Source organism: Gordionus sp. m RMFG-2023, chromosome 3 (assembly GCF_954871325.1).
Source record: "Gordionus sp. m RMFG-2023 chromosome 3, tfGorSpeb1-WG-v2, whole genome shotgun sequence".
Lineage (NCBI taxonomy): Eukaryota > Metazoa > Nematomorpha > Gordioida > Chordodea > Parachordodidae > Gordionus > Gordionus sp. m RMFG-2023.
Genome location: NC_088777.1, coordinates 7302052 through 7446230, shown reverse-complemented (window position 1 = coordinate 7446230; position 144179 = coordinate 7302052). Strand labels below are relative to the sequence as shown.

Sequence of the window (144179 nt, the reverse complement as noted above, 5' to 3'; positions counted from 1 at the left end):
AGTTAATTATTGCTTTTGTTAATCTTATCTTATATTGTATATTTTAAACTTCTAGTCTATGATCTCTCCTTTCCTCTAAAACGCTCTAATAATCAAAATCGGGTCTTTCCTTTCTTGCTAATAAAATTTGGTAAAGATTAAACTTAAAATCAATCAATTTCTTAAAGTAACACAAATGTATCAGAAATTCGAAGGTGGGCGGTGTTTATTTGGTCGATTTCTTTTGAAATCAGCGCAAAGACATTTACTTCGGACTGTTATGTGCACAAAAACGTGCGGCTTGTCTACTAAAGTGTAATATAAATATCTTTCAATATACAATTTGATAGAAAAAAAAATTCCATTTTCGAAGGGATAGGTTAATTTTCTTCTTCTAATAACTTTGAATTTAACGGTGTCTTACTAAAAGAATTAATTATTAAAAACGTCCTATTTCCCTTTAATATAATATAATATTTGTATAACCTAAATTAGGGGCTTTCAAAGTTCATCCATAATATTTTTTCCCCATGGCAATTATAACTCCTACCTCTACCTCGTTGGCTATCTATTTCCTTCTACAACAACCGTTTTACTAAATAAATCTCGCTTTTTGTAAGATCTTAATGTAAAATAACTTGTTTAATTTTTTGTTTTGTGAATTTAATTATTTATAGATTTAATTTAGTATTTTTAAAATAAATAAGAATATTTTAATTTATTTACAAATAATATTAAATCAAAGATATCAGCTGAAAATCCCCCTTAAAAAAAATATATCAAAATTTTGATGCCCGGGCTAAGCTAAGTCTATTAAATTAAAATTTTTACTAAAAATCAGAGATTTAAGCGGTATCCCTGATTTGTTTTATGTGCCGAGCTTTAGGTAGAAAAATATTGCTTAAGCCTAGAGATTTGGCTAATAGATGTCCAAACCTTTGTGCCATCAATGAGCAAAATCGTAAGGTTTGCCTAACAATTTTTTGAATTAAAATTAAGTTGGTCGTTTTTAAAAATCTGTTTAATTTTGAGCCGTTTAGCAATAATATAAATATAAATCTCAGCTAATAAAAAAAAGAGGTAATATTTACTTATACAAAGTTTAATATTTAATTAAAGACTTAGTTATTGAACAAACAGATTAATAAAAAAAATTTAAAAAAAGATTTGATAAGATTATGGTTCGTGACCCATAATAATACTATTGGCTACCTTTTATTTATTTATCTGTCATATGATTGGTTGAATTTTATTCATTTATTTTTTTTTTTGTTGAATGATATTTTTATTATCGAAAACCATTGGTTGTAATTTTTACACATATTTTTTTATTTAAAATATTGTTTGTTGAACGGTTTTTTTATTATAGAAAATTATTTAGCTAATTGTTGTGAGATGGACAGGATAAAATTTTAAAGGGAATGGCAAATTAGATAAAAAAAAATCTTTATGGATTATAAGGATACCATGCAGATTTGTAATTTAGATATCTTTTCCAATTGTCTTTTTTACTTAGATTGCATACATTTGTGAATTATTTAAATTTTTATGTTTCTTTCTCATTGGTCACTTATATCATTACTTATAAGCTTTATTTCTAATTGCACATTACCCGAGAATACAATTAAACACTTTACTCTTTATTTAAAATATAAAAAATGTATAACAAAATATATATTCTATATATTTATAATAAGGAAATGCTTGAATAATATCTTCTATAACATATTTAGATATTCAATAGATTTATATTTTCTCTTTTTTTATATAGATATATTTTATGTAATCTTCCATAAACTGGGACCACCAAGATTTAAGATATTTTTTTGAGACCACGCCAAAGATGCTTTATGGACAGGGTTAGTGTTGTTAAAAAGTTCGTTTTGAGCCGATTTTTAAAAACCAGCTAACTCAATATTTTAGCCAGAAAAATATTGTCTAGGCCTCGAGATTTCGATAATATGTGTCTAGAGCTTTGTTCCTTCCATGAGCAAAATTTTCAAGCTTGCGTAATATTTTTCTGGATGAAGTATTAAGTTAGCCGTTTTTAAAAATCGGCTCAAAACCAGCCGTTGGGTATTTATGCTTCTATTAACCGGGCAAATATTATTTTCAAATAAATATTTTAAACATTTATTCACATTATAAATATAATTTAAAAAATTGTAAAAAGGTTAAAAAGTTTTAAAAAAAATATTAAGATTTAAAAAAAAAAATATGTGTAAAAATTAACAACCAATGGTTTTCAAAATGAAAATTTTAAAAAGGTTCGGTTTTCTAGTGCAAGTGGATGCTACAAATGCAAATAATTGAATATCAAGATTATAAAGTTATTACAGAATCTTCTCCCATATTAACCGAACTTAAATTTGGCATCTTATTTCACCAGAAGTTAAATAATATATATTAAATTTTGTTCATTTAGGATAAATCAAAATACAATTGATATGAACATTAAATCTCTCAATATCGATAGTAATCATTTAAGACTTACTAAGTAATTTAAACTTAAAATCAGCCACCTCCCACCCTTAAAGTAATTAAATTATACTGACGTTCTCGGGTATAGGCATTTGTTTTTGCCCAACTCTTCTTTTCTTAGCCTATGGAAGTTTAAATAACAGTTCTCGAAATGTTGTGCATACAAGTACGTGCGGCTTGCCCACAAACGTGTAGAGGGCTCCTCATTTTTAATTTTTCATCCAACTTAATTTAATCCAATTAGATGGGAATGAGGAATACCTAGCGTAGCTCTGTTGAACCTTCAACTAGAGAAGGCAAAAGCTCTATAAATTGCGTATCACATAAAAAAAAATTCAACCAATTATATGACAGATAAATAAGTAAAAGATAGTCAATGGTATTTATGGCTCACCATAATTTAAAATTTTAACAACAATAAATAACCTTTGATAAAATTTAATTTTAAGAAAAAATACATATACCATATTTTAACTTTAAATTATTCCTTTGAAAGAAAAGAATAAAAATATATAAAGATGAAAAATAGAATGAAGAAAAAAAGAAGAAAATAAATAAAGGAATGAAGAAAAGAAAACAAAGGGAAAGAAAGAGGAGAAAGAAACAGTTTAAATTTCGAAAGAAAATCACGAAAGGATCTGTCATCTCATGTAAAAGAAAGATAATTTGTTTTTATAAACAATATTTTAAATCAAGAATTAATAATTATTTATCATCTTATGGTTGCGACCTATCTTTTAACAATTTAAAATATATAATATATATTTTTTTAAATCAAATGAATTTCATATCTAGACTTAGTTAAATAATTTTTTTTTTACCTTCCATAAGAATATGACGCTGATAAAAGAACCAATTCTAGACTTGGATACTTTGCTAGTATAACTGATTGTCATTATAATAATTATATTTTCGCTTTTTTGAAAAATAAGGAATCAGGAATAATTTGATTCTAGTAGAAGATTAGAGTTCATAAAGTATTTTACTAGAATATTCTAATAAAACAAGATAAATTTTGGCACAATTATTTTAGATCCCATTAGAATTATTAAGAATGGTCAGAGATTCCAAATATTTTTTTAGAATTTCAAACGCAATTAATTCTATAAAAGACATCAGAGATTTTAAGGAACCACTTTTATTCTTAAAAAAAATGAGAGATTAAAATTTTATACAAATAATATATATATTTTTAAAATCCTTTTTATTTAATAATTAAAGTAAACAAACAAAACCTTTTATATACATAAATAATTTTTTCGTACGATAATATAAAAGGCAAACATAAAATTTTATGAAAAATAAATGAAATGAATTTTTTTGCAAGAATACCCTAAACACTTACTTTACCTATGCTTTTAAAATATTTAATATTTTTGTTATATTAAAATAAGAAAAAATAACTATCTTTTTCCCTGTGAATTTTTATTTCTTAATTCTTAACTCTTAATATTTCATCTCATTTTTTTAAAAAAATACGTAATTTTTAATAACATTTTTATATGAATATTTGGAAGAAAAAAAATAAATGTCCAGAAGGTGTAAAAAAAATCATACAATTTATGGAATATTGAGACTATTAATTTGAACAATCATTTTCGTTCTTTGTAGAGTATTTTAATGTCATTTGGGACAGGCGTGTAGCCGGCGGTTGGAGATATGGCATTTTAATTATTATTCTATTACTAATACGCTTTTAGGGGATAGCAAAAATTTTTGAAAAAAAAATATATAAAGTTTTCGATTGCGAATTGCAAAGTATTCTATTTCTAATATGCTATTTTATTTAGCAAAATTGTTAATAAAATTAAAATTTTTGATTTAATTTTGCATTTTATAAATAAATATATAATGTATATTCTTAGGCATACAAATATAAAAGTAAATAATACAGAATACTTATTAAATATATACAAATAGTTTACATGTACAACTTAAAAATATATTAAATCTAGTATATTAAAATCGCGTAAATATACATTTAAAAAAAAATACTGTATTTATAAAAATAATAAATATATATAATTACAATAAAATAAAATGCTCGACAAGATGGAAAGATCCGCATTTTTAGATCTAGAAGAGCCAATTCTGAACCCGATAGGTCATTTAAAGCTGATACATTAATACGACTGTAAAAAAAAATTTTTTCATTGGTAAATTATTTAACCCTTTCGGTCGCGGTAGTGCAAATATAAAACCACCTTTTAACCTTTATATCTTCTAAAGGAGTTGATCATATAAAATAAAACCACCACGAATATATATTAAAAGATATTCTTTTTCATATGTTTGTGGAGGAGTTATTTTTTAATTTTTTTTTCGCGCCTTTATTTCAAAATACGTTTTTACGGTGATTTTTCTTAAAATTCCAATTTTAATTATAAGTAAGTATATTTATCAAATATTTTTAAATATATATATTCCTCACTATTTTATCTATCTTTCTAATATTTATTTTTGCTCAAATAAATAATATTTATATATTATTTTGATCTTTTTAATGTGGTATATTAAACTAACCACTGCCACTTAACAACAATATTTTTAATATTTATTTTTTTAAATAATTGATAAATTTTGCCAACACATTTCGCAATAATTTTAGCTTGTTATATATATGGATGATTATCTGGACATTCCATCTGAAGGTTCTTCGTTAGACAACTCATCCACTGATTCCGAAGATGATTATGAATCGGATACACGTTACCAAATTGATAGTGATGATTATGAATCGGATACACCTTATCAAATTGAAATTGATGACAATGACAATTCTGAACAAGATGCGTATGATCAATCTGCTACAAACCATAATAATCCTATCTGGTCCAAGAAATATTCTTTACAACCAGCATTAGAATTTGATAAAATATCAGGTCCAATATCATCTTTAAAAACGGACCCATTGTATCCATCAGATATATATAAGAAATTTATTAATGATTCTCTAATAACAACAAATTTCATTCAATACCAATTTATATGCCCAACAAAAAAATATTAAATATCAACCAACTATTCCTACAGAAATAAGAAAATTTTTATGTCTTAATATACTCTTTGGAATTAAAACTATGGCAAATTACAAAGATTATTGGAGTTCTAAACCAGAATTCCAATTTTGTTTCATCCATAATGAAAGTAAAACGTTTTATTTGGCTTATGGCCCACATCCATATAAATGACAATATCTTAGAACCATCGAGAAATGATGAAAATTATGATAAATTATACAAAATAAGACCATTCATTGATAATATCCGTTCCTCTTGCTTGAAATGTTTTCTTCCCTCGGAATATCAAGCAATTGACGAAGGAATGATTAGGTTCAAAGGCCGTATAGGATTTAGGCAATACATGTCTAAGAAACCCACGAAACGCGGTTTCAAGGATGTGTGAATTTTGTCATTATTTATTTCGGCTAAACTATATTTTTAGGTTTGGATGAGATGCGATATTTCAGGATATATGAATGATTTTAATATCTATGTTGGGAAAAATAAAGAGGTTGAAAGTAATCTTGGTTATAATGTTGTAACAAAGTTTTGTGAAGGATTTCAAAATCATAAAATATTTTTCGATAATTATTTTACGAGTTATACTCTAATGGCCGATTTAAAAAAGAAAGGTATATATGCTACCGGAACACTAAACAAAAATAGGAGATACTTGCCCATAAAGAATATGGAAACAAAATTAAAAAGAGGTGAGTTTGACTGGAGAAGTGACAAAAATAATATAAGTATAATTAAATGGCGAGATAATCGTGACGTATTTATAATGTCCAATTATATTGATCCGAGATCAGTGGATACTGTGAAGAGAAAAAATAAAAAAGGGGAAGTATTTGACGTAAAATGTCCAATAATGATAAAGATGTATAATAAATATATGGGGTCTGTTGACCATTTCGACCATTTAAAGTCTTAATATGAAATTTCGCGAAAATGGTGGCTACCAATATTCTTTTGGCTGATAGATGTGGCGATTATCAATTCATTCATAATATACAATATTCTTACAGATAATAAACTCTCATCGAAAGAATTCCGAAGACAAATAATTGCTAGCGAATTGGCATACTGTAAAAATGTTAATAGGGATGATAATATTCATAATGATAATAATTATATATCAATGCAAAGAAAAAATAATAAACCTTATATCCTTCCAGAAATTAGACTAAAAAATTCAGCTCATCAATCAGGCAGGAACCTCACGAAGGTGTACCTTCTGTAGTACAAAGTTAAATCCCAGAAGAACAAGGTGGTCGTGCAAATCATGCAACGTACCACTATGTCTAAATAAAAATAGAAACTGTTTCGAAAGTTTTCATAAGGTGTCAATGATATGAATTTAAAACCACTAGGGAGAGCCGCCATTTTGAATTTAAAAAACTTTTTTTGTGTGTTTTATATTATATTATATTAGAATCAATAAAAAAATTAGTAAATATCGTGTTGCATCATATTAATTTTATGAGGGAACCTAAAGGGTTAATTACATAACAATTTTGTGTATTTTCATATGGATGGCTGAATTTATGAGAATCGCAAATATCATATCGACCAACAATTTCACGAGATTTATCTGATTATTGAGGCAAAAGCGAAATTATATGATTTTGAGATTTATAAGTCTCGATTTGTTTTTAGACACAAAAATTTTCAATATTAACGTGGACTCAATTGAGGATTACAATAAAATAACCGTTTTTATTCTATTCTAGGATACATTTTTGACTCAAATGAATGATTTGTGGTAAACCAAATAGCTATATCCAATTTCCAAATATTACTTTAGATCTATTTCTGAGAATATATTAAATCTTGACATTAAAATAAAATTAAATATAGCTAAATTTCAGAGCAAAGGATATAAATATATCTGAAGGGCTAATTAATTTCAAAATAAAAATCTTGGTATAAAAGATTTTTAATAGATTAATTTTAATAGATAAATTTCCAAGAAACGCAAAGGAACATTGCATACTATATATGTGAGTTTTCTAAATTAAAAATTATTGTATATTTTAGCAACAATACCAACAATAAAGGACCTTTTTTCCATTATGAAGAATTACGCTAAAATGAAAGGAGATTTTCTCCATTACGGAGAATAAAATCCTATCTCAAAAGTACGACATCTCAAAATCGATTGAATGGACTAATCTTACTTTGTATACATCGGGAATCAATCTCCAATACAGAACAAATTTTTGAAAAATTAGCTCAATTCTTAAAGATTAAATTTTAAGTTATGAGCGATATTTTGATAAACCTTGTGTACTCTACACATGCTAAAATGCAATTCCTGTCAAATCAGATTATTAGAATCTCAAAATCGCTATATGTATTCTGTATACCGATACGATATACATACATATATTTTTTTTATTCCTTATTGTTTTTAATTGAAATTTTTTTTTCTTTTCTTTAAGCTATGTCCAAAATCTTTTTTAAAAAATTTGAAAAGTTTTTGAAAAAACGAAACCTGTCCAAATTATTAAAAATTCTTGATAAAGATTAATTATTCTTTATTTTTACAATATTTGATATGACTGAACGTAGAAAAGAGCATATATTTTTGAAATGCAACGATAGGTAGATGTAAATATTATTTACCTTAGAAATGATGAACTATTTAAAATAGTGGAATAGCCAGAATTTTTAAATGAGAGGTAATAAGGGTAAGGGGGGGGGGGTAAAAATAATTTAGGGTTTCGCGACCAAACCCTCTTTTGCCCGGTCTCCGACCGGGTCCCTACTGTATTTTTTTTATATATTATTGTTGTTTGGGTGTCTTAATATAATCTGCGTTATAGTGCTGAACAAGCTTTAATTCTAAAAAATGACAATGTTTTGTGATTTATTAGTGTCTGACTTTACCTAAAGGGAAAAATTATTAGTAGCAAGATTTTGGCCACCCTTAAGATTTAACAGTGAATGGAAGCATTTATTTAGTAAATTTTATCAATGTTTAGATCATAATTGTATACTAATTTAATCCGTTTGGTAGACAGTATACACTATACAGAAAAAAGAAAATTGCGTAAATAGATATCGTGCTGAAATTGGAAATATAAATAACTATATCTGGCGTGCACTAATATTAAATGCCTGACTAATACTTTGAATTACTCACACAAATATAAGAAACACGAAAAGAAACTGAGTTATAAACAAAATGAAAACTATGACTTTATGCATTAAATGTGAAGTGAGCCTATCTTTTGGAAACATTAATTCAGAAACTTATACTAAATTAAGTAGTATATTATATTGCTTATTTTCTTTAGTAGTTGGTCTAAAGAGGAAAGTAATTATTGGTAAAAGTAAAAAATCATCAAAATTAGCATCATGACAGAACGGAGAATAAATAACCAAATTATGGACCAAAAACCTATGATAACATATTTTAAGCATAAAGTAAAGTTAACCAAACATCTGGAAGCAATATCTCGTAAATTTATGTTAGCGTTTTTCTACAATATGAATTATTATATCCTATTAGATATGGTTATAATGATTGTATATTTACATTTAATGGTGAGATGCCTTTTATTTGTATGTGTTACAGTGGCGTAGCTAAGTTTTCCACAGGGGATCAAAACATATAAAAGCCTGGGAGGCTTCGCCCTCCAGAACCCATTTAACGGGCCTTCGGCTCTTTTGCCGGCCTTCGGCCGGGTTTATTTTAAAAATCATATTTGTCTTCTTATAATATAAAAGTCCTTGAATTATTGATCATTTTAATTAGTTTTGTTAAACGGCTCGATTTTAGCCGATTTTTATAAATAGCTAACTCAATATTTTAGCCAAAAAAAATTTTCTCAATGACTTTAAAATAATACTATCCAGAATAATTTTAATAGTAATATAATATCCCTCCGCAATCATAAAAACCAGAAAAATATAAATATTAATGGTATTTATTTGATATAAAGTCACTTTCGAGTCTTTTGAACGTATAATCTAAAAAATTTTATTTTTGCTCTCGTAGCTACGCCACTGATGGGTTATATGGATGATTAAATATGGTGTTTGTAATTATGATTATCTTATTTATAATAGTAGTGACACTTTTATATTATAGTTTAATGGACTTATATCTGTGCTTAACATTGGTCTAATTATAAATTAATGGTTGTTACTTCATAATGATAAATTTTTTTAAAAGGAATATGACAAATAAAGCAGGTTTCTTGCAGGAGATATGACCGATTAATACTAACCTTTAAATTGTTTTTTTTTAATTATTATATTAATATGGAAAATGATTTTTTGTTTGTAACATGCTATATAAGCAATACATTTTTAATTTTAAAATGGATGTAAAATTTTAAAATTAATAAAATTAAATTGAACTCGTTATACTTATATGCTCAGAAAACTTTTCCGCTACATATTCGAGGAAATCGTAAGTAAATAAATAAATATTAAACAGATTCCCAATTATAATCTTAATATAAATATTGAATTTCCAATATACTCAGGCAATGGCGATCTTTTTTTGAGTAGATTCGAAGACATCTTCAAGGACACTCAGATCTCGGACATCGAAAAAGCAGGTTTTACAAGAAGACTACCAGATGAGGTATATATCAAACTAGACGAACTAAATAAAATTGGGCTATAATGACACAAAATATTCTAAATCCACAGACAATATGATTTTTGCTACTGGAACATAGACAACTAGATTAAAAAAGTTCTGGAATGTTATGTTTATTTCATTCTAAAAACACGTAAGAAATGATTAATTTGAAAAGTGAAAAATAATTAAAATTTTTTAATGATAAATCTCTAAATTATGAATAAACCTATATGGGACATTATAATAAAACAAAGTCCATAGACAAATTAGAAGATTACTTAATATTTCATGATAGTAAGAATACTCTAAGCTTAATAGGTAATTTACCAGATGATTTATATTTGGTCATGAAAGCAGTGTTTCCAAGAGAGTTAAATTCAAGTTATGATGAAGCATTGTGTACATTAAAGTGTTTATGTAATTATAAATGGGCTACAGAAATAAAAGAAAATTGTTCTAATAAAAATTTTAGTAAATCTAATAATGAAAATTATTATAAAAATAGAAAATTAGACAATAAATATGATAAAGAAACACATTACGATAAAAGAAATTATCATTGTAAATCTCTTAGTAACAAAAAATTGAAAAGTATTGAATTAGAACTAAATATTCAAAATGAAAGAGATTCTTATAAACTAAAAGAGATAAATTATATAATAAAATTTGAAATATTTTTGATTATAGAAAATAAGGAAATAAACATTAAAGAAAATAAGGATATAAATATTAAAGAAAATAATAAAATAAAAACTTTTATAATTGATAAAAAATTTAAAAAAACTGTGAAAATAAAGAAATGTAAAACAATTATTGTTAAGAGAGGCAAGATGAAAGTTGAACATCTTGATGTTAAAAAAGTTTTTAAGAATATGATATGGAAATCATATATTAGAAATGCAAGGCGAAATATAATTCCTTTTAGAAAAAACAATTTAAAGATAATTTATGATATGAAAAAGTTGTTTATATTAAAAAATAAGGGATTAAAATTCAAAATTTAAAAAATAAAAATAATTTAAATTTAATATTAATAAAAACTATTATATAAAAAGCTACAATTAAGATATTTTTTAAAAAAAGATAAAATTTATAATTTAATATTGATAAAAATTATTATATTAAACGCTATTAATAAAAACGCAATATTTATAATATAATAAAAAATAAATAAAAATAAAACGCGACCAATTGTTTATTTCATTCCAAATATTCAATATTTGATAAATTTATTCTGCCTCAATTATTCTTAATCAAATTCGATATTCATTAAATTTATCTATTTCGATTACTCTACGATTCTTATTTAATTACGACGTTATTCAATAATACCTACATTCTAAAATCATTCAAAATCTTCGCATATATATTTAATAACAAACAATGATAATAATTACTAGAAGGGTGACAAAGTCAAATCATATGAACAACTAAACCGTTTTCCAACTATTTGGAGGGAGTAAGATAAGATAAGAATTACGAACTAAAACCAACTAATATTAGATATGACAATACCCAGATCATGCCATAGATTGAGAGTAACAGACATTATGAAAATAATTACAAACATCAGATTAGACAACTATGGCAGATTCGACCATATTATGGCAACCAAAGATTTAACAACCAAAATAAATATCATTTTCCAAGACGAAACTATGACAGACTGCACGATAAGATTCACATGCAAGAAAAACCTGAATGGAGATCGTTTTTTTAAAGGGTGGAATGTTGATATGACCGATTAATACTAACCTTTAAATTGTTTTTTTGTGCTTACATAAATTGATTTTTTTTTATAAATTGTGAAAATTGATTTTTTATAAATTATTATATTAATATGTAAATTGATTTTTTGTTTGTAACATGCTATATAAGCATTACATTTTTAGTTTTAAAATTGATGTAAAATTTTAAAATAAATTAAATAAAATTAAACTCGTAACTTTGAAAATTCTTAGTAATTTAAAATTTATTATAAAATATATAAAAATAATTAAATACGGTAGATTAAATTTATTATTTATAAATTAAAAGCATAAATTTAGTTGTTTTTTAAATTTTAAGCATTTATATTATTAATAGTATATTAAAGGGTTGAACCCCCTCCCCCCAACTCCTATGCCTACACCACTGATTTGAAATGTATAATATTCCTTCTTCCTGACCAATTTTGTCACAGTTCTTACATGCATGAGATGGAATTTGATTACTCTTAATAAATTTGAAGGCTAACAGCAATATTATAGTATTAGATAAAAATTATAAATATGAAATATCGGCTTTATATAAGCCTTATAAGATTATCATCTTAATAAATCGCAATACATCTATAAATATAATCACTGGGATAAGCTAAATGTATTTATCAACACCACTGCGATAAGCTTTATAAAATTCTTTACTGTTAAGGGTAAACAAATTATTAGTATATGCTATAGTAATAGTAACATCTTTATGTCGATATTATAGATGAGCTTTCAACTCAAGTATCTCTCTTTATCAATAGTTAAACATATGTTTCAAATTTCAGCAGAATATTAGAGAAAATCAGGATTTTCTCATCCTCGTTGCAATTGATGGAAAACACATGAGAATTAAATAAAATAGTGGTTCAGTTTTTTTAACTAAAAATACAGTGCCATGTTGAGTGCTATCGGCCATAAAACCACCAAGTAAGCTTATATTATATAGTTAATATATAAAAATATTGTTTTTTAGATTTATGATTATTGAAGGTGGCCATCCTATGTCCATCACAGATAGGAGAATCTTCACAAAAGAAAATTTTATTAGGGGGAATGATAAATAAAACCACCAAGATACCTAACCCCAATTTTCTTCCTTCATCTGCTGCATTATATCCATAATAGATATACCATATGTATTTGTTTGAGATGAAACATAAAAATAATTTTGATGACCAAAAAATAAATTATCCCATGCTAGTGTTAGTGTAGCAATGTTTTGTGAATTTGAGTTCCAAATTTAAGCATTTTTATAAATTTTCTGAGACTAACATAATTAATACAATTCAAATTGTTATGGCAGATTGCCTTTTATATAATTTTATAATAGATATAGACAATATTCAAAGATAAAGAATTCTTTAGCCAAATTTTACTCAAGCTCAACTCCATTGCTGGACTGAAATCTCTAATAATATTAGATATATTTTAAAAATATTTAATTGTAATCATTAATTTTTTATAACCTCTTATTTATGTCAATAAATATGTCTGAATTAATATGTATAAATAATTAATATTATTTAGAAATTAGAAAGTTAAGTATATTTGTAATACATAATATATAGCCATAGATTTCTTGCAAATAAATGTAACAAAATTTTAAAGAGAAAGTTAGAAATCTTCTTAATACCTAATAAATAACCTTAAATAACAAAATTTTATAGAAATTTTTAAATGTAGAAAAAGAAAGATAATAATTGTTTTAAGAACTTAACTTAGTATAGTGCATTTATCATTTTATTTAAAATATAAAAATCATTATATATTACTATAAAAATATAAATATAATTTTATATCATTTAAAAAAATTTATATATATGGTGATATAATTTCTAAAAATTTTATTTTAAAATTATAAATTTCTTCTTTTGTCTTATCATTCAACTCATTTAAAAATGAGGCAAAGAACCCCATGATATGATGAACATCCTTAGGGGCTTCTTCTTTTTTATTTAATATATCTGTTAAATAATTATATTATAATTTAATTAATATATATCTACCTTGAAATATTTTTATTCTTTCCGCCTCAAGGTTTTTAAGTTTTTTATTTTTTGGATTGCCATTGCCTAAATCATTGATTTTTGGGTAAACTATTGAATTGAGATATGAATCACACTTTAAAAAAAAAATTTTAATAATCACATACAACTAATACTGATTCTAATTGGCTGTTAGATTCCTAAAATATAAATTTCTTAGTTCATTTTGTCTATGATTTGTTATTACCTTTAAAGAGTTTAGATGGGAACTATCTTCCATAAATTTATCTATTGGTGGGCTTAGTTCCAAATTTTCTTCTGAACTGTCCATTTTTGGTGGTTTTAGATTCAAATTTGACTCAACATATTTATCAATATCCTTCACATTTTCTTTTAACCAATAATAATCTTGCACAAATTTGTTATATCTACTCATCTGCATGGGAGTTCCCCAACCTTTTTTAAATTTTTTTAATATATTTATATAATATATACATACCTGATTTTAATGTTAGAGCGTAGTACTTATTAAATTTTACCTTCATAGCTGTGAATTTTTTCCTCGCCTGTTCATAGTTCAGATCGAACTTTTTACCAATCTCTTCCCATTTAACCTTGCTTGCTTGAATATCTCTGTACTTCAGGTGGTTTGTACACCATAAATATCTGTGCATTCTCACTTGTTCCATAAATAAATATTCATCAGACACTAAAAGAAAATATTTATAAATTTTTATATTTTAAAAACTTATCAAACTTTAAGATCAAAAATATAAAACTTTCGAAACTTTTGAAAAATCGAAAAATTATTTTGGCCACTATTAATTTCTTATTTAAAATGGCCTATATATATTTTTTTCTATATTCAAAAGTTCTCGAATTCGAATTTTTTTGATATTTTGGACATGGCCTTAAGAAAAATTTATTTCTTTATTTTTTAAAATATCTTATTTTTTATTTACTATATATCCATAAATGAAATAAAAAAGATATGTAAATTATAATTATTTATATAAAATAATAAATAATTTGTCAAAGCTCTGACAAATATTAGACTAAAAATTTTATTGCATGTTACTTTAAAATGCGATAATATTGCTAAAAATGGTAATGAAATATCAGTATTCTACAGAAATATCATTTGCGCGTCCTGACCCGGATTTCTGAAAAAAATTCCGGCCCGGGTTTATTATTTACGGCCCGATCTGCCTTGGGTGAATTTTTTCTTTTGCGATCCCGGTTTATAATTTTTTTAAGCCCCATATTTATAAAGAAAAGATTTTCGATTTGGATTTTAAGTAAATACACCTATTCGGTATTTTACGGTTTTTTTTCCATAAAATATGAAACAATTTCGTATCTAATTTACTTTTAAAACTATTTTATAATTGGGTAGTGTTGGGAGCACTAAATTTTTTAAAAAATGCGCCCGCCATTTTTCAAAACTCGGGAGCGGATATTATCTCTTTTTTTGAGATGGGGCGGAAAATCGGCGTTCCTCTCTATTTATATATTTTTTTAAAAAAATTAAAAATAATCTTATTTAATATATTTGTCGAATAATTAAAATTTAGGAAACTATTTAATTATATTAAATGTCGAGCCGAGTTCTTATTTTTTTTTATTCTAGCCACTTTTTTAAACTCAAATTGGACATAAAAAGCTATGGAAGACGATATCGTGTTATTAACAGATACGGATGTAATTAATGTGAGATTAGGCAATTTTAAGGGTTGCCAATTTTTGTGATTATTGACTTATTTTTTAGGAAATTTTAATAATTTTTTTTTGTATAGCGTAAATTTGTTTTTTCCCACAATGTGTTTTATTTTTAAATTTTAAATCATTTTTTGATTGCGTTATTTTAAATTTTATAGAATTCCAACAAGTTTGGAATACCTACCCTGTGAGTTTAAGAATATTTTGTCGTGAACTTTTGAACTTATAATATTCGTTTTTCAATAGATTTTCATAAAAATTATAAACGACTCATAAGTTAAAGGCAACATTGTCAGAAATTCATAAGATAGGTATTCTAAATGTGACTGAATACATTTCCGGTATAATCAGATTCTTAAATTTAAAAAAAAATGCTCTCAAGAAACGATTTAAAGTTGTAAAAAAACAGATAGCGGGACATAGGAACTGCACGGACTGTCCGTAGCCCGACCAAATCCGAGCATCGGGCTCGAGTCGGGTTCGGATATCAAAAAAAATTTCTCGGGTTCGGGCTCGGATCGGATTGTAAAAGCTATCCGACCCGAAAACCCGACCCGACCCGAAAATATATATAATAATATTAATATCTTAGATAGTTAGTATAATTTATAATATTAATTATAAAATCATATGATTTAATATTTATCACATTTTAGGATTAAAATGTCAATCATATTAACATGTCATGTCATTATTAATTATTATTTTATAAACCTAACAACCGGATACCAAACTATTTTATTACTAAATTGTGTTTCTCGTAAATTACAAGATAAGACATATTTTATGTAAGTTTTATTTATTATTTAACTAGCCTATACATTGTCTTTTATAACATTTGTTTTAACCCTTCACTACAAAGGTAGAAAAAACTCCCTACTACAAAGGTGGGGTCTATTTTACCCCAAATTTTGATTAGATATATCTCAAAACATATTAAAAATTGAGATCTAAAATTTTGAAGTATATATTTAAAAAATATTGGAGATAATAAATATAAAATCTTAGATTAATATTTACTTCCAAATAAAAAGTTAGACAAATTTTCCTAAAATTACTGAAATAAAATTTTCTATTTCAGTACTTCCTTTAATTATTTTATTATCACTAAATAAAATTCAAAATAATTCAAATTTTATTAAATCAATGTTGAATAATGATAATTACATAAGATTTTATAAATTAAATATCGTATATCAGAATGAGTATGTAATTATGCAAATATGCAAAATTATTAAAAAATGATAATGTAAATATCATATCTTGATATTATTATTAAATGATTGTGTTCTTAAGATATTATAGAGGTGGTAGATACGTTTTATGGACTTCTCTCTATGGGAGGCTGACAATGCGTATTCTGATGCTAGCGCCGAAGTTGACGAGCTAAAAACATATCTAGATCCGAAATTATGTGTTGATGACGATAATATTTTAAAATGGTGGAAAACAAACCATTATGAGTTTCCAAATTTAAGTATTTTAGCTCTTAAATTCCTGGCTATCCCTGCTTCGTCGGCTAGCAGTGAAAGGGCGTTTTCAGCTGCTGGTAGGGCCTTTGAGGAGAGAAGGACTCGTTTAAAGCCAGATAAACTGGACGCCTCTTTATTTATATATCATAATTATTCACTTTGTGATAATTTTGATAATGATATTGATGAGGTCAATATATAATATAATATGTTCATTATATTTTTTATATATTTATTAACTTTTACATCATATCTATATTCGCATTAATGATGCTTATTATATAATCGTTATAATTTTTAAATTCGCTTGTATATTAATCGTTTTATAATATTTTTTACAAATTTTAAAAATGCAACTTAATATATATCTTGAATAGATTATGGCCGTCAAATAAACTTTTATTTAAGGTGGCTGAACTGAATAAATACACATAAATTTTTTTTGGTTATTATAATATTAAAACTTAAATTGCAAAATTTTATTCGGGTCGGGCTCAAGTCAGATCAGTAATGGATTTAACAATGTAATATTCGGGCTCGAGTTGGACTCGGACAGTAAAATGCTTTAAATTTAGGCTTGGGTTGGACTCAGGCTGCGAAAAATCACTTTGCAGTTCTCTAATGGGATTAAACACATGGTCGCTGACAGAGATGACATGTGTTTGTAAGAAGAATAAAAATTGGATATTATATTTCAAATAACAGGTAACATGACATAAAATATTTTGTAATTGAATGAAAATTTTCATTTGACATTTGATTTTTGATGGGCTATCTTACTAGTTTATAAATAATCTTTAAAAACATTTTAAATTAATTTTCTATTAGCAAAGAAACAAGGGTAATCGGTAAGTACATAAATATGATAATTTAATTTTAACAAAAACGATTTCTATTAAATGACTATATTTAAAAATATTTGGTCAATTTTCTAGTAAAGGTCTTGTAGTTGTAATGGCTATGAAGCACTTTTTGATATTCGAATTAGTCCCTTTTAAAATAAAATATAAATATACACCATATTTGATACACATTTCCGGTTTGGATACACTTAAATTACTCTGATTTAGATTAAGTTATTACTTAAATTAAGAAATTTTACTTTTAAAAAAAATTAAATTAATTATTGAAATTTACGATATTGAGTTTGGACGGTATAAACGTCGAGTTTTTTTGAAAATTTTCTTGACTCTGGTTGGACCCTTAGTTTCGACTATTAAATGTTTGATTTAATATATACTATATAATATGCTAGTTTCAGGCCCTTAAAAAAATGATAAACTTGATTAATATAAAAAAATACTCTTTAGTGGAGTTGTTAGGAGACGCCATATAATACTTTATTTCACAACCAAAGACTTTTCAAAGTGGGAATAGGAGGAAACAAATTTGACTCAGGTGTTAAGAAACGAAAAATAAATAAGCGCAATGCTACATTTATTAGTTCTCAAAAAGGGGCCATTTCAAAACACTGAAAATGATAATGTAAATATTCGATATATATCTCATAATGAGAACATTGATGTTCCTATGGCCAATCATGACGATCCTACAGAAGTCGCTGGTCCACATATTTCTCTTTCTCACCTTGACAATCCTGTAGAGGTCGCTGGTTTACATATTTCTCTAGCTCAGGTTCAAATATTCCCCTCTCTCGTGGGATAGGGGAATTCACGAAGAATACACAATAGTTGACAATAGTTCGGCTAAAAATTTAAACACAAACAGGGACGATATAGGTAAATAACCATTTTAGAAATCTAAAAATGTTTTTGGTAGAAAATTATTATAAAACTCTTCTACTCTTATTACCAATTTCCATCAATTTTAAAATAACTCTTAACTGAGGGTATTCAACAAGTTAATACACTTAAATCTCTTTTAAATTCTCTCTAAATCAAAGAGATCATCTAAATGTTCCCTCCAACTTTACATCTAGCATTATTTGTGGACCATGAGGCGAAATCAGCAAGGCTGTAGACATATCATGAAAATTGGGATGTTCAGTTGGCCCATTTTTAACCACATCAAACTTGAATTTGTACAAGTAAACTCCTCCGATCTAAATGTGTAAAATGTTAAAATTACCACCCAAGATAACTTAACACATTTAGATTCCCCTGTAGGTTGATTGACTGCAATCCACCTTACTTCATTCTACTCTTTAGATCCTCCTTATAATAAGGGAAATATTTTTTACAATTGCTAATTGATATTTTGATAGGTAAAAATTTTTGAAAAATATAAACTGACTGATATTAAGCTTATATGTTATAAAAAGTGATTTAACTAAACAAACCTATGATTGGATAAAAAAAATTCAAATAAGCATTTAAAAATGATCGAAATTTATTAGCAGAGATGAGAATCTTATGAGCCTGGGCTCTTACGAGCCGTGGGATTTATGGTTAATTATTAATTTTACCAAAATTAATGTAACTATGATATGCCTATGCGGCTATAATTATTTTTTTATAACACTGTGATTTTTTAACCTCAAAAAGAACTCTTTAAAATGCTGCAATTTATATAAAAATATAAAATAATAGAGGTTTTTTAATAGTGAATAACTTATCTTAATAAGGCCGTGATATTTAAATAACCTCAGAATTTATAAATTTGTCTAACTTTATAAAATTATGAAATATGACCAAAATCTTCCATTTTGAGAATTTTTTACTACCAAATTATTTTTATATTTCCTATTTATTTCACTACTCGATTTGATTAATATAAGTATAACTGCCCATAATTATTATAATTTGAAAAATATAAAATTAATATTGCTTACTTTTTTTTATCGTAAAAATTCCACAACTTTATAAACTTTTAGCTAAAATTTATTAAATTAAATTAATTTCTAGAATTTAAAAAAATAAGAGAATAAATTTTTGTAATTTCAAAAAATAAAAAATTATTTAGACCATTATTTTATTTTTTAGTAAAAATAGCTTATTTCTCTTTTCTACGTTAAAATTAATAAATCTAATAATTGTATTTTTGATATTTAGGTCCGCAGCTCAATATAAGAAGAAAATACGTTTTTATAAATAAAATATTGACTTAAAACGAGCCATTTGCATATACCTAAAACGAATTATTTGTTATTCGATATTCGATTCGTATTTTACGAATACGAATAACACAATTATTCGATTCGAAAATTCGAATCGAATTCGAATTAGGAAAATATATTATTCGTCGAATAATTTTTTATCTATTATTCGATCGAATTATTCGAGATTATTCGACTAATAGTATTAATATATTGGAAAATAATCATATATAAATCATATATTATTATTAGGAATTATTTGAAATTATTTCAATTTAATAAAATCTCCTAGTGGAATAATGAAAATTGCGCCAAATTTTGAAACTCCATTTTAATTTATCTTATAATAGACCATTACTTTAGAAATTTCTTTTATGATAGAGATGGACGAAGAAGGTAATTTATATAACATATACAAAACTGTTAATCCCATCACATCAAGAATGACGGGCAAACCTGATATTTCTCTTTCATTTGATGATGGAGAAATCATAAATTTGACTTTTTGCCTAAAATTTTTACCACTTTATTTGTAAAATATTGCTAATGTGAGTTTTTCGTACTTATTTAAGTTGCATAGCCTTTTGACAATTTATTATTTCCCCACATTAAAAAGAATATTACTTTGCAGAGTTGTTAAAGTAGCGCGCTATCTTTTTTGGTAGCTATAGCTAATAGCCGCTACTTTTTTTAAAATTATTTAATTTTTTAGCGCGCTACTTTTAAAAAATATAATGAATGTAAGTAAAAACATAAGAATTTAAATATAATATCATAATTAATTATAATTTTTATAATTTATTATTTAATTTTGAAATTTAAATATATTTTCAATTTTTAATTTATATTTTCAATCTGTGTTAATAATCTAAAATGGCATCGCCCATGGATATCCAAATCCTTGAAAGTGATTTAGACATGGAAGATTCAATGGAAGAAAATGTACTTAATAGCTCTAATAACGATTTCCCATTCCCTAGATTTAAAAAAAATTTTAAAATAAATATTAAAACAAAATCTAGATTCAAATTCCTGTGCTTAAAATGTAAAAAAAATATATCATCAAATCAATCGAGACCTGAAGAAACACCTAAAGGTAAATTGTTATTTTTACATTATAATATTATTTATTTTATTAGACTGTTCACGCCATTTGCTATAAGGAAATAAAGAAACATATAAAAAATTTTGGTATAAGAGAATCTTCATTCAAAAAGACAAATACTATCCAAACCAAATTAACTGATAATAAACATGCCAATATTTCACAAAAATTGGCTGATAAAGTAATTGTTGATTTCAGGCGCGTAAGCAATGGGGGGGGGGGGAAGGGGGAAATTTCACCCCCCATAGCAAATTTGACTGTTTTTCTAAATATTATTTTAAGATAATAAAAAATTTTACCCCGACCCCCGGACCCCCTCCCCCATCAAAATTTTTCAATATCAAGCAGAGTTTATCCTTACTGCTAGTTGCATTAATAAATTATTTTCCTATAGCTCACTACTATGTAGAAATTTACAAAAACCAAATTTCAATTTGGTTCAAGTTATTGATTTGGAGGAAAATGTGGACAGGAAGAATGAATGTAGTTAATATTTCATAATATTTATATAAACGTTGAATTAAATCTTATAAAATATCCAATTTCATTCCATTCTTAGATACTTTTTTATCGCAAATTAAAGTACGGTTTTTAGATAAAAAACAAGTCTTTCGTAATCTTCAAATTTTATTACCTAAAGACCCTTCTTCGTTTTCTGATGCCATTATTGGTATAATTAAATATTTAGCAAAATTTTATTCCTATGATGTTGATACTGAAATCAATTTAATCAGTGAATTCGAATTGTGGTATAAATATTTACTACGTTTATTATTTTACCTGAGCATGCTATTGATGCGCTCAATCGGTATAAAAGGCTTAATTTATTTTGAAGGTATTCTTGCATGTTTGCCTATTACAACATATACGAATGAAAGGACCTTTTTCAAATTGAGAAGGTTGAAAACTTATTTACAAAATACTACTTCTCGGCTAAATGGGTTAGCTATGTTAAATATCCACAGAGATTTATTTCCAACGACAAAGAAAATTCTTGATAATTTGGAAAAATTCCCACGAAAATTAAAAATCGCATTATAATTCTAGTATCTAATAAATTTTTTATATAATATTGTATTTAATAAGTTATAAAAACTTGTTCTTTAAAAAATTTTCTAGTCAATATTTTATACTCACTACAATTAGAATTTTCAATCAAAAAAATTTTATATTTATATTATATGAGAATTTAAGCTGAGGCTAGTTTTTAAAGCAAATTTTATAAAAAAAAAAATTGACACTAAACTTTATTTCAATTTTATACTTTTTAAAAAAAATTTATCTATAATATACCTAACTTAAAATAAAAATTGGGTTATAACTTTTATTTCTTCTTATATTCATAAGCGCGAATTAGTAATCAGGAGACCCAAAAGAAAGCGACTACTTACGTCAACGCATAGGAATTCAGATTATAAAATCTAATTTTACACGCCATAGGTTCATTCCCCGAGGAGCCGATTAATCTAGATTTTCTTCTTCTTCCCTAAATTATTTAAACCCCCCCCCCCTTCTTCTTCATATAATCATTTGCATTTATTATATTTCTATTATATCTATTATTATACTTTGTATTATGAAGTCCTTGTTTGTTAAATTTCTTGAATTTTCTAGAATTATGTTTTGGACATGATTTTATTTTTATACTATCATTTTGTCAGATTTAATTTGTCTTTATTAATAAATGTTAAATTTAAAAATTAAAAAAAATATTTCTTAAATAATTAATTTATAAAAGGAACCAAAATTCAAATAAATTTTAAAAATATTAATATAATTATTATTGAATTATGAATAATTTAAAAGAATAGATCAAAGATATGACCCGGCCGAAGGTGAGGAAAAAGCTGGCCAAAGGGGGTTTGGAGGCAAAACCCCCAAAAAAATTTCCCCCCCTATAGGAAAATCCTGGATACGCCACTTGTTGATTTTATTATTGACACAGTTCAGCCATCGTTCTTGTTTGATAATCCATCATTTACTATGATGATTAAAACTTTATCCCCTGGGACAACAGTTTTATGTCGCCAGACACTTATGAATAAAATTCCCGACAACTTCAAAGTGATGAAAGATGCTCTAATAGTAGAGTTATCAGATATATCTTATGTATGTACACCGGCAGATAGTTGGACACATAACAGAAGGTAAAAACTTATTTATATTTATAAATTGATCTGATTAAATATTTTTAGAGCTTCCTTGCCCTCAAGTGCAAGTGTCGAGAGATTATTTAGTAGAGCAAAGCTTATACTTTCTGATCGTCGCTCTAGACTAGGGGATGATAATATTGAAATGATATTATTATTAATATGCAACAAATTAAAATAAATATTTATTTATATTGCTTATTTTTTTATAATCTAAACTAACTATATTTTTATATTTATTAATGTTGTATATTATTTATTATACATTTACATTATAAGCAAAAAAAAAATAAAAAAAATTTATTTCATTTGTTTCTAAAATTTTTTTTATTAAAAGTAGCTAATAGCTAGAGAACTGCAAAGTAATTTTTTCGCAACCCGAGCCCGACCCGAGCCCGAGCACACATTTTTTAATCCAAACCGACCCGACCCGAGCCCGACCCGAATAAAATTTTGCAATTTAAGTTTTAATATTATAATAACCAAAAAAAAATTTATGTGTATTTATTCAGTTCAGCCACCTTAAATAAAAGTTTATTTGACGGCCATAATCTATTCAAGATATATATTAAGTTGCATTTTTAAAATTTGTAAAAAATATTATAAAACGATTAATATACAAGCGAATTTAAAAATTATAACGATTATATAATAAGCATCATTAATGCGAATATAGATATGATGTAAAAGTTAATAAATATATAAAAAATATAATGAACATATTATATTATATATTGACCTCATCAATATCATTATCAAAATTATCACAAAGTGAATAATTATGATATATAAATAAAGAGGCGTCCAGTTTATCTGGCTTTAAACGAGTCCTTCTCTCCTCAAAGGCCCTACCAGCAGCTGAAAACGCCCTTTCACTGCTAGCCGACGAAGCAGGGATAGCCAGGAATTTAAGAGCTAAAATACTTAAATTTGGAAACTCATAATGGTTTGTTTTCCACCATTTTAAAATATTATCGTCATCAACACATAATTTCGGATCTAGATATTTTTTTAGCTCGTCAACTTCGGCGCTAGCATCAGAATACGCATTGTCAGCCTCCCATAGAGAGAAGTCCAAAAACGTATCTACCACCTCTGTAGTTTCTTAAGAAAAAAATATTCAATAATAATATTAAGATATATATTTACATTATTATTTTTTAATAATTTTACATATTTGATGATTAATATTTTTTTTGATATATGATATTTTTTTATAAAATTTATGTAATTATCATTATTCAACATTGATTTAATAAAATTTGAATTTTTTGAATTTTATTTAGTGATAATAAAATAATTAAAGGAAGTACTGAAAAAGAAAATTTTATTTCAGTAATTTTAGGAAAATTTGTCTAACTTTTTTTTTGGAAGTAAATATTAATCTAAGATTTTGTATTTATTATCTCCAATATTTTTTAAATATATACTCAAAATTTTAGATCTCAATTTTTAATATGTTTTGAGATATATCTAATCAAAATTTGGGGTAAAATCCCCACCTTTGTAGTAGGGAGTTTTTTCTACCTTTGTAGTGAAGGGTTAAAACAAATGTTAAAAAAGACAATGTATAGGCTAGTTAAATAATAAATAAAACTTACATAAAATATGTCTTATCTTGTAATTTACGAGAAACACAATTTAGTAATAAAATAGTTTGGTATCCGGTTGTTAGGTTTATAAAATAATAATTAATAATGACATGACATGTTAATATGATTGACATTTTAATCCTAAAATGTGATAAATATTAAATAATATGATTTTATAATTAATATTATAAATTATACTAACTATTTAAGATATTAATATTATTATATATATTTTCGGGTCGGGTCGGGTCGGGTTTTCGGGTCGGACAGCTTTTACAACCCGACCCGAGCCCGAACCCGAGGAATTTTTTTTGATGTCCGAACCCGACCCGAGCCCGAGGCCGGGTCGGGCCGGGTCGGGTCGGGTCGGGCTACGGACAGTCCGTGCAGTTCTCTACTAATAGCGCCCTACTTTTTTTGACAAATAGCTATAGCGGGCGCTACTTTTAAAAATAGCGTTTAACAACTCTGTTACTTTGACTTATATATTATTTTAGTTTATATTAATAAGAACAAAGTAGTCTTTGGGATTAAAGATCATCATTGAATCTCAGTAGGAATTTCTTATTGCCCAAATCAAATAATCTAAAACTTTCATTATTCTACTATGAATCACAATTCACAAAAATTTAATTATATTCTTGATTCTTTTCCCTAATTAAATTTTATGAACAAAATATTATATTTAAATTAATTGAGATTAATGCCGAGATATTATACTAAAAATGTGTTTGGAATTAAAACCTATAAATCCAAATCATTTTTGTAAAAAATATTTTATAAGTAAATCTATATAAAATTTAATATAAGTACATGTAATAGTATTTTTAAACTTAAAACTTATTTTTCATTTATATCCAAATTCACTAAAATATATATTATAATTTTGTGATAAATTTTTTATAAGCTATCATCTCATCTACTATCGTTGATATTCAATCCGCAAGATGGCGTTTATCAATTTAATATAATTTATATTTTCTAATTTTTTTCTCATTTTAAGTTATCAGTAAAAAAATAGGTAGGTTGAATAAATTTATTTTATTGTTTTCGAACTATTTAAATAAATATATTAAGAAAAAATAATAATTAAAGATTGAATCGATACTTACCTGCGAACAAACTTATGTTTTTTTTATCATCCTCAGGTTATTAAAATACACAAATTTCTTATAACTTTAAGACTACATCTACTTAATAAATTTTTTACTTTTGCACGGATATTATAAAATCTTAATATTTTGGGAATAATGTTTTTCCTCCTTAGTTCTATTATCAATAACTTTCATATCTCAATGATGAAAGGACGGATTTTAAATGATGATGATATAGTTTCGACATGTGGTCAAAGTTGGTTAAACCTAAAGGGTCTAAAAAACCAACGCAATATAAAAAAATTAAAGTAAAGCATATGGATATTAATTTTTAAACATTAAATTTGTATCTTCCCTTTAATTTATTATTTTTAGATGAGTTCGACTTTTCGGGTGGGTAACTTTGTATAACGATATCAATCCACAAGATTATGGCTCGGTCGAGTTGGATAACCTGTTGGAGGAAGCTAGACTGGAAGCTTCCCTATGGGCAAATGCTCAATATAGTGAGGCCTATTAGAGACAGACGGTCTCGCAGGTCGCGTAGCCCTGGGGATATGGTACCAAATATTGGTACGGAGAAAGAGGATCTTCCTCGAGAGACTCTCGACGTGCATCTGGATGCTACAGATGCGGTGGCGATCATATCGTCAGATTTTGTCAAGAGGGCCGTGCCGGAGAGCCTAATTCCACGGTGCCCTCTCGTCGCCGATTCCCTTAATCCCCATCCCCATATCGGCGCCGATTCCCATAATCCCCATTTCCGTATCGGCGCCGATACTCACAATGCCCATTCCCGTAACGGCGCCGACACCAAGTAACCAGGAACTGTGTTGACTTGGCGTCGGATGTTTTTAGATTAGATATTAATCCCAAGTCTAATAATGATCATCATACAGATGATGAGTTATTAGATTATGGAGAGTAATTTTTTTTTTTTAATTAATAAATTTAAAATTTTTAAAATCTAATATAATGGTTATATTTCAGGTTTAAAATTTTAAACCCGCTATATATCCATTGTCTTGGTTCTTTAAACTAAGATCTAAACGCTCTTAAAAATGGTTGCCTCCACGTGGCTAAGAGCGGAAACATAAAAATGTGTAAATAAATAATTTCCAACTTTTTATAGCTAAAATCATCATAGAGAAAAATTTCTTTAATTAATACAAAGTTAGATAGTTATTTATAAGTTTTAATATTATTATCAAAATAATCGTGAATGATGATTATAGGATCTGATGATTTTGACATATATATATTACTGACTAACTTATTGATTGCCGTATTGGGTTGGCTGGCTATGCTATAAATATTATAATAATATTTAATTTATTAAATTGATATTCTACCTATTGGTATAATAGATATTTCTGAATCAGAAAGCATTGGAGAACAAAGCCAATATTCATCATCCACCTCAAATTCTATACAGTCAGGCTCGGGGGGACGGAAAAATGCAGATATTTGGAAACATTTTATTTACCAAGCATCAACAAAAACTGCAAGATGTAAAATTTGTCGGGTTGAAATTAAGTGTAAAAAAAAACTACCAATTATATCTGCAATATTAGATCCAAGACTTAAACTGGAATTTTTTGAGTGCCTACCTATATCTTATAATATAAACGTTACAACTATATTTAATAATTTTGAGAAAATGTTTGATGAATATAAAATTAAATATGATGTATCAAAAAGTAAACCTTTAATACAATCAAATATGGATGTCATTTTTAAACAGAATGTTATGCCAATTTCTGAAATTGACACATATTTGAAAGAAGTGAGAATAACGTCAAATAAAAGCCCACTAGAATGGTGGAAACTACATGGAGACCGTTTTCCCGTGTTATCTAAAATGGCGAGGGACATATTGTCGATACAGGGATCTTCAACCCCATGTGAGCGACTCATTTCTGTTGGAGCTCATATGGTTACAAAATACAGAATGTCGTTAAAGGAGGAAACAATCCGAAAAACTTTATGTTTGAAAAATTGGCTGTTGTCAGATTTATCTTCTACATTATAGATATGAATATTATATTGATTTTTCCACATTGTATATAAATATATTATATATGTATGCTAGTGATCTGCATCGGGCCTAATTTTTCAAGCCCGGCCCGGCCCATTTTAAAAAAGTTTTGCCGGCCCGGCCCGAACCCGAAATTTTTTAAAAAAATTTACCGACCCGGCCTGGCCCGAATTTATTTAAATATAGATATTAATTTTTATAATTACTCAAAATAAAAGATATATGGTCGTTTAGTTTCAATAAATAAAATCAAATATTTTTATTTTTAAATAAAAAATTCAATATAAAATTGATAAATTTAGATATATTTAAAAATATTTCCAAGGTCCGACCCGACCCGGCTCGATTTTTTTTAAAAATATTAGGCCTGGCCCGAACCCGATTATTTATAATAGAATTGGCAGGGCCGGATTCAGTCCGAGTACGGGCCGGGCCTAACTTTGCAGATCTCTAATGTATGCTTCTATTTTGTCTCACTAATTAAATTTGTTTGTCTTTATCCTTAGTTAAATTTTACAAAATAAATTTTATAATAGATCTTTTTTAATTCATGGTAAATAAAATTTTCGAATCGAATCGAATAATCATTTTATTATTCATACGAATAATAAATTATTCGATTCATACGAATACGAATAATAAATTATTCGATTTAAACGAATACGAATAATAAATTATTCGATTTAAACGAAAACGAATAATAAATTATTCGATTTAAACGAATACGAATAATTCCATTATTCGATTCGTATTTTTGTAGGTATACATTTGCATAATCAATTTTAAAAACAAATATCACAAATACCCATCCTTTTCCGAAATTTGGAAGGTGGTAAAAATGAATTACTTTCGTATTATATCAAATTATTTTATTACCGTTTCCAGTTTAGGTTTCGCAAGATTCCCAGTTCCCTATTACCCTGAATTCGTAACGAAGAACACAGCATATTTTGTATATTTCGCAGCGAATTGGCGCTCTCTATGAATTCATGGTTATAATCTTAAGAAAATGAACTGAAGAAACCAAATATTTTTTTTGGCTAGTTATATATATAACAAACTAAAATGCTTATTAGATTCAAAAAGATTTAGCAGAATGCAAAAAAAATGGATTAAATTATAAATTATAATGTTAATTTCTTTTTTATTATAGTAGATTTAGTAATGTTATTAAACGGGCTCGACTTAAGCCGATTTTAAAAAACTACCAACTCAATATTTTAATCCAGGAAAATATTAAGCAAGCTTGAAGATTTTACACATAGATGGCACAACGGTTTCGATATTAATTAACAAAATCTTGAGGCTTATGCTGTTGTAAATATTTAAAGATATTCCAATTGGGTTGTTTAAAAACATAATTTGGAATACTATAGTGTAATTTAAAAAAAATACTATTTATGATATTCATCGATCAGTTTTGCCAGTAACTAACCAAAAACAGAGTTATAAGCTATTAGATTGTCTTAATCTAATTTTGAATGGCGATTCAAAAATAAATTACATCTAAGTATAAGGAAATATTTTCATTCTTATGTTTTTACGACATTCTTTATGGATATTTTTTTTATCTCTTCTGTTTGCTTAGATATAAAATTGAGGTTAAAGTTATAAATATTTTTTTTATAAAATAAAATAGCTAAACCTAGACGTTAAATATGCCGCATTATCCACCTATTTATTTATGCAAAAAATGTTTAAATGATAAGTTTTCTATTTATTTTGACATAAATTAGAAAGAATTGCTATATATATTCAAAATAAATGATATATTTATGAATGATTATGACCATCCAAACCAATATTTAAAGTGCGATATCTCTTAAGGAAGTACTGGCCAGTTATAGTCTAGGATTTTGTTAAGAAAAAATATCCCGGCTTTCTATTTGTTATTTTATAATTAGCTAACTTTCACTATATTAATTTTTATGTCATATTAAAGGCTGTAATCGAAATATTTAATAAAATTTAAATTAGCTAGAGTACTTAGGAATTTTAAGCGTATTTAAAGAGGGCCATATCTCAGGAAGTAAGTCAAGTTAGAATTTAAAATAGTGTGTATAAGTATATAAAATCATCATACAAATTTTTTAAAAATTGAAAGGGGTCGGTTGAATCTTTAGCTATTCAGCCTACTCTGCAAACTTTGATTTTGTCAAAGTTTAGCAAGTATTCCTACACCTGGGGAAGTCCTCAAATTTTCATTTGAGAATCTAGATATAAAACCAAAGTCACTTTCTTGTTTAATATAAAATTTTATATATTTTTTTTAATATCGATTCAATATTTAACAATGATGTTGAAATGTAGCGTAAGTCTAAGATGACCATATTAAAATAGCATTGATTTTTTTAATGTTTTAAAATTTTAATTATAATCAAGTTTAAATTGAATGTTTTTTTTTAAAAAAAAAAAAACTATAATATTCCCTAGGTACTTGTGGCTTTTTTTAGCCCCGTTCGTTGGATATTTATATCATAAATCAATTTTTTTTGATATAGGCCAGCCAAAAATGGTTGAAAGAAAAAAAAATACTTAAAATTAAATATATTCCTTGTTATATTTTACTTTATCGAAAAATAATTTTATTATAAAAAAATTAAGATATTAATAAGGTTTTGGGAGGAGTACAACTAGTATGTTAAACGGTCCGTTCCGAGCCGACTTTTTAAAATGGCTAACTCGAAATTTTAGTCAGAAAAATAATGTCCAAGCCTCAAGATTTAGATAATATATGTCTAGACCTTTGTTCCTTCTGTGAGCAAAATCTTCAGGCTTGCTTAATATTTTTCTGTATGAACTATTGAGTTAGCCGTTATCAAAAATCTGTTTAAAACGAGCCGTTTAGCAAACCTGTAAAATATTTATAACTTTAAATTTTTCATAAGAAAATTATCCTAGCTTAGTCAAATAACGCATTTTTTTTTATAAAGTAAAATTTATTTCTGTAATAATTATTAAATTATATTTTTTTTAAATCTTTTTCGTATAAATAAATTTAAAATATATTTTTTTTTATTCATTTTAAACTTTTCCTAATTTGTAGAAACAAATATGCTAGTTTCTTATTTAATAATTTGGTTATTAACAACTTTATATTCCAGCGTTATAGGTAAATATTATTATAAATTAAAAATCTTTAATTTTTTTGAACCTCCAAGAGACCTCCTTTATAGTGACCGCAATAATGATTATGCGATGCTCATAAACGAATCGATAGCATAAATTATGCATATCTAGGATTTTTATAATAAAGGGTGGTGCATTGAGTTATTTTTTTGGAATTTTAAGGGATATTTTTAGGTCCTCCTTTTCGGGAAGTATTTATTTTTCGGAGGAATTGTAAGGGGAGGGAATGAGTGTTGCGAATTTTTTCTTCATTAGCCGAAAATGATATTTACAAAAACGATTTTCTCTCTTTCCCAACATGGGCTAAGCCAATTTTGTAATCTTAGTAGCGCAAAGCGATATGGCATTTTTGCGTTTCTATAAACAAGACCTGAGACTAGAGCCGAGAGATTGGCTGGCTTTTATCTGTAAATAGAATATATCGATGATTTGGCAAACAAATAATAATGTTATTTCCCTAACCATGGGTCAATAAGATCCTAAATATGAGAAGTTGTCAGTCATAAATATCCTAGATGGTATTGAAGAGGATTAAATAATGAATGCAAATACGACTTGTGTAGCACATATCAATGTGTTTTGATTACCAATCTTAAAATTGATGAGCGATTCTTTCTCAATCTTTATAAAATTGAATACAGATAGTCATGAGAAAATTATTTCTGAACCCCAACAGAATTTACAAACAGGAATAGTTATTGATTTGAATAATTTATATTTAATTATTCAGAACCACACCTGGTGATGAGCCAAATACGTGTTCGATTTCAACAAGTGATAAATACAAATGGTAAGAGAGAATAAAGATTAAATAATAGAATAATTTTTTTTTTTAAAAAAAATAATTATTAGGAATTAGAAAATTTTGTCTCAAATACTGTACAAATTAAAATATGGATTGTGTTCTTGCTAAAATCACGAATATTTCTATTATTTTTGTTATAAATTATATATATTTATAGGGTTGTTATAAAAATTATTTATTCTTAGGCATGTTATTATAGAATAAAATAATATATCAATATGATTATTAAAAATTTATAAAATAGAAGTTAACAGACCCGCGGTAAAAGGCCCATGCCGTCGGCATGAACCAGCGGGGCAGCTAAGCAAAAATTTTAATTTTCTCAAATTGAATTTCTTAGAAAATATAATATATCACTCAGAAATTTTTACTATTTCTTTTATTTTTAAGTGTATAATCATGATTTTTTGAGTTTTAAAATTAATCATTCTTCTATGATTTTTTAAAATAATCTGAAATCAGAAAAAATTCTTAGCTTTCGGTATTTTTTTTATCTTGATTGGAAAAATTTCTAAGCCTTTTAGAATATTTGTCAAAATTAATTTTAATGGCATAAAACAAATTTTTAAAATTTATGTGTGAGAGGGGGGGGGGGATGCGGTAAATTTATTGGGGCAAAAACTTGAATGAAATGTCCCCGCCGTAATTACAACCATTAGTAAGGAAAGAAATTGCTAATTTATTTTCTATCACATAAGATAAAGGTTGACTATTTAATAGACAATAAGTAACAAAATATCCTTTAAACATTTCTCGTTTGTGATTTAAGGAACTTTGGTGGGTAAATTGATATTGAATGTTGTTTTCCTTTAAATAAATGAATTCGCAATATATTCGCGGTAGAAAATTCGCTATAAAAGTTTCGCTATGTATTCGCGGAAATAAATTCGTGATATTGTCTTCGCTATTAATGTTTCGCTGGGTTTCGCGATATTACCTTTGCCATAATATTTGTTCGCGCTAAACGACATTTGCGATAAAAGTTTCACTAAATTGACCTGATACGGTTTTCATAAGCCCAAATTCGATATATTATTTTGTTCTATAAATGTATTTAAAGCAACAAATCCCTAAAATATTTCATTTAATTTGATAACTCTTATATTAAAATTGATTATTATTAATTCAACTTTCTCGAATTTTGATTTATTATCGAGCTTCATAATACTTAAATTTTCCCATTTATCATTTGTAAATTCATTTTTTTTTCAAATACAAAATGATTGATTTAATGAATTTCTTAGCTTCATTTTGAAATGATGCATTCTTATCATGCATTTTAAAAAGATTTTATCATACAACCGAGCCTTAAAGGTTATTGATAACTTGGCTTTTAAGGTTATAACTAATTTATTCATTAATGAAAACATCTCCACTGCAATTGCTTAGGATTACAAATTTTTAACCACATTATTTAAAGTCGTCTCTATATTTAACTATGCCTAAATAAGCATCGGCCAATATATTTTCAAAAAATGATTTTAATATTGAATTGGAATTCTTTTGGGGTAAAAATAAGATTTACCAACTACTCGAGAGCCTATATTAATGATAGCCATCTTGCTGAGAACAATTCGTAGAAGTTGGGACCATTAAATATCTTGAAAATCCATAGTTTTTTTTAAAACATATAGCCTGTTTATGGGTCTGCTGCATTCGGCATAACATTTCATAGCAACTTTTTCTATGTCTATTGATAATGAAGCATGCCCCTTTCTACGGCATTGTGAATTATTATGGCACATGCAACTAATAGGGATAATATTTCCCGAAACTAATAATTCCGTTATTACACTTTGCTTTTTCCGAAATTCTTACTGACGTGATATCCTTCGTTTTATGAATTTTTTTAAGAGTTTACTTGAAACACTTTTCAAATAACACAGCCTAATTGGGAATATTTTAGTATTTCCATTATTTGATGCAACAGTTAATAAAGAAATGGACGATTTTCCATCAAATCCTCTGTTTCTTAGTTTCAGGACCTTGATAAAAACAGAAACAAAAACGAAATGCTTTTTTAAATGTATGATTGAATTAAATTAAAAAAAATATAGAGTAAGTTTCTGGTTAAGTTATCTTTAGCTAATTTATATTTAAAAAATATAAAGAAAAATCGGGAGGATGCATAAATCAATAGACGTGTGTTTTTGTGTAAACTAAAGTAAAAAAAATAGGGATTATGCCAAACGTGGGTGATTTGGTAACCCTGATTATAGTCATAATTTTAATAAATTATTAACTTTTGCCTATTTTTCTTTCAAATTATCGTTTAGTGATATATTCAATTCATTTTTGGAGAAGGGGTGTTTGGCGGGGGGGGGGGGTGTTTATCATTATTAGCTTAAATGATAATTAGAGAATAAGCAAGTTTCTGAAGAGGGGGGGGGGATATTTTTTCCTTGCCACTTCCACCCACAGGCAATGTTTATGCTACCTAGTTATATCTATTAAAAATTGTCTTATAAACATTGCCCAACATTCTCATAATTTTAACACCCCTCTTATAATTTATTTATATAAATATCTCAAAATATTATATATATTATGAAATATTTTCTTGTATAAATAAATTTCATGTTTCTCCAAAAAATTAGAAATTAAACTTAACATCACACCTCTTTTGTCCATATTGTATAAATTAATATACTCTTATTTAATAATTAAAAATATTATAAACATTCTTCTTATGTTAAAAAGGTATGTTTGACAAACAAGTATATAAAAATGGTTACTAAATAACCCCCCCCCCCTATAATTAATTGAAACAATTGTCTCTATAAATATTCAATCCACTCATTTAAATAAAATAGTTTAATTGGACATTGTATTCTCATGATTATAGGCAAATTTAATTTATATAATAGAAGTTCATTCTTCACATTAATTATAATTTTTAATTAGATCCTTATTGAGTTTTATTTGATTTATTGTCTAAATCATTTTTGTTATCAATGGTTTTTGCTAATTTTCTCTCTTGCACATAAGCACCAATGGCTAATGCTATAATTGTAAATCCTTGTGCATATATTCTTGATCTCATCCAGAATTGGGAAGATTGATAGGAACCTTTACGTATACCAAGTACACCTTTGCTCAAAACATAAGCTGTAACAATTGCTCCTATATTTAATTAATTTAATATAATAGGAATTAATACATATATAATTAAGCCCAAAAAAATGTTTCACATATTTCTAAAATAGAATAAACAAATACATTTATTACCTATAGGTACAAATGGATTTTCACGAAACTTTCTAAGACCTTTTTCTAAAAAGGTTTCTTGTTTCCTGCCACTTTCTGTATCTTCAATAGCCCCAAGTGCTAATTTACGAGCTTGGATCCAAAAAAGTTCTTCACTTATAACATTTGGACCATCCTTTTCCACATTTTCATTCATGCAATAGAATAGTGAATTTAGGCAAATATAATTTCCAAATCATATGTCTTAAAATAAAACATGGCTAGATATTCCATGACCGGTCTATAATTAGATATTTTCAAAATAAAAGTTAAATGATAGGGGGTGGCAGTGGGTTATAGAGTCATAAGATTATTATTAAAATTTGCATTAAATGAGTGTTTAGACAAAGAAAATCCAAGAAATTGATTAACATCTTAAATGTCAAAATAATAGCTTAAAAATATAGGAAATTATTATATCTTATTGATTTTGAATAAACTCTAGATGTATATAATATGATAAAGTCTCTACTGGTTATTATCTTAGTTTACCATAATAGTCTATTGTAGTTTTCTATTAAATTAAATGGTAAAGGGAGTTAGGAGGAGAAAAGTTTTAAGTGGCAAAATTTTATGCAAATAATTATATAATCGATATTTTTACAGTTATTGATTTGTTATATTAATTTAATTAGAAAATCAATTGATTGACAAAACTTGATGGGGTAATTTATTTAACTATACAATAATTGTAAATTCAATAATGATATACTTAACTAATGTGCACATCATAGAAACACGTTGCTTACACAATACAGTTAATTATAAATATTTCCTAAGCCTATATCAATAGAATGTAAATTAAAATGAGAATAAAATTTTTTAGGAGGAATCGTGAAAAAATTGTTTTGTTAAAAAGGAAGATAGTTGCAATAATTTTATAGAATACAAAGTAAATTAAAAATAAAATAAAAGATATTTTTGAAACCTGAGCAATGGAATGCAGTTTATCTAGGATGACTCCCGTTCCGAATTGAACTGTGGCAATGTTAGAGATGGGATACAAGAACAAAATCTTTCCCATTGATTCATATATTAAGTTTGGTCTATATAAACGGATTAGTAAATGCTTTAAAATATTAAAAGACATTTGATTATCTTCACTCAATCATCCACACCTTATTTCCTGATGCCGCAGGTCTATTAAGGGCGAGACACCATTTACACCGCAAAATCGACTAAGAAAAATGAATACCTGATTGAAGGATTAATATTAAGGATTGCCAGCATTGACCGCCTGATTTATATCCAAGTTAAACTTTATAGAATGTCATAAAAATGCAATTTAAAATCCACCCAAATATTAAGAAGAATCTAAAACTATAAAAAATATATTGATTTTTTTTTTACAGTAATCAGGAGCGCTCCAAAGTCAATACCCGATAGAATAAACGCTGTTATAAAAGTTAAAGGGAATACAAGTATAAATTATATTCAAACGGACGGACTAAGATGTGCTAAATTAATATGTAATAAATGTAGGCAGTTTTATATATATTTTTAAATGTATTACATTAGCATTTATTATATTTAATTGATATAACTAATATTTATTATATTCTTTAATATGTAATACTAATATTAAAAAATTAAAATATATAATATTACTATTAAAAAAATGGGGCGATTATAACTCAATGGCATGCACATAGTAAATGCAAACTTCGCCTTCTCCAGTGTAATAAGGTTATGGACACAAAAGTTTGGAAGCTCTGACCATTATAACTTCAACAATCTCTTATCAAACGAACATTTGCGAGTTGTTATATGTTTTCGACTAGGATTTAATACAGTCCAAACACATAATTGGATAGATTGTAACAAATTGATAATCTCTAAGTAAATCATGGATATAACTGCTCACACATTTAAGGTGGCACCGATGTTATACATCAGATCTGATAATAAGTGGATACCTAAAAGCACAGTGAAAACTATCCTTGAACCGATTATTCTATCATCAGAGTACAGCGAGAGACCTGATGAATTTAATACAATCCCTTAGGAATCACATTTTTTCCTAATTTCCATCAGATAATAATTAGAATTCTTTATTAATCCTCGAGACAAGGAAGATTAATTTTTTTTAAAACTGATTTATATGTTCTTTTTATTTCAATTACGCTACCCACAAATGCCAATTTTTCTACTCGAACTTATAAAATTTTAGAACTTCTAATCAAAATTTGAAAAAATAAATCAAAAAAATTTTGTGCAAATTTATTTTCGCAAATTTTACTGAATCTTTTAAACTCTACTTCTACTAAGAATATAGAATCAAAGCGTTTTCAAAAGAACCAAGAAAATTTTTTTTTCTTAACAAAAATACAAATAATAACCTTCAAATACAAATAAATATCTGAATCATTACCATAGATGAACTGATAACAAAATGCATTCTTTTCCTATGCTAAATATAAATAATAATTTGTAGATTTTGTTTAATTACATTTATTAAATTACTAAATATTATATCACCATCTATCCGTGTGTAGTTTGGTAGAAAGACCATATTCCTATATAAATTTCAAAATAATAAAATTAATAATATATATTATTTTTAAGATTTTAACATTTGAGTATATTTTAAAGAATAAGTATTATTATATCAATTATTATGAAAATTAGATTTTGTGTTGTCTTGAATATAAATATTTGCAAAGTTGTTCCATCTGCTTTATATATTATTTCCTATATTTGATGATTTGTAAATCTTTAAACTAATAATATCCATGATGTGGCTTTACAAATTGATGGTGAATTATTGATTAGTTTATTGATATTATAATAGAATATTTGTTTACTCTGACCTCATATTTTTTATTGTATTTATGTTGATTATATAAAAATTTATTTTATTTTCCTTTAAAAAAAACTTTAAATGGTCCGCACCAGAATTAGCATATCCTTTCCTTTTTTTAATTACAATATTCTCTTAAATATATCAGCCTGTGATATAGATAAGTGCAACATTACTTAAAGGTAACCATGAAGCTAAGAAAAGGCATATTCAGAGGCATTATTCTATGAATCCTTAACTATAAAAAAATTAAAGCCCTCCAAATTTATTTTACAATCAATATCGAAATCTAACCATGATATTTTTATTGAGCAGTCATTAATTTCTATGACCATGGTTAAAGTAGATAAAAACTCATTAATAAACTCTTTTACGAGTTATGATTATTATATATTTTTCTTATATTATTCATAGATATAATATAAATAAATATATAAATAAACAATATGTTAACTTAAATGATGGCAAAATTTCTAATAAATAATATTCATAATTAAAATCATACAGGATGGTGTTCCTTCAATAAAATATATTTTAATATTCATTAAATAAGAGCAACGAACTTTTATATACCTTTACAATTCGCTGAACCAAACCAAATCTTTATAAATTTTTTAAGAACCGTAACCGAACCTATACTTATCCATAACTACTTAACCGATATAAATAAAGGTTCGGACCCTTGTTTAAAAAGCTTTTATCAATTGTATAAAGTTTATATTTATTAATTTTTTGAAAAAAAAAATTTCTTTTTATATAATCAATCACATTTAAATTTGTATTGGACTGTTTCTTTTGATTAATGATTAATACGCACATGATGGAACAAGAAGGGAACCGAAACATCTATTCAGGAACCTTTTCGGAACGTTCCAAAAAATATATATAAATTATTTATTTATTTCTACAAATAAAAAAAATAAAAATTTCTAAAAGTTGAATATATATAAAGTTATTTTAATTTCTAATAATAAATAATCATTAATCATATTTAACTATACAATACTACCAAAATAATAACAATAAGCAAACAAATAGTAGATTTTAAAAAAAATTAAAAAGGAGGGGAATCATTTTTATTAAATTTAAAAAAATTTATTTAGCTGTTTTATGTTTTATTTCTGATAATAATAAAAAATCATCCATAGCCAGGTAAGTTAAACATTGTATTTCGACACTCAAATTTATACTAACACCAAAAAAAGAACCGATATAATAATAATTTTTTAGAAAATATATTATTGCTTCGATGTAATTAATTGATTCATAGATTAATTAAAATGTGTAGATTTAAAAAATATATTTAGATATTTTTCTCAAGCTAAATCGGAACAATATTTTAACCGAATATGGTATTTCACTAAAACTTAAAAAAATATTTTGGTACGGAACGGGAACGCAGAAATGCCCTTATTCACAGTGTTCCTGATTTTAACAATTAGTACTCAACATATTTCGCTGTGCTTAACACATCACGTTCGACTCGAACAGAAGAAGGAAGGGTTGCATTACATTTACTAAATAAAAATCTTAATTAGGACGAATTTATTAAAATAATATTTGTTTTCCAAAAAATTGATTAGATCGTCTAGAATTTCTTTACTGTATATCGAGGTTGAACTATTTGAATTAGTCTACCTTTATGTAGGTTATAATTCCTTTAATTTTCTTTATTTGTAAAAAATGGTTCATATTGGGGCCAAGGCAGAGTTAAGTTATCTTCATTTCATCTTAAGAAATAAATACTATTGTATTGACATATATTCCTCAAATAAATGATAGTATTAGAGAATATACATTAACATACCTTGAGAGCATTTTTTTTCATTTAACATGAGAATTCATCAATTTGCATAATATTTATTTTTGAAATATTCCAATAGCTATAAATTTTATTAAAATTTCTAATTTCAACTTGATTGAAAATGATAAAAAAATTATAGTTTATCGAAATATCTCAAAAATAAATATTTTACAAATTGATGTATCTCTATATCAGGTGTCATGAAAAAATTTTATTATAATACTTTAATACCTTAATTGATTCATTATTAATTAGATTAAATCATGACTGTATAAAATTCAACAACAAAAATGTAATAAATAAAATAAAAAAACTTCTGGTGGTTGATCTGATTTAAAAACTCGGCTTAAATTATTTATAAAGTTTAAAAAAAATATATAATATATAATAAAATATAATATATTTTTTCTGTATTTTTTAAGAAAAAATTTAAAGGAGTAACTTTTTGCTTTACTGCTATTCAAAAAAAAAATAAACGCGTTACTCGCTACCTTTGACAAGTACTAACTCATTTTCAACCTCAAAAAAGGTAACGCCATTAGTAACTATGTTATTTTTATTGACGTTATTTTACAGCTCAACTTTAAAATTATGGAAATTATTTAGAATTTGACTAGTAAAAAAAAAGGACGATAAAATTTTCGAAATAACCCAATTTTTGGAAACGATATTTTACAACGCTCTAGTTTGGACTTGTTATCTAACATTATGCGCTTGAACTGATAAAAGGTTCAGGTTATGGACCTTAGCCATAGTAAGAAAAGCAAACAGGAATCGAAAAACTGGACAGATTTAGATCCTCCGTAAAAAAAACCAACCCGAAACCGAACCATATTTTAATTTCGATATTAAATTCTGTTTAATTATGATGCGGAACAGGCTATTAGTTATTTAGCCACATTGGGGAAAAAATAAAATAAAAACTGAATTTGATTTTACAACGCTCTAGTTTGGACTTGTTATCTAACATTATGCGCTTGAACTGATAAAAGGTTCAGGTTATGGACCTTAGTCATAGTTTAGAAAAGCAAAGAGGAATCGAAAAACTGGACAGATTTAGATCCTCCGTAAAAAAAACCAACCCGAAACCGAACCATATTTTAATTTCGATATTAAATTCTGTTTAATTATGATGCGGAACAGGCTATTAGTTATTTAGCCACATTGGGAAAAAAATAAAATAAAAACTGAATTTGATTTTACAACGCTCTAGTTTGGACTTGTTATCTAACATTATGCGCTTGAACTGATAAAAGGTTCAGGTTATGGACCTTAGTCATAGTTTAGAAAAGCAAAGAGGAATCGAAAAACTGGACAGATTTAGATCCTCCGTAAAAAAAACCAGCCCGAAACCGAACCATATTTTAATTTCGATATTAAATTCTGTTTAATTATGATGCGGAACAGGCTATTAGTTATTTAGCCACATTGGGGAAAAAATAAAATAAAAACTGAATTATTATTGTTTTATTTATTCTTTTTTGAAAAAATTTAATAGTTGTTGTTCACATTACAAATCAACCTTTTTTATGATATGATCGATCGCGAATTGTAATTAAAATATAATATTGCTATAGGTTAGTGTGCCAAAACTTTGAATTCGTTAAAAAAAGGGACATTTTTTTTTATAAAAAAAAAAAAAATGTAATAGTAAAATTAAAATTTTTAGAAAAAAGGTATATACAAATTTTTATTATTTTTTTTTTAAAAAAAGGCAAAATTTCTATCAAAAAACTTACCGGTTAAAAGGGGAGGGCTAGAAACAATCTTATGTGCAGAGGATTTGAGAATTTACATGTGATATCAAATTTATAACATTCGGTTCTTTAATGAATATGAACATTATAGAAAAACGAATCTTTATTCATTTATTTAAATGTATTTTTAATTAAAACTATTTTTTTTTAATAAATTGAAGTCTGTTCTGCTCATTTCGCCTGATAAATAGAAAAAAATTCACCCGCCCATCACTTTAAATTTTTTAACCCGTCAGCCACCCCCCCCCCCTATGTTGAAAATATTTATAAAACCTCGACCATTCCCATTCAAAGTATGGGCGGGGCGGGAGAAAAATCCGCCCAATGCAGACCTCTTATACCTTCTACAATTACCCAAAATAATTTATATTCATGTCCTCTTATAAAAAAAATAAATAGTAATTCTTATAAACGAAATTTTTTTTTAGCAGTAATAAAAAACTATTAAAAATTTCTCTATATTATCTTTATAAATATTAATTAAATATTGATTTGATATCATATTATTATAATATCGTCTTCAATAAAAAAGAGTATATTCATTTAATAAATGAGCTTTAAAATAATGGAATCATCAATTTGAGAACTCCACATATACATAAGGCTCCTTGGTCTATCTTTTTTTTTAAAATTGATTAAAATAAGAAGTAGACTTTACATCAGGCACATAATTTTCATTCCTACATCAGATAAAAAAAACGATATATTCTAAATTTAATATGATCAATGTAAATACAATTTATTTTATCTGCTGTTGCTTAATTAAGATTTCAAAAGGAATGGTTATAAAATATCTTCCAATGCTTTTAAGGGGAATTTAAATCAGTGTCAATTTCTGATATAAGACGATACTAGAATGTCCGAGAAATTAGGCTTTATTTGCTTCCTTTAAAAGAATTGCTAAAAAAAGAGTGGAGATTTAATTGATGATTTTATTTATGATATAAAGATTTATCGCCATCGTCGATGAAGGATGGATGAATTTAAATTCTCATTTTTTATAATTATATATATTTTTTTATTTTTCATATAATTAAATTTTATTATTATTGTTTTAAGGGCTTATTCATAATTTACTATTTTGTTTAAAACTCTGCCTATACGCGAATAATTATATTGCATTAAAAGTTCTCTTTTTTTTAAACATGATAATTATATATTTATATATATCCATTATAATATTTATTTAATGGCAATTTTCTAATGACACCACGAGGTTCATTAATTTGTTACCAAATGAAAATATTATATATCCTAATTATAAATTTCAGACAAACCCGGTCCAAAGCTCTGCTCGGTTTTTTAAAAATCTGGGTCGGGCCAAAAAAAATTTTTTATAACGAATCCGGGCCGGGCTAAGCGATTGATACTTCTGCAGGTTTCTGATAAATTTGTATCTTATAACATTTTTTAAAATTTGTTTTAATATACTTTTTGTATATAAAATATTTGTATTTTCTTCATAAGGTAAAAGTCGGGCCCGGAGAAAGCCATAAAAAGGTTAATTTGGGGGCGAGACGGGGGAAGGAATAAACCGGCAGTTACAAAAAAAATAAGCTTTTTTAAAATTAATTACAATATAATCTACATCATTATTAAGTTTTTTTTTTGCTCACATTTGTGATCATAATTTTGAATTTTAATTTAATCTCAAAACATTGTGTAAATCATCATTGACAGAATTTTTTTTTTTTAAAAAATAGAAAAAAGAAATAGGACAGGATAAAAAATGAACCGAGCCTGGTGAAAGTTTAATTCAAACCATGCCGGGTCAAAATATTTTGCCTTTTGCAGACTTCTACTATATACACAATTATCTAAAGACCACTTCCTGTATTTTAAAAGGAATTCTTTTCGTTCCTATTCTGATCTCGTTTATTAGATTGCCCTAAATCGTGGATATTTTTGGGCCCCACCAGTTAATTCTTTTTGCCGGGCCCTTGTAAATATTTTCTAGACGTTGCCCGGATCGGGTAACAGGCTGGGCATTGCAGATCTCTAGTATATATCTAACTAATTCAAACGTCTTAATGTCTATAAAAGAACCCCCAATGTTTGCTAACGGAGTTCAGAACTAAAACCAGAATGAGTCCAAGAAGGTTTCTGAATGTTTGAAAAAACTATTCCGGTTCCTAAGAATTCTAAGAAGAGGTTTGGCTCTGGTTCATAGATTTAGCGCAGTTCCGATGGTTCTTCTTTTGCAGATTTGGTTCAGGCCTCAAATTCCGTTTATACTCTAATAATGAACTCTCGCAACAGTTTGAACAATATTCTTTATGCATAAATTAGCTGCACTATTAATATTAATTAGAACCGCCTGCTGAAAATTTGCAAAACTGATTCAAATATTCCTAAAAATTTTGAAAAAGTTAGTCCAAGTTTCTGACTCGGGTTCTCCCCAAAAAAAGATTGTGGCTAAAACATTTATTTTTTAATTAATTATTATTTTTCTATATAAATTTACGGTGGATTACTCATATTGCAGGCTGTCAAATTAACCAAAACAAAAATAAGATTAGATTATATAGATTAGATTATATAGATTATTTTATTTTTATTACCAAAATTTTTTTAAAAATATCGAAATTAAAATAAAATATATATACATTTATTTTGAGCAAATGAATTTATTATTGATTAAGGTTTTTATAGCTAATATGGCAGAATTCTAAAAAATAAATAAATGGCTTGCTTTAGATAAAATATCATTTACGTTATGATGATAATTGATAAGTTAATATTAGTAGAAGCTTTTATAAACTGTTTAGGTCTTTAAAAAATTTACAAACCTTTCATTTCGAATTATAAATGCTTCATTAGCACTGATATTTATTACTAGAATTAGTGTTGTTAAACGGCTAATTGAATATTTTAGACAGATAAATGTTGCCTTAAGCTTCGAAAATCCAAACCTTTATGCCATCTATGATCGAAATCTTCAGGCTTGCGTAATATTTTTCTGGACTAAATATTGAGTTAGCCGTTTTTAAAAAAATTGGCCCAAATCAAGTAGTTTAACATTAACCTGGAGTTCTCCTCTCTTTAAAAAAAAAGTCTTAACAAAATTATATTATGTAAATTGTTGTAGATAGAAAAATAAAACGATTATTACTTGGACTAGCTTCAACATGTAATGAAATTTAAAAAAAACATGTTTTTGTCAAATGCGTATATTGGAAAAGAAAAGTTATTTTTTATAAATGTAAAGATTATACGTTAATTTGAATATAAAATTTGTAAGGATAATTGAAATGTTTTATTGTAAGCAAATTAAATGACAATTATGAAATAATTATTGATGATATGTAAATTTTAGTCTCGTGACTAGGATCATACTCTCGATAGGATTCCACAATTTCCTCCATTTAGCAAGAAATCTTTAAATAGTGAAATCGAATTAAATATTCAAGAAAAAGTAAAGAAGAAAGTTTTATAATTTTTTACTTTATATTTTTACTTTTTAGTTTTATTTATGTTATTTAAGAATGATTTTGATGAACTATATATCTTAATAAATTAAATTGTCATCTTTGATTCTTGTTCATAATAATCACGAATTGTTTTAAACAGTTTTGTTTTTAAAGCAAAACAAAAATGTAAAAATTTTAATTAAAACCAGAATTGTTAGAAATGCGAAAATCGTATTCATTTTATTTCTATAAAAAAATTTCTTGATAAAATGGATATGTATAAAAAAAAATATTATAATACTTTATAAATTTTATAATTTTTTTTAACGAAAATGAATAAGTTATACATTTCCTGACATGAGTTTGGTGATGCTCTTCAAATTTTCGGGGAGAAAATAAAATTTTATTTTAGTTATTTGTGGAAAATGCTCAAGAATTGTATTAAATATTACTTTTTTGTCCTTCCTTATATCCTGTTTACCTATTATGGCGGGCAGTCATTCAATGTCCTGTCGAACTCATATCTATATCTAAATACTAAATCCTCAAAATCACTTTCTAATAGGGTATCTACATCAAGGGCATATGAGTTGAATAAGGGGAGGGTCTAAGCAAAATGTGCTGTTTATAAATTTTTGAAGATAGGGTTGATTTTTAATTTTGGTATTTGCTTTTTTTGTCAGGAGCCAAAAAAAACCTTACCCATCTTTTCGCAACTAAGAAAAATAAGAAAACAAAATCTCGAGGAACTAGAATCGCAGAACAGAGAAAAGCTCGAAAGACCCAGAAACCTAATTTTTAATTGCCTTTAAGAAAGGAATTTTATTTTAATTAAAAGTATAAAATTTAAAAAATAGAATGGAAATGTATCTTAGTTTTTGAATGGCGGAGGAGGAAATCCTTACAACTCGTGTCGATGTGACTCGAAAATACGCTTTCAGGTTCGGTCATATTTAGACCTTAATTTTAAAATATTATTTCGGACTAGAGTCCATTCCTGTGGATCTGGCACACATTCACTCGGTAAAATTTTAAATTATTTTGTATTTTAAATGGCGCTTATTAGATATTCTTATCAAAATAAAAAAAGAGTAGTCAGTCACGTGGAAGGGATTGGTGGGGAGAGGGGATTTTTATTTTCTCTAACGTTAATAATCTTTTATGTTCACTAATCTTGAAAATTGTATTATTTTTTCCTCAATCTAAATTTTTTTTTTCAAATAAGACCCTAAAATAAGAGTTCGAAACGGGTTGAATGTAGGATCGGATAGGTCCAACAATAAAATGGTAGATCGAGCCGAATTCGAAAAACTTACAATCGTACCCTAGACGTCTTACGCATACATTTACATAGAGAGTTAAGCCTATTTTCTTATCTCAATAAATATTATATCAATTACCATCATCTCATTATTTTTATAATTCCTGTAAAATCTGACAGGTCATATGATTAAAAATAATTTCCTGTACCATAATCTAAAAATACTCCATATCTTGTTAAACTGAATAGTTTTTTTTTTTAAATTTTATAGTACATCGTATCCCAAAATAAATTTTACTACGTATATTAATATATAAAATTATTAAGTTTGAGATATCGATTTTTTCTGGAAGAAATTTGATGATTATTCACATTCTTTTTTTCCCCGATTTGTACAATATTTATATATTTTTTTTTAAAAAAAAGCTAAAAAGTTTTAGGAGATAGAAAATTAATCATTTTATATACTATATATATTTTTTAAAAAAGGCAAACAACATGATTTCAAAATCAATATAAAATTAATATTTTAATTTAAAAAAAAAATGTCCGATGTTGTTTGCAATTTGTCATATCCGTTATATCGTTTATAAACCTTGCATAATAGTGCGCACAAATTGAGCATTTCAAAGGCTGCATTGCAAGAATAATGCATTTCAAATGGCCTCTTGCAAATTAGTAAAATTATCGTTTGGCGTTAGCAACCATTTAAAAAAAGCGCAAACAGGTTTGCTTTTCAATATTTTTTTTATTCTTCGCTTTGTAATATTTTATAAAATGTAATATAAATAACTTACTTATATATCAGAAGAAGAAATATTTAGAAATTAAAGAAATAAGAAGGCAGACGATAATGTAATTTTCAAATACAAATCCTTTTTTAAGAACTTATTTAAAATTTTGAATCGACGGATATTAATAAAAAGACAACCTCAATTTAAACAAGGAACGCTTTACGTTTTTTATTTAAAAATTACGACAAAACGTAAGTGCACAATTTGTACGCATTATTATATTCTATTTTATTTAGGTTAGATTTGAAAATTTTATACATAACTTCTATAATATCGCTCCCATGCCTGACTTTTAAAATTTAAGGCCAGTGAAAGAATTTTTGCACTCCTCTCCCCTTATAAAATAAATATTTTTTAACCTAAAGTCATCAAAATAGTATTTAATTAAGATATAATATAGAGATATAAACTGTCACATTTATTTAAAAGTATTTTAAAATTATAATTAACATACTATATCAATTAATAGAATAGAAATTAATAAATAAATAAAATTAAAATATAGGTAAGGTCGGCGGGGCTTAATGACCCATGTATAGATATACAATTGGATCGACAAATTTCGATTGATATTCTTTGTCGTAGGTATTATCACCTGTGATTAAACGTAACCATTGCCCTTTTGTTTTGAATAATTTTAGTGATTGGGTTCCATATGATCCACAAGTGTCAGAGACTACCGGAACAAACAAAACATGATAGGATGCATGTTACCCTGTAAAGTATTATTTGAAACTTGGAGCCAACATTTATTTAAACTCAAAATGTGTGTGACTATTGGAATATTTTTGTATCTTACGATTTTACGATGTAATTGCTTTTTGAATCGTGATATAAAATTTAACGAATCAAATAATTGGATATAATTTGTAATCGATTCGAAAATTCAAAATGAATAATTGTTTTATGTACAAATTGAATAATTTAAAATTCGTATATCCATACAAATAATATTGTTATTAGATTCGAAAAATTTAATCTTTCCCATTCCGAATTCAAAAACAAAAAAACTAATCTTTCCAGAATAAAAGATTAAAAATTTTATAGAGTAGATAAAAATAATTGGAAAAACGCATATATTTATAAATCTATAATAGAAATATATAGATTGATAAAATAAACTCAAAAATATTAATTTATGCGTTATTACCGGGAAAAAAAAATCCATTTAAACCATAATCCAAATTTTGTGCCAAGTACCTTGAGAAACACATTTTGAAACATAGTGGCACGCTATTATGGTCAAAAAAAAATCAGGAATTCAAACCCGTCGCGTCACTATAAGGGGGTGAGGTCATACAGGGAGTCGAGCCCCCTAAAAAATTTTTTATACCTGAAAGTTAACTTTTAAAAAAAAGTAATTTTGAAAAAAATTAAATAAAAATTTTTTTTTTTGAACTCTTGGGAATGTGAAGGATAGCGGGGTCCCATGATTCAAGCTAAAACTGAACCGTTAAACCTATATTAACAGCGACTACTTATCTAACCTTATTTGTAAAAAGATTACCACCCGAACCTTTAAAAATGCTGGTGAATCTGAAATATTTTTATTCTTTTAAAAGATGATAAATGAAGATTTTCTATATCCCCTTTACGACGATGCCAGCTATCCAAGTAGTCAAACATATAGATGTGTTCTCAGCCCTAAAATTTATTCTTCCTACTTACGGGTATAATTTGACAGAAGAGAATCTTGGAAATATTTTAATTTTTTTAGAGAATAATTGATAAAATATATATTTATTTTCATAATTCTAATACTCTTGTATGGGAAAGGTTCAAACCGACCCGATAATATTATTTTTTATTAACTGAATATTTACAGTTTGGATCCCTGATTTTTATTTTTATAAATGAATTGTAAAACTGATTTGTTAAAGTTTTTAAAAAAAATTATAAATGGAAACCATGGCCAATTTATTTTGATGCATATTTTAAATTAATAAATCGTTAATCCTGATACTATTGTTACATCATTGATTCGCTAACCAAATCCATGATATAATAACTGTTGAATTTTGCATGATTCCTTCACTAGGAACATATAATTAAAGTAATTTAATCGATATTAGCGCATCCTAATTTTATTTAGGAAAAATAAAATTTTTGAATTGTAGTTTTTCTTAACTAACACTGCAGATGAAATTAATTTGAGTAAGTTCTGGCCAATAAGAAACTTGGTCAAACGCAGGGGTATATTTGTTTCATTCATTCATGCCCTTTTTTTAACAAAATAATTGGAGAAAAGATGATTATGACTGACAGGATACTGGTTGACCAAATTATGAGGCTTACTCGATATGACTAAATATATTAGATATATTTCAAACATCTAATAACGGCAGATAATTAGTTTTAATTTTGTTCTATTTCTTTCTTCCCTTTCCCCGACATTTTAAATTATTTACTAAGACAGAGATTCCATTATATATCCGAATAGAAAATTTAGGAGTGAGATTATATTTAAATCAGATATTAGGAATCAAATTTAGATCATTGATTAATGTCAATATTTAAATATTCTAAGTTTTCTGGTAGCAATTTGTTGATAATGACTGGATTAAAATTTATCTGGGGAAATTTAATAAAAATTTAAAACGTGCCAGGAATATTTAATTTTTTTTTTAATAACGGTCTTGGAAAGGGCAATTCGTGCATCTGACAATTTATACATAAAATATCAGGCAAGGCTTCACAAATCTCTGATCGTAAAATTTTTTAAGCCAACCCGGGAATCAAAATTATGATATTTTTCTAAATTTCAAATATTCCGATTAATATTATTTTATTTGAAAATAAATTACAATTCGCTTATTTCTTTGTATTTTTTCTTTAAGAGCTGTCTAACTAAAAATTCTAAATCTATAAATAATAAAGTAAATTCACCATATAAAATAAACAATTTATTAATGATAGCATCAAATTATAAATTCACAATACAGATCAGATATCGATAATTTATTTATAAAACGGTTTTTTTATAGAAATAAATAGTCATAGAAGAGATTTATATAAGAACCTTAAAATGAAAACATTTATGTTTATTCAAATACACATATTAAAAATTAAAGACTATACATTACGATTTTAAAAAACGATATAAAATACATAATCATATTAAAACGAAGAGGGGGGGGGGGTACATGATCACGAAAAACATTAATTGAGTCTCTAAAAACGCGCAATAATTGTATTTAAATAATTGGTTTGCGTTCTAAATCAATAAAACAAAAAATCGCTAAAAATTGGGAATCTCGCTTATATCTATTAGAAAATTTTTTTAAGTAAATTTGAAATTAATATTAAATAATGTTAGGAGAGCAAACACTCGTATTTAAGTTGAGAATTTTTAAAAAAATGGAGGAAATATGATCCATATGATTCCCAAATTGGGAGCAATGATAGTATTTCCACTATTTTTTAGTAATTTTTCTGATAACTCAACGTAAATACATTTACACTTTAGCATCTATTAATATTAATTTCAAATTTACTTAAAAATTTTTCTAGGAGATTTAAGAGAAATTTCCAATCTTTAGCGATTTTTGTTTTAGCAATTTAGGACCTATCCCAAATAATTTAATTTGTATTTTTTGTCCTAAGAAAAAGGATTCTTTGGCCTCCAATGTGTGAATTAGTATTTTATGGACATAAGTTTTTAAAAAGAGGAAAGTGTCCGGGGCAAAATGGTCCACTGGCGGAATTGCAAATTGGAGTAAAAATAAAGTTATAATGTTTCGTATTTATTTATCTTTTTTCTAATTTGACATTGGTGGAAAAAAAATTAAAATATTAGAAATGTGGTGGCCAGAAGATTAGTACATCAAAAATTCAACGGGCCAGGGACGACGCGTAAAACTTTAAGGAGCGGGACCTAACTTTTTGTAAAATGAAAACCTCTAATTTTCAACATCCAATAATATACTTAAAAAAAATAGATATCGGAAGATAAATGTGGGACAATAATATAATAAAATATCATATATAATTATAAATATTTAGTAAAAAAATAAATAAATATATCTCGTTTGAATTTTATCGATACTTTAATTTAGTGTTGCAAAATGACTTATCCGATTTTTTAAAAAGGTCTCATCGAATAATAAATGTCGAAACCTTAGTGTCTCATTTATAGAAAATTCTTCAGGCTAGCGTAGTATTTTTTTTTCTAGATAAAATACTGACTTAGTCAGCCGTTTTAAAAAATGGGCTCAAATGGAGCGATTCTGCATCACTACTTTCCTTGTTGTACTAAAAACATCACTACTTTGTACCTACAAAAATACGAATCAAATAAATGGATTATTTCGAAGTAATTCATTATTCGTAACGATAAATTATATTCTTCTAACAGGTATCTTTTTTATTTTATTTAAAAAAATGAAAAATAAATGGATTCCAAAAAAAAGAAGTGATTAACAATAAGTGGAAAATAAAGTGAAAACAAATTAAAAACAATTATCCACAATATTTTTCGGATGAGAATAATTAAAAAAGACTATAATTCCCTCCCCCTCCTCCCATTATTTATGTATTCGATTCGAATAACTATTCGTATTTGAGAATCGAATAATTTGTTTTATACTTAAATACATTTTGGCTAAACGAATAAAACAATTACGAGATTCGTAGTTTCATTCGTTTTGGGGAGACGTATTTAGAGTAGAGATCTGCAAAGTTAGGCTCGGGCCTAATTTTACTTAAAATAATCGGGTGCGGGTTGGGCTTAATATTTAACAAAAATACGGGTCGAGTCGGACCTTGGAAATTTTTTAAATATATCAATTTTATTTTAAATTTTTATGTAAAATAAAAATATTTGATTTTATTTATTGAAACCTAACGACATATAACATATGTCTTTTATTTTGAGTAATTATAAAAATTAATTTCTATATTTAAATAAATTCGGGCCAAATCGGGTCGGTATTTTGCTAAAAAAAATTTTAGGCCGGGGGAGGGGCTTAAAAAATTAGGCCCGATGCAGATCACTAATTTAGATGTATACAAATTTCAAAAACTCCATAAATTTTAAAATATTGTTAAAGTTATGGTTGAGTGAGTTTAAAAAAATTATAATATGAATATGGCCTTATCAAAATTTTGTTACAAAACTATTTACGTTTTTTTTGACAGCATTTTTTTTTAAATAAATAATTTATTAATTATATAAATTTTCTAAAAAAAATATTAATAAAAATTGTTATACAAAAATTCATAAATGTCATAATATATTAATTATAATAATATAAAATAGTTGATGTTATAAATCAAAAATGAGATTGTAGGTAATACAAAAAAAAATAAGATTTATGCATAATAATAAATATAACTTTTAGGCTTATTTCTATAATTAAATAGAAAGTTTAAAAAAAGAGGGTACTTATCAAAATTTTATGCTGGTTTAGATTTAAAAAATGTGTTGTGTAAATACAAAATTTATATTTTTTTTTATTTCACCAATAACAATTGTATAAATTGAATAATTTTAATATTAAATGGTTATTTTAAAAAAAAAATTAATATAATATTTCAAGTCGTATGATATGTAATTGTGTTGTTGTGATATAGAAGATGCCATATATTATTTTACAAAGATTATTTAATGAAATTTTATCACATTTATAATTGGCATAATATTTTTGATTTAATTTTTTAAATACTGGATGCTTTTTTTTGATATATAAATAATTGAATAAAAAGATAGATAATATAATCCTTTTGAAAGGGGAATAACTAAAATAAAGCTAAATTTATATTATCATAGTATAAAATATTAAAAATAATTACACTTTTGTTTTTAAAGTAACATAAAAATTTTAAATTTATAATGAGATTCATAAAAAAATTAATTAATCAAATGATATAAGCGATAAATTTTCCTCATGAAGAGTTGAATAAGTTTTATTAATTTTTTTATTTTTAGATGCACTATTGTTTATATTATCAAAGTCGTAACCATTTTTTATATCACTGCATAAAGAATCTTGAGCACATTGATAAGATGATTTCCCCTTAAAATTAGATTGAGAAAATGAGCTTTTGGAAGTGGAAGAGTTAGTCAAAAAGTTAAATGAAGGTGGGGCAGAAAATTTTCTTGATAACTTTCCATTTTTATTATTATTATGGCCATCTTTATTTTCTGATATAATAGTAGCTTTTATAAAATTATCATCTTTTATTATATCAACATGATTTGATATATTAAAGGAGTTAAAATTATTGACAGGGTTATTAGAAGTCCCTCTAAACTTTTGATACCACTTTTTATTTTCGTCAGAATTTGGTTTAGAAGATATGTTAATATACTCTGAGGCAATGTTAAACTTAGTTGATATTCGATTTTCATTTGAATTTGATAAAAGATTAAAATTCTCATCCAATTGCTCATCAAAAACATCAGTATATATTGAATTCAAGTCTTTATCAATATCAGGAGAAATAGAGGAATCACTTAAAACATATTCTTTTTTGCATTTTAGATTTTTATCAATTATTTCATTATCACTCTTTAATAATTTATTTTTTGAATTTAAATTATCAATTACTTTGCAATTTAAATCACAGTTATTGTTTTTGCTAATTTTCTTTGATATTATAGACCAAATAGTTTTATTCTCTATGTTATTTTTTTGACAAGGTATGTTTAAAAGTCTTAAGGAATCTTTCAAATCTTCATCTTTAGAATCTAGAAAATTCTCTTCATCTATATATTTGTTATGTTTCAAGCCTTCAAAAGTCATACAATCTTCTTCATCTGACTGTCTATTAGTCATAGGCATTAATTTCATATTAAACTAATATAATATAGGATAATAATATAAATTTAAAAAAATACCTATACTCCTAAAAATTTTAACATTAAAAATATCGTCATTTCAAATAAAAAAGAATTTTTAGAATTCAAATTTGCTAATTATCATCTTCAATATAACTGCACTTAATGGCAAAAGATAGAATAATAAAAATCGAATTCAAATATTAGAAACCACATTTAATTTAGATATAGCACAACACTCTATTTAATGATGTATATAAGTGATAGAAATGTTTTAAAAAAACATTACTCGTTAATTAAAAAATACTAAATTTTATTTTAATTAATTTTTTTCCTCAGAGTTAATAAAATTAAATTTATAGAAAAATAATGTATTATAAGATAAGTTCCTTTTGTAATAATTTTTTTTTATTTTTTAACAATTCATTTTCAAAATTTTTATTGGATAAATAAGAGCGTTTAGTGCTCAATATAGCTTTCGCTCTGCTAAACACACGTTCAACTTCAACTTGGGATGGTTGTATTATATTACATTTTATAAATTAATTGTTTAATTTAATATTGTCGTATTTATATTGAATATTTTATATTGAAACCGTTTATTTTAAAATAGAATACCAAAAAAAAATTGAAATTTTTTTAAAATATTTTAAAGAATGGACTTTATTTTCTAAAAAACTTATTAGATCATCTTATTAAGATCCTCATCAAATTTTTTAATTATTATTATTATAACTTAATTTAGATTCAGATTTTTAACTTTATTTTATTTTGGATTTGAGCTGCTTATTGAGTTTGAAAAATTTGTTGGGACATATTCTACATCCGTATAAAATTAAAACCAAGGCCAGGTTAGAGTTAAATCATATTCATCTGAAGAAATAAAATATCGGAGAATATAATTTAACATACCTTGATTGCATAAGCGTGACAGGGAAGGAGGTCAAGGTGAACCTCCCTTCAGAAATATGCTACTTTATGTGAATATCATTCTAATAAAAAAATTCCAGTCCCCCTAAAATGTATGCATATATCTTATACAATAATTTGAAGAAAGAATGTTAAGCGTAGCAGGGAAGGGGGTCAAGGTGAACCTACCTTCAGAAATATGCTACTTTATGTGAATATCATTCTAATAAAAAAATTCCAGTCCCCCTAAAATGTGTGCATATATCTTATACAATAATTTGAAGAAAGGATGTTAGTTAATATTAAGCTAAAAAGACTATAATTCATATTTTTTTGGAAAAATTATTTATATATAAATGTATATTTATTTTATACAAACTAATAAAAATATATTTCCTATTTGTTCCAGATTTGACTTATCTTTTAATATTCTCTTTTGGTAACCAATTTAGAACATTTTAAATATTGATAAAAGTTTGAGGTTAATTTTAATTTAAAATTAACCTCTTATCCTATAAAATTTTTCTAGAGATATACAGGCTAAGAAAACACGGGTAAAGGCTAGCCAAAAAAGGGGCTTGCAAAGTCCTCCAAAAATTCATTGATCTACTTCTTCCTTAGGATAATCCTGGCTGTGGACAAAATATATAAAATTATTTTTTTGGATTTATATTTTTATATTATTTTTTTAAAAATTGTAGTATTTTTGAGCGAATATTATGAGCAAGATAATGAAAATCTTTAATTAATATACCCATTACATTCGGTAAAATCGAAAAGTACTTAGGGCTGCTGATCAGCGCGAAGCCGTCAATAAATTTTCTTAAGATTTTCCTAACTATGCTATTCATATTTATTTAATAAACTGGCTAAATTCTGATTTCATGTGGGCTAACAAAAAAATCCATTTGAAAATTTTGTTAAACCCAGAGTTAGACTGAACAAGTAAAAATTGTTAATAAAATTTATGATCAACTTCTATATTTATTATAAAATAAGATTATAGAATATATGGGTACACTGCCCAAAAATAGTTTAAAAAAATCTGAACCCGAATCAAAACTTAATAAAATCTAATTCCTTAATCTAAACCCTTATAATTCCTTAACCTATTTCTTCCTGGAACACCGAACCTAATAAACAGGGTCGACATTTTGATTATACATTTTTAAAACAAAATTTTATCAAAAAATATATCATAAAAAGTAAAAAATAACACTTATAGGATTTAAAGTTTGCTATATGATCTGATGAAAAAATTGGATCTGATACATCTCCAATATTATTATAAATATTAAATGATTATTTAAAAATAATTTAAGCAAACGAATTTGACTCCTGGTAGCAATTAGGTATGGAAATTAAAAAGAGATGAAATAGAATACATTAGGTTCCTAAAATATTTAATTCGAAAACTTTAAAAATTTATCAAAAAACAAAAAATAATTAATTAAAAATGAATTTTTTAAATATTTTTTAATTTACTTAATCTTATAATTATTTTCATACAAAGATATTAGCTCACAATCTTTAGATGCTCATTGAAGATTTTTTTATTAAGCTCTGATCTTAGCTCAAATAAACATTCTATTGAAATATTTTATTTACAAATATATAAATAAGGAATAAATATAATATTCTCTTTAAAATGTGAATTGTATAACATAATCTAATAATCGGCACCTCCGTGTGCCAAATAATCTTTTCTTCCTATATTGCTTGCTTGTTTGGTTTGCATTGCTTCCAGCTTTGGACAATCTGTGATTCTATGGCCTAAACCACCACAATAAGCGCACCCTCTGTCACCTTTGAATATAATATTAAAACAGAATATGATTATAAATAAAAAATTTTATAATAGAAGACTTTAAATCTTATCATTTCATCTAATAATGGCTTATTTTTCTATTTTTTTTATCTACATTTTATATTTTATTAATAAAGTATGTATATATTATTTTGTTCTTTTTTCATTGATGTATTTTGAGAATGTGTTAGATGCTTGTGCTTTACACCCTTATATAATAACTTCAAACTGGTAATTTCCTTATGGTATAATACAAAAAAAATCAACAATAAAGATTTCATTGAAAGTATTATTTGTATGGATTTCCACTTCATCAATAAAGGTTAATTTTTTTTGATATTGCAATTATTAATTAAATTAGAAAAATATATATAACTAGGTAGCAACTAAAGTAAATTCATCATTTGAGAGCCATGTGAAATTCTTTTTAAAATATAAAATAAATCTAACGCAAGAAGATAAGGCAAAAAAAGTCAATTCACAATGAAGCATCGAATTCCATTTTTGGCCCACCCGTAATTTTAATTATAAAATATGAAAATAAAGAACTAATTAATTTATTCTAATTCCAGTGAATATTCCGATTATCGCTTTGTTTTAACAAGCAAAAAGAAAATACATCATTAAAGCTTGCTTAAATTTGCAGGGTCTTATTAACGTATATCTTCTAAAAATTATTATTTCAAAGCTATTTAACAATTAATGTAACGATAAGACCAGTTTAAATCTCATAAAAGCTAATTCTTCGGAGGATTTAAAAACAACATAAAAGGTAAAAGATATATAAAATTAAGAGGAAATTTAAGAGGATATAATGACAAATTATAAATGTGTGTTAAAAAATAACCATCGATTTCAACTAATTGATCTTTATCAGCGGTCAGAGTTATCAGGATTGGTGGAACGTCCTGTTTTGCTTCGAGGAGTAAATGCTTCAAGTCCATTAACACTGAATCATCGCTAGATTTGTTAATATAAGTAGTGGACATTCCTGCCTTCCCAGAACGACCTATTTCGATTGAAACAAAGAATATTATATTGTGAGAGTGGTAATATATATTTTTATCGATTTATGTTAAATGCAAAAGAAATAAAATTACGTTATAAAAGAAATGCATTCTCACCAACCAAAATGCATAGTTTATAATTTTGTAAGATATTTGATGAAAAAATGGACCATAAATACCCGATTCATTGAATTTCTTTGGCTATCACATTCGGGGTCAATTTAAATTTAGAAATAAAGCAATAATATTTGTTTACCGGTCCTGCCTATCCTGTGGACATAATTTTCAATATCGTCTGGCATATCAAAGTTGACAACGTGTTGAATGTTAGGGAAATCGAGCCCTTTTGAAGCCACATCTGTAGCGACTAATACATCTTTTTCCCCTGATACGAAGCTATCTACTGCCCTAGTTCGTTCCTCTTGGTCTATATGTATTGTTAATATATTATATAATAAAAAATTGCAGAACGGGTCTAAAAATTGATTTTAAAAATTAAAATCTAGGCTTGGCCAAATTTAAAAAAAAAATAATATCAATAATTCAGTTAGGAAATTATACAATGAAGTGTCTAATGTTCGCGATTTCCAGGAAACAATTTGCAAAATACTGCTCATTCATATAATGAAATTTGAAAAAAATAAATAAGAGCTGGGCTTAAAAATAATATTTAATAAAATCTGGCTGGGCCTGAAAATAATTTTTTATGCAAATCTGAACCTGAAATCTGAACAACTGCAGGTATCTGATAAATATAAAAGTCAATAAAAATTTTAATAATAAAAAGATAAAAATTATAATGTTAATTTCTTATTATATAATGGAAAAAAAATAATCTAGAAAATTCAATTTAGCTCCAATCTCATCTTAAATTCCTGGTATCTTGATGATGGCATTGTTTCTGGCAACCTTTCCACATTCTAATATCCCTACCCGTAATTGAGAAACTCCCACATATTACAGGCCTTTTATACAAGGTGTGTGATTATTTCCTAAATCCTATAATTATTTAATTAGACATTGCCTGCCATGTCATCAACATGGATGAGATGACATCTCAGAACACACATTGGGTGAGAAGCTATCAAAACTTTTTTATTCAAATCCCTCATTGTCTAAATTAAGCACATTCTTTAATTTCCTTCCTGCATATCAATCCTTTTTTTAAATTTAAACTATTTCCCAAAATTCTCTGAGATTTATACTGATCTACAAATGCAGCAATTTGCTAGTTTCTCATAAAGCCCAATTCAAGGGTCTCCTCAAAAATAATTTCAATATAAAATTTTCATACTTGTCCGGCTTCAGGTCACACTCCCTATCAGTCAGGGGACATCAGTATCCAATCTCCACTGCAACTATCTCTTTAGCCTTTATCTCATAGATCCAGACCTATCTTGGGTCCTTACCTTTTGGGACAGCAACAGCTTGCCCATACTAACATCCAGTATACAAAAAGACCAGAATGCTCCTTTTATCACCAACTCTGTTGAATAATTCATTTTGAACAGGTATTTCAAGGAAACTCCAAAATATAATGCAAACTCTGGCTATGAATGGTTGGAAGACATTCCCAGATCCAATTTCGTCCCCCTAATGACTGGTGAACAACTACACATATCAATAACTCTTTATCGTGCTGTAATACAATTGTGTAAACTCCATTTGTGTGATTATAGCCAGTCCATGATTCAAATGCCTACCATACCTGGCAATGCACATCCCATGGATGGCAACCCTGACATAAATTTATTAGCAACATTCTCCTAGCTGCCCATAAAATATTTAATATCCCATCCTTTCTTGAACCAGTGGGTTTTAAAATGAAAATGCCCTACATATGGATTCCTTCTAGACATACGGTTTCCCATTGACCTAAGACTATACTCGTGTCTATAGATAAGTCTAACCTCTCATTTTCTGTCATAAAAAGGCAGAAATCCTTAAAAAATATCTCACAAATGCAATGTTCATACCACTAGTTACCAACACCTTAGGCATATTTGGAAATGAGGCTCTTAATTTTAACAATATACCATAGGTTATAAAGGAAAGAGAATAGGCTGCTCCAACAAATTCTACCTTTGTCAACATATTTCTCTCAAAATCTGTTAGTCCAACTTTCTAAGCATTCATTTTATCTAGGTATGCACTGTTGTTTAAAGTTCTTTTTTATAAAATTTTTATATACTTATTTTTATTGTATTTTAATAAATTTACAACTTAATTTCAATTCATGTATAATATATTTTCTAATTAATTAACTAACATTTTTGCTAGAATTTAATAAATATACAATTAGAATAAAAAGACAAAATTTACAATTAAATAAAAACCCATGCTGACTTCTTAATAGATTACATAATACAAACTTTAGTGAATGGTATAAATAAACAACACTATTCAAACTATCAATATGATGCTGTATGTTATGACAATAATATAAAAATTTAATAAATTGAAGTTCAAATGAACTTAAATCAATTAATAGGAATAATAACTGGCTTAATTAAATCTACTCATCATAGAAAGTATAGACAGAATTTTAAAAAGAGAAAATCACAATTAGTTTTGGTTTTTCTCCAGAAATTAAAAAGGACTTTAGGTGCTGCATTCAAAGGCATTTGACAGGTTGCATTCTTAAAATAGAAAATTATTAACAAAACTTATTTTACATAGGGGGGGCAGTTTATATGCTAATGCTATTTACAAAAACAGGCATCTGAAGAGTGTCCTCACATAGTTTGAACAAAAAATGCAGATGATAAAACAATGTAACAGCAAATAAACTACTAGCAGCATATAAAAATAATTAAAGATAATAACACTAATAGAATTGATGGGAATATCCTGGATATGTATAGAGCAGTTATCAAGATGAAAATATTATCTAAAATTTAAATATATATTGAATTTATTAGTTAGTATAAAGGTCTAAATTAAATTATTATAATTAGTGCAGAATTCAATTTATAAAAAAGAAAAAAATGAATAATCAATTGTGCAAAGGTAAGAAAAACATTTAAGCATATTTAATTGTGACAAATAATATTTTAATTTCAACATAATTCTTATATTAGCTAAGGCAAATTACAAATATAATTTATGATCTCATTAATCAAAAATATTTTTCCAAGTAGGCAATTACTCACAAAAAGATAATTTTGTAAATCATTGTCTATTGGCTTCAATATTATTATATAATAGATATAAACCTTTGCCACCGTGAATGGCAACGGCTTCAACTCCTTTTAGCAATAGATATTCGTGAATTGCGTCAACATCTTGTTTCCTCTCCGCAAATATTAAAACCTAATTTTGATTACAAAACAATTATTTTATGCATAGCAACGAATGTATTTCCTAGAATTTTATCATAACCAATTATTATTATATTTTGAATAAGATGATTTTTTTTATTATTATACAATAATTTATTATAAAACCAAAATATTTATGCCTTTTGATATGAACGCATTAGTGGTATAAAGGTTAGAATTGCTGCCTTCCAAGCAGCAGATCCGGGTTCGATTCCCGGCTAATGCAAGTAAATTTTTTTTTTTTTATAATAAATATATTGAAAGAATATACTAATCTTTTTGATTCTATTTTTATGATTAAAAATAAAAAAAAATGAAGAAAGAAATAGAACCAGTTATTGGAATGAGCAATACCTTTTGTATCATCTTTTTGACATTTTAATAATATCTAAGATCCTTTATTATGAAAAGAATATTGTATCTTTATGATTATATTTTATATAAAATGTAACTCAATAGAATATCATTACCAATTGTATGAAATATATTAAATTTGTAGAACACTCATCGTATTGAAGAAGGTAGTGAAATATAAATTATAAATAAGTTTCCCTAAATTCCCACTTTTAAAATTTTAGATGGAAATTTTTTTAAAATAAATAAAAAGATAATGTACAAGCTGAATGTAAAACCTGTATAAACAAAAAAATAATGAAGGGTTCGGCACAAATTTTGAGCATATTAAAGTATATTATTTATATGGGGTTAAAAGGGACGTTATCTTAAAAATTTAAGTTTACAATATTGTCTACCTTTATCACAAGCTGCCCAAGATGGTATGGGCAAAAGATTTTGATAAGACATTTTCCCATGATATGAATATAATGATACTTTTTTGGCATTTAAGAAGTTATGGATTGAGTTAGATGATAAAAAATATTTTAAAAATATATTATTAAAAGAAGCCCTAAATGTAGTACCAGATTATATAATCAAGTTCACTAATGATGATTATTTTTCTTTTGGTGTAACAAATGTTGCTGAGTAATAATGACAAATAACATTGAACTGGAGGTTTTAGACTATATTAAAGTCGAAATACATTATAAATGCTTATTTATTATCCTTCCATTATGGTAATGTTTTTAAAATATAATACTGCAATACCTTTCTGCTCCATTTGTAATGTTATTTATTGTCAATGTTAAGTACGTTGAAAGTGCAAAGGTCTAATGATAAGGTATTTGAAAAATTTGATTATCTTATAAAATAATAAATCTATTTTTAATACTCTTTTGCAAATAAATATTTCAGCTCCTATTAAAAATACTAGTCTCCCTTCCCTATCTATGCCAAGAATGGACTAATACTAATATTAAAATGCCTGATTGTTATAATTAAATCATAATTAAATATTTTATTAATTATTGTAAATATTCATTCTTAAGATACAAGTATCTTTTATCTTTTTGATATTTAAAAAAAGATACTAGTATCTGTACCTAAGATTCATTTATTATAAAGAATCGGTATCTGTATCTAGATTCTTTTTCCGAAGGACCTACCCAACTCTGGGAATGAGAATTAGGGGTTTGCCAGCCTGCTATAAATTTTGAAGTTATCTGGCCCTGCCCAAAAATTATCTATTTTTACAACAACCATTTTATGAATCTGTTTGTACTATATCTGTATTGTGCCATGTAATTGTATCGAATCATAAAATAATAGTTTAATTTTTTGCGAATTTACTATATCATTTATAGATTTGGTATTTTAGTCAAGCAGTTCTTGAAATACAAATAAATAAGCATATTTAATATCATAATATTAATCCTGAAATTAGCTAAAAATCAGTGATCCCTGCCCTGATACTTTATGTATTAGTTGACAGTCCCAGCCCGAAAATTTTTCATGCACAAATTGCTGGTCCTAATAAAAAAATTTTTAAAGTTCCTAGCCTGGCCTGTTTCAATTTTTACTATTTTCCCAGCCCAGCCCATAATTGATTGCTAATGCATATATTTATTTTCCATATCAAAAGAATATCTTACTGACTTTGAAGGTAACATTTATAATATTTAAAAAAAATAAAAATTGAGTTTTAAATCACCTTGAATATTATAATTGAAACACATCATAACCAGTTGGCTTATTTTTTAAAAAAAATTAGATACTTAATACATCATTAAGTTCTTCCCAAAAATCTTAGATTCAGCCAGTTGTGTATTCAGGGTTTTCAAGTGAGGGGGGGGAGGGTTATTTATTAGTGAATTGCCTCGGGCCTAATTTTTCAAGCACGGCCCGAATTTATTTAAATATAGAAATTAATTATTATAATTACTCAAAATAAATGATATATGTTATATGGGGTCTAATTTCTATAAATAAAATATAATATTTTTATTTTACATTAAAAATTCAACATAAAATGGATAAATTTAGATATATTAAAAAAAATTTCCAAACCCCGACCTAACCTGGCTCGAATTTTTTAAATAAATATTAGGCCCGGTCCATAGTGTTGTTAAACGGCTCGTTTTGAGCCGATTTTTAAAAACGACTAACTCAATATTTTAGTCAGAAAAATATTGTATAAGCCTAGAGATTTCGATAATATATGTCTAGACCTTTGTTCCTTCTATGAACAAAATCTTCAGGCTTGCGTAATATTTTTCTGAATAAAATATTGAGTTAGCCGTTTTTAAAAATCGGCTCAAAAAGAGCCATTTAATACAATACCGGCCCAGCCCGAACCCGATTTCGTTTTAAAAAATAGGCCCGAACGCTACTTTTGCAGATCTCTAGTATTTATTATCTCAAAATGATATTCACGAAAGTTCAAAAAATTTGCAAAGGAGAGCATCCCTTCCACCTGTTACGCTAATGGCTTCACCCTCAACATTCTGAAGATGTGATAACGCTTTGGACGGCTGATTGAGGTAAAGGCATTAAGTACACTGGAGTATAATATTTTCCGCGTGTACTATCCTGGGTGTGAAAATCACTAGAGAGGTTGGTATCGGGATATGATAGAACCGACAGGGACCAAAAGATGTGAATGGTGAAAAAAATGGGTATGCTGTCCAAGATCATGGTAAATAAAGAAAGGATACAAGAGCAGCTGATATACCTGGGTAAATGAAGGTGAAACCATAATTATAAAATTAATAATCGTGATAACAAAAAAAAACAAGTCTGTTTCTATCAAATGAAAACCGATTTAATAAAAAAACTGTTTATAAAACAAAACAAGAGCTGAAATCAAATCGATTTTTTATAAAAGGAATTATATTTAAGGACGAAAAAGTAAAAATAGTAATGCAATAATTATCAGGTGACATTTTTAAAAAAAGATCCAAATACAATAAACTAATGAGCAAATTTTTACCGGGGGCGGGGACTTTTGAAGGGTATCTAGCAAGCAAACGACTCTAGCTTCCGGTTTAACGTACTCCACGTCCTGTTTCACGTTCAACGCAGCTGCTCCGGCTCGACCCACGTTTATAAGGATAGGTAAGACGAGGGCCGATTTAGCAAAATTTTGTATTTTCAATGGCATAGTGGCAGAAAACAGTAATGTTTGTCTTTGACCCTAAAAGAGAAGTTTATCCAAAAAAAGTAATAAATGAGTAAAATAATAATTATTAAATTATGGTTTGAAAGAATAAATTTGTTAACTAAAATTTTTGAATTTTACCCTAAAGAAGGATATTATAGTTCTAACGTCCTCTTCGAATCCCATATCAACCATTCTGTCTGCTTCATCCAAGCATAAGTATCGGCACACTTCCAAATTTACCTATAGATTATTGAAAGATTATATTATTCCATTTCAATTATTAGTGCTAAGAGAATTTATCGGATTAAATGCGTTTTTTCCATCCGCTGTAGCAGAAACCGAATGTTAGATTTTACCACAGAATTTGGTTTCTTATCTACACAATATAATTCTTTTTATTACTCTATTACAGGTTTTAAATACTTAAAGACGTTTTTTTAGATATTGATTAGAAAAAAAAATAAATAATTTCAAGCAGTTCAAAAAAAAGGATTATATATATACAAAGGTCCAATTTTTAAAAAATCATCAGAATATTCCGATGCAATTATTTATAATGGCTTTACTATTTCAGTTCTACGAATCTTATGCCTTCAGGTTATGAAAGGTCCCATTCTGAGTCGATCGACTAGGAAGATAAAAAATTTGGAGATTTAAAACTTAGTCAGCATCAGCATCATATAAAGTATATATGAATTAGTAGTTCAAGATTGTAAAATTCGTGAGAATTTCGGTCAAATTTATGGAAATTAATTGTATATAAAATTCGTATAACGTGGAAATGAAATGGTAGAAATTATTTGATTTACATCAAATTTTCAATATATGATATACATAAAGTAAAAAATGGGTTAATATAATAGTTATATAAAAAAAATATATATAATGTAAATTAAATCGTATCATTATTTATTATCCAAATTTTTATATTCCCGGAACTAAATCTACAAGGTCTATATGTTCTCTATTCTTTAGATAAACTTCTTTCAGAAGGGGTATTGCTGAAAGTCGAATGGCAAAAAGCTACAATAGTAATTTTGTGCATAATTTTTGTTTCCACCATATTATTGGATGAGTGTTTATAATAACCTAGAACAACAGATTCCATAGTTGTTTAGAAGGCTTCTATGGATCTCCCAGTAAAATGTTTTGCTATTTCTTTTATTAATAAAAGTTCTTCCACAAAAAAAAAGAGAATCTAGTAAATTTGTCCGTTTTACATTTTTTATATCTTTAATGACTTAGAAAAAAATTACAACTATTTCTAATCCTTATTTTTTAAAAGAGCAGGAAGAGTGAATTCCAAGAACAAGCATATTTCCTAAAAAACCTTGTTCCTTGGTGTCGTGAGTCACGAAATTTCACTTTTAATTTGGAAAATATTTTATTTTTAAATTATATTAATCATAGCTTGGGCAATAGAAATATTTATATTTTATTAATCATAGTCGACATGATTCTCATTATATATATATATTTATGGGCTCTCCATAAAAAAGAGAAGTTTATGATTGAAAATCATTATTAATTTTTCTATCTATTTAAATAAAATTCGATTATAGCTTTTTCGATATAATAAAAAAAAAAAATTCTAATCGAGAAATCAATAGTGTGGTGCCGTGACCAGGATAAGGTAAAAAACCAATTTTTTTAAAATAATTATATTTTTGATTAAATATTACGTTGCTGGAAGTATTAGTGAAAAGTGGTGATTATAAATTATAGTATAAAAATAGCAAAGTTGGGGTGTAGTGGTGTTATGTACTGTTGCATAATTTCTGTATCAATTTTATTAATAACGATTTAAAGTCTGATACTAGTTTGTAGTTTAGCTAAATAGTAAAGTTCTTACGACTCCGACTCGATAAGTAGCCAAATTTTTGAGGAAATTTATAATATCTTATTATTTAACGATGTTAAAAGGTTAAACCGAGTCCACTTATCAGCAACTCGAGCCTAAATTGAAAATTAATTGGGTAGGATGGTATTTTAATTTATAAAAAGGGGTTTCAATTACCATAAATATTTACGCTGGAAATTTCTTCCATATCAGTGCATATGATATCACTGTCAGGTATAATTTTTTAAAAATCAAGATACTTCATTTTAAATAGTGTTTGGAGCCAAGTTTTGGGTGGAAGAAACCGATAGACTCGCTGAGTCGGCGCAATTTTTTTTTATAGTTTTTTTATAGTTTATTTATAAGTAAATTATAATTTTTGATATATTATTTATTTTTACACATGTATTTTGTGAAATCAGCTCCATTCGAGCACATTTTTAAACGATAACTCAATTATTTTATCTTCAAAAAATATTACGCAAGTCGGATAATTTCGGGCTGAAAGATGGCACAAAGGTTAGAAAACATCTATTAGAGAAATCTTGACACTTTTAGCAATATTTTTCTAGCTAAAATGTTGCGTTAGCATCTCTGAAAATCGGATCGAATTTAGTTGAACAATAGTTTGTAATAAATTTTTTTTTTAATGTTAAACGGGCTAAGCCGAGTCGGGATACCCGCGATTCGAGTTTCTAGTCGAAAAATCGATTCTATTTTGAAATACAATACCTTGTGGGTTAAATATCGCGTTAAAGTAACTTTATATACTTTTATGTGGTGAGCTTACATTTTTATTACCTGCAAAATAAAGAACTATTTAACTTTCCTTATACTTATAATATCTTGCGAGGTTACTTTTGTGATTGTTATATATATATATGTATTTTTTTGTTATTTTGTCAAGTCATCATTATCAAAATTAATATATTTTATTTTTATGATAAGAGAAGATTATTAAATTTATATTTATTTGTCACAATGTGCAAGATATAAAATGCCTAAAAATAGGTAAAATTATTATAATGAGTTATTATTTTTCTAGTATATCGTTAATAAACCCAAATAGTCCTTATAAATTGAAAATAAATAATATTATTCTTGTTTTGCGTATTTTTGTTTTTACGCGATATATAGCGCATATGCCCTCTGACGTTGAATTAACAACAGAGCTACGCTAGGTTATCTTCATTTCCATCTAATTGGAACATAGGTTAATTGGGGTGTAAAGTTAAAAAATATGAGGAGCCCTCTACACGTTTGTGGGCAAGCCACACGTACTTATACGCGCAACATTTCGAAAAATGTTACAGACGTCCATAGGCTTTAAGAAAATGGGCGGGACAGAAAAAAAGAGCCTATGCCCAAGAACTGCAGTATAAGTTAATTAATTTAAAGGTGGGTCGCAGATTTAAAATTTAAATTTTTTAGTTAAAGCCGTGAATCGTTACTATCAAAAATTAAAATTTAAAGAGCATACCAATTCGATTTCGGTTTGTCCTGAACTAATAGCAATGGTTTAGAAAATACTAGTTGAGATTAAAGTTATAAATTTTAATCAAGCTCAGAAATCGTTCATTTTAAAATATCTATCCTTAATCCGGAAGAGTTTTTTGATGGAATTTTTACAGTTGTTTAATTTGATAAATTGCTTCAAGTTTAGTTCCATTACATCTTTTATAGTTTTATAATACCATAAAGATTTATATTTTGTGTATTCTTTCTTATTATAAGTGTAGAGCCATGTAAGGGCATCGTGAACTAGATTATGGTCCGAGTTCCTTATGATGTGAGCTAGGAATTGGATACGATGTTTCTTTAAGGTAATATGAATTGGGATATGTTTTGATATTCTCCATAGATTATTATTTGATATCACTTTTGGGTAAAAGTAGCCATTTACTTCTTATATTTAGAGTGTCAATTAAATACTTTTTAATCAATGATACAATATTGACATGTCTTAAAGATATTTTTTATGCTTGATTTAAACTGTTAACATATGTTTATGTTAATCCTAATAAGTACCAATATATAAACTTATATAAGAATTATGCGACATAATAGACATAGTATGTCGCTTAGCTTTAGATCGTCCGCTTGATTATTTCGATATTTTAAGAGCTTGGCCGTCTTTAATTATATCAAAAGTTCTAGATTTGATGAAGAATAATAAGACATTATATTCCGAGATTATAACAGATATAAGTGATGTTTTAAAAGAACCATATAACAAACTATTCCCTCCTAATTTAGCTACTGATGAGGATGTTCATATATCTCTAGAGAACTGTCAGGATTATGAAAGTGTTTCGGGCACCCAATTATAAATGTGGATAAAGTAGTTTGTAATTGGTTATCAAAAGGCACTGAGTTCAAATCTAATTTTGACTTCATGGGAAAAGAGATTTGTAATATGTTTACGGCTTTTCGCGAGAATTCTATAAGAAAAACCGAAAATGGCCCATATACGCATAAGGGCGAAAACCTACTCCGAAATAAAGAGTGTGTATGCTACAAATAGTTGGAGAGAAACGAGAATCGGAATACTGGGGACCAGACAACGAAAATGTGAGTTTTGAGAAAACATCAGATTTCGATTACCATATTGATATTGCAGATTTATTAGCGGACAAATTTATCATACCTTCTAAAGCTGAATAGATTCACGAAGATGATCACCAAGCTCATAGGAATATGTATGGATATTTTCCTAAAGACCCTATATTTTCTAATCGTAGTGCACTAATTAACTTCATTGTTCGAGACGAATTTTGTGCCAAAGAAATTATTGACTTGATAGACTTGTCACAAATACTTGCAGCTTAGAAAATAATTGTAGCTATTGTTAAGAATAACGAGTTAAAAGTAGTAGGATGGTTTTTTGGAAAAATGACACCTATGAGAATCTATCAGGTTTGTAATGAGAAAAACTCAGCATACTTTATATTACCTTACATAGGACAAACCATGACTATGTCTGAGGAAAAACTACAGCAAACTATATGCCAAATGACTGCACCTCATACAGATATTAGTATAAATCGTCAGTTTATCGTTATAGACTTTTCATCCTGTTGTACTAATTTCAGATCCGAGTTTGCGACACCCAATTAGAACCTGGTTGGCTTTTTGTATGAAGAATGTTTACTCATATACACAACATTGGAATACCATTCTATTATATCAGGATAGATGGGTTCCTCCTGAACAAGATCAGTTAACTAAAGATCCTATAGATGGTAGAAGATGTCATCACAGACCGGAGGCGTGGTTAGAAAGCTTGCGACAAAAAAGATGGACGTTGTTAACAACCACTCTTATTCAATACGCCGAATACAAAGTCGGAGCAAAAATAGATCTTATAGGTCAATTCACAATATTTTGATAGTTGTTTGGGAAAACAATTTTTTAGGGGGGGGGGGGGGGGGGTTTGCATCCTGTGAAAATCCTGTCATGTAAAGCTATTGAGAATTGAGATCAATAAATATCACAGAGGAAATCTAATTAAGAACTTTATGAAAAATCTATCTGTAATATCAGCACAAGCCTAGTTACCATTAAAAGATTTAGAGTGTGATCTTCTTAAGATATTTAAGTATGGAAGATGCTTATTTTAAAGGCTCTCAATTGCAAGCTTTCTAACCACGCCTCCGGTCCGTGATGACATCTTCTACCATCTATAGGATCTTTAGTTAACAGATCTTGTTGAGGAGGAACCCATCTATCCTGATATAATAAAATGCTAGTGTATATGAGTAAACATTCTTCATATAAAAAGTCGACCAGGTTCTAATTGGGTGTCGCAAACTCGGATCTGAAAATAGTACAACAGGATGAAAAGTCTATAACGGAAAACTGACGATTTATACTAATATCTGTATGAGGTGCAGTCATTTGGCATATAGTCCGCTGTAGTTTTTCCTCAGACATAGTCATGGTTTGTCCTATGTAAGGTAATATAAAGTATGCTGAGTTTTTCTCAGTACAAACCTGATAGATTTTCATTTCAGGTGTCATTTTTCCAAAAAACCATCCTACTACTCTTAACTAGTTATTTTTAACAATAGCTACAATTATTTTCCAAGATGCAAGTATTTGTCACGAGTCAATCAAGTCAGTAATTTCTTTAGCACAAAATTCGTCTCGAACAATGAAGTTAATTAGTGCACTACGATTAGAAAATATAAGATCTTTAGGAAGATATCCATACATATTCCTATGAGCTTGGTGATCATATTCGTGAATCTATTCAGCTTTAGAAGGTATGATGAATTTGTCCCTAATAAATCTGCAATATCAATATGGTATTCGAAATCTAATGTTTTCTCAAAACTCATATTTATGTTGTCTGGTCCCCAGTAGTCTTTTCTCGTTTCTTTCCAAATATTTGTAGCACATACGCACTCTTTATTTCCGGGTGGGTTTTTGCCGTTACTTGTATATTCGGTTAATTTCGAGGTTTTTTATAGAATTCTAGCGAAAAGACGTATTTAAACATATTACAAATCTCCTTTACCATGAATTCCAAATTAGATTTGAAAGCCGTGCCTTTTGATAATCAATTACAAACTCCTTATTCCATATTCATAATTGGGTGCCAGAAACACTTCCATAATCCTGACAGTTCTAGATATACATGAACATCCTAATCAGTAGGAAGGAATAGTTTATTATATGGGTCTTTTAAAACAACACTCATATCTATTATAATATCGGAATATATTTATTATCCTTGATCAAATTTAGAACTTTTGATATAATTAAAGACGGCCAAGCTTTCAAAATATCGAAATAATCAAGCGGACGCTCTAAATCTAATACATAAGTGGTGCCTCCAGGAGCAACCGGCATTCAGTTGCACAAAGATGGGGGAACTCGAGAGGAGCGTGGAGAGGCTGCACAGCTTATAAGGTAGGGAGAGAGGATAGACTAGAATTCGACTACATAACAGAGACAAATATATGGAGATGAGAGTGGAACTGCAAGAATATAAGGATTTGACTTGTTTAGGGAGTAACATCGCAAGTAGCGCCTTCCCGCCAGAGCATTCCGAACTTCTGTAGGGGGGAGATGTCGCGAGTCACGAAATTTTATATTTGATTTGGAAAAGATTTTATTTTAAAATTATACTATTCATCACGTGCGTAATAGAAATATTTTATTTGTTTTGCATAGTCGTTATGATTCTCATTTTTTTTATTTAAAAAAAAAAACTACTTAATTTATTTATACAGCTGACTCCTAAGTATAATTTATCAATCGCCAATATAGGAGTATATATTCATGATTGGTAGGAAGACACTTACAATCATTTCGGACAGTCTTAGTAAATCCGTAAATCCGTATATTGTAAGATAATTTGATAATGAAATCGACGATTTCAGCGCAATCAACAGGCGCGTGCCAAAGAATACCCGCCAAGCAATGAGGCGAGAGTTAATTTATTTATGCTTACTTCAAAATTGAGCTATATGAAAAACCCTCGAGGCATGATAAATTTTGGCCTAAGAATAGAGCAATTACTCAAACTATAGGTATATAAAATTAAAATGACTCAAAAGGTTCATGACTAAAGTGTCTAAAATGGATAAGATAAGCTCTCTACACATACTGGAATGCCATTTTGCGGCAAGATCTAACGCAACAACTTTAAATCATTTATTTCGGGCGTCTTTTTTTTAAAAAAAAAAAATTTGTAAACAAATGCAAGATGTGGAATACCTAACCCAATATATTTTCTTATAAAGTATTACGGATTAGGCCTATTCTAAAAAAAGAGTCGAATATTCGATCAGTAACGAATAGGAATAGTAAATTATCGTTTTGTTAAAATACCAATAAGACAAATACTAGATAAATTATTCAATAAATTCGACTTTATTCGAATCGATCCGATCAAAATTATCCAGAATAGTTTTTAAAATAAAAAGTTAATTATTTGACATTTCGAAGGGCGATATTGCTTGTTAAAGACTTGTTTTATTTTTTAAATTGGAATTAATTTGCTGTAATAAAAATTAAAAAAAAACAATAAGAAAAATTCATTGCGGATTGGTCGGACATATAATGCATTTTAATTTCACTTAATAATTTAAAAGGGTCTTTATCATCAAATATTTATAATAATTTTTTTTCTGTTTTAAAATTAGAAGTGGAATAATTTAAAAAAAAATTTTTGTATAATATTTTTTTAAAAAAATTATTCGAATCGAATACAGAATAGTAAATTTTTCTATTCGTACGAATAGTGAATAATTGGATAATGAATCGAATAAGAATAATTCGCTATACGATTTGTATTTGTTTTTGAATAGGCCTATTACGAATATTGACTAAGGCGATACGGGTATTGATCATGATTGCAACATATTTTAATAAATAAAATAATAAACGTATTTTCTTTATTCCCAAACTCTCGATTTTAAATTAGTATTCGAATTGATTTACATCATCAGCAGAAGTATAAAAAAAAGGGTGATAAAAATTTGGAGTGAAAATTCATTAATTTAGGCATGTGTTAACAAATTTTTTTAATTAATTTCTTTTTATCAATCTTCCATTGAGTTGTTAATCCATCCCAATATATATAATACTTATAATCCTATTGATAATGCGTACACATTTAAATGAATGAGTCGGCGATTTGGGTAATATTATATGTCATTGGTTAACTTATATATAGTAAGTAATATTCATTTTATAATTGTATTTTATATTTTAGTCATCGGGAGAAAGGATTCAGTGTCATTGTCTCGAGGAGTGGGGGGTGGTGATATAGATGGCAACGTAAGTACTAATATTTTAAATATCTATAAAATAGCTGGAGATAATGTAAGCTAAATATTTAAAGGAAATTCTATTTAAAGGATTCACGTTATAGATAACAGAGTCAATAATTATGTGATATTTACAAAATGTTTACCATTTTTTCACCAAGCATCATCATAAGTCTTCCTGGAGTGGCTACGACTATGTGTACACCCCTATATTAAAAAAAATTTTTTTTACATGGATGTATTTTGGGTAGATATTGAATGAAATTAAAATCATTAAAAAAGAATATTAAAATAACTTTTTTCAAAAAAAAAGAAAAGAGTAAATTTCAAGCAGGGTTTGAAAAAAATTTATGATTTCATCTTAAAAATTTTTTTATGCATGAAAATTATAAAATATACTTATAGTTATAAAAGATTTTTTATTTTTTTTAAAAAAAATATTTGGCATTTATAGGCAAAATTTGATCAAAAATTATTTTTTTTATTAAACTAAGATCAAAGTTTAACATTTGCTCAAAAAGAAAAAAAAAATTTACTAAGATTTTGTTTTTAAAATGGAAATTTTTTGGAGAATGCTCAAAACAAGATTTTTTTGATCAAATTTAACCTTTTACAAAATTTTTATTCGTTGTAAAAAAATCTTATAAGAGTTTGCATTTTTATGTATAATTTTAATCTTTCATGAAATCACAAAAAAAAATTTATCTTATCTTTTTTTTGTAAATAAAGGTTCCAACTTTGTTTATCTTCAAATATTTTTGCTCAAAATATTTGGGCGAAAAAAATAATATTCAAATGCTCATTTGAAAGATTTTTGATAACCATTGCTTGACTCCGATTTCAAGTATTATTAACGATTTCGAGGAAGTGGAAAATTAAATATGCAATCAAAAAATTAAGTGATTTATATTTAATAACCTAATGGTGTAATAAGATTTAAATATAATCAATGGAAGAATTTTTATTAATAGATTTAAAAGATAAAGCAAAAAGACGGGGCAAAATTTTTTTTTAAGATACATCTAAAAGTAGAATAAATATATTGGTAATCAAATTTTTTTTTTCGTTAAACAAATTTTTTTTATACGGATAAAAACGGAGGAGATGGGAGGAGAAAAGGGAATAATATTTAACAAATTAAAATTGTGAACTTAGATAAATGTAATAACGGGTTAAACTACGCTTTTTTTACTTTAAAATTAATTTTAGACCGAGACTGGGGGAAATTTTAAATTAAACCCCGAGGACCCGGTGATGGAACAATCTTCTGTTCTGCGTTTATTAGGTTAACAAGAATAAAAATTAGATTTAAAAAAAAAAAATTTAAATTAGATTAGAAAGCGAATTTTAAATTAAAAATTAGACGAAACAATGATAAGATATTGAGTTAAAATAACACTTAATTTAAATTTTTAATTACACTAAATTGATATAAATAAAAAAGATTGCAAATAAAGCTAATTTGAATATAAATTAAGTTATATTTGTAATAGTTATGCAAAGGCGCTAAAATTATGGATTTGTACTTATGAATCACGGCTAGCTGTTCTTTGAAAGGCATTCCCCCTATAAAGAGTCCTATTCTTATTTCCGGATATCCATCTTCTTTCAAATAGCCAGCATAGTAATTCAATATTTGGTAAGTTTGCCTAGCTAATTCTCTCTTCAAAAAATGAATACGGAAAAAAAATATATATGTTGCATTTGTAAGTAGCTGTTAATGACAGAATACAATCCAAAATTATGCCAACATAAAAATAAATTTCTATTAATCCCCCTCTTATTTTTATTTTTTTTCATTCTTCCACATTCTCTTTTACCTTTTTTTCTTCTTATTTAATACCATCTTCCTAAATCTCTATCTTTCTCTATTTATTATAAAAAAAATTGTATGTTATATAAGTTATTACCGACGGACAAACTATAAGCCCGTAAGGTCCCTCATAAGGTTCGAACGGCAATTTGATTTCTTGTTCGAGCGCAAATATGAGTATGGGTAGAGTGAAGACCAGCGTTTTGCCTGAGCCGGTGAATGCTATGCCTATTATATCTCTGCCACTCAACCTAGTTGTTGTAGCCGTTAAAAAAAAGAAGAAATAAATTTAATATAATATACTAAATGTCAGTCATTTTCTGATATTAATAATTAATTTTTCCTTGGGGATGATGGATTGGAGTGGTGAAGGGGAGGGTTTTTAGAGATCACCTGATGCAATTGTTGTTGGGAAGAAAGGACAAGGATATCAAGACTGAACGAAGAAACAAAATGATTATATAATTACATTGATATATTGATAGTTTTAGATATATTAGATGACTGTTTTGGATACATTATATAAATATATGGATAGTAAATATTACACATTGAATTGAGATTGGTAAATTAATAAATATTAACCCTTGAATGAAGATTGGTAAATTAATGGGTAAGTGGGAGATTCAATACTAATAACATATTTTAAAAAAAACGTATTTAGAAGAGGGGGTACCAGAAGGGTAATTAAGAAAACAAAATTAATCTAATTTGCAATCCTAATGGTAGTTCTTTATTTCATTCTGCTCAATAGTCACTATCATCAACAAATATCATCAAAATATTCTAAAATAACATTGATATTATCGCGAAAACAAAAAACTTATATATAGTAAGATTCACAAATGACGAAGAAACTTAAAGAATAAGAAATTTAAAAATTATGTAATTTTCGGACAACGCCTTATTATATAACTAACCTTTTCAACTAATATAATTTATCCAAAGTAATAGATGAAATAGAATGGGATATTTAATGTTAATTTTGTAATAAAACTCGATAAACCAAAAATTTTAACTTGATAAAATTAGTTGAAAATGGTAATAAAGATAAGATAGTATTATTAACTCTTCAATACTCCGGTGGGGTGTAGGAAACCCCAGGCATGCTGGAAATGATATTGCATAAAAACGGTTAATTATCATGATCTGGATTCTTCAGTAGCTTCATCAAATATATCTTAGAATCTATATTCCAAATTTCACATATTTTGGTTGAGTAGTTTTTAACATATAAGCATTTTGTAACTGCTTGGGGTTTGTGAGACCCCACCGGAGTAAATTCGTAATTTTTTTTTTAATTTTTTTTTTAAAACTTTTATAATTATAAATATATACCACTATATTATAAAATTTATTAAAACGAAATTTGAATATAACATATTTTGAATGAGATATATGAAATTGAAAACACAAATATTTTTTCTGGTGGAGTTATTTTATGTTTATTTTCTCCAACAAACTCATTTTTTAAATTATTTCTATCATCTACTATGATTTTTGCAGATTCTGAAAGTAAATATAAAATATATAAATGTAATATTTTTTTTTGAGGTGATTTGGATAATATAATTAATAGTGAGGATGAAGATTTTATGTATGATAGTGATCATGATACACAATCTGAATTAGATGAAGAAGAAGATATATTAGCTGAAACAGATAATAAGCTTAAGTATTATTTAGGTAAATATAAAATCATTTATCATAGTATATTTCTCTTTAAAATTAGCTAAAAATAAGGTTACTCAATGGAAAAAGGATTTTCCCAATCAGAGAATAAGAACTCGTCAGCAAAATATAGTTATTGATCAGCCAGGAGTAAAAGAATATGGGAAATTAGCTGACACTTCAGAAAAATGTTTTGACTTGTTCATAACACCAAAAATGATTGATTTATCATACCAACCAAAAAATTAAAATTGTAAGTCAAAATTATAATCAATATGAAAGTTCTACAAAAGAAGTTGATATAACTGAATTCAAAGCATTATTGGGAATTCTTTATTTAGCTGGAATTTTTAAATCTAACCATCAAAATATGTCTGATTTATGGAAATCTGATGGGTTTGGAATTGATATATTTAGAGTAACAATGCCTCTTAAAAGATTCAGATTTCTAATTCATGCAATGAGATTTGATGACATACTAACAAGAGAAGAGAGAAAGGTTAAGCCTTCAATAAGAAGGTGTGGTGTGTGTCCTAGAAAAAAGGATAAAAAAACTAAATATTTTTGTCAAATATGCAAAATAAATTTATGTTTAGAACACATTAATATTTTATGTAACAAATGTTTTGATTGTCAAATTTAACATATTTCAATGTTCAATATTTTTTTTATATTTGAATTTATCAGTGTAATTTTTTTTTAATATTGAAGAATAAAGATCCATGTTATGAATTATCAGGATTATATGATGGATAAGTTATTTTTTTAATTTTTAATTTCCAATTTAAAAAAAGTAAGCTTTTTTTAGAAAATTTTGGCACAAATTATAATTATCCTCACCATCTTCAATCTAAACTTAAGAAATAAAAATAAATAAATATTTTATCAAGTTTAAGGTTAGTTCTATCTTATATTCAAATATTAAATCAAAATAATGAATATAACTGGACATATATACATTTGAAATTGGGGTCTATTAAACCCCACCGGAGTACTAACGTCATTTTTTTCACCGGAGTATTGAAAGGTTAATGTAATAGAAGTTTTTTTATAAAAACATCAAATTTGGACCAATGACATATAATAATACCTAGACTGACATTAAAAGCGTACATCAATAAAAACAGCTGGGAACGCCAATTTGATTACACATATATTAAAATTTTTAAACGAGAGGCCAATTTATTCCAATGTCTGATGAAAACTTTATTAAAGAATATTCTGATCATCAGGATAATAAGGAAGCAAATTATCAATTTAATAGTAGTTTTTAACATGAAAATAATTACTATATGTGTTATAAAAATGGCGGGTACAGCTGATTTGCATTATTATAAATGCATTGGCAGTCTAGGTATTATTATATGTCATTGGTTTGGACGTCGCTTTACCCTACGTTTACAGCTAGCGCCAATTCCCGGGGAAGTACAAGAATAAATATAATAATTTTACATTCATTTTTATATACTTCGCCACGAAATAGCGCTACCTTTTTTTTAAAAAAATATATAAGCTTATAATAGATATTCAATTTAAGGATAAATCGAAAAACAAAAAAAAATCATATTATATAAACATTTTATATTTTCTAATATATCATATTTCTATACACTGCTGGCATTCCTTGCATTTGAATAGGCGTAGGATCCTTGATACCCTTGGACTTCAGTGCTTTCAAAATGGCGTCTGGAAATTTCATATCCTTTATTATTATATTTTATATTATATAGTAGAATTATATATCCAAAATATAAAGCATTGTTATAAATTATTGGGTAAGTAGGCTGTTATTGAGCCATTATCATAATCAATTTTAATTATTTTATTAGATCTGATCCACAATGGGATCAATTATGCAATATATTACCTTGTTTTTACACATCCAATTTAGAACAAGAACGTTGTTATATATTTTTTATAATTTCCATTCACTTTATTTTTATATATCTAGTGGAGAAACAAATTTTTTAAAAAAAAAATGTTTGCAGAGTTAGTAAACAAAAACAAAATTTTATTATTATTTTTTTAATCCACTGTGTATAGTAAATTTATCTGAATATTAACATTTCATTCAAGACTTCTTTCCAGGTTCGGTTATGAATATGGACCAAATCTTGAACATAATTTAGTTCAAGGGTCAATCTCGTGGGGTCAGTGATATCAAATAAAACACTGCATTATTTTGTTAATAAAATCAAATTATTATTTTTTCCTACATACACGATTACTTTATTGTCTTAAACCCAAACTAATAGAATTAAAGAACGTGGGTGGCTCAACCCCATTAAGACCCCCCTCTTCCACCCCCAAATACTTATGAAACTTGAAATCGATATTAATTTTAGTTTATCTTTTACTTTTGAAGAAGTAGCAAAAAGATTTATTTTTTTTGGGGGGGGGGGGGGGTTAATTATTATTTTTGGTGTATCCAACTGCGTCACATGTGTAATAAAGAATTTGAACAAAGAAATCAATAATTTTTTATAAATCCCAAAGAAGGCTACAATTAGCATTTGCTTCATATATTATATATTTTTTTTTAATTTATAAATTTATCTCTTTCTTTAAGAAGGAAAAAAAATCAAAGAATAATATAAGGATCCTCACTTCGAATCTTTTGATAGGAGGAGGAATGTCAACTCCATCAACCAATATTTGATACTTTTTTCGAACCCTTTCATGTCTTCCTTCGCCCATATTTGATATACATTTTGGCACTGTCCAACTACGTATAAATATTTTTTTTTAAGGAAGGGTTATTTATTAGATTAGGCCATGTTCTAAACATCAAAAAAATTATATTCACAAACTTTCGTATCTTTAATGAAACTAAATTTATAAGCTATTTCAAATATTAAAAAAACGTGTCCAAAATATAATTCTAGATTTTTATATATTTCAAAAATTTAAAATACGTTTTTCATTTAAAATTTGCAAAAGTTTTAAAACTCTTCAAATTGATTTTAAAATCGTTGGACACAGCCTTATATAAAATATTTAATATATAAAATAAATTTATTTTCCAATTTTTTTTAAAGCTCAGTAAAGATTGTTGTAAAATTGATAAACTGTGAGAAAAAAAGGAAAGAAACAAATTAAATTTATTATTCTAGTTTTAAAAATAAATAGAATTTATTTTATATGCATATAAAAGCATATAGAATTTTTCTCAAAATGTAAAAAGGAAGGGGGGGGGCTGGGTGAAGAGGATTAATAAGTTGATTTTGACTTTTACTCCAATCGTGTGCGAAAGTGGAGTTAGTCCTTTTTATAAAAAATAAAAGGATGATATTTAATCTTTTTTTTTATCTAAACAAACCTTTTTAAAAAATAAACATTATGATATATAAGAATTAATGTTTAATTTTTGATATTACACAATAAAAAACCTGGATAAATGCTTTAAGCTATAAATTTATAAAAAAAAATTTAATAAAACCTATAATTTTTTTGAATTAGAGCCTACAAAATATTTTATGTTAAAACTTAAAATATCTTATTGTACCTTGTTTTGATAGGTTCAGTATATTGAATACCTCTGGCCAACTCTCCAACACTTAGCAAAGCTTTATTTCAGAATATATATAAAATAAAATTTATATTTTCTAAATAATTACATCAACGCGTAATAACATTTACGACATTTTATCAGTTTTTTTCTTAATAAATGCTTATCAATCAGAAACATAATATTTAAAAATATATAATAACCTTTGCGGCCAGCAATACTTTGCAATATTTTTTCTTCTTCTTTCAGTTGCTTTTCTTTAGCTGTTTCCTTTTGTTCTATGAAATTGAGAGATTCAAAATAATCATTTATTTATAAAGTTATAAAATTTAGTAAATTTTATAATTATTATATTAATTTTTTATACCCTCAGCCTTTTTTTTAAGTTCACTGTGTTGATCTAGTAGGCTGACAGGTTTTCGTTCATAGAAATCTAAAAGTGTATCTTGTTCTTCTTGTAATAACATATTATTGATCTCTTTATTAATATCAGTGTTTGTTTTTTCTTTAATTTCCATATCTCTAGACAAAAAATTATCATTTTCAATACTTTCTTCTTCATTTGATGAGAGATTTTCTGCTTCACACTTAATTTTAGCTGCAAGAATACTATTTTTCAATTTTTTCATCTTAAAATTACAAAAATTATATAATAAATATAAAATATAAACCTTTTCAATCTTACGATACTTAACAGGTATATAAGGCACGTAATCGTCCTCTTCTGATAAATCCTAATATTATTTTTTTAATATTTAATAGAAAATAATTTAAACCTTATCAGAATTTACCATTTTCAAAATTTTTAAATACCTAACTCAAAAATGTTGAAATATATTTTTTAAATTTTTTTTATATAACTATAAAAATTTTAAAGGGTAAAAATTGAAATGTACTCAATTGGACAACAAGATTAACACTAGAAAATGACAAGAAGAGAATTTTATTAATGAAATTTTATATAATTTTTAGACATCATAAACTTCAATAATGGTAATGTTTATATATATTATGTTTTATATGATATGACAACAATGCCTTTAATTTATTTATGCTACTAACATCAATAAGGTGAAATTATTTATTCAGTATTTACAACTAGCAGAATCTAACATAAATATTTAGAAATTCAAAATTAAAAGCTATTCTGGCTATAAAATAATTAAATATATAGCAATTTATGTTTGCGTATGATCTTCTAATCGCTATTTTAATCAGCTCACAGTCGTTTAAATAATGGTATTCGAACTATTATGCTACTAAGTATGTGCGGCATGCCGGTAGAGGGTCTTGTTAAAATGTATAATTAATATCTTAATGAAGATGTATCCAATGACATTATGTCATTAGATGTATCATAAATAAGTGGCAATTGTCATATCGTTGTTTTTATTTATTTTTGCCGCAAATAGTTAAAAATATTGTAAACATCCTAAATTAAAATTTCAATAAAGATGAACCGATATATATTTTTTATATATAAATAAAAATAAAAGAAAATTAGAAAATAAAAGTTAAAATTAATTATAATATAAGGTTACTTTTGAAAAATAACAAAAGTATTCTTAATACAAGGTTATAAAATAAAAAGAATTAGATTAAGAAAATATTTATAACGAAAGAAGAAAATGATTTTACGTTATGCCGAAATAAAATTAGAATAATTTGAATGTGAAGTTAAGAAAAGAAAATTAAAACGAAATAAGAATGTTATATTTAAATAGTATGACGCCATGCCATATAATTAATTAAAAAGATTTTATAATAAGTTATGATAGGAATATCTTTCAATAACCAATTAAGCCTACCTAGTTTGTAATAATATATTATTGATAAACGAAAGATTTTTTATAAGAAATAATGGAATACCCTATCCCCAAATGTCATTCCTAGTGTTGTTAAACGGTTTAATTTGAGCAGGTTTCAAAAATGGCTAACTCAATATTTTATCCATCACGCAAACCTGAGCCGTTTTAAAAAATAGGCTCAAATCAAGCTATTTAACGGCACAAATCATTCCCTTAGACTTAATTGAATTTTTTTTATTATGGTAATAAATTCTAATCATTTAACTAGAAAATCTTTATTGGAACTCTTAAAAAACTTCCTCAAATTTTTAAATTTTATGTCAAATTATAAATAGACTAAACAAATGTTATAATATATTTTTTTTAATGAACGTTAAGTTTTCTATCTTAGCATCATCTAAACTACTTATTTACCTCCAATTTTAATGACGATTTTTCCCAGTAAAATAAAAGTAATACGAATTTTCCGCGACCTATCCACTACTGATATTTCTAAAGGGAGTAAATTTCAAAAAGAAACAAATATTAGTACATAATATCCCATTAATTCCCCATTATAATATATCTGAAAGTATTGATATCTTGCTTTGCCGCTTAAGCGATTATTAATGGCTTACTAGGATGAACCTTTTTGATATATAATATTATTTCCGCAGACGTTATTCAGATAAAGTAATTAAATTCAGCACTATGGTGTAAAGTAATTTAAACTTTTTTTAAATTAAAAATTAACGCTATTACTACAAATAACCATTACTATAAAAAAAAAGATTTGCTAATTTATTTAAACCTTTATAATATTATTTCAGGGTTGAACATTACTACCTAAAATTTAAGTAACTTATTTTGTTTAGTCAAATATTGCACTCATATTCCAAAGGTTTCCATTAATATCTTTAACTGAAACACAATTAGGTTAAGGTAATGATAATTAAGATGATATTAATATCGGTAATCTTTAATATAATTGATGATATCCGATACCGACCGACATAATAGCTAAAGTGAGATGATAAACAACATTAATTTATCTTATAAACACGTTTTATATAAGTTTTATAAGTTATATTATTTTAATAAAATAAATATTTACCATAAAAAACAACATTAAAACAAAAAATGATTAAATATAACAAGTAATAAGTTTTTATGCTACCAAAAATAAATAAAGTGTTTTTAAGAAAAACGCCATATAATAACGACGGAAATCAAACGCGTTACCAAAGGCAGTGGATACAATATATTCACAATTTAAACAATCATATCTTTTCGAAAAAAAATTTAAAAAATATCGATTCTATTTTGATAAAATTCAAAAAATATTTTTTACAAATACTATTATATTTTTTACGTATCTATCTCAAAGATGTGTCTAGATTTAAGATTGATACTTTACTATGATAAATGCGCTGAGCAGAAATCGCGACAATTTACCATTAAATTTTTTAAAATATTTTTTGTTGTTTTAATATAAAAAAAAAACATTTTCTAAAATTTAATGTTTTTAAAATGTAATTTTGGGGTTTAAATAAAACTATTAACCAATATTTCTTCACAGTATTAAATCATCTTGACCAGCTGCAAATGATATTGGGTAAAAAGTTAAGATATTGATAGCATAGGTACATATATGATTTTATTTCCAAAAACATTATTCCATAAAATTATTATTTAACACTAGATTATATCTTTATGTAAGTGTCGTCAAATATCTAGTTTTAGCCAACTCTAATATGGCTTAGCCAAATCTTTAGCAGAAAGAATTGACTTCAACTTAAATATTGGGACGAATTTCTTAGGTTAAAAAGATATATAAAATAATAAGGTACTTTTATTACCAAAAAGTATGAAAATAATTAATTTTTATAAAAAAATTTAAGTGTAAATAAAAAAATAAAATAAATATAATTATTTATATAAGAAATGTATTATATGTTCATTCCATCTTGAGGCATAGTATAGTCTACGTATCTTATTCCGATGATTGCCAATATTATCGACAGAAGAGCGAACCCCACTACCAAGAATAAATTCGAAGTAAAAACCTTTTGAAATAAGAAGAAAAAAAATTAGACGCATTTTTAAAATAATAAATATCAATAATTTGATTTGGAAGATTAAACGTTGAAAAAAAATAATATATTTTTAATATAAAAAATAAATTTCAGCCTTATTAAATAACTTTAAATGTTACAGATACAAACTAGTCCTTATTTTCACTTTCGTCGACTTTCGATAAATTTCAAATATTTTAAATTATGACTTTTGTGGAATGCGGCATAGATGAAAAAAAAAATATAATGAAAATCATAAAATTTCATAATAAGAAATTCATTCGTAAAATTCTTCATTGGACAAGTCCATCTCCCTTCCCCTTCGAGTAAAAATAGGGTAAAGCAAGCGTGTGTGCTTTCACCAATGATTTTTAGGGTTTTTTTTAAAAATTAAATTAAAAGTATTAAATATTATTTTGTGTATTTAAATTTCTTATAATTATATCCGAGTTTATCTCGATTAACATAATTAAAACAAAATAAAATTTTATTTTTATAAAGGATATAACCAAAAAATCCAAGGAAAAAAAATCGAAAGATTTAACATTTGATTCTTTTAAACAACTCATTTAGAGAATGTGATAAGGGATACAAATTTTGACACCCGTCAAAACTGAGTGATTATTTTAATTTAGAAAAAAATGTTTGAAGATTATCCTTCTAATTTAGGGTTAGTATACTACCACTTTCCAGTGCGTGGAAATTTTGTGTCGATAAATATGTTTTTAAGGAAAAGCTATTGATAAATGTCTAATAATCATTTAATTATATATTTTATAAAATAAAATATCACACTGAATTTCATTTATAAAAGTAAGATTTTCAATCTTGACTATAAGCAAACATAATATGATTATAAAAAACTTACTATGTAACTTGCAATTATTTTAAAATCTATATTTTAGCCGTGTATCTGTATCTAGATACATTCGACAAGTATCTTTTAATAACTATGATTGGCTGCACACTACAAGCGATGTTCCTTAGCCAAAACCTTAACCTCAAACAATTCACCAAAAATAAATACTAAGTTTATAAAAAAAAAGTCCCAAAAAAACAAAAGCAAACCAAATTTTAAAAAAACCTGGAAACCCTGATCATCATTAACCCAAGTAATCTATATAAAATGATAACTCCAACTAAAATATCAAGCCTTTTATAAATTAAACCAACCATTTTTAAAACGAAATCTATTATGTTCCATTTACCCAGACTTTAACCATATCGTAATCCTAAAAAAAATCAACCATATCAGCAATAGACGAGTCCAATTAAGGTCCATTTGCCACGTGACACGAATCCATTATCAACTTACCAAAAGAGAAGTATTAATTTATTTTTTTAATATTTATCGTTTTTTAATTTCCGACTAATTCAATTCGAGATTTTTTTTTCGAAGATCTTAAACTTACTGATTTTTTTTTGGTTTATTAGACTGTTAAAAAAAAATACGATATTTCAAAGAAACGAGTGATAATAATAATAAAAATTATTTTTAAAAATAATATTCATAAAAATATTAGGGAAAACATCCGTGTCGAAAATAAATTATTTATCTAATTCTAAATCGGATCAAATCCGAGAGAATGCGTGATTAAATCCGACCAATCTGAGTCTTGTCGGGTCGAACATGTTTGAAAAATAAACATCATCATATCTTTTCTCCTCCAACCACGCATATAACTTCCATGCGTCATTCCACACAAATTCAAAATAGCCAAATCATTCCCCCCCCCCAAAAAAAATTAATAAATAACTTACTCTTAGAGTTCTGTAAGGTCGGACCCCAGGGATAGGGACAACTTCATCAGCAAAATATAAACCTAACCTGGCCCTGAAAATATTAATGATATATCTTTCCTATTCTTCATTTTTTTTTCTGATTGAATATTTATAGTTATAAAAAATAAATTTTCGAGGGAGAGGTATATTTTTAAAAGAAAAAATCGCGTTTAGAATTTAAAGACGAGAAATAAGAATTTGCATCATCAATTTTAAGTTAAAAGGGTGTACTTATTTGAAGAATTTTATTTTTAAAAAAATGATATAATATCACTTGAGTTTTGAAATATTCGATTATGGCTTCTGCCTTCATCCCAATTTTCTTGCTGGGTGCATAGCTATTAGGCGTATTATAATCGTGCATCATTTTGCTGTACATATCTTTATCCTGTTTGTAATTCAAACGCTTTTTGAGTTCTAAGGAATGTATATCTTTGAGAATGGTCTATGGATATAATTTTTTAATTTTTAAATTTAAAATGAATTAAAGGTTTTGCTCCTATTATAATTATAATTTATTTTTCAAAAATTTGTGTTCTTATATCAAAATCATTATAATTGAGGCTTTAAGAGACATAAAAGTAATAATTATAATTAAGATAAATAATAAATTAAAATATAAATATAAATATAAATATAGAGAAAAACATGTATTACTTATATGATTTAATTTTATATGACAATTCTTTTATTTTTAAAGTTTTTTACCATTTCAAAAAATTATATATCTTCAATTCTAGATCTAAGCATACAAATATCTCTCTTTAGTTGGACTCATGCTACAGGTAAAAAGATCATTAAGTAGCCCAATACCGCTAAATATTTTTAGGCGACATAATATACACCCATTTAAAAACGTGTAACCCTAGATCAAACATGTGTTTTTTGGAGAAATTCAAGCAGATTAAAAAGTGTAAATTTAGCAATCCCTAACCAACATATCAGGCAAATGCTATCACTGCACTAGTCCACATGATGATTTGACCCAAATGTGAATTTTATCATATTTATACCCAATACAGATAATTGTTAGGTATGGGGATATTTCACCGACACCTGTTGTTAAGTAACAAGAATCTCGTCCACTTGGTTCTTACATTCTCATATTCATAAAAAAAATACATGAATATTTTAGTTAAATACTTTGTTATCGGGATCAGACTGGGAAATTTTGTGTAATATTTGTAATGCTTTATCGATCTGACCCAGTTCAGTTAGTACCTGAAAGAAATAAATACTATGAGAAGAAAACGAATATCTATCTATTTTAAAATAGAACTAATGACATAATAAATTATTCAAAAATTTGAAGATTAATATCAACATAATTATCATTTTTAAAATAAAATGTATTTGTACAATTCATATAAATTTTATCTATGACCTATTTATTCTTGTCAATATTTTTGTATGTGTAATTATACAAATTCGATCATTTAAGGAAGAGAGGGGGGGGGGGAATATTAAGAACCTTATAATACTATAATAAAAGTGAAGAAATAATATAAATAGATGAAATTTAACAATAATAATTCGAAAGAAATGCCTTTTAATCGTATCAAGGAATAATGTTGCTATTACCTTGCTCTGCCTATATAAAGCTTTAACGTGATCGGGCTTATAGCGAAAAACTTCGTTTAAAGACTTCAAACAAGATTCTTTTGCCCCCATCTAATTCGAATAAAATAAATAAGAATTATAAATATTCGTTTTATCCGATGTAAAATAATATATATTTGCGAATTTGTACTAACTTTGAATGCATCATAACTCTGAACCAGTTAAGACCCCCCCCCCCACATACAAATCCGATAAAACATTCTGCAAGAAAAAGTGGTCAGTTGCATTAATATCGATTTTTAGAAACCGAATAGAATCAAGTGATTTTGTCAGCCAATTTGCTTTGTTTCACCTAAACTGGATCCAAATGCGGCAAGCAACTTTTTTTCTAAAAAAAAAACTTTCTCTTACTCTCCTACAGGGCTCCAATATATAATAACCCATAAACTGAAAATCGAACCCTATTTCGTTCAATTTTTTTGATGAAATCAAAAATTGAAATAAAAATCTTCTTAAGATTTTTGTGAAATTTTCTTATGATAAGTGACAACTTCATTTTCATTAGTCCAGCATGCGCCAAGAAGTTTATTTGGTTTAGGTAAGAACGAAGTTAAAAATCAAAAATATAAGAATTATGAAAATCAAATTTATTAATGAAAATCGAATAAAATTTTTTTTTTCTTTTTGTTGCATTGTTATCATGTAACTTTAAAACGTCAGAGGAGCTTTCCACTTTTATATTTAAAAAAGGTTCGGTTTCATTCGAGTAGAATCAAATACACCGAATGGGCCGAACCGCTATATTCGTTAATTAGATAATATAAATTAATGAATAATTGGAAATAAACTTTGAATTGGGCGGCCGCCATATTGTTGAAAAGTGCCACGTATAATTCTTCGTATTCATTTTGCAAGGTAAGGAAGTCAGGTGATTCTAAATCTTTATCCTTGTTGGCAATTTCGGAACTCTTTTTTAAAATATAAAATAAAATATCGTTAAGTTCTAATTTAATTTTGTAAATTTGGTGTTTTTGCCAGAAACGAAATTTTGGATTTCAATATAAAAATATAAGCTTGAACTTGCCCCGAATAATTATAATATAAAATTCAAAGGTAAAACTTAATTCTGGACCATTTAAGCCCTGCCCAAATCCTCTCTGACAAAATCTCATTTTAAGTTTACTAATATTGTTAGAGATAAATGCATTCTCGGGGATCGGAATCAAAGACTGATATTCTTTGAAAATTCCAATCCGATTGTTAATAATAATTCAAGACTAAAATCAATAAGGTAATGGTTATATATATATATATATATATACAAATGATTTCATCTAATTTAAACTGTCTTCCCTAGTGGATGTACAAGAAAACAAAACGAAATAAGGATAAGATATTCACATTTATCCTCTAGTATAGCCTATATATCATTGAAATATAATTCAACATCATCCATACCTTCCCAACACCACCCCCGCCCTTAAAGTATAATTAAATTTTAATGCAATTCTTGAGTGTAGGCTGTTACTTTCCCTTGTACCTAGCCTACAAACGTTTAAATAATACTCTTCTTATTATTAAAAATATCTTCCAGAAAGGACTAACTATCGTAGCTCAATCTTCAACGTCAGAGGGCGATACGCTTCTAACACGCGGAATATAAAAATATTTCACCGGTATAAATACGCAAAATTAATTAAAAATGAAATGAGGCAAATATTAGAGGGCCTGGCAAAGATCGAAATTCAACTCCTCGAGTCAAATTAATAAAAAAAAATTAGGATAATTTGAGCTATAATTTATATTTTTTTAATAAAAATTGGAGGCTTTGAAACTATATAAAAGATGGGGGGGGGGGGGCTTCTTATTATTTTATCAAAAAAATAAAATGATTTTGGAATTTCTCCGTGATAAGGAAAGACGAAGCAATTAGTGAATTTTTTTAATATTCCTTTACACACACACACATATATATATATGTATATTATTTTTTATTTCAATTAAAATCGAACTTATTACTTTATTGGTACACTTTCTTAATTTACCGATTGCATTTAATTAATTTATTATAAACTTGTCGAATAATCATCGAAACAATAACATTATAAAAAGCTCAAAAAAAAAGTTAAGTTGTTAATTAAGAAATTGGGATTTGGCGGGATTCACTTATTCGCGGCGATGTATAACAAAAAAAAATAATAATGCCCATATTTTCGTATTCTTCGCAGCGATTTCGCGCTTAACTGTGAATGATGAGTAAAGCGGGAATTTAATAGAAAACGAATCGGCATCGCGGACTCTGCAAATATGATAAATACAATAATTGTCCCCTTCCAATAAGATTTATTTTTTAATATCGAACACAAATATTCTATAATAATTTTTTTATTAATAAAATTTAGAAGAAACAAAGTAAATATTTGCAAGTTCACCTTTTTTTTAGCTTGAGTGAAGGTTTAACAAAAAAAAATATCTTTAAAAACGCTATTAATGCATTTCAAATGCATTCGTTTAAATTGGAAACATTTCCGTTTTGCATTTCAAATTATTTATTTTAAAAAAAACAACAAATTGCATTTTTTTTGAAAACGTTTTTAAATTTTGAAGTTGAAAGCATCGATACAACATCTTCTAAAAAAAGTAAAATAATTACATTATAAATGATACAATAATATTTTTTTAGCTTATGGTATTATGATATTACAAAAAGATTTGCTAATTAAATATAGAGCAACCCTCTTTTTTTTGTTTATAAATTTAGACGTTTCATATTGAAAAATAAAAGTTAACGGTTTTATTCGCGTTTTAAAACGTTCATGTGCACTATTATACATAAAAATACAAACTCTTTTTGCACAAAATCAAATCTAAGAGCTTGGATGAGCATTCTTAAAATAAATTTAATTTTGAAACTATTTATCTTAGGTTTTGTCTTCGCTAACAATTAAAATTCGCTTAAGCGACCATTTTATTTTCGCAAATTTTTTGCAAACAATATAAACAGATGTGAGTGTTTCATGCTTTCAAAGTTTTTTAAAAAATATATATATATATATATAACTAAAATAATACAAGAGGTACGTCGTAGTCTAAGGAGCGGATGTAATTTTCAAGGTTCTGCAAAATTTTCAGTCCCCTAAATAAATAAAATAATAGAGAATTGAAAGTCGCAATCATTTTAGAAAATTTAGGAGGATTTAATAAACGTAAGCCATAAACTATATATTTACTTTATTTCATGATAAAATTAATAATGTGTTAAATGTATAAAGAATATAATAATGCAAAAACGATAACCACAACTATTAAAATATTAATTAATAAGTTATACAAATACATATTCATAGTATCAATATTAAAATATACGTGTTTCAATGTTAGTACATTTCCCCCTTATCAATTGGGAGACTCGCCTACATCTCTTTTATAATACGTCTGAGTGGATTGTGTGACCACCCTGATTGTTTTGGCGCCTCGCCACATTCTATCCGATCACTGCCCTCCACTCCTACTCCAGTGTTATCTACTACCACATGGTTACGTAAGTGGCTAGCATGTTTATGCATATACGTTCTCGAGTCTCTATTATATATAAATATAACCACCTTTCGATCTTGGATTATTCCTTCCCTCCTACCCTTGGTGGTTTCGTTCGTTCCTTATCCATACATGTTGACCAACGTCAAATTCCCTAAAACTGGAATGTGGTTCCCTTTCAAGATCCAAATGGTTCGTCCAGCCCGTCCATTTATTTACGGGTGGTATGGCATTGAACGAATGTGACAAATGTTGTTGTTCTCACAATTTCGCTGAGACTCTGTAGAAATAAATCGAAGTTCATTGTCAATTACAACACCGTAATATGCTCCAAAGATAGAAAACCTCAAACCTTGCTATTATTTCCTTCGCGGGGGTACTTCTAATCAGTTCCTATCTTATCTCCATCCATTTTGAATATCTCCTACCAATCAATATAAACAGTCACCAGGTCCGAATCTAGATGTTCACGTTCCCATGATTCTTTAGTAATATTCAATAAATATAAGGGCAACTCCATGACATTTAGTCAATTTTCCTGACACCCAATACACAGTTTTATATACCGTTCGATGTCCTCATCATATTTAAGCCAATAATAGAAACACCAGAACGTATACTGCATGAACATGCTGGTCAGTTGATACCACTCGACTAGTGAAGGAGAGCAGTGGTGATCAAAGAGAATGTGAGAAAACATCAAAGCAATCAGAGTGGCAACAACTAAGATATATGATAGAAGACTGATAAAGGGAAATATTAGTACCGTGGAAATTATATTATGATATGACTTATGTATATGTTAAATATATATATGTATTTATATAACGTAATGTAATATCTTAATTATATATTATTGAATTATATATGTTAAAATAATATTTTGATAGTTGGTTATCGTTTAATATTGTATTTTCATACATTAACACATTATTAATTTAGCATGTATCCATTGTATTAAGGGGAAACAAGGGAATGAAAAAAAACCTAACTACTTCCAAAATGTTTTGTATGACCGCGCACCTATCCAAGCTAAATATTTATGTGTTAAGGGAGGTTAGTGTATATTACAGAGTTTGAAAAAAAAATCTGTAAATTTTTTTTGATCTTTGTAGGTATTTTAAAAATTTGTAATTTCATCTTGAAAAATCTTTTATACGTGAAAATTCAAAAAAAAATTTACTAATGGATGAGTCCAACATATCAAAAAATACGATTCCCAATTTGAAATTTTATAGAAAAAAAAATTATTTGACAAAACTTTAGAAAATTTTTAAACAATTCAATTTGATAGATTTTGGCATTTTTAAGAAAAATTTAATCCAAAAATCTCTCTTTAAAAAAAAATTCAAACTTTGGTATATTAGATATGGGTATGACGAGTAAGTATGAGAAATGGGACCCTTCTAAATAAAATGTCATTATCATTTAGTAGACATGCCATTTTAAATTTAGGGATATGGCAGATGTCCAAAATCAGAGTAAAATGAATTTCATTTTTCCTCCCTAACAATGGGGGAAAAAAATCCATAGTTCAAATATATACATATCCCAATTTGAAAAAATTATCATCTTTATCGGCCATTAATGGATTAGATCAAATTTTACAATATCTAAACGACCGGTATCCGATATTTGAAAATCCGGGGAAAAAAATATCCGTAAAGCTCAGATCATATTTATCATTTAAATTACAGATTAAAGGAATATAATATTAATAAAAATACTTAAAAGGCTATCTATTAGAATATTGATTTCGTTCAACTCTAAAGGAATGTTTTTTTTTGATTTGGTAAAATTTATTTAAATTAACAAGTAAAGGTTATTGTGAGATATGGATTAGGGTTAAGATTAGTGGTTTTAATATAATTTAATACTGTCAAATCTGGCAAGTCATGTGATTATAATTAGACGAATAAAATTAAAATTAATCAGCTGTTGTAACAGCAATTTCTTTGGAGTTTATAAACAAAAGAATGAAAAAACCCCGTAATAAATCTTTTAACCGATAAATATAAAAGTTACTTTTAATAGTTTTGTCTGTGTGTAAACAAAAAAATTATATATATAATTTTAAGTGTACATTCTTTAGGAACTACGGGCGTAGCCAAAGTTGGGGAAAATTTGAGGAAATCCCAATTTGAAAGCTTCGTATGAAAAATCAGCGACGCGACACATAGCTATAGATACTTATCTGGCAGATTTCCTTATTTTTCTTTCTATATCTATCCTTCTACTTCAATCCTTCTACTTCATCGATCAGTATTAATAGTGTTGTTAATGTTGTAATATTATATAATTTTGTATGGTTGTCAATTAAGATTACTTTAGATACGCTATCACTTCCTTGTTCAATCTCAAACCCTCCAGGCCCTACAGTTCTAGGTGAATGTGTAATTCCGTTAAAGTGCATATGTAGTGGATAATCAAAAACCTTCATCGAAAATTCCCAATCTTTTACGCACGTGTAAATCGGAAATAACATATATCATGCTCCTAAATATTCAAATTTTCTGTCAAAAACCCAATCGTTAATATCAGGATCCATATAAGTTTTGGTTAGATCTCCTTTACAGTGTCCATCAGGCCTACAAATTTTTCCTATTTTAAACATCCCCTTATTTAATGCTTCATCGGTCTCAACTCTATTAGGGGAAAGGTCTACCATTACGTTTATGCACCCAGTGTTTTTATCTAGGCACCACCATTTTAGTAACTTGAATTAAAGTTTATTTTAACAATTCTACCACACTAGCAATATGAGAGATACCTTTCACTTTTTTGTAACAGCTTACTTTTACTTATTGACAACAGTCAACATTGAATCAAGCTTCGCAATCAAAAAATATTATTGTGATATAAAACTAGCTGCAAGGGGCCTTTCAAAATCAAAAAAATGAAAATGTTACTCAAAAGATGGTTTTAAAACAATGTAAGGCGATTTTGACAAAATACCCTGAAACTGTGAAAATCAATTTTTTTAAATTTTATTTTTTGTAAAAGTGAAAATTATGTCTAACAAGCCCCAATAGCGGGGCGAGGCATACCACTTCAAGGGGCTTCCTAAACTATTGGTTTTTTCAGGCCATAATAAGTTGAAATTTTATTTATTAATAATGATTCGTATAAAATAATTATTGTTCAAAATATCATAATACATATAAATTGAAGTTAATTATATATAAAAATTGAAACTTAATTTTGGTTAATTTGATAAAAATTTTGGATATAAAAAAAAATAAGGATCTTAAGGAGACATTATGATTTCCTAGCACAAATCTTAAATATAAATCATGAACATAAAATTGCCTTTTCAAGATTTTAAAATTTTCCATTATTAACTGACATAATTGACGTGTATGGTTTAGCAAGCCCCACTAGCTCTAAATTGAAAAATCAGAGAATGACTAAAATACGCGTCCCCAAAAACTACGCGTCCCTACGCGTCCCCGGTCAAAACGACTTATTTTTATTATTATTAATAGGAAATCTTATTAAGCTTTATAATATGAGTTAGAAAATGTTTTTTTTAATTTAAAAAAAATACGGTAACTAAATAAAATTTATTTTTTTAAAAAATAACTACGCGTCCCTACGCGTCCCCGGTCAAAATACAGTTTTTTTTAAAAAATCAAAACAGATTCATATTTAGCTCATTAAAAGAATACAGAATATGTAAATATTATATTTTAAACTATTTTATAACTTAGTGATTTTTTTAAAAAACACTTTTTTTTCAAAAACACTACGCGTCCCCGGTCAAAAAACCGTTTTTTTGTAAAAATAAAAGCAGATTCATGTTTAGTTGGCTAAACTACGCGTCCCTACACGTCCCCGGTGAAAAAAAAAAGTGTTTTTTTGAAAAAATCACTAAATTATAAAATAGTTTAAAATATAATATTTACATATTCTGTATTCTTTTAATGAGCTAAATATGAATCCGTTTTGATTTTTTTAAAAAAACTGTATTTTGACCGGGGACGCGTAGGAACGCGTAGTTTAGCTAAAAAAAAAATTTTCGAAAAATTTTTTTTTATTAATACCATTTTCTGAATCTATTTGAAAAGCTAAACATGAATCTGCTTTTATTTTAAAAAAAAAACGGTTTTTTGACAGGGGACGCGTAGTGTTTTTGAAAAAAAAAGTGTTTTTTGAAAAAATCACTAAGTTATAAAATAGTTTAAAATATAATATTTACATATTCTGTATTCTTTTAATTAGCTAAATATGAATCCGTTTTGATTTTTTTAAAAAAACTGTATTTTGACCGGGGACGCGTAGTTTAGCCAAAAAAAAATTTTTAATTTTTGAAAAAATTTTTTTTTTTAATTTTTTTTATTAATACTATTTTCTGAATTTCCTTGAAAAGTTAAACATGAATCTGCTTTTATTTTTACAAAAAAACGGTTTTTTGACCGGGGACGCGTAGTGTTTTTGAAAAAAAAAAATGTTATTTAAAAAAATCACTAAGTTATAAAATAGTTTAAAATATAATATTTACATATTCTGTACTCTTTTAATGAGCTAAATATGAATCTGTTTTGATTTTTTTAAAAAAACTGTATTTTAACCGGGGACGCGTAGTTTATTTTTTAAAAAAATAAATTTTTATAAATTTTATTTAGTTACCGTATTTTTTTTAAATTAAAAAAAACATTTTCTAACTCATATTATAAAGCTTAATAAGATTTCCTATTAATAATAATAAAAATAAGTCGTTTTGACAGGGGACGCGTAGTTTTCGAGGACGCGTATTTTAGTCATTCCCGAAAAATCATGATTGAAATAATATCTAGTAATAATACTCATAAATCTTTCCCAAATTATAGAAGAGTATTTAAATTTTGCTATAAAATTTAATTTACATATAAATGATTATATATTTTAATAAAAATTAAAATTCTGTCATGTAAAAAATCTTTTAAAAGTTTCATCAAAATTTTATTTCTTAGATAAAATTTTTAATAATTAATTAGATTTTTTGCCTATAGATATAATATAAACTAATAAAAACTATATTAAGATAAAATTTTAACATTCTGGTATATTTAATTTTAAAATCAGATTAAGTGGTTTACTAAGCCCCGGGGTTTACATAACCCTAGTCTCCCCAATATAACCTGAATTTTTTAAAGTAATATTAAATATTAACAGATGATAGGGAAGTAAACTTTTGCATTTAAATTGAGTTCATAAAAAAAATAAAAATGGAGGAAATACATCATTGTTCTTAATATTAGCAACAACTTTTGTGAATATGGATGATATTTCCCCTATATTTTGGCGATATTTTTAAAAACCTCAATTTAAATACGAGTGTTTACTTTCCATGTATATATTACTTAAAATTTGCTCAAAAATTTTCTAGGAAATATATGAGATTCTTTAGCAATTTGGAATGGGAACCTTCCTCTACTTATTTTTTAGTATTGTTTCATGCTATTTAGCTTTTGAATTATGTTTAATAATTACATATAAAATCATCTTGTTTAAATTTTGAAATATATTTTAAATTTTCATTAAATTGTATTATAAATATAGTAGACCATCTAATCAAAATTAAATAAAAATATGACAGAAAAATGAAATGGGTAACAAAAATTTGGAGTATTATGTAATAAATATTAAAATCAATAAGGATATAGTTTTAGTGTAAAAAATAATTGCTTCAACTTTATTTCTTTAATAAATAATATTTTAGGTAATTCCTATGCTGAGTATTTTTTAAAAAGGTGATGCAGTAGCAACTGCTCTTTTTTTAAATAATGCTGTTAATCTAATCCCTAAAATCAAGTTGTATAGAATAAATAATCAAATATAATTTACATGGTATATCAAGGATTTTAGAAGGGGATTCTTTACCCCCACAGATTTTTCTAACCTTCTATTGGGTTAAACTTATCTTTTAAATAATATTAGATCAAAATAATTTGTTTTAAATTTCTGAAAAATTTTAAATTAATGATTTTAAAATAATTTCTACCATATATTTATTTATTATTCTAAAAAAATGTTTATTATTTATAATCACTTTTAAGGGTTGAAAGTGAGTGGGAGATGGGGTGTAATGTATAAATAAATGGGTACAATTTTACTCTAAGCTATAACAATTAATAATAAAAATTTGAAAAAGTGTATAATAAAACAATACCTTGAATAAGAATCAATAGCATAGCCATAGTCTTCCCTGTTAAACCAATAATTCCCTTTTTCCTTCTTCAAGACACTTGAAAAAATTTTAAAATAATATAATACAATAATAAATGCTATCTAAAATATTCATTAGTTTAAAAATAAAGATTTGCAAAACCTGTATTTTATAATATCAGTGGAGTTCATATGTTCATAATCTAATGCATCCCTTATTTCATTCAATGTGATTTCATAAGTCATAGTGCAATCTTTAGGTATGTCTGGGGATCTAATAAATAATTTAATTATATTATAGACTTCTATTAAGATTTTATAAAAATATTTCATTATAATATAAATAATATTCCTACCTGCCCCTCTTACCATATGCAAATCTGGATTTGACAATAAAATGTGATGTTTCTTCTTGACACATAAGTTTAATTGCCATGTCAAATACTAATAATTTTTTTTTTAAATTTAACAATAAAATAGACAAAAAAATACTGGGTAAGGCATCACCATCTCCAACAATAAACTCATAATTTTCTTTATTGGATATAATTTCCTCATTTTCAAAAATTTTTTCAATATAGTTTATAATGACCCTCTCTCCATTCTTAGGTTTTTTATCAATGTATATTGAGGGAGCTTGCTTGATAATCTAGATTTTTAAAATATAATGGTACAAAAAAACTTTTTGAGCAAACAAATATTTAAATATTGAAACTGTATGAAAAATAAATTGTTCTAAATTAAAATTTAAGATGTTATAAATAAATTAACCTTTCTTTTAATGTCCTCATTTCCTAAAATATCCTGCCATTCTGTTTCTATTTCTTCTTTCAACTCATTCTCAGAATGGCTATCACTATCGGTTAAGCTTGACATTATAAAATATTAAAACCCTATGTAGAACCGGGACATAGGGAATTTTGAATTGAAATATTTCTAAAATGCGACAATCTAATTAATTATAGAAACAAAATAAAGACAGTTAGTTGATTGTTTTTTGTTGAATGATTTATGACACTTTGTTCGTTTAAGAATAAATTTTTTAGAATAAACTTTAAAAAATGATTTAAAATAAATATTTTATACCATAAGCCAATGGCGTATCCAGGATTTTCTTTTTTCTTGTAGGGGGGGGGGGGGGGAAAATTTTTTTGGGGGCTTCGCCCCCAAACCATTTATACTCTTATTTAGCTATTCTATTAAATTATTCATAATTTAATAATATTTTTATTATTTCAAGTTAGGTATATTATATTTAATAAAGTTTTTTTAAATGTAAAGGTTTTTTTAAATGTAAAGTTGAAATAAAGTGTAATGTCATTTTTTTTATAAAATTTGCTTTAAAAACTAGCCTCGGCTTAAATTCTCATACAATATAAGTAGAATATAATTATTTAATGAAAATACTAATAGTAGTGTGTTTAAAATATTGACTAGAAAATAATTAAATTAACAAGTTTTTCTAACTTCTTATCAAATACAAGATTTTTAATTATTTCGTTTGTCATTGGAACCAAAATCTCTGTGTATATTAAACAGAGCTAACCCAATTAGCCGAGATTCAGTACTTCGTAAATATGTTTTCAACCTTCTCAAGTTGGAAAAAGTCCTTTCATTCGTACATGTTGTAATAGGCAAACATGCAAGAATATAAAACAACTTCAAAATATTAGGAAATTGAGCCAAGGTTTCCTTACACCGATTGAGCGCATCAATAGCATGCTCAGGTAAAATAGCTAAACGTATAAATATTTATACCACAATTCGAATTCACTGATTAAATTTATTTCAGTATCAATCTCATAGGAATAAAATTTTTTTAAATATTTAATTTTACCAATAGTGGCATTAGAAAATGAAGAAGGATCTTTGGGTAATAAAACTTGAAGATTGCTAAAGACTTGTTTTTTATCTAAAAAACCGTAATTTTATTTGCGATAAAAAAGTATCTAAGAAGGGGATGAAAATGGATATTTTATAATATTCTTCAGTTGAGCCAATATTTATTTTCATCTCAATAATGGCCTAGGTGCTAGACGAGGTTTAATTAGTGTTATATCATAAAATTTAGCTTTCGATTCAACGTCTAGATAAATATTATGTAAATATTTATCTACATTCATTCTTATTGTATCTACCTGTTCATGTATATTTTCCGCCAAATCAATAACCTGAACCAAATCTAAATTTGGATTTTGTAAATTTATACAAAGTAGTGAGCTAAAAATAATTTATTGATGCAACTAGCAGCAATGATAAACTCTGATTGATCAATTGAATTCAATAATGATATCGCTGCTGACGACACATTACTTTTTTTCATACTCAGCCTTATTTATATATTATCGTTTGATTTCAATTTCTTTGACTAAATATTTTTCCATTTTATTAATATTTTTGAATAATATGTTGGAAAATTGATATTCAAATATTTGTAAAATTTTGATTGGGGGGGGGGGGGGGGGTAAAATTTTTATTAGCTTAAAATGATATTTATGAAAATAGTCAAATTTGCGATGGAGGGGGGGAATTTCCCCCTTTCCCCCCCATTGGTTACGCGCTTGCCATAAGGAGCATGGCCCCCTTGACCAGTCAAGAATTTTAGCACAAGTTTTTGATTAATATTTTGTGAATTTAATAGATTTTTACAAAAAAAAGAGATTTGCGAGGCTCTACCTTTATCTTAAGTATAAATTATACCCGGTTTTAAAAATTTTTATACAGACTTTTAGACTTTACGGGCTGGGGTATGCAGATTACTAATATGGAGTACATTTTGGTAATTTTTGAAACGTATTGTTAAACTTAAAAAAGCATGGTGGGCACTGGGCAGGATGTTAAATTAAAATATTTTTAATTTACCTAAACTTATAACTTTATCTTAATTTAAGGTATTATATATCTTAGAAAATAATCATCTAAATAATAGTTCAGTTAAGAATTATTTAATATAACTTAAATAAACTATATAATAGGCACATAAAATATATAATAGGCACTTGCGTGGTTAGTTATTATTTATATTATAAAATAAATAATTATTTAATTAGTTATTATTTATAATATAATTTATATTTATAAACAAATGTTAGAAAATATCAAATATTTAACTAAAATCATATGTTTTTGTTATATAATACTTTTATTGTAGACCAATGATATTGCTGATCATCGACCTAATCTATATATTGCCAACAATCATAGACATTATTTTCCAAATAAAATTTTCTACTATTAGACATTCAGAATTGTAAATGGGGGAGTTTTTATTAAATTAATGATCTAAAAAATAACTTTTATGTTCACAATATTTTGGTAGTTGATAGTAGAGCTAAAATAATCTAAGTTATTCTTTATAAATTTTATGAAATGGGTATCAGTGTAATTAAAGATATAATTAATGATGATAGGCATAGGTTTTTGAGGGAGGTTTGCATCCAGTGAAATATCTAGTATTGTTAAAAAGCTCAATTCCAGTCCATTTAAAAAAAACGGCCAGATTAAAATTATAACCAAAATAATATTATGTAAGCCTGGAGATTTTGCTCATAGAGAGTAGAAATTGGACATCTATTTGCCAAATGATGAGGTTTATATACATAATATTATTTTGAACAAAATCTTAATAGGGCCATTTTTAAACATCTTCCTAAATCAGGATTTTTAATACGAACATCGCACTAAAATAATGTTACTAATAATGAAGGAAGATTTTATTTAAAATTTTATAATTACAAAAACGTTGTGTAATTAATTGAAGCTGATACAGTTTTTTGCCATCCTTCTGAGATCTATAACTTAAACAATACTGAATCTATCTATACCAAAACAGGTTTTATCAATTGGAAGAAAGTTATTGAATAGAGAGGCCTTGAGAAACATTATAATTGCAATACATAGATAATTTTTTTGTATAAACTAATTAGCAAATTTGAAAAAAAATTAAATCAAGATGGCCATTTTAATTTTCTAGACATAAAAAATTAAAACCTTGGAAAACAATATTAATGAAGATGGATTTGTAATTTAGATTAATAAATTAATTGTTAAAAGTTTTGAAAATTAAAAAGATTTCGTATATCAGATTTTATCAAATTTTTATACCCATATAAAAATGCATTTCCAAATGTTTTTCAACTATTCTGTATTAGTTTAAATCATCCACATCGAATTGTTAGTCAACTTACCATTAAAGACAAAATAAATCAGAAAAACGTTCGTAGTGATTAATTCTCTTATAGTTGACTCAAAACTATATGTGAATGATTTATAGGACATGGAAAAAACTAAACTGAAACTATTAATATTCAAAATGTTTTCAAAGCACATAAAAAATATATCGATTATATTGTTAATGCTTTATTTCTGCTAGTTTTACACTGCTCAATTCTTGATCATAATATCAAATCAATTATTATTTATATAATTACATATATTTTATATTTCAGGTACAATATCATGCCTGACGGAATAACTCTTATTCCATGGAGCAGGGGAATGCGTTGATCGGTTTGCACCATCTTTTTGCTCTAATTCATTAGTTAGAGGGGAAATTAGAAAAATAGATAAATACATTATCATTCCTAATAATACTCTAATCCCTATTGTTTCTGACACAATCGGTGCTTTTGGACCTAGAGCATTGAATTTTTTCAAAGCACTCGGCCAAAAAATGAGCTTAATTTCTAGTGACGCTCAGCAAGGTTTTTACCTACGCAAAGAATCTCAATGGAAATTTGTAGGTCTCAAAGTATATCAATCTACGGTACCATAACCTAGATGTATCTCCCTATGTTCTTTTTTTTAAAACACATTACAGTATCTATTACCTTTTTTTTAATAAATAATATATATATTTTATTTTTATATAGCTTATAAGTTTTTATATCGAAATAAAATATTTATGATATGAAAAAAAAATTAAACTATATCAACGTTATTATATAATATTTGTAAATTATAATCTTAACTTATTTCTTTCCAGTTTAAAGAAAATCTTCTTCCATTGTTAGTTAGTCTAGAGCTCGATTTGGTTCGATTTTTATAAACGACCCGATTAAGATTTTAGCCAAAATATTATTATATAGCCTCATCATTTGGCAAATAGATGTCCAAACCATTTTGCCATCTATGAGAAAAATCTCCAGACTAAAATTATGGTTCTATTTTTAATCGGATCGTTTTTTAGAATCGACCCTCGGGCTTTTTAAAACCACTAGGTGTTGGCCCATTTAGAGAGTGATACCTGATTTAAATCAGTTGTAAAATATTTTAAATATAAGTATAATTTAAAAAAACCATGCATTTAACTTTTGCAAACTCAGGCTCATTTTCCTTATTCTGAATCTTGCTTTAATATTTTCATTCTTTCATCAAATTAACTCATTTACATTTCCTTCTTCCTAATTAAAATATGAGGTGCGTTGGCTAGGTATTTTAGAAGACAAGAATAGAGAGTATTTTTTTTGGGGGGGGGGGGGTAGTTGTAGTTTAAAATTTTGCCCCCCCCCCCAAGTATTAAAAAGGCATATAATCAATCCAGATCATGCTCTTTAAATTTTAAATATATTTTTAAAAATATTATCATAAATTGAATAATTTAACTTTAAATATTTTAAAAGTTATTAAATATTTTTTTAAAATAAACTTTTATTAATAAAATATATTAATAAGAAATTAATATAAAATAAATTACTTAAAGTTCAGTAATTGAATACCCCTATGGTCGAGCTATTTGCATATTTTTTTTAGACAAATGATATCTTGATCTATCAGATTTATTATTTTGTATTACCCTAACTTGAAGAGCCGACACTGTATACGACAATTTATATAATTCAGATAATTGTTTACTTTTATCAATAGCCTAATATATTTATTAATTAACTATAATATTTTGTTTTATAGATATTGTTTATACCATAGGCGTAGCCGGGGGGGGGGACAAGGGGAAATTCCCCCCCCTTCAGAAATTTATCACTTTTTGTAAATATCATTTATAGCTAATAAAAAATATCCCCCTTAGTCCTCCCCCCACTCCCTGACCCTCATATAGTATCCATATATCTTAAATAATAATTTAAAAGAATAATGTAAAAGTTGATTTTTATAAAACTATTCATCATAATTTATAGATTTTTGGGAAAATAAATTTATAAATATATAAAATGAACTAAAAATGTTTTTTAATAAATGGAATATAGGCCAAGGATAAGTCTTAAGACAGAAGTGAAATGTATTATAATTATTAATAATAGATCTATAAAATTACTAAATAATATAATATATCAAATATAATTTTTTATAAAGTGAGTAATTTTAATTTATTTATCTCAATAAAAGTAAAATATAATTATAAAACTATTGATAAAATTAAATCATAAATTAAAAAAATATTAAAGCACAATATAAACAGTGGAATATTATATGTCGTCGATTTACAATATATCTAACTATCAAATGACAATCAAGTATTTTTACCAATATAGCGAATTATATATTTTACAGAAAACTATAAAATATTGATAAGGACATCAGAAAATATCTTTTAAAGACATTGTGGGATAAATAATATGAAGATTAAATTTATAATCTTAAATAAAATAGATGGCGTTAAATAATTGTATGCATATTGTTGCTATATTTAATATTAAGAGCATTGATTAGCAAATTTTGTCAGATTATTAACTGTAATATATTCTCTAACTGTCAAATATGTCTGTAAAAGTGGAATTTTACCTAGTATTTTATAACTAATTCTATATAATAGAGTAAAATCAACTATATGTCTACTTACTTATTATAAATAAATTTCTTATAATTGTTTGGAATAAATTATTACCATGCTTTTATATTAAGGTATATACAATACAAGTAATTTATTATATTTTTATTTTATATAAACTAATAAAAATATATTTCATATTTGTTCCAGGCTTATTTTTTTTATTAAAATTTGTAAAAATATTTTATGACTATATATAGGTCCCCCCCCTTATGAAAATCCTGGCTACGCCTATGGTTTATACCAACTTTTTTTAAAACAAAACTTTCTAATTATTTATCATCAGATGAAGATCCCTTCATTGGTGTTGATTTATTTTCATTAGTATATCTTCCAGTCTAACAATTCAATCTCATGTTTATTTATATATATCATTTATAATACTATAAGTAAACGTTTTTTATATTGAATTTTAGTTATCCCTATTTCAAAAATTTATAAAATTGGTTTTTAAAACTTATTAATCAAAATTGATCTATAATAGTCCTCAAAATAATTAGGATATAATTATGATTTTAGCCTAGTAATAATTTTCGCAATATTTTTTATAAGCATAGAATCATTAGATCCGGTACAAATAGGTTAAACCTGAAATCATTTTGAACTTTGCTGTTTAAGAGACAGTCCTTTTTTATAAAGATTTATTTTTAGACCTATGCTTTCAGATGATTTTATTATGCCTATTGCCAAGTTGACTTCGTCGGTCGAGCGTCAAGTAATCAAAATAAGCTTATAAACAACAATTGATCAAAATTGTTGTTTTTATTAAGTTATCAACTCTATTATTATTTTAGGTAAATTGAATCAAATTTACTTGGTTTTGGAAAGTATTACAATAAATTCAATTTACTATAATTTTAAAGTGTACAGGATATAAGACTATTATTAAAATATAGCCAGTCGAATTGAAAGTGTAATAATTGAAACTCACTCCTTTTACGACAAATGGGGTGATAAGATAATTTGGAAAGTTATTATATATGGATTTCATATTCGCTGAAAATCGATCCGCAAAATGCCGAATAGGTATATATTTTATTATTTATTTTTTTTAAAAAAAACTAAAGCTGTAGAAAATATTTACACACCCTAACCAAACTTTTTTTTAAAAAAGAAATTCAGGAGAAAAATTTTTCTAAACAACTACGAGACCTTCCATCCGGGCGGACCAAACCGAGAATTTTTTTTTGAAAAAAATTCGGACCGAGAAAAATTTTTCTTAAATCTTGGCTGTGTAAATGTTACTCTGTAGGTCACTGATATATATATAAATATATTTAACTCTTAGTCTTAATAAATTGGCCTTGGTTGGGGTGAGCTGATTAATTCTAAGGTGTAATGTAGATTTTGCAACAAGATCGAGCGGATTAATTATTCGACCAAACCCAAAGGAAAAAGTTAAGTGAAATCGATTTTAAAGAATCAATTCTTAAAATACCTATAGAAAAAATTAGCGAGATGTATTGACAATACAACGCACAAAGAATATTTTAGAAAAGCTTCGGTTATATTTCAACAAACTATGGAATATTTAGTAATAAGAAAAACTTTATATATTATATAAGTGATTTATTAATAACCAACAAAAAATTTCAACCTATTGGGTTGGATGTGATAACAGCGTATAGCCTTTTTCAATTGTTTTATATCAATTTTTTCATTATTCCATCAATATTTTATTGTGCCATCATTTAAAAAAAGATTCAAAGTAGGAACTGAGAATAAACGAAAGGGGGAGTATATAAAATGTTGAGGATACGAAAAACAATTAAACGAATTCGATTTGATTAAATTATTTGTATACCTTTAAAAGAAAAGATATTTGCATTAGCTTTTTAAACCATTCTTCTGCATGGAAATGAATTTATTTTTTAAAAAAACTAATAAAAAATCCATTCCCTTCTCCCCTCCTCCATATTCTTTCTTAAACTTAACAAAACAGGCCAGTAAAAATATATAATAATTTATGGTTATTAATCTCAATTAAACTAAACAATATCGGTTCTTAATTTTACCAAATTAGAGTTAAGCTTGGATCCATTAAGTTAAGAGACAATATCAGTTAGACTGCACTAGTTATTGTTAAAAAGATGAATAATACATTTAATTTTTGTTTTTTAAATCACACAGAGAAAATTAGTAATCATAACTTAAATAGATTTAATTAAAGTACAATAATTATTTCTTAAATAAATGGTTTCTAATTTTATCATTCAATTCTATGCCAACAGCAATATTTTTAGGTCAGAAAGAAGGAAATTCCTTATAATATAATTGAGTAGTTTTATTATATTTTCAAGAAATTTTAAATGTGAATAATAACATTAATAAATTTAATTATGATAATTTATAATTAACATTCGGTTTAATTTATTTTAAAATTTAAATTCAATTAATTTTATGATTTTCAAAATTCCAAATCATAAAGATTATTCCTGAATTTATTTTTGTTCAAAAATATCTCTATTCTCTACATTCTATGTAGAAGTTAATAAAGTAACTATACTTCTAAAATTTAAAATAAATAAATATTGTGTAATTTGCCAATTTAAATTATATATAGTATATTTAATTTTAAAAAATATGCAATAAACACCATAATTTACAAAATTTAAAAATAATATAAGTTATGTAATTTTCCATTTAAATTATATTTAGTAAAGGTGTTTTAAAAAAGTGTGTTAAAAACTATTAACTTATCTAATTAAAAATTTTACATATTTACATAGCTCTCTAGTAAGCAATATATACTTTTTCTTTTAACTTTTAAAAAATAAATTGTTTTTTTGATAAAATATTTATAAAATATTATATTTGAATATAAAATTATTTTCTAATTTAAATTTAAAATAATCAATTTTTTATTTAAATTTTAAATTAAATTTAAAAATATTTTAATTAGCAAGAACCCACCTGTGATAATTTTAGAATTATATTATATATATCCATACTTTTCATTTTAAAATAAATATTACAACAATTTATATATTTTAATTTTTTCATAAATATAAATTTTTAAAAAATTATTTAAAGCGTGAGATGTTTTTAACTATAATGTGTACTTTGGTCTTAATGACAGTTATTACAGGTAAGTTTATTTCATTTCCGAATATTTTATGATAAGGTAGACCAGTGTCAGGGTAGATCACAATTTAAATTTGCGATGTATTGAGCTGGATAAAAAAGATATTATTTATAATTATAGTTAGGCAAATTATTTTATTATCCAATTCATACTTTTCTTAATAAAAATAAGTATACTATTTATAATAATTGCCGCCATAAGCGAAAATTCCGAGCGCGATAGAAATAGAAGATATACTCAAGGCTCATAATGACTATAGATCTAGTGTCAATCCCCCATCAAGCGCTATGTATAAATTGGTAATAAATATAATTTTTCGACTATATTATTATGATAAACTAAAAATAATATATATTTAAAATAATGCTTTAACATATTAGATATGGAATAGTGAGGGAGCTTTGAAGGCGGAAGCATTGACTCAAAAATGCGTTTTCGGTCATGACACTAATAAAGATAGAACAACCTCTAGTTAAAATATTAATATATATATACAATGTTTTTTAAAAAATATATATTTATAAAAAAATATTTTTCACCAAGCAATCAAAGAGTTTTGGTTTTAAATCTTGTTCCTTCGATGGATAAAAAAAATTTTAATTCTAAAAATCTAATTTTGAGTACAAAAACAATATTGTTCATAATATCAAGAATATCCTTCCGGAGGCCAAAACTTATACGCGACAACAGGAACTTCTGATTGGAAGAATGTTGTTAAAGCGTGGTATAATGAAGTCAGCAGCTTTACTTTTGGGGTAGATAAAGGGAATTTTGCATCGGTTGGTCATTATACTCAAGTATATAAGAATACTTACTCATTAACATCCATCTTCCTTTTTTTATTTATTAAAATTTATTTTAGGGTTTAGTGATTATTAATTTATGTGTTATATTATATGATATAAATATTATTGATAACGGATAGAAACTTTCAAATTTCATTTTGCAACCTTTCTTGGAGCTCTATTTTACCCTCATATGGTTTTTTGAAAATAGATTTTCATTTTTACAATTTAATAATATTCAATATAGGGGGAGACTGGGTCCAAAACGAACCAATAAGCACATAACATGTATTTAATAATAAAAATGTATTCTACCTAGGTTAAATAATACCGATTTTGCTAAATAAAAAAAAATAAAAAAAATATATTTGCCACCAATTTAAAATAATAAATACCAAAATTTTAAACAATAATATTTTAAAAAATAAAAACTTTCCTTATAATAGGTTGTATGGGGCACTACAAAAGAAGTTGGATGCGGAATGACAGAATGTTCTGGGCAAAAAATATATGCTTGCAATTATTATCCGAGGTTATAATAGTAATAATTTAAAATTCTATAGATCTATTTATTGTGCTGAAACATGAATAATAAATTTTTATAATTATACATATAAATATTTTTAGCGGCAATTCACCTCCATATTATGTACCTTATGAAAAATCAGCTGTTCAATCATGCAAGGGTTGCATAAAAGGTGGTGTTTGTGCGAAGAATGTATACGCTGGGAAATTACTAGAATCATGCGGTAACAGTTTTTCTTTAAACAATTATTTTATTAAAAAGGTTTTGGCATCATAAAAATTTTATCAAAAAATAAAATCGGTATATCAGTTTTACAAAATTGAACATAACCCACGAGTTTTAGTGTCTGTCTAAAAATTATCCCTATATGGTATTGCTTATTAAATGGTTCGAATTAACCGATTTTAAATTACAATGTTAGCCAAAATAATGATTATGTAAATCTTGAGAGTTCGTTAATAGATGCCTAAACCTTTTTGGTATCTATATGCGTAATAATTCCTTTTGGTTAAAATATTTGGTTGGCCATTTTAAAATTTGAGCCTTTTAACAAAACTTACATGTTTGCATATTCAGATCTCTATAGTAAATTTAGTAAATGACTAGAAATGGAACTTCCAGATTAATTACAGGTTCTAAGATTTTTTTAAAATATATATATATATGAATTCTATCCAATATAATCTGATATATATTTTTGTCCACCAAAAAGAAAATAATTGTAACTTTTTAGACGAATAACCTAAATAGAAATGTATTGCTATTATATAACCGGTAGATATCTTAACTTGATATTACAATTTAAATGTTTTAAATATTAAAAAAAACAAATAGAGCTATTTTGTGTAAACGAGTATAGCAACTGCGATGATTTAGCAAAACAAGGTGCTTGCTCAAGTTTCAAAGACAATTGTGCCAAATCCTGTTTAGTTGAGTGCAAGTCCTAGAGAAAAACGAATAATTAGAACAATTTTTTTCATAATACAAGAAAATTATTAGCCTATAAGAAATAATTATTTATGCATAAATATTAAAAGGGAATAAAATATATTGTTATATATTTATATTTTCACTCTTTGCCATTTTAGATTGTTTTTTAGGGTATTTGGGTTATGAAAATAAAATATTTGGTGATTTTATTTATTGATATTTATGTCTTTTATTGAATATAAATAGTAAAAGAATACATCCTTTTAGTAAAATGTTATTTAAATTATGATATGACAATAAATGGTAGAATAGAATATTTCATGATATAATAGTGCTTAAAAAATGAAATCTCTTGAGGCACAATATTCTACATGTTTAGTTGTCATATAACACACCTCATAATTCCTGAAAAAAGGAATAGAAATATTTAAAGCTAGATATTTTATTTCGATATATATATGACAAGATATTAGCATTTTAAAATACCTAAAGTTGAATATACTAAGAGTCAATCTCTATATTTATTTTGTACATAATGAAATTATTAATAACAAAATTATGCCTGTCAAATAGCTTGCTAAAAAGTGGCTGGTAAATAACAAATTTGTCCTTACATCGATAAATACTTTATATAATTCGTTAAAAATTACTATTGGTGGGTCCGTCCTGGGAGGGGGGGGGGTTAATATAAAAGATTAGAGGCGACCACGTGATTTCATCAACTAATATTTTTCTAAATGGATATTTTAGATAATTTATAGTTACTTAGCAAATTAGGATGTTGTTTACAAAATCGCTATATGTCGACTTGGCTGTATTTATTATTAACTTATAATGTACCTATCCTGCCACTCATATCTAACAATTTGTAATAGAAATGTATTATATTTACTTTTGAAAGGGCAAAATATTTTCTTTTTAGATTTCTTAGTTTTTAAAATAACAATCATTTCCAAAGTAGCAAAGTTATTATCGGAAAAGAAAAATATTAAATTCGTAATAGGTGCCACATGAGATATTTATTTAATTTTTATGTTAAAAAAAATCTAATTTATTATATTTTAACAATTATCTATTAATTTTAAAAACATATCTGAAAAGATATATTGTCTCTAAACAAAAACTATTAATCAAATTAAATTAGAATTTGTGTAAAACCTATGGAAATACTTGGTGTAAACTTATGTTGTCAATATCATTAAATAAATAATATATATATGTATAATATATTGTTATACAAATTAATAAAAAAATTACAAAGTTAAAAAACGTTAATTAATTGGGTTAACTATTGACCATTCCATATAACAATTTTATAAATTAGAAAAATATATGAGAAAATATGACGTTTAGAAAGTTTCTATATATATATAAGATATTAAAGTAATAAGGAAACAATACATTAAAAAAAAATAATATTATTATAATCATGTTATAAATATACTGATTCGATCAGACATTGTATGCCTTCGTAAGGAGCCAGCTTCTCGGCACACTTTCCAAAAGCGTGGTTAAAATACAGCTCGGATTCCTTCCATGACAAAACCAATCGGTTTGTTTCTTGAAAATCGAAGACCGACTAACTTTGGGAAGATGACGAGTTCCTAGATCGGGACTTAATTACATTAACCCTTAGGCTTAATCACTTTCAATTGAAATGTGACAAATGCATGGACGTGTCTGATCAGTATTCTTTCCTTCTAATCATCAAGATTACTATAACCTTTGGTCCTAACCCCCAAGACATGGAAAATTTTGAAAGACAAAAATCGGTCAAAACAAAATCAAATCCATTTTAATTTTGTTTCATTTATATTTTAAAAATTATTTTATTTATTATAGTTTTTGAAAATTGTAACTTTAATAAAAGTCCGAAAGAAGGATATTCCTGAAATCGTAATGGGGGGAATTTAAAAAAAAATGTTTTTAGCGTAATTTTATATTTAAATTCTAACATTTTAATAAATTTAGTTATAACGATTTAGAACTAATAATCGGTTTAATTTATATCAGCTTTTTAATATCAATTAATTTTATGTTTCAGTTCCGAATTATAACATAAAGATTATTTCTGAATTTATTTTAAAATATCTCAGCTCTTAGTAGAAGTTAATAAAATAATATGATATTACTTCCAAAATTTAATAATGTTAAAATAATTTGCCAATTTAATTTTTATCTAGTATATGTTATTTAAAAAGGTATGTTGTACCTACCATTACTTCCAAATTAGGAATAGTATTAGTTATGTAATTTGCCAATTTAAATTTTATCTAGTATATGTTATTTAAAAAGGTATGTAATATCTACCATTACTTCCAAATTAGGAATTGTATTAGTTATGTAATTTGCCAATGTAAATTATATTTAGTTATATATTCTAAAAAAATGGGTTTAAACCAAAAATTATCCAATTACAGACGTTACATATTTACATATCTCAAGTTGGCAATATATTTATTTTTATAAATGTAAAAAAAATTTAAACTCTTATAAAAATTATATTCGAATTTAAAATTATATTTCAAATTTAAAATTAAATTTCTATATTCAAATTAAATTTCAAATATAAATTAAATTTCAAGGTATTTTAATTTTAGAATTTTGTTATACCCTTTTAAAATCAAATTTAATTTTTCTAAAAAGATAAATTAATTAAATTGTTTAGGTATCCGCGTTAGATGTATTTAACTATAATATGCACATTGGTCTTAATGAGAATTACCACAGGTAAATATTTGATTTTAAAACATTTTGTGATATTATATTCCCTTTATATCTCCTTTTATTTAAAATAAAAATAGTTAATAATCCTAAGTTTAGAACAATATTTAATGATTTAATGGAAAATACATAAAATAGTTAGACCTCGAGTGAATTTTTTTAAGGTTAGCTAATGTCGGACGATAACATTTAACATTTGCTATGTATTGAGCTAGATAAAACAAAATTATTTTATAAATATGGATAAGTTATTTTATTATCATCTAATTCAAATTTTATAAAATTAATTATGCTTTATTAAATAATTATTTTGTTATATAAGCTAAAATTCCGAACGTAACAGAAATAGAAGATATACTCAAGGCTCATAATGACTATAGATCTAGTGTCAATCCCCCATCAAGCGCTATGTATAAATTGGTAATAAACATAATTATTCAACTATAAATGTTATATATTTAAAATCCTAACATATTAGATATGGAATAATGAGGGAGCTTTGAAGGCACAAGCATTGACTCAAAAATGTGTTTTCAGTCATGACACCAATAAAGATAGAGCTACCTCTAGTTTTATTATTTCCAAATATATATATAATGTATTTATATAGTATTTTTTTTAAAAAAAGAGTGTTTCCTTTTTATATTTAATTTTAATTTTTTTTTAAAATCCAATTTTGCTTATAAAAAAAATATTAATAATAATAAGAATATCCTTCCGGAGGCCAAAACTTATACGCGACAACAGGAACTTCTGATTGGAAGAATGCTGTTAAAGCATGGTATAATGAAGTCAGCAGCTTTACTTTCGGGGTAGATAAGGGAAATTTTGCATCGGTTGGTCATTATTCGCAAGTATATAAAAATCATTAACATTCATCTTCTTTTATTGATTGCTTAAAATTTAATATGTTATATAGATGATATAAATATTATCGTAAACGGATATTTCATCCTTTGTGTATCTATAAATAACCCCACCACGATTTTGCATCCTTTTTAAATAAAAAAAATATTAAAAATTTCCTACCAATAATAAATATCAAAAGTTATTACAATTATATTTTTAAAAATAAAAACCTCCTTGATAATAGGTTGTATGGGGCACTACAAAAGAAGTTGGATGCGGAATGACAGAATGTTCTGGGCAAAAAATATATGCCTGCAATTATTATCCGAGGTTATAATTATAAATATAATAATTGAATATTCTAGAGATCTATTTATTTTGATGAAAGATGAATAATAAATTTTTATAATTATCCATTTAAATATATTTAGCGGTAATTTGCCTCCATATTATGTACCTTATGAAAAATCAGCTGTTCAATCGTGCAAGGGTTGCATAAAAGGTGGTGTGTGTTCAAGTGGTGTGTATGCTGGGAAATTATTAGAATCATGCGGTAACAGTTATTCTTAAAAAAAACAATTTTTCAGGGTTCTGTGAATTTAGATTAAGGGTTCAAAAATATTCAATTGTTGTGGCATCATAAAAAATTTATCAAAAAATTAAATCGGTATATCAGTTTTACAAAATTGAACAAAACCCACTCGAGTTTAAGAGTCTGTCTAAAAATTGTTCCTGTGTGGTATTGGTTATTAAATGGTTCGACTTAACCGATCTTAAATTACGATGTTAGTCATAATAATGAGTATGCAAATCTTGAGAGTTCATTAATAGATGCCCAAACCTATCCAGCATCTATAAACAAAATTTCCAGGCTTGCTTAATAATTCTCTTTGGCTAAATTATTCAGTTAGCCGTTTTTAAATATTGAGCCTTTTAACTACAGGTACATGTTTGCATATTCAAATTCTATATAAGAAACATAGCATAAATATAACTAGAATAGAACTTATAATTAATATTCTTATATTAATTACAGGTTCCTGTTATTATTAAATATACATCTATGAATTCTATTTAAATAGGTATAATATGATATTTTTTTTTTCCGCCAAAAAGGAAAATAATTGAAACTTTTGAAACGAATAACCTAAATAGAAGTGAATCTCATTTATTACAATTTCAAACATTTAATATTAAAAAAAATTAGACCTATTTTGTGTAAACGCGTATAGCAATTGCGATGACTTAGCAAAACAAGGTGCTTGTTCGAGTTTCAAAGACAAATGTGCCAAATCCTGTTTGCCTGAGTGCAAGTCCTAGAGAAAAAGGAATAATTAAAGCAATTTTTGCCATATAAGGAAATTATTAGTTTCTATAAGAAATAATTATTTATAAATAAAAATCAAAAGGGAATAATATATATTGTTATATTTATTTATATTTTTACTTTTTGCCATTTTAGATTATGATATATATTGGGGTAGAAAATAAAACATTTTGTGATTTTAGTTATTGATATATATATGTTTTTTATTGAATAAATAGTAAAAGAATACATCATTTTAGTAAAATGTTATTTAAAATATGGTATAAAAATAATAATAGGATAGAATATTTATTGATATTATAATGCTTAAAAATTGAAATCTCTTAAGGCAAAATATTCTACATGTCTAATTTTCATATACCACACCTCATAATTCCTGAAAAAAAGAATAAAAATATTTAAGTCTATTTCTTTTATTTTGACATATATTTTATAACATATTAGAAACATTTTAAAATACCTAAAGTTGAATATAATCAGCCACGCTACCTCGAATTAAGTTATTTTGCTCATAACCACTTAGATCTCGGCATTAGGGAAATTAGTAATAATGAAATATGACTGTCAAATCTCTTGTTTAAAAGTGGTTGATGAATAAGAAATTGATTGATCCTTACTTATATTAGATAAATCAAGAGTTTGATAAGGTCTTAGAACCGGGGAAATTAACGGTAACAATAACCTGGATTAATAAAACAACTTAAGAAACATAACCAGAAACACTATTTTAAAATATTAAGCCGAGCCCATTTAATTCAGGAATGATTTATCTATAATTTTAAATTTGTAATCTAAAATTTACTTTTATTTTGATTAGTTCATATATTTAGTATACTTTTATTAACTATGCAATAATTATTTTATTTAATTATAATCAAATCTATTTTAAATCTCTTCACAGGAACAATAAAAATGTTTTTATTTAGTAAATTCACATTTAATCAACTTTACTTCTTAAAAACTATTCTATGATAAACTATAACGAGAGAACATTTATAAAATCAGGAATAAATTCATAAAATTTATTTTATTTAATGGTCAAAAGATTATTATACAATAAATTTGGTTGTTATTTATAAATGAATATTAATCCTCCCTAAATATATGTTTTGCTATATAAATAATATTGCTTTTTTGTGATTAATATTTTATTAAATATCTTCATTAAAACAAATATATAGATAATAACGTTAAATGTTTGGATATTTACAGAACAGATTTATCTTAAAAATTATGTATTTGATACATTCTATAATTATCATCAAGTCATATTTTAAATATATAACTATAGCTTTATTAAATCACATTTCAAATAGTATATATATATTTATATGCATTAACATATTTGCTTTTATATATCACAATCCCTCAATATAAAAATAATAAGTAAATAATTAATCATTTAATTTTACGCAAAACGAAAAAATTATAAAACAAAAAATATTCTCTATTCAAAACTGAATTTAAGTTAGTGATAAAATAAATAAAATGTAAATTGTAACACGATAAAATAAAAGTATAAATATAATGTTTAAATCATGCGATGAGGCATAATACTAAAATATATTTATATATAAAACAAAGAAAATTGGTTTTAAAAGTAGCATTTTGGCTGATATTCTGCTTCCTACTTTTATTATAAGATTAGAAACTAAATGTCTAATTTAATATTATAGAACATAAGTCTAATTTTTATTTGACATCTTTAAAACTTATATTCTACAAGTTTTTGTTGTAAGGATTAGATTCCTTCTATATTTTCAGTTACTTATTTTTTTATTAACATGAAATTTCATAGTTAAAAAACGATAATTAAGTGGATTGATTACCGATCATTCCACATGTATAAATTTTTATAAATTAGAAAAATATACATAAAAAAATATGACGTATAGAGACTTTCTACTATAAATTAACATATAAGATATATTCCTTTGAAATAAGGAAACAATTTGATTAAAATATTATTAGAATTAATTATATCTGAAGAAAGTATGATGTAACTTATACTGATTCGGTCAAACATTGTATGCCTTAGAAGTATCGGGCGAGCTTCCTGGCTTACATTGCATCTCGCTTGTTAAAGTGTGCTTAAAAATTAGTTGAGATTACTTCCATAACAAAAACAATCGGTTTGTTTCTAAATGATCGAAGACCGACTAACTTTGGGAAGATGGTAAGTTCCTAGATTGGGACTTTTCTTACATCAACCCTTTGGCTCCAACAACACCTATAAAAAATTGAAATATGAATAATATATCTGATCAGTATCCTTTCGTTACAGTCATCATGATTCTCTTACAACATTTGGTTCTAAAGCACAAGACATAAAAAAATTAGAAAGGCGAAAATCGGTCAAAACATTGACCCAAAAGAAATATTTTAATTTCGCTAAAGACTTGCAATTAGGTCATTAAATCTAATTTCTTGCCTTATTAACTGATTTCTATTTAGATTTTGTTTCATTTATATTTTTATTAATTATAGTTGTTGAAAATTGTAATTTTAATAAAAGATTTCTATCTGCAGTATTTGTCGAGAATCCTGGTATAGTGATCGAGAAATTTTAAAAAAAATTATATTTTCGGCGTAATTTTATAATTAAATTCTAAAATTTTAATAAATTTAGTTATAACGATTTAGAACTAATAATCGGCTTAATTTATCTCTTCTTTTTAATATCAATTAATTTTATGACTTTCAAGATTCTGAATTATAACATAAAGATTATTTCTGAATTTATTTCTGTTTAAAAAATATCTCTGTTCGCCTTTAGTAGAAGTTGAAAAAATATTTGATATTACTCCAAATATTAGAAATAATTTAAATGTTATGTATTTGCCAATTTAAATTTCATCTAGTATATGTTATTTAAAAAGGTATGTAATACTTATCATTACTCAAATTAGGAATGGTATAAGTTATGTAATTTGCCAATTTAAATTTCATCTAGTATATGTTATTTAAAAAGGTATGTAATACTTATCATTACTTCCAAATTAAGAATGGTATAAGTTATGTAATTTGCCAATTTAAATTTTATCTAGTATATGTTATTTAAAAAGGTATGTAATACCTACCATTACTTCCAAATTAGAAATAGTATTAGTTATGTAATTTGCCTATGTAAATTATATTTAGTTATATTTTCTAAAAAAGTGGGTTTTAACCCAAAAATAATCCAATTACAGCGTTACATATTTACATATCTCAAGTTGGCAATATAATATATATTTTTTTCTTACAAATTTAAAAAATATTTTTTATCTTGATAAAACTCTTATAAAAATATTATATTTGATTTTAAAATAATATTTATAATTCAAAATTTAATTTCAATATTTAAATTAATTTTCAAATATAAATTAAATTTCAAGATATTTTAATTAATAAGAACCCATTCGTCCTAATTTTATTTTATTATACCTATACTTTTTATTTTAATTTATTTTACAACTCTAAATTTCATTTTAATTTTTCTCAAAAAGATAAATTAATTAAATTGTGTAGTAACCGAGAAAGATGTTATTAACTATATTATGCACTTTGGTCTTAATGACAGTTACAACAGGTAAATATTTGATTTTAAAACATTTTGTGTTATTATATTTTATTAATATCTCGTTTAATTTAAAATAAAAATACTTAATAATCCTAAGTTTAGAATAATATTTAAAGATTTAATGGGAAATACATAAAATGGTTAGACCGCGAGTGAATTTATTTAAGGTTAGCTAATGTCGGACGATAACATTTTACATATGCTATGTATTGAGCTAGATAAAAATAAATTATTTTATAAATGTGGACAAGTTATTTTATTATCTTCTAATTCAAAATTTTCCTTATAAAATTAAGTATGCTATATTAAATAATTATTTTGTTGATATAAGCGAAAATTCCAAACGCAACAGAAATACAAGATATACTCAAGGCTCATAATGACTATAGATCTACTGTAAAACCCCCGTCAAGCGCTATGTATAAATTGGTAATAAACATAGTTATTCAACTATACTATCAGGATAAACTAAAAATGTTATACATTTAAATTCATGTAATAACATGTTAGATATGGAATAATGAGGGAGCTTTGAAGGCACAAGTATTGACTCAAAAATGTGTTTTTAGTCATGACACCAATAAAGATAGAGCTACCTCTAGTTTTATTATTTATATTTATATAATGTATTTATATAGTATTTTTTTTTAAAAAATGAGTGTTTCAGTTTAAAATCCAATATAACTTTTTTAAAAAAATCCAATTTTGCTTAAAAAAAATATTATTAATAATAACAAGAATATCCATCCAGAAGACAATTCAGTTTAAAATCTAATAACTTTTTAATAAAATCGAATTTTGCTTAAATATTATTCATAAAAGAATATCCGTCCGGAGGACAAAACTTATACGCGACAACAGGAACTTCTGATTGGAAGAATGCTGTTAAAACATGGTATAATGAAGTCAGCAGCTTTACCTTCGGGGTAGATAAGGGGAATTTTGCATCGGTTGGTCATTATACGCAAGTATATAAGAATTCTTAATCATTAACATCTATCTTCTATTTTTGATTGTTTAAGATTTAATATGTTATATAGGTGATATAAATATTATCGTGGATAGAAAGTTTCAAATTCCATTGTGACTCTATAAACCTAGGTTAAATGATCCCGGTTTTGCATCCTTTTTAAATAAAAAAAATATTTACCACGAATTTGAAAATAGTAACCAAAATTTTAAACAATAATATTTTAAAAAATAAAAACTTTCCTTATAATAGGTTGTATGGGGCACTACAAAAGAAGTTGGATGTGGAATGACAGAATGTTCTGGACAAAAAATATTTGCCTGTAATTATTATCCTAGGTTAATTAGAATAATTGAAAATTTTATATATCGATTTATTGTGCTGTAATAAAAATAATAAATTTTTTAAATTATCCAAATAAATATTTTTAGCGGTAATTTGCCTCCATATTATGAACCTTATGAAAAATCAGCTGTTCAATCATGCAAGGGTTGCATAAAGGGTGGTGTGTGTTCAAGTGGTGTGTATGCTGGAAAATTATTAGAATCATGCGGTAACAGTTATTCTTCGAAAAACCATTTTTCATCACAAAAATTTTATCTAAAAATAAAATTCTAAAATACTGTGTGTTTAGTGGTTTTCAAAAATATTTTCCCCGTTTTGTAAATGTTGTTAAATCTTTTGATTTAAGATGTTTGCCAAAATAGTGATTATGCACACCTCGAGAGTTGGTTAATAGATGCCCAAACCTCTCTGGCATCTATAAACAAAATATTCACTTTTGCGTAATAATTCATTTTAGCTAAAATATTAAGTTGGCCGTTTTTAAATATTGAGCCTTTTAACAACACCAACATATTTAAGTATTCAAATTCTTTATATAAAATATAGCATAAATATAACTATAATAGAATTTTCATCTATAAGCTTATATTAATTACTAGTTCTTGTTAATTTTAAATATATATTTACGAATTGTATCTATATCTGTATTATATGATATATTTATTCTTTCCCAAAAAGGAAAATAATTGTAACTTTTTAAACGAATAACCTAAATAGAAGTTCATCGCTTTTATATAACCGGTCGACACCTTAACTAGATATTAAAATTTCTAACATTTTAAATATTAAAAAAAAAATTAGATCTATTTTGTGTAAACGCGTATAGTAATTGCGATGACTTAGCAAAACAAGGTGCGTGTTCGAGTTTCAAAGACAAATGTGCCAAATCCTGTTTACCTGAATGCAAGTCATAGAGAAGGAATAATTAAATCAATTATTTTTATGATTAATGAATATTATTAGTTTCTATAAATAATTATTTATACATAAAGTCAAAAAGGAATAAAATGTTTTGTTATGTATTTATTTATATTTTCACTATTTGCCATTTATATTGTTTTATGATATATATTGGGGTAGAAAATAAAACATTTGGTGATTTTAGTTATTGATATATATGTCTCTTATTGAATATAAATAGTAAGAATACACCATTTTAGTAAAATATTATATAAATTATGATATTAGAATAAATGGTAGGATAGAATATTTCATGATATTATAGTGCTTAAAAAAGCAAAATATCTACATGTCTAGGTTGTCATAGAACACATCTCATAATTACTGAGAAAATGAATAGAAATATTGTTATATAGGTGATAACAATGGTGAAAGATAACGGTGGAGATTTTAATTTTTAATAATTTTTTTCTAAAACTAAAATGATACTTCAAATAAAAATATAAAATATGGTATATATATATATATGTATTATAAAAAAACAATTTAAACGAAATATATAGTTAAAGGCTATAATAACAATTTAAGTTAAATAAAAATCAATCGATCAACATTCCCCTTCTTCTGAAAAGCCTTACCATAATCCATCTGAGCTGTCATAGCAAGCTTGTCGTCCAAATAATTCATCATTTGGATTGTCAAGTTGTTGCATTTGTCGTCATAATCGTTGGCTTGTTTAAATCGTAAGCTTCATATCTCAATGGTTATTATTATCAATTTTTTAAAATTGTTATTATCATTATTTGTTTATAAATATATATGAAGATTTTGAATGATTTTAGAATGTAGATATTATTGAGTAACGTCATTATAGAATAAGATTCGTCGAGTAAACGAAATAGTATTAATTTAAAGAATAACGAATTTGATTAAGAATAATTGAAGCAGAATAAATTTATCAAATATTGAATATTTGGAATGAAATAAATAATTGGTCGCGTTTTATTTTATTATATTATAAATATTTCGTTTTAGATATTAGCGTTTTACGTTTCTCAATTTTGCGTTTTATAATAGATTTCATAATATATCATTTATTTTTAATTCCGCGATTTTTATAATATATTATTTTATATTTATTTTTAATTACGCGTTTTTTTAAAAAAAAATCACTATTATATTATGTATTTTTTTTAATAAAAGATGATATGATATGTACATCCATCTCTCCTCTTCAGAAATTTAAACTTTATGCCCTTATTTTTTAATTTAAAAAGTATTTTGAAATAATAATTATTCGTAAGATTGCTTTTAGTAAAAAATAATTTTTTGAGCCTCAAATTTTTAGAAAAAGATCTCTTCATCACATCCTTGAGTATTATTCTAGAATGAAGACGTTTAGTTTTTATATGACTTCTCTTAGTGATACTTTTAATTGTCTTCAAATTTATAAGTCTCAATTTTTTTTTATCGCATTTACTGTTACTTATAAGAGTTTTTTTAATTTTATTATTTTCTTTAATCTTTGTTTCATTGTTTTCTTTAATGTTTACTTCCTTATTTTCTATAATCACGAATATTTCAAATTTTATTATATAATTTATCTCTTTTAGTTTATAAGAATCTCTTTCATTTTGAATATTTGGTTCTAATTCAATATTTTTCAATTTTTTATTACTAAAAGATTTACAATTACAATAATTTCTTTTATTATAATGTGTTTTTTTACCATATTTATTGTCTAATTTTCTATTTTCATAATAATTCTCATTGTTAGATTTTTTTTTTTAAAGATAAACTTTTATTAAGAACTTTATAATATTTAATACATTGAACGTTAAAAGTAAAACATATATACGTAATTTAAAAAAATATATATTAAAAATGTCAGTAAACTATTTATATAAAATCTATATAAAAAACTGTATAATAAAAAAAATAAAATAAAATAATTAGTATAGTAAATTGTATGTTGGATGGGAGGAGGTCAAGAAAGAGAGCCATGGATGGAATGCAGTTAGATCTGCATATATCAATAGATATGCGCTGTCTGAGATAGAAGCCTTCCTGTGGGTCACCAGTGATGGCGCGGATTTTTTTACCGAGGGATTTGAAGAAGGTTAGGGCATGATTGCCAAAAGAACCGATTGTGTCGGATACGATTGGTATGAGATTGCAATTGGTTAGGGAAGTGTATTTATTAATTTTCGAGTTTTCAGCTCGCATGAATGAGTTCTTATTAAAGGAGGGAGCAAATCGGTTGATGCAGGTATAGTCCCATGCTAATGGAATTCCATTACTCCATGGTATTAATGTCAGCCCATCTGGACGTATATTATTCTCGGTTGAGAGGCCACAGGGTTCGAGGGTTACTGGAATTTGAGCTGAGCGTAGAGCACGGAGAATGGTGCCGTTAAACATTTTTATTACGAACATTTTTCTTATCATGGGATTCACAGTTATGACCTCTAAAGTTAAAATTCCTGTAGTCTCTATAATTACAATTTTTATAATATTTAAAATTATTATTATTGCAATTTTTATTATAATTAATATCATATCTTTTAACAAAGTTTCGTCCAAAGTTGTTTTCAAAATGTTCATTAGGTTTATAATCATTATAATTTCTTTTGTTATAATTATTATTTCTATTATTATTATAATAACCTATGTCACTAGTATTATAATTTTTTTTAGACTGATTTTGTCAATATGAAATCTATAATGTTCCGGGAATTGAATTAAATATTGCCTATCTACATAATATTTTTTAATTACGAATTTATTTTTAGGTAATTCAGTTAATTCCCACATTTGGTCATAATTCCAGAAATCAAAAATGCGAAAAATATCAATAAGTAGGTCATCAAGAAATTTAACTATTAATTCATTATTAAGTAAATATTTTCTAAGGTTATCTAAGTATTCATATATCCATTATGACTGATTTATATTTAATTTATGAAGTTATTTTATACAACTGTTTAATAACTTCTTCTTTTTTTTTTACTTCGATTTAGAATATTTTGTAAATCGTCATTGGTTTTACTCTATAGAATTCATAACTATTGTCTAACTCTCATATTGCTTCTTGTAAGTTCATATACCCAATTTTAATAATCATTGATCATCATTTGATACATTTCAATGTCATAATTTTGTGTGTGTCATTTATCGGCATATGCACAATATATATGAGATTTTTTTATATATCATTGTGAGTTATCATTCCGGGGCCTGGGCACCATTATATAGGTGGTAACAGTGGTGAAAGATAACGGTGGAGATTTTTATTTATAATAATTTTATTCTAAAACTAAAATAATACTTCAAATAAAAATATAAAATAAGGTATATATATATATATTTGTATTATAAAAAAACAATTTAAACGAAATATATAATTAAAGGCTATAATAACAATTTAAGTTAAATAAAAATCAATCGATCAACAAATATTTAAGTCTATTTTTTTTAATTTGACATATATTTTACACATATAAGAAACATTTTAAAATACCTAGAGTTGAAAATATAGTCTTTGCCCATGGAGCTACCAAAAATATCAGCTCTCGGCATAAGGGAAATAATTAATAAGGAAATTATCCTTAAGACAGTCAAATCTTGTAAGTGGCTAATGAATAAAAAATTTGTCCTTACTTCTATAAGACAAATCAAGAGTTTGAAACCGGAACCCTTGAAACCGGAAAAATCTAGGAACGGGAGACATAACCTGGATTAATAAAACTTAAGAAACGTAACCAGAATCACTTCTAATATTCGGCGGAGCCTATTTAATCCAGGATAGACACTCATAATAAATCATAAATTTATACTTATTTTATATTTTAAATCTAAATGCCTTTATTTTGATAAAATATTTGTTGATATATTTAGTACTTTTATAAAATATGCGATTATTTTATTTAATTTTAATCAAATTTATTTTAATGAAATTATAATGTCTGACACAAAATATCTTTACAGGAACAATAAAAATATTTTTTATTTTGGTCATTCACATTTAATATGATCTAAATAAAATTAAACATTTTTTTATAATTATTACTTCTTAAATCCTCTCAAATTAAAAATCAAACGATTTGTAATTTTTTATAAATAAATATTAATGCTACTTAAATATATGTTTTGCTTTATAAATAATATTGCTTTTTTGTGATTAATTTTATTACATATCTTCATTAAAACAAATATATAGATAGCGTTAAATATGTGGATATTTATTTCATTCATATAATTTATATTTTAAAAAATTTTTAATAAATGTTATGATTATTTTGTATTAAAGCTCCTAAAGTGTTATTTTGAGAAAATATTTGGTGGTGACTAGATAACAGATTCATCTTTATTAAATAATGTATTTAATATATTCAAAGTCAAATTTTAAATATACGTTTCAAATGATATATATCTCTCAAAAACATATATCTCAATATATCGTTATAAAAATAATAAGTAAATAATCAATCATCTCTCCCAAAATCCTACCTTCAACCTCATCGTAGCGGGGTAGTGGCAACGTCTTTTGGCGGCAAATGGAGGTTTAAAAGGTTACCTGTTATCTGGTTATGGAGGGCATCAGATTCTAAAAACCTTGCTACAAAATTTCCCTATGGTTACAACAAAGCATAAGAGGGGTACAGCCCAAAGTACCCCGTTGGTCTCCTTATCCGTCTACGACAAAAAGATGGATTGAAAACCTGGTGGAACCACGATTCATGAAAATGAAACTTATGAAGGCCATAAACCATCTGATAATAAGTGGAGAAACCAATTTAAGGGGGATCGAGTTGCGACATGGAATATTGGGAGTATGACGGAAAGAGCAGGAGAAGTCGATGTATTGCATAAAAGGCATATAGATGTGTGCGGCTTACAGGATACAAGATGAAAAGGTAATGATGCAAAAATGATTGGCAAAACTAGTGAAAAGTATAAATTCTTTTGGCAAGGTTGTAATGATGGTAAGGCTAGAGTTGGAGATGAGTTGCGGAAAAATTGGTGGACAAAGTAGTTGAAGTGAGAAGGCTAGATAACCAGATAATGGTTATCAAGATAATTTTTGGTAGAAAGCTATATAATATTATCTCGGAATATGATCCTCAGGTTGGAAGAAGTGAAGAAGAGAAAGATATATAGTCTATTGAGGACGACATCGAGGCTGGCAAATGAAGAAGGGATTATACTGGCTGGTGATTTGAAAGGACATGTGGGAGCGAGTAGTTAGGGTTATGAAGGAGTACATGGAGGATTCAGTTACGGCATGAGAAATCTGGAACTGGAGAGGATATCATTGTCTGTAAAACAAGAATCAGAGAAGCTGGTGAATTATAAATCGGGTAGTACCAAAAGTGTAGTGGATTATTTGTTATTAAGGAGATGGTAGATGTATAGTAAAAAATATGAAAGTGATACTAAAGGCGCCAGGATCTTATCTTAGTAATGGGTGTGGTGGCTAGAGAAATGCGTGAAAAACTTCTATGGGAGCTATTATATGCAGATGACCTTGTATTAATGGCGAACAGCAAAGAATTGAGGGATAAAATTATTAAATGATGTTAATGACCTTTATTTGTAGAACGTGCATGAAAGGGGTACATAATAATGATAACCTAAAAAATGGTGGTCTGAGTAATGGCAATGGGTTAAAAAAAAATTGAATAAATTTTGTTATTTGGGTGATATGCTCAACGCAGATGGTGGTCTAGATTCTGCCGCTGTTGCTAGGGTCAGACAAGCATGGAAGAAGTTCAGAGAGTGGTAGTTTATTCTATCAAATAAAAATGTTTCTCTAATGTTAAAGGCGAAGGTTTACGTAAGTTGTGTGAGGAGTTGTTTAGTTTATGGCGGTGATGGGCATTGAAAGACTCACGAAGTCAAATTAGAAAGAACAGAGATGAGAATGATTAGATGGAGGTGTGGTGTATCTCTGAGAGTGAGAAAGACTAGTAAAGAATTGCGAGCAAGATTGGATATTGTAATGATTAGAGTGGTAATGCGACGATAGACTAAGATGGTTTGGGCATGTAGAACGTATAACAAGATGAACCTTGATGGAGGTAGGAGGATCAAGACCTAGAGGAAGGCCCAAGATGACGTGTACAAATGTGATAGGGTCGGATATGAGAAGCATGAATCCTACAAATATTGATGCTCAGGACCGTCAAAAATGGAAAAGTAAAATTAGAGGGAAAACTGGATAACCTGTATAAACCTGGAAATCGTAATAAAGCGGAGAAGAAGAAGAAGTAAATAATCAATCATGAAAATAAAATTTAAAAAAATGTTCTCTATCCAAAACCTAATTTAAGTTAAGTGATAAAATAACAAAAATGTAAATTGTAATATGATAAAATAAAAACTAAAATATAATTATATATAAAGTAAGAAAGATTTGAAGAGTAGCATTTTTAGCTGAAATTTTGTATCCTGCTTTATATATTATAAGATTAGATACTAAATGTCTAATTCAAATATTAAATATAAGTCTAATTCATTTTTAAAACTTATATTCTATCACCAGTTTTTGTGGTAACGATGTATAGATTCTTTCTATAATTTCAGATTTACTTAAGTTTTAATATTAAAATAGTTATACACCTGACTAATATAACGATATGATGAACCTTTGGGTCCATCCTGAAGAGTGGGGGTTGGGGGTGATATAGCAGACTGGACACAACCGAGTAATTCTATCACCTAATACTTAATTAAAAAATTTATATTATATCATTTTTGAAATAATTTTTGTTATTTAGCATTTTAGGGTGTTGTTTAAAAAATTGCTATATGTATACTTATCCCACCACTCATATCAAGAATTTGTAGAATAAAAAATGGATTATTTTTATTTTTGAATGGTCAACTTTTTTTCTTTTTAGATTTCTTAGTTTCGAAAATAATAATTATTTCCAAAGTAGCAAAGTTATTTTTGAAATATAAATTTGTAAAAGTTGTTACATAAGATATTTATATAATTTTTATATAAAAAACAATCTAACTAATTATAATTTACAATATAATTATCTATTATTTTCATAAACATATCTAAAAAAATATATTGTTTCTATAAATACATTTAAAAAAAATAATTAAACAAACATTATTAATCAAATTAAACTTAAAATTTGTAAAAAACATATGAAAAGATATATATGTCGTGTAAAGATATGTTGTTAATATCATAAAATAAATAATATATATTTATACTAACATGAAATTACAAAGTTATAATTAAGTGGATTTATTACTGATCATTCCATCTATCAATTTTTACATAGAAACTTAACATATAAGATATACTCATATTTATTGATATAAATATTATTAAAATTAATTATACCTGAAGAATGTATGATGTAAAATATATTGATTCGGTCAGACATTGTAAGCCTTAGAAGTAATGTGCAAACTTACAGGCAAACTTTGCAACTCGCTTGTTAAGCGTGAATAAAATTCAGTTAGAATTCCTTCCACAACAAGAACAATCGGTTTGTTTCTTGAAGATCGAAGACCGACTAACTTTGGAAATATGGCAAGTTCCTAGATTGGGACTTTTCTTGCATCCCTGTGGCTCCAGTAACACCTATAAAAAATTGAAATGTGATTAATATATCTGATCAGTATCCTTTCGTTACAGTCATCAAGATTACTCTTACAACTTTTGGTCCTAAAGCTCAAGACATAAAAAAATTGAAAAGACGAAATTCGGTCAAAACATTGACCCAAAAGAAATATTTTAATTTCGCTAAAGACTTGCAATTAGGTCATTAAATCTAATTTCTTGCCTTATTAACTGATTCCTATTTAGATTTTGTTTAATTTATATTTTAAAAATTATTTTATCATTGTTTTATATTTGTTAATAATAGTTGTTGAAAATGGTAATTTTAATAAAAAGATTTCTATCTGCAGTATTTGTCGAGGATCCTGGTATAGTGATCGAGAAATTTAAAAGAAATTATATTTTCGGCGTAATTTTATAATTAAATTCTAAAATTTTAATAAATTTAGTTATAACAATTTAGGACTAATAATCGGCTTAATTTATCTCTTCTTTTTAATATCAATTAATTTTATGACTTTCAAGATTCTGAATTATAACATAAAGATTATTTCTGAATTTATTTCTGTTTAAAAATATCTCTGTTCGCTTTTAGTAGAAGTTGAAAAATATTTGATATTACTTCCAAATATTAAAAATAATTTAAATGTTATGTAATTTGCCAATTTAAATTTCATCTAGTATATGTTATTTAAAAAGGTATGTAATACTTATCATTACTTCCAAATTAGGAATGGTATAAGTTATGTAATTTGCCAATTTAAATTTCAACTAGTATATGTTATTTAAAAAGGTATGTAATTTCTACCATTACTTCCAAATTAGGAATAGTATTAGTTATGTAATTTGCCAATGTAAATTATATTTAGTTATATATTCTATAAAAAGTGGGTTTTAACCCAAAAATAATCCAATTACAGACGTTACATATTTACATATCTCAAGTTGGCAATATAATATATATTTTTTTCTTACAAATTTAAAAAAATATTTTTTATTTTGATAAAAAACTCTTATAAAATTATTATATTTGATTTTAAAATAATATCTATAATTCAAAATTTAATTTCAATATTCAAATTAATTTTCAAATATAAATTAAATTTCAAGATATTTTAATTAATAAGAACCCATTTGTCCTAATTTTAGAATTTTTTTTATACCTATACTTTTTAATTTAATTTATTTTACAACTCTAAATTTCATTTTAATTTTTCTCAAAAAGATAAATTAATTAAATTGTGTAGTAACCGAGATAGATGTTATTAACTATATTATGCACTTTGGTCTTAATGACAGTTACAACAGGTAAATATTTGATTTTAAAACATTTTGTGTTATTATATTCCCTTATTATCTCGTTTTATTTAAAATAAAAATACTTAATAATCCTAAGTTTAGAACAATATTTAAAGATTTAATGGAAAATACATAAAATGGTTAGACCTCGAGTGAATTTTTTTAAGGTTAGCTAATGTCGGAAGATAACATTTTACATATGCTATGTATTGAGCTAGATAAAAATAAATTATTTTATAAATATGTGGACAAGATATTTTATTATTATCTAATGCAAATTTTTTCTTATAAAATTAAGTATGCTATATTAAATAATTATTTTGTTGATATAAGCGAAAATTCCGAACGCAACAGAAATACAAGATATACTCAAGGCTCATAATGACTATAGATCTACTGTAAAACCCCCGTCAAGCGCTATGTATAAATTGGTAATAAACATAATTATTCAACTATACTATCAGGATAAACTAAAAATGTTATATATTTAAAATCATGCATTAACATAATAGATATGGAATAATGAGGGAGCTTTGAAGGCACAAGCATTGACTCAAAAATGTGTTTTCAGTCATGACACCAATAAAGATAGAGCTACCTCTAGTTTTATTATTTCAAAATATATATAATGTATTTATATAGTATTTTTTTTAAAAAATGAGTGTTTCAGTTTAAAATCTAATATAACTTTTTTAAAAAAATCCAATTTTAAATATTATTCATAAAAGAATATAAATCCGGAGGACAAAACTTATACGCGACAACAGGAACTTCTAATTGGAAGAATGCTGTTAAAACATGGTATAATGAAGTCAGCAGCTTTACCTTCGGTGTAGATAAAGGGAATTTTGCATCGGTTGGTCATTATACACAAGTATTAAAGAATTCTTAATCATTAACATATATTTTTCATTTTTGATTGTTTAAGATTTATATCGTAAATGGATAGAAAATTTCAAATTCCATTATGATCCCGTTAGCATACCTTTTAAATAAAAAAAAATATTTACTACCATATTGAAAATAATAAATACCAAAATTTTAAACAATAATATTTTAAAAAATAAAACCTTTCCTTATAATAGGTTGTATGGGGCACTACAAAAGAAGTTGGATGTGGAATGACAGAATGTTCTGGACAAAAAATATTTGCCTGTAATTATTATCCTAGGTTAATTAGAATAATTGAAAATTTTATATATTGATTTATTGTGCTGAAATAGGAATAATAAATTTTTTAAATTATCCAAATAAATATTTTTAGCGGTAATTTGCCTCCATATTATGCACCTTATGAAAAATCAGCTGTTCAATCATGCAAGGGTTGCATAAAGGGTGGTGTGTGTTCAAGTGGTGTGTATGCTGGGAAATTACTAGATTCATGCGGTAACAGTTATTCTTCGAAAAACAATTTTTCATCACAAAAATTTTATCTAAAAATAAAATCGGGATATCAGTTTTACAAAATTGAAAAGAAACCCGTTTCTAAAATACTGTGTGTTTAGTGGTTTTCAAAAATATTTTCCCCGTGTTGTAAATGTTGTTAAATCTTTCGATTTAGGATGTTTGCCAAAATAGTGATTATGCAAACCTCGAGAGTTGGTTAATAGATGCCCCATTTTAACAACACTTACATATTTGCATATTCAAATTCTATATATGATATATAGCATAAATATAACTAGAATAGAATTTCCAATCTTAAGCTATTAATTACAAGTTCTTGTTAATTTAAAATATTTATTTACGAATTCTATATATACCTGTAAATATGATGTATTTATTCTTTCCCAAAAGTGAAAATAATTGTAACTTTTTAAATGAATAACCTAAATAGAAGTTAATCGCTTTTATATAACCGGACTATACCTTAACTAGATATTAAAATTTCTAACATTTTAAATATTAAAAAAAAAATTAGATCTATTTTGTGTAAACGCTTATAGCAATTGCGATGATTTAGCAAAACAAGGTGCTTGTTCAAGTTTCAAAGACAAATGTGCCAAATCCTGTTTACCAGAGTGCAAGTCATAGAGAAAGAATAATTAAAGCAATTCTTTTTATGATTATTGAATATTATTAGTTTCTATGAGTAATTATCTATACATAAAAGTCAAAAGGATAAAATGTATTGTTATATATTTATTTATATTTTCACTCTTTGCCATTTTAGATTGTTTTTTTATGATATATATTGGGGTAGAAAATAAAACATTTGGTGATTTTAGTTATTGATATATATGTCTCTTATTGAATATAAATATTAAAAGAATACACCATTTTAGTAAAATATTATATAAATTATGATATTAGAATAAATGGTAGAATAGAATATTTCATGATATTATAGTGCTTAAAAATTGAAATCTCTTTGGGCTAAATATTATACATGTCTAATTTTCATATAACACACCTCATAATTCCTGAAAAAAAATAGAAATATTTAAATCTCTTTTATTTTGACATATATTTTATAGCATATAAGAAGCATTTTAAATTACCTAAAGTTGAACATAGTCTTTGCCAATACGAATGGAGCTAACAAAAATATCAGCTCTCGGCATAAGGGAAATAATAAAATATTTATTAAAAACAGTATTACAATCCTTTGTTAGCGTTGATAGATTATTCCGCTAGGTCAAAACACCAAATCATCAAAAATTAAAATTGTTTGAAAATTTAATAATATTAAAAAATAAGGCTAATTAATTTATGATATTGATTATTTATATTTACTAATTTAATTTTTTATACTGCCATTGTTTTCTTTATGATAAAACCAAAACATTAAGGAAATTTTTGGGTATAATAGACTTCAATCCCAATCTTAGCAGTTAATTAACGAATTGTAACTTATAGAAAACATTAATAAGGTACCTTTAAAACAGGACGCCAAACCCAAAATCATATAGCCAAAGAGAGTGCCATATCCAAGAATAGCAGTTTTGGTAAAGAATTTTACAAATTGTTGGAAATAAAATAATCGAACCAATTAAAAATCTCACGTGGGCAAGTTCATTGACACCCGTAATAAAAGAAGATGGAAGTTTAAGATTTTTTTCGCTAGATTTTAAAGATTGAGTATATCTAGCTTTAGAAAATTGAGAGTATCCTATACCAAATGATTTAATTGCCTAGTTATTCCAAAGGAAGAAAGTTTGGTAAAAATAGATTTTTGAACGAGCGGATAAAAATTAGCGAGATATATTGACAATAGCAACGCTCAAAGGACATTTTAAATTTACAGAATTACTATTTGGACTAAAAACAACTTCTATTTATTTCAATAGATTTAGGAGCAAATATTTTTCAATTTAAATTATATATTATTATAATCATGATTTAATAAAGAACAGGATTCAAAAAACCCCTTAACCTAATTAGCTTGATTGGAAAATAGCCTATAGAATTTTCAATATCTCAATGTTTTTTTTACTGCCTTAATATTTTATTGTAATCATAGAAGAAGAATGAATAAATGGAATTTATTAAATAGATGGAAGAAACGATTATATTTCATTGAATTATTTGTCGAACTTTAAAAGGTGTTTACATTTTGAATACCTCTGTTGCGTGAAAAAAATTATTAATGATTTACATTTGTCAACTCCATGAAACTCAAAAATATCGGGTATTTCGGTCCAATCCGGGTTTGAAGATCGTTATGAGATAACCGGCTTAAAAGCACTTTTATAAAGTAACTATATTGAAAAAAAAATGGACAATATATCTAAATATCATTAATTTCAAAATTATACAAAGGAAATTTGTAATCTCCTAACCTTTAAATATATTTAATCAAGTATAATAAAAATTTCTTAAAAGGAATTGTTTTTAATTTTTTTTTTTTATTGTAATGCTAATGCCAAGAAAATTTTTTCCAGGTCCGAATGACAAAAATTCCTGCTATACTATAAAGCAGGAAATTATTTTAAAAATTATATTATCAAATTAATTTTGAATTATTTAAATTCTAACATGTTAATAAATTTTATTATTATGATTTAGAACTAACAATCGATTCAATTTATCTCGACTTTTAAAGTCAATTTATTTTATGACTTTCAGAATTTCCGAAATATCACAAAGCTTAAATTTATTATTTTTTTAAAAAAATAATATTTTTCATACGTTCTATGTAAGATGTTAATAAAATAATTACTATTACTTCCAAAATTTAAAAAATAAATGAAAATTCTGTAAGCCAATTTGAATTATATTTAGTATAAATATATTTTAAAAAGGTTTTTTGAAACCTTAACTTATCAAATTATTTACATATTTACATACCTTACCTGAAGTTGGCAATATACTATTTTTTTTAATTTAAGAAAAAATATATATTATATTAATAAAACATTATATTTAATTTTAAAATTATATTTCAAATTAAATTTAATATTCAAATTAAATTTTATTTTAATTAGCCAGAACCCCCTATTTTTTTAAATTTTGTTATTCAAACCGATTACTTTATTTTTTAAAGTCATTTTTATGACTCTCAACGCTTAACTTATATATTTTAATCTTTAATTTTTAATTTTTTTAAAAAAATAAGAAATTTATTAAATTATTTAACAAAACCGCGATAGAATGTATTTAACTATATTGTGTACTTTGGTTTTAATGAAAGTTGCTACAGGTAAATATTTGTTTTATTAAATAATCTCAAAAAAGGGAGAATATAATGAATAGCCTTTAGGAGGTTTTTTTTAAAGCTAGTAATTTATCTTTTATTAATATCGGCGTGGATCATATTATTCTATTTGCCATGTATAGAGCTAGGAAAAATAAATTATTTTACGTTTTGTAGACAAAGTTATTTTAATATATAAATCATACATCCTTTTAAAATTAAATATAGTATAATTCTAAATAATAATTTTGTTGCCCACAAGCAAAAATTCCGAACGCAAAAGAAATCGAAATTATACTTAAAACTCACAATGACTTCAGAGCTAGTGTTAATCCCCCGTCAAGCGCCATGTTTAAATTGGTAATAAACTATAATTAATCAACCAGACTTACCATTGTATATTTAAAATTATACATTTATCATATTAGACGTGGAATCGTGAAGGAGCTTTGAAGGCTGAAGCAATGACTCAAAAATGTATTTTCGGTCATGACTCCAGTAAAGATAGAGCAACCTCTAGTTATTTCAATATAGATTAATATATTTAAAATAAAATAAATATATAACACGAAATCAAAGAATTTTGTCCGACATTGGGATATATGTTTTAATTTACAGAATATTTAGATAAAGATTATAGGATTTTGGCATAGGCGGGGATGACCATAATCGGTGAATATAATAAAAGGGATAATTATGAAGAGGTGGAAAATAATATAAACTTGTAATTAGTAAGATGATATATTTTCCAACAATTAGAACACAAGAATCCTAGGAATCAGGCCAGATATTTTTTTTAAAAGGAGCTAAAAGCTATTTCATGATTTCCAGAAACAGAAAACTAAGAATTTAGAATAAGAACTACCTTGTCAAAACCTGAATTCGTAAACCCCATTGTCATAATTTTTTTAAGAATCGCCACCAGAACCGCCTTTAAAATAATCAGAAACGGAAGGTGTTCAGACTTTCTAAACTCTGGTTTTATGGCTCAGAATAAATCCGAGCCTAAATTGTTAGATAAGGCCCAGCTCTCGAACTAAGCGATTTTCAAAATATCAAAATAAAAATAGTTAAATATAATGCGTAAATAATTAAGGCGATTCTAAATATTAAAATTTTTTCACTTTCTCCTTCAAATTCGCGTATAAACTGCAAGTTATGCTATTTTATAATTTTAATAAACAATATACCAATGAACATCATCTACAGATTTTTGAGTATTAATTGCGTTTTATAGAATTTCGTCTAAAAATTTTTTTTTGAAAGGACAAATTTACTATGTCAAAATCGCTTAACTTTGAGGCAGGCGTAATGCAAATTATTTTTTTTTCTACTTTTTTCAAAGGATAAAAAATAATATTATTTTGCTTAATATTTCATTATTCAAGAAAAAATAAAAATAAAATAATTATTTATATTAGAATATCCATCAGGAGGCCAAAACTTATTCGCTACAACGGGAACTTCCAATTGGAAGGATGTCGTTAAAACGTGGCATGATGAAGTCACCAGCTTTACTTTCGGGGTAGAGCGAGGGAATTTTAAATCAGTTGGTCATTATACTCAAGTAAAATAAAATGAACTTTATCATAAAATCGATTTTATTATTATTATTATTTTGTTTGTTTTTGTTTAATTTATGAATTTTTTTAGGGTTTTTATATAGTGATTATTAATTTATATATTGTTATATGATGATATAAATATTATCATTAGTTGACACAAACCTTCAAAATCAATTTCCTAGTACCATTTTAAAAAATAGTTGACCCTTACCCATCATTTATAGTTACAGCGAAGTTGCTTCGAAATACGCTGTATTTTTATGTATTTTAGTGTATTTCGGCGCGAATTGGCGCTAACCTATAATGCAGGGTTATAATTAAATTTGTTTAATTTAGTTTTTTTATTGTATTGCATATAATATACTATATAATATAGAAAAGACCGGGGGCTCTAAGTACCAGTAGGCCTCATGAGTCTAATCTAATATAATTTAATATACTAATTAAATCTAAAAGTTAAAAATTTAATACAATAATAGATATTTATTATATTTTATACTTTTATGTACAAAAAATATTGCCTTATTTCGACTTTATAAAATTTTGTACTTAATGTTTTTACTTCTAAAACATAAGGAATTTTTGCTGTTTAATTTCCTCAGAAGTGTGAATAAAAAATTATAATGTATGATTCATCGTATATAATGTAATGTGTGTTTGCATTATAATATAATTTATTAGTTTTTCATATTAGAAATGAGGGCAAGGGGCACGTTGAACCGAGGCAAATAGGACTATTTATATTAACAATATTTTAGCATAATTTTTTTTTATATTATACCATAAAATTTTAGATTTTTTGTGTTTCCCATAATCTTTATAATATAAGAATATTTGTTTAAATAAAATATATAAAAATATACAGGATCCTATATGTGATCCTATGGCCCTAGTCTTTTTTCCTAAAAAAATCGAAGTTAAAATTCAGTTTTCTAGAAATATTAATTGTATATGATAGATCATTATTTAGTTCTGGTAATATCTTTTGCAGTTCTGGTAATATCTTTTGCTATTTACCAATTTTACAAGAGTTTTTTTGCTAAATCCAATCCACTATACCCCAGTCCCCCATATTAAACTTTAGAATATGATTTTTAAAAAAATGTATTCTATATTATTCCTATTAATAACATATTTAAAAACAGTATATATATGAGAGACCGTGGTTAGGTAGCAATGATTTCCTATATTTTTAAAATAAAATTGTCGATAATCAATTTAAAATGGAAAATAATATTTGCAATCAAATTTAGAAAAAGAAAGAAAGAAATATGAATAATTTTTTTTTATTGGTAATATTAGGTTGTGTGGGGTACTACAAAAGAAATTGGATGCGGAATGACGGAATGTTCTGGGGAAAAAATATATGCATGCAATTATTATCCGAGGTTATAATTATAATAATTGAAAAATTTTAAAGATCTATTTATTGTGCTGAAACTTGAATAATAGATTATTTTAATTATCCATATAAATATTTTTAGCGGCAATTCACCTCCATATTATGTACCTTATGAAAAATCAGCTGTTCAATCATGCAAGGGTTGCATAAAAGGTGGTGTTTGTGCAAAGAATGTATACGCTGGGAAATTACTAGAATCATGCGGTAAAAAAAAACAAGTTATACTTTAATATAAGAGAAATTTTGAGTTTTCTGGTTAAAATATTGAGTAAGCCGTTTATAAAAATCGGCTCAAATCGAGCCATTTAACAAACTAATTATAGCCCCTAATTTTTAATTTTGTATTTGTTTAAAAAAAAATGTATTTAAAAAAATACAATAAAACAAAATGTGATGGTAAAATTTTAATGTTAAAAAATAAAATAAAAACGATTTTCACAAAAAAAACTCTTAACCCCACATTTAAAAACAAAGGGTTTGGGTTTAAAAATCTTGAGAGTTCGAAGGATCTGGGTTCGCTCACGGTTGGAGTTCCGGTTCTCAGCCCTGATTTTTATCTGTTTCAACAAATTTTTATCAATAATAATAGGATATTTTTTTCGCGGAAAGAATAATAAATGCCCTAAATTTTTAAAAGGTCGATGCCTAAACTAGAAATTACAAATCATTATATATATTTTTTTTTAAAAAAATAGAGCTATTTTGTGTAAACCAATTTAGCAACTGCAATGATTTAGCAAAGCAAGGTGCTTGTTCAAGTTTCAGAGACAAATGCGCTCAATCCTGTAGGCCCGAATGCAAGTCCAAAAGATAAAGAACTAATTAAAAACTATTTTTTATAATACAAAAAAAAATATTTGTTTCTTTACAAGAAATAATCATTTATGCATAAAAATCAAAGGAGAATAAAATGTTATAATATATATACTTATTTATTTATTTATAATTCACCTTGCTTGTTTTTGGATATATACTGGGGTATCAAAATAAAATACTTGGGGATTTTAGTTCTATATTGATAAATACGGTCTTTTATTTTTAAAAAAAATGGTAAAAGAATATATTATTTAGTTTCACATTATTTACATTTTATTATAAGAGTAAATGGTAGAATAGAATATTTCATGTGTTTTGTTTTCGTTTTACGTTTTATGTTTTATTTCAAACATGCAGTAAAATTAAAGATGAGAAAAGGCAACATTACTCAAAACTTGATTATGAAATATTTTCAAAAAATTTGATCAATTATAAAGCACAAGAATTTAAGAATCATCTATTTTAATAAACATGAACCATTAATAATTTTTTTAAGTGACGATAATATTTGATAACGGTAATCGTTAACCCTTATTAAGTAACATGTCCAAGCATCAAAAAATTTCAGAGATATTTATATAAATTGAGCATGATTACTTGGTTTGGGTAACTATTATCGTGTAATGTATTAATGTTTATTAGACTCCTCACATTCACAAATTATAATAAATATTTTCATTAACCTGACTATTCTTCATAAATAAGGGCAAACGAAGAAAATTCTTGTGGTAATTTGACACTGAATACATGTTCTACTTGTGAAACTTTCATCAAGGCCAGAAATACCTTAGATGTATATTTTATCAAAATTCTTCGGATAAATACAATTATAAGCTCTTTATTCACCTAAAATCTTATGTTTAAACTATAATTTGATCAATTGTAGGACGATGCTTTAAAAATATAGAGAATAATCAGAGTTTCGAGCCTTCATCTCATTCATCATTCAGTTACATCTTCCTTGTTAGACGTATTTGAGTTTTTGGCATATCTAGATGTTATCTGGTAGTTTTAAATTAGGAATATTTTCATTTAAATTTGTATCCATTTTTTTATAGCTTCATTTTGAATGGAGGTGAAGATTATAAAAGAAACAGGAAACTTGGCATCTTTAATCATTTTTCAAGCTGATAAATCTTCAAATTTTTAGTTTGAAGATATAATGAGAGTTGCCCCATTATTTAAAATAAATCAAAGCGGATTTAACATTTCAAATTTGCTCAGATTCTTAAATGATTTAGCTAGAGATATGATTGCTTTTGTCTTATAGAGAGAGTTAGTAAGATCTCTTCATCGTATAACTATCGACGGTCTTTTTCAGGTGTCTACCACCTTGTTTTAGCTATTTTTCTGAGATTCCAGCCTCCTTTAGCCAGAAAAATTATTTTCGCCAATCTCAACTGCTGTCTTAAACTATTAGTTTGCTGCCTATCTCCTATTTTTAATATGAAATTCCTAATTTTATCTATAGAAACGCAGTAATAACTTATTAACGGTTGAGTTTGACATAAAATTATTAGAGAACTTCTTCCCTTGGATTTTTGTTTATAGAAAAATTTTAGCTTTCTTTTTCTAATTTCTTTCCTAAAATATTTTTTTAAGATTTTTATTTGGTCTTATGAACCTAGGAAATTCTTATTCATTAGGCAGAGGCAAAGCATACAAATAAACATTTTTAAATTTAGCTATTTGATATATATAAATATGTTTTAGTTTTTTGAGTCACGGTATGATTTAAATTATTCTAGTTTTGTTTATATTTTATCGCGTTACAATATTATCGGTTAAGTTAAATTTAATTTTAAAACATTTTATTTTCGTTTTGCATAAGTTGATGATTGATTGGTAACGATTAACAAATAGATATACTAATATTTTTGTAATAAGACATTTTTGATAGTCATCTTTTGACACTTTTATGGTAATTATTATGATGCATTATATGATATACTTTCATCCACTTCTTATATGCTGTTGTCAAGTAAATGAATAAATATATAGAAAACATGAATAAATATATAGAAAACAATATCGATTCCAAAAACATTAGCACTATTTTCAATTAGGTTTTTCTTAAAATTATTTTAGTTCACTATTTTTTTTAATATATAGCTCTATGTAAAGATTTATACAACCTTATACATTTCTTACATATTAGAAACAAATAAAACATCTTTATATATTTAAAAAATAGTCTTATAATAGTTAACCATTATCTAAATATTTGATATATATATATCAGACGTACACTACATGAAAATATTTTCAGAGCAATATTTAATTATACCTCATATACTATCCCCCCCCCCCAATATTTATGATAAAATAACTAATAGTTTACCATCATCTAAATATTTGATATATATCAAACGTACACTATATGAAAATATTTTTAGAGCATTATTTAATTAAACCCCCGATACTATCCACCCCCCCCCCTTAATGTTTAAAATAACAAATTATTTTAAAGTACTTTTGTTTTACTGCTACCTAAATTTTAAATATATATTTATTTATTTTAATAATATATGTAATTCTGCCCATTTTTGTTTATAACAATGTATTTTTTATTAATTAACTTAAAATTATTTAAAAAACATTTTTCCTTGAGGTTATTAATAAAATTGTTTTTAAATATTTTGCGCGCCACTATTCAAGCGCTTAAATTTTAAATTGTTTTTAAAAATCGTCAATTGATAACCTATAATTATAATAAATAATACCATGAACAGATTAATCAATGAAAATGAGGCTAATAAAATTATTGAAACAGAAAATGAAGATTTATATTCACTACCGAATCCATATTCATATATTCACCATTTGCCTGGATTAGAAATTAATAAAATCCCAGAAAACGCTCAAAACAATCCAAATATATTAGCTGATAATAATTCGGATGAGAATACCGCTGGCTTGGTTAATAAGAGAGGCAGACCGAAATTGGATAACATTTCTTACCTTATGCTAAAAGGGAAAGTTACACCTCACAAAATACGTTGCCAAATATGCCAAAGGATATTTCCAAGAGAAAAATCGCTTAAAGCTCATACTAGAACTCACACAGGTAAATTTGTTAATAAATTATAGCATTTTAAATTTTATCATTTTTTAAATACATAATCGTTTTTTATGTAAATATTAGTCCATTTTACCTTCTATGGTATTTTTATTTAGGCGAAAAACCATTTGCTTGTTATTTCAATGATTGTAATAAATCATTTGCTCAAAGTGGACAATTGAAAACACATCAAAGATTACATACTGGGGAAAAACCTTTTGTGTGCACATATCCAGGTAATAATTTAATAACATTCATATTTTAAATTAATTATCATATTTTAACTTTATTTCAAATCTACAAAGGTTGTAAAACTAAATTTGCTCATCCAAATAGAATATGTCCTGAACATCCTTTCATTTCATTGAAACGATTTGATAAAGCATCAACAAATAGAAACATATTTTCACAAGAATCTAAGTAAATTTTTTAATATTAGTATTAATCTAATCAACTCTTTAAAATGCTGTATATTTAATATTATGATATATTTAGTAGAGGTTGGTCTGAAATCTCCAAAAATATTTTAAGATTAAGCTGGATAGGTATTATTTTTCTGGGCTATACTAGTGTTGTTAAAAAGCCTGATTTGAGTCAATTATTAAAATAGCACAATTTATATCCTACCCAAAATAATGTCATGTAGGCTATGAGATTGAGCAAATATAGGTCCAAACATTTCTGCCATCTATGAGCAAAATCTCCAGTTTTACATAATATTATTGGGCTTTTTAACACCCCAAAAAAAATTTACATCTTATTCTTTCATAAAAATTATTACAGCGACAACTTGACCTAATTATTTTATAGGCTGGGCAAAAAAAAATTTATGAGATAAACTGATAAGATTTCAAAAATTCTAATTTTAGCTGACCCATGCCAGCCTCTAATGTTTCGTATATTAATTTGAGATTAAGCTGAACTTGGCTTGGCCCAATTTTATATGGGCAAAAACTTAAATTTGCTTGCAGTATTTTTTTATGAATTAAATTCATAAATTTAAATTAAAAAATTAAGGGTTGGCCCAGCCCAAAGAAAAATATTTTGCATAAGTTCAGTTCCTCAGTCTGAGAAAGAAAATTATTTGTGCCATGCATATCTCTAATATAAATAGACAGTTTTGATTATTATTTATTTTGTATATATAAAAAACAAAGAAAATTTAAAAAGTCAGATTTCTCCAAAATATCAAAATTGAAAGAGACTAAAGACAAGGAAAATATATGCCCTACACTGAATACAATCAAAAGTTCTACACAATCCTTTTACCATGCCCCTTATAATAATACCTTACATATAAATCAACCTATTTTGGAGAATATGGAGAAAAATTTACATCAAAATGTTCCAAAATTATATGAGGAAACCAATTTTGTTCACAAAAAATATATAAAAACAGTTAAATATAACCTCCAAACCAAAGAATATAATGATAAACTAAATGTGGCATTAGCTTTGATACAATTATCTTCATCCTGATAAACTCGACTACTATTATTTTAAATATTTAAATAAGTTTATAGATGTTAGTATTATATGTACAAATTATCCTCCATTTTATATATATATGTAAATTTTAATATATTCATTTTAAATGTGTATTATCTGATAATATATTATGTATGTATATTAGTTTTAAAAAATAAAATATATTTACTACTTATTTAAAAGAATTCAGATTTTGATTAGAAAGCAAAAATGAGTATTTAGTTCTTAAGAAATGGAATTTAATTTGTTATGAGCCTAATCAATCATTTTTTTTTAAATGTAGCATTTCAAATATGTACTATGTGATAATATAGTCTATATAAATTAGTTTTGAAAAATAAAATATTTGGAAAACAAGAATAAGTATTTGGTTCTTAAGAAATGAAATTTAAGTTTTTATGAACCTAATCAATCATTTTTTTTAAATGTAACATTTCAAATATGTACTATCTGATAATATAGTCTATATATATATTAGTTCTAAAAAATATCATATATTTAACTCTTATTTAGAACATATTTTAAACTGGAAAACAAGTATTTGGTTACTAAGAAATCATATATAAGTGTTGATTTTAGTAACCTTATCCTAGTTTTTGTATATTGGCAGATGTGTCAAAAAGAGATTAATTAAATGATGCAATGTTAATATTGGATTATATAAATTTAAAATAAACAATTTTAATAATTAACTTGTTAATTCCCTTATGACAGTGGCATAGCTACGGGGGTGGTTTTCGGGTTTGGACCCCTCCCAGAGCTAAATCTTTTTTCTAGATTATACGTTCAAAAGACTTAAAAGTGACTTTATATTAAATAAATGCCATTAATATTTATATTTTTCTAGTTTTGATGTTTGTGAAAGGATATTATATTACTATTGAAATTATTCTGGATAGTATTATTATAAAGTCATTGAGAATAATCTACTAAATTATAATAACATATTATTGATACATTTAAAAAATGTATTTATTATATATTATAGAAGATATGGTTATAATTTGTAAGATTAACCCGGCCAAAGGACAGGGAAAAGGGCCGAAGGCCCGTTAATGGGGGTCTGGAGGGTGAAGCCCCCAGGCTTTTATATGTATGGACCCCCTCTAAGAAAAATTCCTAGTTATGCCACTGCCTTAAGGATATATAATAAAGGCCTACAAATGTCGAGATTTTGGAACCAGAGTCAGTCTGGTTTTAATATTTCATTGAATAAATTTGGCTCTATTTTACAAATGCAAATTCAAAATGTGCAGGTAATAAATTTTTAACGACAAGGTTATGACACTGTTAATGTTAAATATTGGATCGGTACCGCTATTTCGCATTTTTTAAAAAATATCGGGTTGTCAATATTTTTAAAAAAAATTTCGATATTTTGATTATTTTATGATTTGTTATATATATAATATTTTGTACATAATATTAAATTAATGAAGGAAATTAATTTTCAATTTATTTGCATGTTTTTTTAAAAATAAAAATAAGAATTATTTTAAAAAATAGAGTAGCTATAAAAGTTTGATATTATATTTGCAACATGAAAGGAATTTAAAAATATCTAACGAATCCCATTCATCTAGTCTTGTTTATACCTCTTGATTAGCCGATTTTAAAAACGGAGAGATATCGATTTTGGCTAAAAAGTAAATTATATAAGCTTGGAGATTTTTCTCACAAATAGGAGGAAAATTTAGACATGTAACAATCAACGAGGTAATACATTTAATCAGAGACATCTTCCATTGGAGGGGGCTTATGATGCAATATCATTAAATTCAAGGGAAGTATGTAGTTGTGAAGATGCTACATTATAATAAAATTGTGAAGGAGGGAGGTGCAGTGTCTGCATGAACGGGGGGAGATGAACAGTTTTTCCAATTTTTATTGAGGGCGGTAGGGGGTAGGAGCCTTTAAGAGGGGTATAGTATAAATTTATTGGAAGGTTATTTATTAAATTATAAGAGGAAATAGGACAAAATATATTGCTGTAAAGATTAATACTTTTATGATAGACCTATATATAATATTATTGCTGATCAGATCATCGACCAAATCCTGCAAACATTTATAGATATTATTTTCGAAATAAAGCTTTCTGCTATCATTTAAGTGTTAGTTATTCTCTGCAAACTCACATTCATGCCAAACAATATGCTATAATGCATTCATTTTAAATGATGGGGGGTTTTAATTGGAATCATGATCTAAAAAATAATTCTTTTATATTCATAATATTTTGTTAACTGATAGTAGAGCTAAAATAATTTATGAAAGGAAGGTGAAATTAATAATGGGAAAAGGCATAGGTTTTTGAGAGGGGTTTGCATCCAGGGACTGTCATGTAGATGATGTGGAGGCGTATTTTTGGTTTTTATAATTTTTTTCGATTTCGATTTTCTTTTTTATTTGTTGCCCATATTTAATTTATTAGGAAAAGGGCAGGGGAGTAATATAATATAAACCAAAAACACTTGTTTTTTTAAAAAAAATTTCAATTGGAACCTAGTCTAAATAGGGTTTATAACTTGTATAATTTTAAAAGGTTGTTGTAGATTTTCTAAAAATCAAAATTTTAAAACGGTTCCAATATTTGATGCAGTTCCTAGGATTCTAGGTTCTTTTTCCAAACACTGTTTTAACACTAAATATACTTGTGCTGTTAAAAGGGCTTGAAAAAAAACGGCTTGCCTAA

The 144179-nt window shown here is 26.0% G+C and overlaps 11 protein-coding genes, 2 long non-coding RNA genes and 1 other non-coding gene across 17 annotated transcripts; 9 read left to right on the top strand and 5 right to left on the bottom strand.

The window, feature by feature from the left end:
• Positions 1 to 13555: 13555 nt before the first annotated feature.
• On the bottom strand, positions 13556 to 14597 carry LOC135926575 (uncharacterized). Its single transcript, XM_065462497.1, has 6 exons — positions 14575 to 14597; positions 14295 to 14504; positions 14043 to 14251; positions 13972 to 13995; positions 13817 to 13931; positions 13556 to 13774 (listed from the first exon to the last, which is right to left on the bottom strand). Coding segments are annotated over exons 1-6 (711 nt in total). The 5' UTR covers positions 14576 to 14597; the 3' UTR covers positions 13556 to 13622.
• A 2240-nt stretch (positions 14598 to 16837) lies between these two features.
• On the top strand, positions 16838 to 17188 carry LOC135926679 (uncharacterized). Its single transcript, XM_065462609.1, has one exon. The coding sequence runs from the start codon at positions 16838 to 16840 to the stop codon at positions 17186 to 17188; it is 351 nt and encodes a 116-aa protein (XP_065318681.1).
• Positions 17189 to 34780: 17592 nt separating this feature from the next.
• On the bottom strand, positions 34781 to 35392 carry LOC135926580 (HIG1 domain family member 2A, mitochondrial-like). The gene is made up of 2 exons (XM_065462508.1): positions 35183 to 35392; positions 34781 to 35077 (listed from the first exon to the last, which is right to left on the bottom strand). The coding sequence occupies exons 1-2, from the start codon at positions 35355 to 35357 to the stop codon at positions 34863 to 34865; spliced, it is 390 nt and encodes a 129-aa protein (XP_065318580.1). The 5' UTR covers positions 35358 to 35392; the 3' UTR covers positions 34781 to 34862.
• Positions 35393 to 44836: 9444 nt separating this feature from the next.
• Positions 44837 to 50897, top strand: LOC135927149 (uncharacterized). The gene is made up of 4 exons (XR_010571961.1): positions 44837 to 44976; positions 45829 to 45994; positions 46197 to 46328; positions 50823 to 50897. It is a non-coding gene; the product is annotated as an uncharacterized LOC135927149 (long non-coding RNA).
• Positions 50898 to 51451: 554 nt separating this feature from the next.
• On the bottom strand, positions 51452 to 53990 carry LOC135925857 (putative uncharacterized protein DDB_G0267716). The gene is made up of 2 exons (XM_065461381.1): positions 53865 to 53990; positions 51452 to 53823 (listed from the first exon to the last, which is right to left on the bottom strand). The coding sequence occupies exon 2, from the start codon at positions 53815 to 53817 to the stop codon at positions 52879 to 52881; it is 939 nt and encodes a 312-aa protein (XP_065317453.1). The 5' UTR covers positions 53818 to 53823; positions 53865 to 53990; the 3' UTR covers positions 51452 to 52878.
• Positions 53991 to 55329: 1339 nt separating this feature from the next.
• On the bottom strand, positions 55330 to 80775 carry LOC135927644 (probable ATP-dependent RNA helicase DDX41). 2 transcript variants are annotated; one of them, XM_065463770.1, is made up of 17 exons: positions 80734 to 80775; positions 80629 to 80691; positions 80325 to 80586; positions 80161 to 80235; positions 79955 to 80015; positions 79057 to 79174; positions 78060 to 78151; positions 74876 to 75029; positions 74492 to 74628; positions 73112 to 73172; positions 64485 to 64586; positions 64176 to 64379; positions 60743 to 60839; positions 57784 to 57954; positions 57368 to 57529; positions 56378 to 56519; positions 55330 to 55345 (listed from the first exon to the last, which is right to left on the bottom strand). In XM_065463770.1, exons 1-16 carry the CDS (start codon positions 80749 to 80751, stop codon positions 56383 to 56385), a joined length of 1914 nt encoding a protein of 637 aa, XP_065319842.1. In that variant the 5' UTR covers positions 80752 to 80775; the 3' UTR covers positions 55330 to 55345; positions 56378 to 56382. The 2 variants fall into 2 exon arrangements, with proteins under 2 accessions (XP_065319842.1, XP_065319841.1); XM_065463769.1 differs by lacking the exon at positions 55330 to 55345 and having other exon boundaries at positions 56286 to 56519.
• Trnag-ucc (transfer RNA glycine (anticodon UCC)) lies at positions 61002 to 61073 on the top strand. Its single transcript has one exon. It is a non-coding gene; the product is annotated as a tRNA-Gly (tRNA).
• LOC135925717 (uncharacterized) lies at positions 76247 to 76623 on the top strand. The gene is made up of 3 exons (XR_010571716.1): positions 76247 to 76293; positions 76358 to 76464; positions 76511 to 76623. It is a non-coding gene; the product is annotated as an uncharacterized LOC135925717 (long non-coding RNA).
• Positions 80776 to 83578: 2803 nt separating the features above from the next.
• On the bottom strand, positions 83579 to 97819 carry LOC135925765 (peptidyl-prolyl cis-trans isomerase FKBP8-like). The gene is made up of 11 exons (XM_065461235.1): positions 97617 to 97819; positions 97338 to 97494; positions 97202 to 97289; positions 97009 to 97119; positions 96850 to 96924; positions 90234 to 90297; positions 88010 to 88129; positions 87183 to 87272; positions 86745 to 86822; positions 85876 to 86046; positions 83579 to 83810 (listed from the first exon to the last, which is right to left on the bottom strand). The coding sequence occupies exons 1-11, from the start codon at positions 97719 to 97721 to the stop codon at positions 83694 to 83696; spliced, it is 1176 nt and encodes a 391-aa protein (XP_065317307.1). The 5' UTR covers positions 97722 to 97819; the 3' UTR covers positions 83579 to 83693.
• Positions 97820 to 106701: 8882 nt separating this feature from the next.
• Positions 106702 to 108972, top strand: LOC135926678 (cysteine-rich secretory protein 3-like). The gene is made up of 7 exons (XM_065462608.1): positions 106702 to 106717; positions 106916 to 107013; positions 107095 to 107185; positions 107366 to 107511; positions 107946 to 108031; positions 108127 to 108248; positions 108860 to 108972. The coding sequence occupies exons 1-7, from the start codon at positions 106702 to 106704 to the stop codon at positions 108970 to 108972; spliced, it is 672 nt and encodes a 223-aa protein (XP_065318680.1).
• A 2697-nt stretch (positions 108973 to 111669) lies between these two features.
• On the top strand, positions 111670 to 113848 carry LOC135926677 (cysteine-rich secretory protein 3-like). Its single transcript, XM_065462607.1, has 7 exons — positions 111670 to 111685; positions 112002 to 112099; positions 112158 to 112248; positions 112388 to 112533; positions 112773 to 112858; positions 112960 to 113081; positions 113736 to 113848. The coding sequence occupies exons 1-7, from the start codon at positions 111670 to 111672 to the stop codon at positions 113846 to 113848; spliced, it is 672 nt and encodes a 223-aa protein (XP_065318679.1).
• Positions 113849 to 128455: 14607 nt separating this feature from the next.
• On the top strand, positions 128456 to 130704 carry LOC135927274 (cysteine-rich secretory protein 3-like). Its single transcript, XM_065463229.1, has 7 exons — positions 128456 to 128525; positions 128850 to 128947; positions 129029 to 129119; positions 129245 to 129390; positions 129602 to 129687; positions 129781 to 129902; positions 130438 to 130704. Exons 1-7 carry the CDS (start codon positions 128477 to 128479, stop codon positions 130548 to 130550), a joined length of 705 nt encoding a protein of 234 aa, XP_065319301.1. The 5' UTR covers positions 128456 to 128476; the 3' UTR covers positions 130551 to 130704.
• A 1430-nt stretch (positions 130705 to 132134) lies between these two features.
• On the top strand, positions 132135 to 137113 carry LOC135926520 (cysteine-rich secretory protein 3-like). 3 transcript variants are annotated; one of them, XM_065462427.1, is made up of 7 exons: positions 132135 to 132213; positions 133415 to 133512; positions 133581 to 133671; positions 134574 to 134719; positions 136020 to 136105; positions 136202 to 136323; positions 136815 to 137113. In XM_065462427.1, the coding sequence occupies exons 2-7, from the start codon at positions 133501 to 133503 to the stop codon at positions 136931 to 136933; spliced, it is 576 nt and encodes a 191-aa protein (XP_065318499.1). In that variant the 5' UTR covers positions 132135 to 132213; positions 133415 to 133500; the 3' UTR covers positions 136934 to 137113. The 3 variants fall into 3 exon arrangements, with proteins under 3 accessions (XP_065318499.1, XP_065318498.1, XP_065318497.1); XM_065462426.1 differs by lacking the exon at positions 132135 to 132213 and adding an exon at positions 132694 to 132715; XM_065462425.1 differs by lacking the exon at positions 132135 to 132213 and adding an exon at positions 132978 to 133158.
• Positions 137114 to 139659: 2546 nt separating this feature from the next.
• LOC135926676 (zinc finger protein GLI2-like) lies at positions 139660 to 141475 on the top strand. The gene is made up of 4 exons (XM_065462605.1): positions 139660 to 140002; positions 140113 to 140232; positions 140302 to 140416; positions 141154 to 141475. The coding sequence occupies exons 1-4, from the start codon at positions 139660 to 139662 to the stop codon at positions 141473 to 141475; spliced, it is 900 nt and encodes a 299-aa protein (XP_065318677.1).
• The last annotated feature ends 2704 nt before the right edge of the window (positions 141476 to 144179 follow it).

Bases quoted from the DNA above. Each gene is read 5' to 3' on its own strand.
- LOC135926678 (XM_065462608.1), top strand. The intron at 107,512-107,945 runs GTATATAAGAAT...TCCTTATAATAG, and splicing joins CGGTTGGTCATTATACTCAA to GTTGTATGGGGCACTACAAA. The intron at 108,032-108,126 runs GTTATAATAGTA...AAATATTTTTAG, and splicing joins GCTTGCAATTATTATCCGAG to CGGCAATTCACCTCCATATT.
- LOC135926677 (XM_065462607.1), top strand. The intron at 112,534-112,772 runs GTATATAAAAAT...CCTTGATAATAG, and splicing joins CGGTTGGTCATTATTCGCAA to GTTGTATGGGGCACTACAAA. The intron at 113,082-113,735 runs GTAACAGTTATT...AAAAAAAATTAG, and splicing joins GAAATTATTAGAATCATGCG to ACCTATTTTGTGTAAACGCG.
- LOC135927644 (XM_065463770.1), bottom strand. The intron at 80,016-80,160 runs GTTATTATATAT...TCTGAAATAAAG, and splicing joins AAGTATTGCTGGCCGCAAAG to CTTTGCTAAGTGTTGGAGAG. The intron at 73,173-74,491 runs GTACAAATCCAT...TTTTTAATATAG, and splicing joins CAGCTAGCCGTGATTCATAA to GGGTGTACACATAGTCGTAG.
- LOC135926575 (XM_065462497.1), bottom strand. The intron at 13,996-14,042 runs GTAATAACAAAT...TTTATATTTTAG, and splicing joins CCCATCTAAACTCTTTAAAG to GAATCTAACAGCCAATTAGA. The intron at 13,775-13,816 runs GTAGATATATAT...ATTATTTAACAG, and splicing joins AAGAATAAAAATATTTCAAG to ATATATTAAATAAAAAAGAA.
- LOC135926580 (XM_065462508.1), bottom strand. From the start codon at position 35,357: ATGAATGAAAATGTGGAAAAGGATGGTCCAAATGTTATAAGTGAAGAA. The intron at 35,078-35,182 runs GTAATAAATGTA...AATTAAATATAG, and splicing joins AAATCCATTTGTACCTATAG to GAGCAATTGTTACAGCTTAT.
- LOC135925765 (XM_065461235.1), bottom strand. From the start codon at position 97,721: ATGTCAAGCTTAACCGATAGTGATAGCCATTCTGAGAATGAGTTGAAA. The intron at 96,925-97,008 runs GTTTTGCAAATC...AATTTTTTCAAG, and splicing joins ACTGATATTATAAAATACAG to TGTCTTGAAGAAGGAAAAAG. The intron at 83,811-85,875 runs GTGATATTATAT...TTATTTCAAAAG, and splicing joins TCGAATATTTCAAAACTCAA to GTTTTTACTTCGAATTTATT.
- LOC135926679 (XM_065462609.1), top strand. From the start codon at position 16,838: ATGGACTTCTCTCTATGGGAGGCTGACAATGCGTATTCTGATGCTAGC.
- LOC135926520 (XM_065462425.1), top strand. From the start codon at position 133,110: ATGTATTTAACTATATTGTGTACTTTGGTTTTAATGAAAGTTGCTACA. The intron at 133,159-133,414 runs GTAAATATTTGT...GTTGCCCACAAG, and splicing joins TTTAATGAAAGTTGCTACAG to CAAAAATTCCGAACGCAAAA. The intron at 136,324-136,814 runs GTAAAAAAAAAC...TTAAAAAAATAG, and splicing joins GAAATTACTAGAATCATGCG to AGCTATTTTGTGTAAACCAA.
- LOC135927274 (XM_065463229.1), top strand. From the start codon at position 128,477: ATGTTATTAACTATATTATGCACTTTGGTCTTAATGACAGTTACAACA. The intron at 128,526-128,849 runs GTAAATATTTGA...TGTTGATATAAG, and splicing joins CTTAATGACAGTTACAACAG to CGAAAATTCCGAACGCAACA. The intron at 129,120-129,244 runs GTTTTATTATTT...TATTCATAAAAG, and splicing joins TAAAGATAGAGCTACCTCTA to AATATAAATCCGGAGGACAA.
- LOC135925857 (XM_065461381.1), bottom strand. From the start codon at position 53,817: ATGAAATTAATGCCTATGACTAATAGACAGTCAGATGAAGAAGATTGT.
- LOC135926676 (XM_065462605.1), top strand. From the start codon at position 139,660: ATGAACAGATTAATCAATGAAAATGAGGCTAATAAAATTATTGAAACA. The intron at 140,003-140,112 runs GTAAATTTGTTA...ATTTTTATTTAG, and splicing joins TCATACTAGAACTCACACAG to GCGAAAAACCATTTGCTTGT. The intron at 140,417-141,153 runs GTAAATTTTTTA...TAAAAAACAAAG, and splicing joins ATATTTTCACAAGAATCTAA to AAAATTTAAAAAGTCAGATT.